The sequence below is a fragment of the Dermacentor albipictus genome, chromosome 3 (assembly GCF_038994185.2).
Source record: "Dermacentor albipictus isolate Rhodes 1998 colony chromosome 3, USDA_Dalb.pri_finalv2, whole genome shotgun sequence".
Classification (NCBI taxonomy): Eukaryota; Metazoa; Arthropoda; class Arachnida; order Ixodida; family Ixodidae; genus Dermacentor; species Dermacentor albipictus.
The window spans coordinates 143,259,183-143,403,361 of NC_091823.1; the positions used below are offsets into that span (position 1 = coordinate 143,259,183).

At 46.5% G+C, this 144,179-nt stretch overlaps 2 protein-coding genes and 2 non-coding genes across 5 annotated transcripts; 1 reads left to right on the plus strand and 3 right to left on the minus strand.

The window, feature by feature from the left end:
* Positions 1-24,412: 24,412 nt before the first annotated feature.
* Positions 24,413-54,435, minus strand: LOC135905364 (tissue factor pathway inhibitor-like). The gene is made up of 7 exons (XM_065436389.1): positions 54,345-54,435; positions 54,243-54,258; positions 52,293-52,408; positions 50,592-50,618; positions 37,011-37,220; positions 25,468-25,653; positions 24,413-24,707 (listed from the first exon to the last, which is right to left on the minus strand). Exons 1-7 carry the CDS (start codon positions 54,433-54,435, stop codon positions 24,508-24,510), a joined length of 846 nt encoding a protein of 281 aa, XP_065292461.1. The 3' UTR covers positions 24,413-24,507.
* A 15,208-nt stretch (positions 54,436-69,643) lies between these two features.
* TRNAG-GCC (transfer RNA glycine (anticodon GCC)) lies at positions 69,644-69,714 on the minus strand. Its single transcript has one exon. It is a non-coding gene; the product is annotated as a tRNA-Gly (tRNA).
* A 665-nt stretch (positions 69,715-70,379) lies between these two features.
* LOC135905329 (syntaxin-7-like) lies at positions 70,380-114,382 on the plus strand. Of its 2 annotated transcripts, XM_065436363.2 has the most exons (9): positions 70,384-71,182; positions 72,218-72,286; positions 80,886-80,955; positions 81,362-81,452; positions 86,396-86,470; positions 88,917-89,138; positions 90,982-91,096; positions 105,194-105,276; positions 111,619-111,859. In XM_065436363.2, the coding sequence occupies exons 1-9, from the start codon at positions 71,080-71,082 to the stop codon at positions 111,709-111,711; spliced, it is 921 nt and encodes a 306-aa protein (XP_065292435.1). In that variant the 5' UTR covers positions 70,384-71,079; the 3' UTR covers positions 111,712-111,859. The 2 variants fall into 2 exon arrangements, with proteins under 2 accessions (XP_065292434.1, XP_065292435.1); XM_065436362.2 differs by lacking the exon at positions 105,194-105,276 and having other exon boundaries at positions 70,380-71,182; positions 111,619-114,382.
* A 24,132-nt stretch (positions 114,383-138,514) lies between these two features.
* TRNAG-GCC (transfer RNA glycine (anticodon GCC)) lies at positions 138,515-138,585 on the minus strand. The gene has a single exon. It is a non-coding gene; the product is annotated as a tRNA-Gly (tRNA).
* Between the last annotated feature and the right edge of the window lie 5,594 nt (positions 138,586-144,179).

Here is a 144,179-nt window from a genome sequence, read left to right on the forward strand (position 1 = left end):
TGTTCGAATCCTTTCGACGTATACCTCAATGACGTTGCAGGCGTTATTTCGAGGCCTTTGGCAAGTCGAAGGAGACGCAGTTCTCGCCTCGGAAACTGCGACACTTTGTTTCCCTGAGGTAGAGGGCTTGGCCGGCGTCTCATCGGTGAGATGGAGTGGTGGCGTGGGGATGGGGAACGACGAGCATGGTTGACAACAGGGGTTTCGTTCAGCGGCACAGGAGATTGTAGCTGTCGAGGGGCGTAAGTGCTCATGGGTCGGTGGTTATCATAAATGTGCAGCACACGGCGTCGACAAAAGCCGGCAACGTGTCCCGGAATACCACAATGGTAACAAATTGGGCGGTTTTCCGTGGTGCGCCAAGAATTTGGCTAACGTGGTAGCTGTAGTGCAGATGGTAAGAAGGGAATCGGGGCCGGTCGCGCAACAGCTTGGAGAGGTGGATGTGAAGCGAAGGACGGCCTTGCAGCGACGTGAGCGTACGTCAGGGACGCCACGATGGTAGGTGGTTGAATAACAGCTGGCAGGCACTCGACGACTTGCTCCTTGATGACGCTCTGCAACCCCGGTGTCAATGGAGAGTGTGGTTGCCCGTTCGTAAACGGCACCAAGGAAAGCTGCCGAGCAATTTCTCGTACGAATCCCTTTATCTGGTGCATTAGAGGCGACTCGCCAACACCTAACGTCATACCTGAGGCAGCGACGAATTCTGAAGGCGGATGTCGTGTGACTACTCGCTGCCTTCGAAGTCCGTCGTGACTCTGACACAGCGCAATGACGACAGGAACTGTGGTCGCGTTTCGGCGGGCTACCAACATTTGAAAGAAGTCGTCCTCAATTTCCTTGAGGATATGCCTGATCTTGTCGGCTTCTGGCATCATTGCGTCGACTCTTTTGCACAGATTAACGACGTCTTCAATGTCGCTGGTGAAATTCTCACCTGGTTGCTGGGCCCGTCCGCGCAGGCGTTGTTCGGACTGGACTTTGCGGACAGCAGGGCGACCAAAGACTTTCGTGAAGCTGGTCTTGAACGCCGACCATGTCGGTGTGTCGGATTCTTGGTAACGATACCACAAATGTGCAACGTCGCTCAAGTAGAAAATTACGTTGTTGAGCTTTGCCGTATCATCCCAGTGGTTGTGCGCGCTGACTCTCTCGTACGAGGCGAGCCAGTCCTCAACGTCCTGATCACCGGTACCCGCAAAAGTATCAGGATCCCGCTGACGCTGCACGCCAGGACAGATGACAGTTGGTGCCGTGCCTGCAGCTTGTTGAGCTGGATCGTCAGGCATGGTTCGAGAAGGCTGGGCTGGACCATCCGGCATGGGCCGAGATGGTTGAAGGGTTCGGCTTCGAAGTTCCAGCGTTGATGGAGTCGTACCCCACACCATCCACCAAATGTCAAGGGGTTTATTAACGGAGTACGTAAGGAGTAAGAGGTCGAACTAGCTGCGGTAGGCGAAACCATGCGAGCAGTCAGAACCGGCCCCGTGCGTAAAGCGCTGGTGATGCGCCTGACTGACCGGCACTTGTTTACATCTCACACGCTGGAGATGCGCCGAGCTAACGGGCGCTTCTTCTTCGTTACAATATATAGAAATCTTCCCTATTCTTCACTGGCATTTCTGATGGCTCTTTTCATCACCTTCGACTTAGCCCAGAAACATTTGATGCTGTTTAGCGAATGGTATTGTACAGTAAAAGCTCTCTAATGCTTTCCTTAACTGTTCTCTTGTTCTGCTATTTGCAACCACTCCCACTCACCTGGTCGCAAGTTCTGAAGGTTGACTTTGTTCTGCGAACTGTAGCCTTTTGATGAAAGCAGAGTTGCTTTGGCGAACCTGGAAATCGAATGAGAGTTTAACGGACGAAGTAAAAAGGTACTCCAAAATATGCAACAATTTCGACGCTGAAAGCAGAAATGGAAGTGTTCTTACAACTGCCCTGTTCAAACAAAATACTGGGCTTTGTTTTTCTACTTTTCTACTAAGGTCTTCGAGCATGAGATATCACGTGCGTGTGATTTTTTTTTTCACCTCTACGGATCAAGGGAAACGTCAATGCGATGCTGGTGTTTTCTCAACCTGTTCACAGTGTCATATGTCATAGTCCTGATTTGCTATTCTGGCCATTGTCAAATACCGCACTGTTGCCAAATTCGCCATCTTCTCAGATGCGCTTGGCGTACAGGGCTGCTACAGCCTCTCTGATTGGCTTCAAACACCAAGATCTGCAAAGGTAGCTCAGTAGCTATGGCGTCGCACTGCTGGGCGTGAAGTAGCGATTCGATCGCGGCCACTCGCAGTGGCAACATTTATATGGTGATTAAAAGCAAGAACACTCGAGTACCGTACATGGGAAGCGCAATAGAGAGCCACACGTGGTCAAGCCTAATCCTGAGCTCTCTACTACAGCTCCCCTTATATTCATCGGCATCGCTTCAAGACGTGAAGCCACACAACTCGATTTTCATAACAAGCGTCCGTCCCATCCTGCTTTACGACACGGATGGGTAGGAGCAAGCCTGTTATACTTTCTTCAGTTGAAAACATAGCACATCAAAATTATTTTCGCGTTTATAGATGTAATAATGAAAAATATAATTTTCTATACCTACCATTTTTTCCTGTCACCGTATGCCACTTCCAAAATAGTGGAATTGTTCGCGTAAGCGCTTACTTCAGTAACCTTTACGCACTTCGCTGTTAGTCCGTAGTACGGATCCACTTCGTAGTTTCGGTACATTAAATACCAGCTTTCCTTAAGGCCAAAGCACTGAAAAGAATAACAAATGTTGTTGTTTTTTTTAATTTGTCGAATACGGCATCCTTAAACACTCGCAAACCATGCCCATAAAAACACATGCTCTCGAAGGTGCACCACTCCTCTCCTAGGCACTACACCACAACGTATTCTGAGAAAGTTGCCTCCACAATAGTATTCCACTCTTTAGAATTCAATATGATTGTATTGAAGGACTCTGGCCATACGAGCGCTACTAGACTTTAACAACCAAATGACAAAAAGGAAGAGCAAGTGTGGATCCATGGAAATAAATCGTTCCATGTTTTTCAGTGGTTTTTGCCCTTTCGTGCTCTCCAAACCATGTGGACTTTAACAAATATTTTTATCAGCACAAACCATTGTCTCATATACTCAGACTCAAGCACAATGGTCACTCATTCCTTCAAAACCTTCTATTACACACAAAGACATGCTTCGCATTCTGTGTGGTGGGGCACAGTAAGTACTGTTTAGTTCAGCTTTGTTATCTTTAAAGAATAAGCAGTAGTATAAGGTACCTTTCATTTCCAAACATAGTTAGTGCCAAATATGTCTGAATTTTTATATACGATGTAGTATCTGATTAAAGAGGCTCAAGACACCGTAAGAAGCGACTGTTCCAACATCTGGGGCACGATAATGTAGTGATTCTATTCCAATGGCCATTCTTTTTCACGCATCGTCAGTAGCCAAAGTGACGTTGTGCCCGCGTTATTACCCGGATCAGTAGGCCGGGAACGGGGGATGATAAGAAGACATCAGAACAGAAAGAAAGGAATCCCTAAATAATACCGCCACTGCTTCGCGTTTTCGCTCCCTGAGCTAACCGAACCATTTGGATATCTGAAGGTCCTGCTTTATCGATTGAATTTCACTATAAGGAGTATTCTATAGTGTCCTCGTTTAGATTACCAACCTACTCTTAGAACCTCATGTGCTTAAAGCTTTCTAAGCATACACTTGCGCAGCCGATCGAAGGTGGTACGACTACAACGGGATGACGATTCTGAAATGATGTCGATGTATAACGACCGCGGCATCAGAACAATGGAGAACCACGAGTGTATGACGACGATGGTATGAGGAGAATCGGATTACAAAGTTGGAACAATGACGGCACGATGATGACTGCCTGACAACGAATGCATGACGATGGCTAAATATGATGATGGCGCAGGGACTATTTTGAAAAGATGACGATTGTAGAACGGCGAATGCGGGACGTCGAAGACGTGGGACAATGGGATGACAATGACTGCATGATGACGACTATGTGACAACGATGGCGTGGGATGGCTTGACGATAACGGCATGGCTAGAATCAGATGACGAACCTGGAATGACGACGATAGAATGACCACGATGGATCACGATGACGGTTTGACCACGGTGGCGAAATGACGATTACTAAATGGCACCGGTGGTATAACGATCACATCGTGACGATGGCAGGAGGAAAACGGTCGGATGACGTCGCTGGAACGACAACGGACGCTATCGGTGGGTTTCGCCATCCGTGGTGTGTGGAGAGCAACACCATATGGTGTCGCTACAGAGAACTGGTCCTTGCGTCACGTCACTGAATACTCCTCTCTCATTGATTGAAGCATCTCATGACACCTCATTGGACGGCGCTAACGAGTGAAACTAAGCAATGAGGTAAGAAATGTACTTCAGAGTAACTTCGCTCGTCTCTCGTTTCCTCTCATTCATCTCACTGTAATCTTTCATGTTCGAGTTTGTGCTGCTAAGATCATGGTAAGGTAAGAAAACGTCTTAAAATAACAGATCCCTAGCATACAGGATTCAGTGAAAGTACCCATTAGGTTTCAATTTTGTTTTCAATATGTTTCAAAAGGTGTTGTGGTGGCATGTCGGACGCAAATTACTTCATTGTTTTCGCGGCCCACTCCTCTAACATTGCCGGTGTTTCGGGGCGAGTGATAACTCCACAGACTTCACGTCCTCATGAACCGTTTTGGTTATCGCACCAGCGCAGCCCGATTGCATTGGCAATAAAACAACCCACACTCAAATGTTGCAGACATGATTGCTGAGATTTGGGGGCTATACGCCAGGATAAGAAGTAATAAAATGTAATTTTTTAAACAATATATGTTTCGTTTGAATGCCCACTTAATTTCACACTTTCGTAGACATCGAGAAGCGTCAACATTCAGAACGGAAATCTATGTTACCCAGTTTCATCTCAGACAACTGCGCTTAAAGCCCGCCTACGTCAACACAACCTCACTGACATTGCACGGACCTGCATAAGGTGAAATTAAGATCTAAAACGAATGCACAATGTGATGATTCTTGAGCAGCCTTCGTAAAAAACACTGCAGGAAGCCTGTGATGTTTTCTTTTGCAATTTTTATCACTAAGACAAGCCTTACCAATCCGTCGTCTTGGTATGATCCAAGTTCTGGATTGTTGTCGATGAAGGCATGGGTCCCACAAAGAAGCGCCGCCGAGGTTAGGCTCATAAACAGGACTACGATCATTTTACACCTGAGGTGGAGTACAATCGGAGTGCTTCTGAAATCAGCTGTGCTGCAAAGTGGTAGGCTGAAGAATCCTTTATGCCTTGACGAAGTCACTCTTTCAGCTTTTTTTTAGAAGCACACAATGAATTACGTGTTTGTGTTTGACTACCCAGGTCACTGGCACAGCTCATATAGAACGAGTTTTTTTAACCTTCGCTTCACTTGTACTTCTCCGGGCTCTAACCTGCTCATTTCTTCCAAAAAGAGTGTGTGACCTGCACAGTGACAACGGGAAAGCCATTTTTTGCAAAGGAAAAGTAACAGGTAGCGTTTTGAAAGCAACGCAACAAAACAAACATGAGCTATGGTGAGCTCTGTCTAGTAAAAGTTGGTTTATTGCTTGCAGACGATCGCAAGCGTAATTTCCGCTTCCTGAAAAGTTGTACAAAGTTCAGATACATCATTCTAACAATGGCCTGCACCATGTTATTTATGATGGGCTTTCACAGTTCGAAATGTCTGTGACTGACCGGCTGTGTTTCAATCACTGTCCTCTGTGAAAACAAACAGCTATGGTACCGCCACAATGCGTGAATACTGTCTACAGAGAAAGTAAAAAATAAAGTGTCGTCTGCCTGAGCTCATATCATATTGGCTCACATCACTTCGTGAGCACGACATTATTCAAGATGTAGACGAGACAAGTGTGGGTATGTGTTCGTTCGCTCTAACCTGTTCCTTTCTTCCGGCGAAGAGTGTGTGACCTGCACCATGACGAAGGAAAGGCCATTTTTTGCAAGGAAGAATCTCCCCATTCGTCCACCAGTCACAGCCCATACACTCACTACGTGGTCTTGAGAGGCAAGACTCTCCGAACTGGACTTGGGAAGCAAACTGGCGACCCTCGACCAGGCCCGGCGAGCCGCGATCGCCAGTGGAGCCCTGTCAGAAGGAAACACCTAGGAATAAACTGCGCAACAATTTCTGCACTAATAAAGTTCCATCCTCATCCTCCTCCTCCATTAAAGATGTGCGCTTCGTCCTCTACGCCACATCAGCAACAACTCTGGCTTAATTTACAGTGTATGAAAGAGCCGTATAGGATAATAGAGCATGGGACACGGAAAACAGACGCAACCCACAATAGACTGTCCTTTCCTTCTGTTTTTCCCGTCCCATGCTCTTTCCCAAGAGCACTCGTTGCCTGTCCCACTGGTCTCCAGCCTCTGCAAGTTACCTTGTGTACCGAATATCGTGGCTGCGCTAATAAGCTTTGCATAGTGCTCGCATAATTTAGCTATAATGTATGTAAATGAAGGAAGGATCTCTCTCGCTGCTTTTGTGGGTGTAATGCATCGCAACTTGTGGGTGTAATGCATCATTTTTCACTTGTGTATGAGCCGATTCGTCAGCTGTGCACGTGGGCGAATGTCTCGCTTGAAAAACATAGTTAGTAATCCATTATAAAGACTTGTCGCAATATATTTTTGGAACTAGAATTCGAGCAGATATTCAGGGTGCTCTTTGAAATAACTATTACACTATGCGCTGCTGCAGGGTGCTAAGTAAAAGCACTACTTCGTCAAGAGTTTTATACAGCGTATGTGACGGTCTTTTGTTATTATTATTTTTCGTAGGGTGTCACGGTGCGGCATTATTCGCTTCGGCTAGGCACCAATCAACGGGCGCCAGAAGGTCTTAGGAATAGGAACCGGCGAGCAAGACGGTTATTGCTGGCCCCTCGAGCAAGCGGCTGAAAGAAGTCGAAGGCCAGTTTATAGACTATTTTTTGCTGTTGTCGGTGCGACCGTGATGCCCCGGCGGCTTTTTGTAGGAACTCCTGCGCATTCGCTGCCCCGCGCGTGCATTGAGAAGCTTCCTAAGAAGGCAGGGGTGCGAATACTCCGAAATATGTGGTGTCCCTGTGCAATCCCGGATCCGCGAATTGCTGACAATGCATGTGTGTTAGAGGCTTTGGCGCTGTATGGCAGGCTGCCGTCGTTTCTTCTTTGTTTGTGAACGAACAATAGAGGCCCGCCACGGACTCAAGGGTGTACGTGTGTGGCGCAATACAAGTGCGCGACCTCTAACAGCAGGGGGGAATCGCCTGTTCCCTCGCCCCTAATTAAAAGGGGCGCTGTCAAGCCCTTGGGAGGAGCCGGGATACAATTGGGTGAACTTGATTGGATCGTCGCGAATATCTGCCGTTCCCCAACACAGGGAACTAGGGAAAGGATAAATTATTTAAACGCAGGTTTTAGACCGAGCTAAGCAGTGTAGAAGCTGAGCCTATAATCTGTTGAAAAGCGTCAAGGAGCTAGTGCCGTCCAGTATCGCCTGGGCCGCGTAGCCGCGTCTGAACTGCGAGTTGCTAGTTGACGTAAGAGACGATAAACCAACGTCTGCAACGAAGCTAATGGTAGTTCCCCTCTATAGCCGGATACAATTTAGAAAAAAGGGGGCGTTTACTCCTCCTAGGCGGATGCACATGAACATCCACCAATGGGCGCGCACTCTGGACCGACGTCATGCGCCGGACGGCCGGTGACCCCGCCGTCGGAGAAGATGGCCGCCCGGGCTTCGAACTGGGCCAAGTCGCGCCAGCTGTGCGCGTCAACGCCTGTGAATGAACGTCTCAGTGAATTCTCAAATTGTTTGTGATTCCCTATCATGCCGGAAATATTACTGCGAGCTTACGATGCGGCATTTGTGCCGCGTGCATTTATTCTAAGCCGTGATCCGGCAAAGAAACATTGCAGCGAACATAGCTGACGCTGCACTACGCTTTGCCTGAAAGCAGGATCCCATGGCGAACACTCCATATTTAGCTAATTTTTGAGCTCTTCTACCTGTTTGACAAGGTCATTCTAGAAAGCCCCCATTTTCTTCAGCCTAGCATCGACATCACAGTGTCTGCCGATTTACTCGATTACCTCTCCATTCTCATCTGTCCTCTTGTCAGCCTTGAGGGACCCCCCGCACATTGTTGCTGGGAATCGGAAACAGCGTAGGCGGCGAACACAATCTGGATGCTGCGCCGGCCGAACTGGCATCACCTAACTTACTTTTCTTACACCATGCTCTAAAGCCATAAAGCATTGCATACCCCTGTCAGCAGTTGTAGAGGTGGTTTTCAACATCTTCACTGGACACCCACTTTCTCAGGGCCGGGATGACGGGTTCTTTTTTTCTTTTGAAGAAGCAGCATGCCCAGGAAAGCACGGTACTGACAAACAGCTGAATCCCTAACTCTCTAATTATGCTTGCGCATTCAAGAATAGTACCAAGAGTAGCACACAAAATTCGAGAAACGCAGTCAGAGGTTGGAAAACCGACAAGCACAGCTTCGAAGGTGCTGTCCTTATGATAAGAAGGACGGATGACAGTGACGAAATGAAAATTAACCAGATGCTTTCCATATAATCGAGTTCAAAACCGCTGCTACAGCTCATTCCGTGAATCTTATTTCTGCGAAAAACGTGCAGGGAAACGGCGAAGCAGCCGAAGTAGGCCTCGTACATTACCAAGTGAGCATCATACATCCCTGCAGCGATCGATTCGCGCGTATTAAAGAGCCGCGACGCAAGCCGATTCAAAATTCACAGCGTAATCTGGAGGAGCAGCGCAATCGTAGGAGACCACCGTAAACTGCTTTTGAAGTGGCGGAGCTCCTGTGCCTCAGTTTGTGCTACACACTCATTAGGGTCTTTAGTCGTGCCTGACTTTCGGCTGCACGCACGTGAGGTTGTTTGTGAAGAAGCTCTCGCGCTTGATTTTCGGTAGCACGCACTTGAGGGTCATCGCGGCGATGCTGCCTGACCGTATTTTAGGCAGTAAGGATACTGGCACTTAAGGTCTTTAGGCACTTAAGAGTCTTGGCGGCGAACCTGTAGGCCGAGTTTTCGACAGCACGCGCTAGAGAATCTTCGCGACGAAATATCTTTGCGTCGTTTTCACGGAAGCGAACTGAACTGTACGCCCGGCATCGATCGCAAGCAACGGTTTGTGCTGCTGGAGGATATCTTCAGTTATTGTTTCTATAGTGTCCGCTCTGCAGTTTTCGATGCCATCGTCAACGCTGGCAGATTGGTTGATATCCACAGAAACACCATTTGGTCGTCGGGTAGTTAGCAGAGTCGCCTCCCCCGAGCCTGCCCATCGGGACCTCTCGTTGAGCCAAGTAGCTCAGGGAGCGGCCCCATATGAAAAAAATAAAACATTTTATCTACTGAGGGAACTTTTGGCAATGTAGTGGTTTTAACTAGTAATGAACAACGTGGAATGTAACACATATATAAAAGAGTGCCTACCTCCAAATTGGTTACAGCGGAAGTCCGGCTTAACCAAATTAGCGACTCCAAGCGGATTTTTTTTTTTTACATATGGGTATGGAAAAGTAATAAAATGCTCACACATTCATCGGAATAACCGGCTTAACCTGGTTCATTTTATTGGGAGTGTGATGTATAGCTTGTTCCTAAATTTGATTAAGTATATTCTGTCCCAAGAATGAGAGACTGTTAGCATAGACGAGTCAGCAAAAGTGACGATTGTGCTCTTATTTTAGAGCGTTCAGGAGGCATTGCGATGCCACGCTGGACGCAATTTACTTCGATGTTTCATCTGCCAATTCCGCTAACATGCGATACGTTTAGCGGCTACTGAGCGTTCCACGTATCATTTCACGCCTTCATGAACTATTTCATGCTAGCGCACCAACGCACCTTACATCAATCAAACGAAACTTTTGCAAACTCGATGACAGCGATTTGGCCGTTTTGTCAGGAAACGTCGGGAGACAGTTTTATTCTTTTAATAAGCTAAAGCCTTCTTTTCAAAGCGCAGTTTTGCACTTGCATAGACATTGAAATGTGCCAGTGTTGAGAACGCATGTCCAAAACACCTAGCTTTATTTCAAGCAACAACTTCTCCTAAAGCTCGCCTGCCTCTGCTTACGTCAGTCACGCGTTTTTCTCTAAAGGAACATAAAGCAGCACTGCACTAGGTCTTCCATTTCATAATGTCTAGGAACCCTTCTCAGAAAAATGGCACGGAACCTGAGGGATTTCATTTCTTTCAATTTTTTAACACTAAGGCAATTCTCACTACTCGATCGTGTTGGTAGGATCCCAGCTTCTGATTGTTATCGATGAATGCAGGGGACCCACAAAGAGGTGCCACCAAGCTAAGCTGATAAACAGTACTAGGGTGCTATGCAGGATGCGCCGAGTTTGGCGAAACTCGGGATCTTCACGAGCTCTGGCGACACCCCAAGATGAAAGCACGAATGGTACCGAGACACAGTTTATCTTTCGACAAGCCTCCAGTTTCATTGGTTTATCTAGATTCACTCTGGCTGGCTATCATTCCTTGGGCGTTGCCTTCTGGGCGGTCGACAAACTGGGACTCACGTGATCATACCGGCGGTGCATGGTCGTGCCTTCTTTCACTTGTTTGTCGTTCCACCGAGTGCATTACATGCAGAAGCAAGTTGTAAAACAAATGCATTTAGTACAATATTATTAGTTACTTTAACGTGGTTTAGAAGCATTTTGAAGCTTACGAGATGTGCACTGAATGCGTCTTAGACTAATTTGTAATTTAGTACGCTTCGCATGGATGGATGGATGGATGTTATGAGCGTCCCCTTTGGAACGGGGCGGTGGCTTGCGCCACCAAGCTCTTGCTACTATGCTGCCTAATATCCTACCTAGGTTAACCAAAGAAAAAAAAAACACTATGAACTACCATGTCCAAATTTTCTGATACCCTATTGCGAACTGTGCTTTTGTACGTCTCCGTCCTTAGGCTCCGTCCTTACGTCAACGTCCTCCGTCCTTAGGCAAGTGAGCACACGCTCTAGTGGCGCCATCTGGCGGCGTCGACGTGAGATGCCACATGGATAGATGGATGGAAAGTAGGAGCGTCCCCTTTGAAACGGGGCGATGGCAGTTGCCACCATGCTCAGATTTTTATTTTGCCTTTTATTTTTATCTGTGTTGTGTGTTATTGAATTTCTCGATTTTCTTTAAATACGTCTTCCTACCCTTTTAACCTTATGTCACCTCTCTGCTTTTGAGCCACCAATCCTCCAATCGCCTTTTGCTAATTTCCACCGCACATTTATTTACATGACTATCATTATCTCTGAACCCTAGGGCCTCAGGAAGGGTGACTGTGGCCGCATCGACATCGGGATTGATACCATCACATTTTAGTATGAGGTGTTCCATTGTTTCTACATATTTACCACACGCAGTACATGTGTCTTCTTCTTCGTTAAATTTCTTTTTATAGCTCCGTGTTCTAAGACATCCTGATCTAGCTTCAAAGAGTAGGGCACTGCCTCTTGAGTTATCATAAAACGCTTCCTTCCTGATCTGCTGTTTCCAGTATCGATATAGTTCTACGCTATGCTTCTTTTCCATTCAATTTATCCAATTTTTACCTTCCGCATTTTTAACCTGTCGTTTAATGCTCTGTCCTTCTTCGTCCTCGTGTCTGGCATACTTACTGGTTAGCTTCCTAGTTCTTTTCCGCCATTGTGAGTCAACGCTCTTTCTGTATAGGTATTTAAACACCTTAGCTGCCCACCTGTTATCATCCAATTTCCTGTTGGATCCGCCTGTTGGATCCACCTGTTCATCCGCATTATACCACGAGAGAGCGCTGTAGCGGCGTCATCACATCCATTCACCGGGCAAGCATGGCGGCTAAGCATCAGAGAGGCCCAGTGTAAACAAACCCGTACAACGAGCTTGCAGTGCGCGACGTAGTGATCAGGCTCGACGAAGGCCACTATTTCTTGGATAGTTCTGTTCCTCCGTGGGCAATCTTCCCGTGCACCCGGTAAGACTGTCAATAGCTTCGGCGATTTTACAGATCGCAACGCGCACCTACTGTTCACGGCGAAGTGCTGAAGAAACAACTTGTCCGGTGCTGCTTCTGCGAGTGCGCCGAGTTCCTCCACTCTGCGTGACTGCGAGCGTCACGAACATTACATAGTGTGGGCAAAAGGCAGACATCCTATATAGCTACGATGCGACAAGGAGGTGGTACCGACGATGGATCTCGCTACCAACACAGTGAAGGAGACATCGACAAACTGCAAATAAGTATATTTCTACTCTTTCATATTTAGCATAATAAGAGTGCACGGATTAAGTCACTTTCATAGTAACGAACAGAATGTCCAGCAGTTTAAAGAAGGCAGTGAGAACCAATGAGTGTTCGTGCTTTTACGTGCAAGTGGGCCCGCGAAAATATGGAATAGATGAAGGTAACCTTCCCTAACTTGGTGAGGTAACAGAAATTCATGAGTGACATTAAGCTAGCAAAATTTATGGAAGAGTATCTTTATCCAAGTGAAATATCAATGGCAAGTACTGATATAAAGCAGGAAACTTATACAAAAATTTTATGAGTTGAACAGCACATGGAAGGCATTACCGAATCGTGATCGCCACGTTACCGATATCCTTGAAAAAAGTCTAGAATCATTGCATTCCACCGGTTATGCAATATGGGACATAAACCTGGCGGTTAACAAAGAAACTTGAAATGTCAAGGACTGTGTAGAAAGCGAAGTAACAAAAATTGTTGCAGATAGCACAAAGGCAGGAAGACAGTGGCGTAGTAAACCGTGGCAACTGATATGCTAGTTGAGATTAAAAAATAAAGGAATCGGCAGGCAGGCCATGCACGTATTCGATCACTTGTTGCCAATTCATATCAGGTGATTACATAAGCATTACAGAATGGATGTCAAGGAGAGAGAACTACAGCCGAGGATGGTAGAAAATTGCGTAATGGGACAAGAATATGATGTTTGTAGGCATAGGATGCAATCAGCTCGTATAAGACGGGATTGTAGGGTGAGCCATTTGTTTTGCAGCGAACAAAAATAGGTTTGTGGTGCTGACATTAGACTCGTGAAGGGGCGGGGCCACCTCAGCTGCTGGCACACTAATCAACATGACAATTGGCTCTGAAAAAGAAAACCCCAGTTTTGAAAAATAAAGCAACGTTGTCCCAACGCATTGTTTTACTATGCATACTACACTAGAGGCTTCCACAGTTAAGGGCACTTAGTAAAAATAGTGCAACGAGCATTTTTCTTTGTGCATAATGGTTTGTACGTGGCTGATTCATTCCAATACACTTTTTTGCAGCAAAACATTCTGCTGCTGGAGCCACTCAGCCGCCTGGTGGCAGTAGGCGAGCACCAGGCACGTGCTCTTGAGAGTGTGGCAAAGGTCCAGAGGGCTGCTCTGCAACAGTAGTATCGGTGCCCTCACTGCTCTCCTGTCGAGCCCACAGGAGGCACCTTATAAAGGAGCTTTCAGTTTAATATTTTGTATATTATTCAAGAACATGAATAAAATTATTGCAGTAAACATTGTGCTGTGCATATTAGGAGACTTGTAACATGCACTTGGTGTCCCTTCAAAATAGGCAAAAACGTAAGACAACCTGTGCCACTCTTGGACCATGTAAATAAAAAATACACTAATGCATACACGTCATCATGCTGTTTGTTCTTTCTATGTGCAAGAATACAGTGCGTGTTGATTAGCCACAAGATGAACGGTGTGTGTAATTCACAATGAAGAAAGGAAACAGCAGGAGCTTAATAATGCTATCACCTATAGACTGTGCATATCACTGCAACACTCCCCGATTCAAATGTGTCATTACATGCATGTTTGATACCACATATTCTTTAACATTATCTTATAATTGCATGTACCATATTTCACACATCTTAAGCCCTTGCATAGCACACTTCTGATGTATCCATTTCATAGGCCAAATAATTGTACACTTTGTCCTTTTGTGTTGTATGAAAAGCAGCATACTTTACAGTCGGATAAAACTTCAGAAGACAGGAGAGGCCCCACCCAGATGACCAAAGCGCAGCAGCCGATTGCCTACACGTCTAAAGAAATAGACCCTCTCCAACGAGCAATAGTAGTCTGTCCGGCGGCACGATATCAGTCTCAAGTGCGTGCCCATTGGTGCAGGCTTGTGTTCACCTGCCTTAAAGTGCAGATTCCGCAGCCTCCTAAAGTTGCATCCGACTATAGAAACGCGTAATGCCTTGCACCAGTTGCATAGACTTCTGCAATTTGATAGCACACAATGATCAGGAGCAGAAATCTATAAAGGCATCCAAGCAAAGCTGGCTGGCCACACTTCCATTATGAGGGGCTGTAAAAAGGTCTCGCCAAATATTCCCATGACGTCCTTGAAAAAGAGGTGGTGTTTGGCACTTCTTTAGAATCAAAAACAGATTACACCGAATGTTGTGTAGCACGTCAAAACAAACTGAGCTTGGTTATTTCCACTGCATGTAATGGGAGGTTGAGCTTCACATAGGAAACAAACTGCTCTGTCCAGTACAATTTTGAGGCCGGTATGGCACCTATTATGGCACCGGTATGGCACCTATTATGTCAACAGTGTCTATATACAAATTACACTTTCCACAGGCCATTGATTTCACCATTATTTTTGTGTGATGGTTCTTTCAATCAGCGCTTGTATTACATGAGCAGGTGGATTTGAAAGCAAAGCTTTGTTTGCAAACCTTCCGACTTCCATAAGTGTGTGGCAAGGCACTGGCATGTTGTCGAATAGCTCACACTTCCTCGGTCCTGCACCAAAGAAGCCCAATGCTCTAATTGAAGTTGGATCTCACAATTCAATGGCACACAAAGAAGTGTAACACAGACAGCAAAGCATTCTGCTGTGTGTATTTCTCTTTGTGTCCCGTCGAATTGTTGTGCAATTAAACTTCAAGCTTCTATACCAATACACCGTCTTCAACCTCACCAATGCTCTAGTTATTAGGCCACAATGGTGCACATCCTTGAAATTTCCCAACACAAATTAGCTCTCCGAAAAATCACAAATGTTAAATTTTGCAGCACAGCTGTATGTATGAACGTGCCATATTCTTTACCACTAAACTCACAGGAATCAAAGAGGCAAGCATTAACCAGCCTTGCTGCTGCCGTTACCATTATCATCATGACACCAATGGAAAGACAGTGCCACGTTTCAGTAAAGGGAGTGCTAGAGGGAAAGGTGTGACAGCGAGGGCTTACAATAAAAATAACAGTTATGAGGCATGTTCAATGCCAATATATGCTGCATGTCGCTCAGCCTACTTTGGCAATGCGGCAAGTGTTTACTCGCTTGGGCATATCACGTTTTGTGTAATCATTGCTCTAAAGCTGTACAAATGGTCTATTTGCTCTGCAAGTTTTATTTTTATCATGGTAGGTTAAAGACCCACTTTTCATTGGCATCTGCACCACATTTCTCCAGATATGTAATAATGCCTTGGTGGTTCATGACACCTTGACGTACAGAGAGTTCTGCAGAGTATCGGATGTGCATTGTTCTAATGCTTAAGAATTAGAGCCCCATTATGAGACGAAAATATACAATTTATCCATCCAGAATAACGCCGCCCCCCCCCCACCAAAAAAAAGAAGATGCACTGAACCTCTGGCACATGCATCGACAGTGAACAGAGCAAACAATCTGAAGTATTTTCTTCATGCAAGCCAACACACTACGATTCTCAATGCATTTTCATTTCGCCACAACTGCATAGGCACAACCGGCTTGGCGCAACATCCACATCTCGCGCTGCAACAAATTGTGCAATGCCTCACTGTTTCATAGTGCGGCCGATAGATTACGCATGACCAAAATTCAGCACTGTGCATACTTAGTAACTTCACCAATGAAGAACCCCAAGTTCTTTATGAGATTAGGATTCATAGGTTACTTCTCACAATTAGGGATATCCATTTATCTATTTATACTTAACCCCTTTCCCAAGAAAGTGAGCCATTTGGAAGGCACCCTGACAGATAAGTAGAACAATCGACAAAAAGTGATCAACCAGCGAAAAAGTATGTTAATCACAGTAACGCTGACATTGAAGGCGCCTTAATTCCTACGTACGTTCCGTCGACCCACCCGACTACGTTCGTAATGTTCCCACGAAGTGGGAAGCATTCTTTTATATATGCCCGCTCCGCCGCAGTTTTCTGGAAAGCTAGCCACCGCTTACGGACTGCCGCATCGATAAGCGCGTCAGACACATCTCTGACACAGTTTCTAACAGTAGTTTGATGGCGTCCAATGTAACGCTCGGCGCCGACGCTTCCCTGAAAACTCCCAGTCCCGTAGAAACGGAGGGCACAGATGACTTGCTCTACGACGGTGAGCGAACGAAGCCCGCCACGCTGTCTCCGCAGACGAGAGTCTTCGCCTAGCTCGTCACACAGCCAGCACACTGATGTCTTCGACAGGCGAAAATGACGCTGAAACTCCCCGGCGGTCATGCAGGTGAACGGGTCCGGACGGTCATAATGACGCTTGCTGCCGCTGGATGCAATGAAACAGGCTGCTGCTGCTGCTGCCGCCGCCATGTTCCCGAGTTGAACTCGGAGGGGGTTTCGCAATGTACGAGTTTAGCACGAGTTCGCCTCTCAATCAAAACCAGAGGTCACGCCCCGTGCGAGGCATGTAACTATTGCGCGCGCACCCACTACAGTTGGGCCACGCCCAACTTTTCTTCCGGCAACAGCGACGCGGTGTCGAGCTGAGAGGCATCAACAATCTTGACCGCCGACATAAAACACGCACAACGCACTGTCATCGGTGATGTACTGAGCACCACTATCAAAAACAAAGCGTTGACTGTCGCTGGCATACATCTTCTTGGGCTGAGATGGCCGCACAACACGGTTTCATTGCCTGCATTGCGGCGCGTAGCGCACAGTAAATAATTATCGGCACGTCACTGTAGGTGGTTGCAAGGCGTCGAGGGGGACGACGATGCTGAGGAGTGCTTATTGCAGCAGTCGTTTCAGATGGCTGCTCTGTCATCGGTGATGAAACGGAGCCACAACGTCGTAAACACGATCAGCGTCCGAGAATCGCTCGCTCTTCTAGGCCCAGTGCAATGGCATTTCTTCATCACAAGCACTGCGCACTCAACAGTTCCAACACCTCTCTCCGTTCGAAATCTGATTTCATAACTGCACACAAGAGCCCTCACCTGCCAAAATTCGAGTGCTGCGGTGTCGTTACGATATCCATCTGCCATCGCTGCTGGCTCCAGCAGAGGTAATCCGCAAGCACCTTCGACTGCACAACACACTCATATACTGCGTACATGCGCTCAGAGGCGCCTTCACTGGGCAAGCGATGACAAGCGATGAATTCTGTCGCTGGGGAAGCACGCACGTTTCGCAATGTATCGCAGAGGCTTCGTGCACAAAGATAAACTGGTACATTTTCACTGAACTGCGTCACTACGCACTCTAAAATAACATACCGCCATTTTACAGCGACAGCTGTTGTGTCGTTTTTAGTTGGTGAAGCGGGGGCCTTAATAGCCTAGTGAAGCGCCTGCGATGAACAGCCGTACCGCGGCGCTGCGTTTCTATTCCCCTAATAGAGAAAGAGTGGCCATGACCCTCCATGGATCATGACCGACTTTATTGAGAATAGCACTGCAGCGCCCCTAGGCGACTTATCACCGTATGAACGCCCTCGTGCGTGCGACCCGCTTCAATGTACCGCTTCTAAGCTTTCGCCTCCCTGTCGCCACTCACGGCAAGAAGTGCAAAATTTAATGATTTGCTTGATCTCCGTTTGTCATCACAAATTTCTAGCATTGAAAACGAAAAACAGATACCTAAAGAAATAAAAATGTGCGTTATTTTATTTGTCGTATTTTAACGTATTCGTTTGAGTGAAAGTGTAGGTGCAAGAATGCGCCGCATGTACCCCGTTCGCATTCGAAGGAGGATAGATAGATAGCGCCCGAAAGATGAGGTACGCCCTTGACGCGCCCGGGAAAGGCGTGGCAAGCGGCTCACGGCAAGTGTGCTGACAGACAGCGGGGCAGTCACGGTATCGCTAAGTTGCGATAATCCGTTGATAACAATACGCGGCGCTGGCGCGTTTCCTTGTGCAGCCTTCTGCGCTTGAAACGTGGAAGCAGCGTGCCGCGCAGGGTGCGCTCATGTTGTCATACGCGGCTTTTTGTCTACATATTTTTTTGCCTGCACCTTCGGCGCGTTCCGCGCTATCTCCGTTCACTGGCTGCCGTCGAGCAAACTCGGGCAAAACTCGGGTGAACGAGAAACTCGGCGCATCCTGCATAGCACCCCTAGGGTCATTTTACTTAGTCTGGGGTGGAGCACGAGCGGAATGCTTTTTAAGTCAGCCATGCTACAACGTAGTAGGTTGACGCAGCTTTGTTTCTTGACAAGTCACTCCTTCAAATTAAAAGCATTCACCTTCAAAACAACCTTCAAATTGTTTTAGATATACAGAATGAAATACATTATGCACCCGGCCATTTAGGTCACTGACAAAACTTTTGTGCCAACAATTATTTGGTTTACTTCCGTTTAGTTTATTTCTCTCCAGTTTCTCACCTATTCATTTCTTCCAGCGAAGCATCAATGTTACACATGCACAGAGAAAGAAAAAAAACAGTTTTGTTGCAAGAAAGGGCAATGGCCATGGCTTTTTGAAAGCATAAGAACACAACAAACGTGAGCTAAGCAGAGGGCCACGAAATAAAAGCTGGTTTGTCACTGATAAATAATCGCAAACGTGGTTTCAATTTCCTGAAGAGTTCTGTGCAGTTCTAATACATCTTTCCAATAACGTGCAGCGGCTCGATTTACGGTTGTTGGCACAGTTATAAATATTTACAACTCAATGGCTGCAGTTCATACTGCTATCAGTCACAACAACAAGCTGCGAGGCCAGCGCGTGCGATAAATATTGCCTACGCAGGCAGTAAAGCACAGTGTCGTCGGCCTGGAAGCAGACGACAATAAAAAACTGGTGCGTCTGCACGAAACTCGTTTTTTTTATTATTCAGTGATGCAAACGTAGAGAGTTATTAGACAGTTTTAGTTACACGTAGTGCGTACAGGCTTCACGTACGCAAACGTGAAAAGCCTACGTACCTTACCCGCACGCCATCTGAAACGCTTTTAGCTACACGTACGCGACGCATGCCAAGAGGGACCCCGTAGCCACATCTATTGGGAAATGTGAACACGGCGGTAGCCAATTCAACCCTGTCGCCGTGTTTCGATGCAAGCCGTCTGCGCGCCCGCGGCCCGCTATCGCTTGTTTGTGATCTCGCGGAACTCCCGCGCGAAGCTGTCTACGTGCGCAAGAAACGCACGCAAAGAACTGAATCTCACGTACGTCCGTGAGACGCGCGCGCGCCCGCTACGTTCTACGCATGCGCACTGCTGACACGTAGAAGCTCTGCGTACGCAAAGCCTCTACGTACGTGTAACTAAAACTCTCTATTTATTTGAAGGCAAGCTGTACGTCATACGTACAAGCAGTCTTCTAGTGGCACCTCTAGGGAATCCACCAGTGTGGATGTTGCGGTCCCTGATGACATCAAAATGAGACTCACTTCGGGATGAAGGTGCTTCAGCTAACGGACCTTGAAATAAGTCAATTTCTGAGACAACGTACAGATGTGCATCGAAAAATTGGTGCCCATGTCGTTGGGTATTTTCTCCGTCCTAACTGTGCGCACAACACACACAACCACTGCGATCACGCGCGAAATCGTTCAGCCTTCAAAATTTATGCGTAAAGCCAAACATTCTTTTTTGACTCGTTTGAAGGCACCAATGACTGCAAGCAAGTTTTTGTTGCTTGCCATATGGTCGCGGCAATGATTACCTTTGCATGACCAGCTGCATAATTTCTCTAAAACAATATGCAAATCAGGGAAGCCTCCTTGAACAGTTGAAGCGGCTACGACATAATAATGAACGTATCACATCATTGTTCCCTTACGTATGTGTCATATAATTTCTCCCCTGTGCTCCAGGCTGTTCCCTCGGGCTCCTCGGTTAAACCCGTTTCTTCTCGTTCTTACATAACGAGGGTCTCGAATGCGGCAACATAGATGCCTTCAGGTGGCACGTGTGGGTTTGTTGTCCAGCTGTCTTCACCCACAAAGATCACGTACTCGTGACGCCTGCGGCAGAAAGGATGTCCCACATCCGCCGACAAGGTTTGTACGTGGCGGCACTAGCTAACACTCCCAAAGTTAGTTATAGTAGTAACACATCAATACCCAAGAAAGTGGATGAGGAAACCACGCCACGATAGCTCAATTGGTAGAGCATCGCACGCGTAATGCCAAGACATGGGATCACTCCCCACCTGCGGCAAGTTATTTCTTCCTCCAATTTCATTGCCATTAATTTATCATTTCTTTAATTCAGTTAGTAAGTACAAGTAATTTCCCCAATGTTTTCCTTGGTGTCTTTGTTTGTTGGCTTCCCATGATAGGATTAATAAAAATCGGGCCCATTGGTTAACCCCTTTTCTTCTTGCACTCCAGACTAGTGTTTTATGTTTACTTAATTTTTATTTATATTTATTTCCCTCGGTATCCTTACCGCCGACAAGGTATTACAGAGGGTCGGCTACACGCTGCGCAATTCCAAATCATTGTAGTTAGCACATGAAAATCAATTGCAAACATCAATACAGGATTCGAAAAGAAAATCGTACCATATGCCACATCAAATAACAAGAACCAAATAGTGCATTCGAAGAAAAAGACATATATTATGTTAAATGACATTTATCAAGTACGGATACGAGAAAAAAAAACCTCTTATGTTACAACAATAAACAGCCATCAAATTCAAAAATTTCAGGAAAAAAAACCTCGTAACAACTATGATCATACCACACATTAAATACAGGATACGAAAAAAAGTTATAGTAGGGAGTACATGAAAGCGCCAAAATTTGTGTTAGCAATATTGTCCGTTAAACGGTTTCACTTTGAAACTGTGCGTGCAAAAAAGGTAATTTTTAGTCAGTCCTGCACTCGCGTTCCCTAACTTTGTTAGTATGATCTACAGGTGGAAAGACGTTGTACGGTTTGAATACGTAGTCTCTTCGTATGCCTGTTGCTGAAAAAATAAATAGATTGCGAAACATTTCTTTTTCATATACATTTCGAGCCTTTCTCATCCGGGGACATTGCAAGCCAAAGCTATTTTTTAACCTCGAGTACACGCCTACTAAAGTATGGGCCGGACATTACATTGACATACAAACTGCCTTGTTTATATTGAGAAATGTTCCGCAAAAAAACAAAAGTCTAATGCTCTACCGATTTCGGCTGTGACTTAACGAATATGGCGGTACCATGATAAATTCATCGTTCAAGAACACTTAAGTATTTAACCCGCTTAACAGTAGCGCAAGCCCACAACCACGAGAAAGAGACAGCACAAGTCACAGGCGCTGACGTCAAGCGCTTGTGATACGTTCTGTGTGTCTCGTCCTTGTGGTTGCGCCCTTGCGCTACTTCATGTCATTAAGTAAGGCCCCAACTAGCCAAGCAACATGTCCCTTCACTTACCTGAGTGATGTCATTAGTATTTGTATTATAATTAAACTCATGAGTAGTAAGTTTCATTCGGGTAAATGACATACTTACAGTCGTTTCAAAATTTATGTGCACATTTCAATTGTGGCATCAAAGAACTACTTTATCTCTAGGTCCTCTTGTAAGGGACCACGGTCAATTGGGTAACGCATTACTCTGTATCAAATGCGATCGTCTGCGAATGAGCGCACAGAAAACGGCAGACTATTGCCAGTTGCCATTCATGAAGTTTAAATATAAAAGTGGACCCAACAGAGAACCCTGTATTTTTACCCCTGACGCCGCGCTAACATGATTCGTATGCACGTCGTGAGCAAGTACACCCCGACTTGTGGCAGCTAAGTATTCGTTAGTCTATGTAATACCTGACCTCTTTATATTATAGCGGGCTGATCGTTGAGTAATAAAAAGTGAGGAAGAAGATGAAAGGCGCTTGTGAAATCAATAAAAATTGCGGTAGCTTAGGAACACTTATCTTTTGCACTTCTTAGTTCACGCGTTAGTCCTGTAAGTGAGTTTACACAAAAGCGGCTGCTGGGTGAACCACTATGTTACGGAAACAGCAATGCGTGCGTATTTAAATGTGTCATGATGGGTAGTGCAGAAAACATGCTCAGCTAGTGTACATGCAATATTAGCAAAATCAGCCTGTAATTTGAAATATATATTGAGGGGCCCCGACTTGTACGCGGAAACAACATTGCTCAATTTTCAGTCGTTATGCGGCACTATCGTCAAGTGAATTTTGAAATATAACATACAATACACCTGTAAATTGAACGGATGCACGAAGAAAACATGGCAGGAGAGATTTTGGTTTGTTGTTTCTTTAATAAGTGCACACCGATGGGAGGGTAGGTTACATTAAAGTCGGCTATCCCAATCCACAGTTAAGAAATACGCACACACATATCACAAGCAAACAAACATACAGTCTACCAAAAATAACTGCAAATAAAAAAACAGCAAAATAAACAAGGAAAAGCGAGTCATCGGCAGCCGTGTTCACTCATCGTTCATGTATGCCGTATATTCAAAACACTGCTATACACATAACACACGATTGTCATTTTTCATAGTTGGTCAGGCATCATTCAATTCACACAGATGTTACTAATATCTACAATTCAAATTATTATATTCAGATTACTGTCTACAAGAAAATCCCGCGCAGCTGTCAAGGCACATCTCTGTTTAGCAGGGCATGACCGTGTACCAACTACTTTCGTAACAAAACCAAATACACGCGTATCGAAGTGGCGTTTCTTATCCCGAAAACGGACTCCTTTTTGGTCATATTGTGGAGGGGACAAGTTGTCTGGTCCTGCTGCCTTGGGTACATCTAGGTCTTTTAAAGGTAATTCAATTCCACGCTGCTCAAATCTTATGTCCTTCACGCATGCGGGCCATAGTTTACCAAAGCTAGGTACTGCGTCATAGTTAGCCTCACTGCATGCAAATACAAACGTAAATCATCAAGTTTAAGGGCGGGGTCACGTACGCGGGCTTCTGAATAAATATGCATTAGACTGCGACCACTATTTGGTAATTTTACATAATTTATATTGGCTCACGTGGGAGAGCACTATGGCCGCCTAACCCAGGCGCTACAAAAATAGATTGAACAGCCGACGGCATATTAGTCAACACTAAATCTATTATGCTGCTCCCACTATTAGGATGTGGTAAGCATTGATAAAATGAGAAGGTGTGCATATGCTTAAAATTTCATTATTGAATTTGTAGCTGACACCAGAGGCTATATTTTGCCTAAAAAAAATCAATTCTTGGCAGCCTGAAAGCACCATAAAAAAAGCGAACAACGTGGGTTAACTGTTTCGATAGCGTCTAAAAGATATAGTAGTGCTTCAATCTAACTGCCAGGAGGTACGAAAGCGAACATACCATATATGCGATTCCCTATTATCCAGTCTCGGTTGAGCCCACACGGACTCAATTTAGCCGACGTTAACATCAACCTCGAGGGAGCGGATTATTATTTCCATTCTTGGCAGCTAATATCAAGACAGCTCCACCGTATGACTCCAGAACATGAGGACAGCTCCAACCCAACACTGCCAAAAGTGGGCGTTCAGAGTGTAACTCTTTGTTGGGCGAATTTATGTCCTGAGAGAAAATCTAAACTCAAATCACGGCAAAGCTGTTAGCGTAGTCACTTAATCATGTCGAACAGTCTGGTTCAAATACGTCCGCTGTTTATACATCCCTGGCAGTACATTCCAGAGAAATCACTGTTGCTCGCTTACATTCGAGATTGCACGTATGCTCCCCGAGCAAGGTATACAGGCCGTCCATTCCGCGATAAAGCCTCTTTTCTTCTCCGCGTATGAATGTAACTTGAAATTGAGAACTTGAGTGAGCACCTAGGATTGTGAACTTTCCCGTGCGCTCATCAATTTCTCTTTGTGCGCCTGAATTATGAGCACGTTCATGTTTTATTCGGCTAACCTAGGGCAGCGCTGTTCGCGATTCGCGCGAAATGTGCCGAGACAGGCCTCCAGGGCTTGAGAATTGGCAACAAAGATCAAGAAAATTTCATATTCAGCAGGCGCGTCTTGCGCTGAACGACAACTTGTAACTGCGAGATTTCGGTGAGAACGCCAGCAAAAAGCGGAACAACGACGCGTTGCGATATAGGCGTGTTACGATATTATAGTCACTGTAATCATTGGCGTTTCATTCGTTTCAACAGAAAAGCGACACGTAGCTCAGCGCGCGGCATCATCCCACAAGCCTCTTGAATATGTTCCGGCTGCAAGTCTCGGTGCAGCCGGCCAGTGATTCATGGCGGTTAGGTCCCGCCAGACAGGGAGTGCGCCAGGAGACGCAAGCCTTCGTCGAGCTGTCGTAGTAGTAGACGAAGCGCTTCTCGCTCATACGGCACGCACCCTGGAACCGGGGCACGCGGCACGCCGGCTCCTCTGCGGATCAACGACACGCGGTTCAATGTGGTGGTCTACCAGGAGAAGATTAAAGGGACACCACAGACAAACATTAAATCCACTTACACCGTAGTAGGGCACATTGCTTTAAAACTTTACTCTTGTTTATTCGGCAACAAAACGATTACGTCATGACACTCCCCGGCCCAGATCTGGAACGCACACACAAAATTGCAGTTAACTGTCCCCCAGGAACTGCCGCCGCCATAGCTCAATTCGAGCATCGGGCGCGTTATGCAAGATGCGTGGGTTCCACTCCTACCAGCGGCAAGTTGTCTTTTCGCTCACATTGATTCCTAATTACGTCATCATTTCTGTATTTCTAAACGCCACGCGTAATTTCCCCTGTGCTTTTCTTGGCTTCATCCTCTGCTGACTCCATATTGTTGTGACTACTAGTGCAACGAATCATTTCCAAACGTGTCCCCCATTAGAACACGACTTATGGGTTAAGGAATGGGCCGATCGTGTTCGTTCGTTAAGCTTTAGTTCACTTACAAGCAAGGAATAGCATAAGGTGACCTAAAGAAAGGCATCCGTCCTAGAATCGCATGAACCCGTGCGCAACAAATGTGCAAGTACCAATGGTGTTTCTGCCTGTGCTCCCTTTCTGACCCATGGCAATGCAGTGTGAACATGGCCTCAGATATTAGCTAGGATGCCATGGACACGACTGCGACGATGTTAAAAAGCGGTATAGAAGAGCCATTTGCGATATCAATAAGCCGCTTCGTCGTACCCGTGTCAAGACAGAATTCGTGACATTCCTGGGCGGAGACGAACCGATTAGGGCCGTACAAGCACTTGGGGCCCATCTGTACGGTGCAGTTGCCGTCTTCGAAGAAGTACCGATGGTCGCGCCGCTTCATCTCCTCGTCCTTGCAAGGCGCGGCCTTGACGGGCTCCATGCATTCCGCCGACGGATCTGCGTGCAGGAGAAATGCAAGTCACGAGCACGGCGGCCAGAGGATTAATTACTCCTGAGCGTGGAGTTTGCCGACTTACTCATTGTGAGTGGCCAGTGATAAACGGTACTGACATGTGTGAAGCCAAGTTTTCCTGATCATTTCTTAAGCCTGCGCTATCCGCGCGATTTATTGGTGACTGGTATCCTAACTGGAATTATTAAATAATTTGAAAAATGACTAGCTATACACTAGTAACTGGTCACTAAGTGGTAATAAGAACTGGTGGTGAAGATATAACCGTTTTAATAAATAGGCCTCTAAGTTCCGCTAAAAATTTGCATTGGCATTACAAATGAGATCGCGGAACTGCCTAATACAAGCTTTTAGGAAACTGTTAGCTGAAACGCCAATACATTTCGTTGCGCATTTTAACGCCGGATATATCGATAGTCGTGCCAGTCTTACGATTTCTGCTAAGCGAGCATGACTTCACTACTTTCCGGCTTAAAAAAAAAAAACGTTTTTTTAATTGACATCCATGATGCTATGCTGCATAAAAGTACAAGAACACCGGGCTGAGCGCACTAGTGATCCCTAACGACTCGATGTTGTCATTTATAATGATACAAAAGTTCTCATTTTATTACAGTTTGATTATACCATTGACGACATCCACGGATAAAAGCTACCAATTTCATTCTGAAGATAGTGATTCATGATCACTAGTTACTCAATCCCAGCGTCTTTGATTATCATAACTGAATCGTCATTTAATTAACTTTTCATTTTATATAAAGTAGGAGAGAACGCAACCGAGCGCATCACTAATGACTTGGCGTTATCATTTCGTAATGATACCAAAAATGTTAAATTTTATGAGAGTTTGATACCATTGGCGACATGTACGAAAGAAAGCTGCCACTCACAGAGAAAATAAATTATTAACAATCACTAGTGACTTAAGCACACCAGTTCCTAATACGCCTGGTTGAATCACTCATTTTATGTTATTTCATCCAAGACGTTAACGCGTTTATAACAGCAATAACATTGAATTCACCATAGAAATCAAATTATGGGGTTTTACGTGCCAAGGCATGGTGACTCCAGAAATTCGGACCACCTGGGGTTCTTTAACGTGCCCATAACTCTAAGTAAATGAGAGAGAGCGTAAACTTTAATTTCAAATCAGCAAGATTTGAGTCCGGCGTCTTTTAATGGGTCTGGGCACCCGCCGCGGACGCGGTTCCGAGACCTTGTCTCGAAGCGGCTTCCTCGGCTCGCTGGACGGCCCAGAGTTGTGTTGTCAGGTCAGAGCTGAGCAGTGCGGTCATCCAGCGTGACTGGAGGCTGGCGGTGGAAGAGACGGAGGGGTCGGCACTGCCCGAATTGTTTGTTAGGTCCCGACACTCCCATAGCATGTGATTTAGTGTGGCAACCTCGCCACACGATGTGCATCTGTTTGTAGTGTACATGTCTGGATACATGGCGTGCATGAGTCTGGGGTTTCTGTAAGAGTCTGTTTGTAATTGTCTGAAGTGTACTGCTTGCGTCCTGTCTAACATAGCGTGAGGGAATGGGTATATGCGTCTTTGTAATTGGTAGTGTGCCGTGATGTCGTGAAAAGTGGTCATACGATCCTCCCATGCCCAGACGTTTGCAGTACCCCGCGGGGGCTCTTCCTCCGATGCTGCTCGGTGAGTCAGGCCTCGAGCAACGCCGTGAGCCGCTTCGTTGGGGGTGCTCATTCCAGTGTGTGCCGGGATCCACAGCAAATGCCTTCGGTTATCAACGTCGGCCTCTCCCTGGTGTATGGGATGTCGCTGGAGTATCTGATAAGCCTCTTGCGAGATGCGCCCATTTGCAAAATTGCGAATTGCCGTTTGCGAGTCACAGATCACGTATGTAGCTTTGGTCTGTGTGAGGGCCAGTGCTATTGCCGCTTCCTCTGCCGCTTCGGCATGTGCCGTGTTCACGGTGACGCTCGTGAGGTGGTTGCCTCGGTGGCTAGTAACTGCTGCCACGAAACTCTTCCTGTCTCGATAGCGGGCTGCGTCGGTGAAGACCGCATCCTTGTCGTTAGAGTAACTTTTGTTCATCTGTTGTGCCCTGGCTTTACGCCTCCCGGTGTGGTGTTGGGGGTGCATGTTGCGAGGCAATGGGGGTACGTATAGTTGCTCGCGTATGGGTCTTGGAATGTCTACTTTGACGCCGTGTTGCGAGTGGTATGTGATGCCGAGATTTTCAAGCACGTGTCTGCCCGGGCGGGTCTTGGATAGGCGTTCAAGTTGGGACACTTGTTGCGCCTCCACGAGTTCTTCGAGCGTATTGTGTAGGCCTAGTTCTAAGAGCTTGGTGGTGCTGACTCCAGGCGCAAGTCCCAACGCACATTTGTACGCCTTGCGTATGAGCGCGTTGAGCTTGTTTTTTTCTGCAACCGTCCAGTTGTGAAACGCTGCCGTGTACCTTATCTGGGAAATGACGAAGGCTTGTATGAGTCGGATGACGCTGCCTTCGCGCATGCCGGCGTGTTTGTTGGTGATGCGTCGAATGAGCTGCATCGTGCTGGTGGCCTTTGCCGTTATCTTGCGAAGTGCTTCGCCATTGCCACCCTTATGCTCTATCATCATTCCTAGTACCCGGATTTTCTCTACTATCGGGATGGGTAGGCCATTTGATGCCGTTAATTGGATCTTTTGCTTTTCCAGGGGGGTGTAGCATTTAGGTGGGCGCCCCTTTCTGACTGGTCTATACAGCAGCAGTTCGGATTTTTCGGCCGAGCAGGCGAGTCCCGTGCCCTCGAGGTAGTTTTCTACGCATTGGATGGCCTGTTGTAAACGTTGCTCGATCGCTCCGTCGCTGCCCGTTGTCGTCCAGATCGTAATATCATCCGCGTATAGCGTGTGATGCAGTCCTTCGATTTGAAACAGTCGGTCGGGCAACCCCAGCAGGACGAGGTTGAAGAGCATTGGCGAGATCACCGAGCCTTGCGGGGTGCCCGAGCTGCCGATGTTGATTTGCTCGGACTGTAGTTGCCCCACTCGCATGCGAGCGGTTCTTCCCGTGAGGAAGTCTCGGACGTAGTTGTACGTGCGCAGGCCGAGATTTAGATTTTGTATTTGTCGCAATATGGCATCGTGGCGAACGTTATCGAAGGCCCTCTTCAGGTCCAGCCCGAGGATGGCTCTCGTCGAACGCCCCGGATTGTCTATGATTTGGTGTTTTAGTTGCAGAAGGGCGTCTTGCGTGGAGAGATGTCTTCTGAACCCAATCATGGTGTGTGGAAATAAGTCGTTGTCCTCGAGGTAATCCGTGAGTCTATTGAGAAACACGTGCTCCATTAACTTGCCCACGCAGGAAGTGAGGGAGATGGGGCGCAGGTTTTCCAGCTGTAATTTCTTGCCGGGTTTCGGTATCAGTGTGATATTTGCTTCCTTCCATTGCCGGGGTAGCTTGCCGTGTGCCCAGCACTCATTAATGTATTTTGTTAGTTTCTCGATCGATCCGTAATCGAGATTGCGTAGTGCCCTATTGGGTATTCGATCGGGGCCAGGGGCCGACTTGGTGTTCAGCTTTACGAGGGCCGCCTGGATTTCGGCTACGGAGAATTCCTCGTCTAGGGTGGCGTTGCTTTCTCCTGAGTAGTCTGGATATATTTGCGGTTGCGTTTGGGATATGTAAAGGCGTTCCGCATCCCGTAGGAATTGTTCTTCCGTTCCCCCGTAAGCGTGTATGATTTTGTATATGCCTTGCATGTGTGTGGTCTTGGTGTTGGCGGGATCGATCAGGTACCGCAGTATCTGCCACGTGCGATGCGTGGTGAGTTGACCATCCATCTCCGCGCATTTCTCTTCCCATTGTTGATGTTGCAGGTTAAGCGCGTGTTTTTCTATTTCTTTGTTGAGCTGTGCTATCCGTTTACGCAGTCTCCGATTGTGTCTCTGTTGTTTCCATCTGCGCTGCAGGTTAGTTTTGGCTTCCCACATGTGCAGCAACCGGGAGTCTATTGTCTCGAGCCCAGCTGTCGACGGGATCGTTTGCGTCATGCGCTCGATATCCCACCGCAGTTGGTCGGTCCACTGTTCTATATCTGTGATGTCTTCCATCTGTTGCTCATCACGATGTTTGCGTAGCCGATTCCAGTTGGTGATCTTCATTTGACGACCGGCATTGTGTTCCTGCGGACTGCCTTCTGCTTCTATGGAAATAATGTAGTGATCGCTCCCCAAGTCTTGCATGGTGTTTGTCCAAGTGACTTTGCGTGTGTTGCGCGTGAAAGTAAGGTCCGGCGTCGTGTCAGTGCTTACGCTGTTGCCCTGCCTTGTTGGTGCCGCGGGGTCGGTGACCAGCTCGAGTCCGGCGTATTGCGCCGTTGCCCATAGATGGGTGCCTTTGGGGTGATCGTGCTTGTAACCCCACGCCGTGTGCGCTGCGTTAAAGTCCCCCCCAATGAACAGCTGTTGCCCCTTGGCGATGTCGATTGCCCGTTTGAAGAGGACATGGAAGCGGTGCTGGCGGCATCTGGGACTGCTGTAGACGTTGAGTACGAAGATGCTATTGCGGGTCTTGCGTGGTGGAATTAATTCTACGAGAACGTTTTCGATGTCTCTGATTTTGGTATCGTGTTCGATAACTGTGTGCGCTCGCTTGACCAGTGTGGTGACGTTTGGTTTCTCCGCCTTGCTTGCTATACACTGGTACCCCGCGAGTTTGGCGGGACCATTTGTTTCCTGCAGTATGATGACGTCTGGGCGTTCGGGGATCGTTTTCAGGTATTGTTGTAAGTGCGCTCGTTTGTTTTGGTAACTTCTGCAGTTCCACTGCCATATCGTGTGTTTTTGTTTCGATGAGTGCCGGGCCATGCTTATATCTTGTTACATGTGTTGCGCCGCTTCCCTATGCGACGGTACGATCGTGCTGTTTGCGGCTTCTAATCTCGACAGTCTGAGGTGAACACTCTCCAGGCTCCGCTGGATGGTACGCGTGATGGACGCGATGATAGTTTCTTCGAGATTGCTGAAGCGAGCCTCTAGTGCATCTATTCGCGCGTCGCGTATCGCTGCGCGCGTGCGTTTGGGTCGTGTTGCCTCTGTAAGGGTGGGAGTGGGTCTTCGTTTGGTATCGGGGAACTCGACCTCGTCATCCTCTATGGGTTCCTCTTCTGTTCCCTGCGTGGCCTGAGTGGTCTGTGAGGGAGCGGGCCTGCGTTTAGTGTCGGGGTATACGACTTCGTCGTCCTCTATGGGTTGTTCTTGAGTCTCATGCATGGCCTCTGTATCGGTACCGCTCTTCACGGCATGCTGGAGTTGTTGTATGAGGTCGTCTTTTTCGCGAATCTGTGTCTGCATGTGTTCTATTTGCTTCTGCAGCGCTTGTATCGCCTGTGTTAATTTAGTTACCTCCGTCTCTGTTTTAGCGGGTGCTTTGTCGCCAGCCTTCGTGGTTGGTGCTCGTTTTCCCGTGACCGCATCTGCCCAGCTCACCTTCTCGGTGGTTTCGGTGTCTCTTGTTGAGGTCCTTCTGGGGGTGCGGCTGCGAGACCGGCGTTGCTGCTGCTGCCATGGGTTTGGGGTGCGGCTCCGGGACCGGGAGCGGCCTCGGCTGCGGGTCCTGGATCTCGAGCGTGGCTTGCCGGCGGGGCTGGTGGCTTTGGCGGCCGCCTCCGCTTCCTCGGCGGCCCTGTATCGTTCCCATTGCCTCTTTGTCACGACGTAGGGGGTCTTGTACCTTGCGCGGCAGTTGCGATCCGCTGTCATGTGTGTTCCCCCGCACAGCTTGCAACGTGGGGAGCACTGGTGGTCGGGGCCTGGGTTGAGGGCGTCACAACCACGGCACACTTTGTCCTGAGGATTGGGGCACACGTCCATGCGATGACCGAGTCTCCCGCAGCAGTGACACATGTCGACTTGCTTGCGATACAGGGTGCAGCGAAGTAGGGCGCCGCCGTACCTGACGTAGGAGGGCACTCGCGGTCCTTGAAAGGCCACTATGACCGTCTTGGTATTGCTGAGCCGTTTGGCTGCCAGGGCGTCGGGGTTGCGGGCGTGAACGATGTTGGTGTGAATGGACTTGGCGTCCTCCTCCAACGGGATTCCCCTGATGATTCCCTTCACCGTGTAGTCGGGGGCCGTCTCATAGGCACTGACCTCGTGGCGGCGATCACCGATGGTGATGGCTTCTAGCTGTCTGTACTTAGCGGCGTGAGTAGCGTGAGGTGTACTCACGACTATGATGTTTTGGCGGTTGTTGGTGCACACCGTGTCCTCCCCTGCTTCTTGCCCCGGTACGTTGGCCGCCCGGTAAATGGCCGACGCGAGGAGCACGGTTCCGGTGGCGGCAACGTCGAGGCCTCCTCTTGGTCGTATCACGACCTTGAAATCACTTCGTGGGAGTAGTGGCATTTTACTGTTCCTGATGACTTGCTGCTTGACGTTACGCTGTCTTTGACGCGAACGCTGTCGGTCGCCGTTCGCTCCCTCGCCGGTGCGGGAGTGGGTTCCGTTCTGGGTGTTGCTTTGCGCGGCCTCGCGGTTGAATTGGGTCTTGTACCGAATGGTGCACCAGCCGTTGCCTTGGAGAAACTCTTCAGGGGAGATGTCCTCCCCGTTCACTTGAACTTCCATCACTGCTCCGGCGAAGCGAGCTCCGGTGAGGGTTAGCGTGGAGCTGGTCAAAAACCTCTGTGATTGGGAAGGAAGTCGTTTCCCACCTTGAATATGGTGCCAGTAGAATCTTGGTGACTTCCTGCATACGCTGGTGTTACATTCATGAGGTGAATGAGCGATAATCACCGCGAAATTCTTGGAAAACGGAGCCGACGTGAAGTGCGTTCGCTCCCTTCGGCGACTTCTTCTTGTTTTCGCATTTCGCTTCCATCGAAATGCGGCCGCCGTGGCCGGGATTCGATCCCGCGACCTCGTGCTTAGCAGCCGAACACCATAGCCACTAAGCAACCACGGCGGGTTGAATTGAGCATAGCAAGTAACCTGTGCTCACTAGTGACTTGACCTTGTCAGTTTTATCGTATTATACTTATTCTTTAATTATATTATTTACATTATAATAGTTATATTATGCACTTAATTGCTGATTTCGGGAGCATTTCAATGGTGTCGATGGCGACGTATTCGATTGAAAGCTACCGATAGCGGCTGCAGAAACAGTGATTAGTATTCACTAGTAACGAAGGCCTACATCCGCCAAGTGATCATCATTGAGTCACTCTTTGGCGTTTCAGTTGATATCCAAGACGACATCGCACGTGCATCACTAACTCTGTTAACGATCCAATGCTGACATTTCCTCAGACTTGTCTACGAGAATTTGTCTTCTGAGTCGCCCTCAAAACACAAAGAACAAAAGGGTCCAAAGCTTTCGTTAGCCACGTGGGAGGAACGCTATTGGTCCCCCGCCTTGCTTTTTTATATTGAATAAAAAATAACTCTTATATTTTAGAAAATTTCGAATATTCTTGAGAACACTATGCTTGGATTAGTTTCGCTGGCGCTTAGATCAATCTGGCTGGCGTTTGATTAAATACAGTGATTTTCGGATTAACTTGATTGGCGCTTGGATTTAGATGTCTAACAGTCCGATTGATTTGAATGGTGCTTGGATTAAATTGACTGGCACTTGAGCGGGAAAAACCTGTAGCAACAAACGAGGCGTGATCGATTATTTCACGTAGTCACTGTCCAAAGTCAGCCCATCATATTTTACCGAAGAGGTGTCACTGGACAGCAGCCGTAACAGGAGAAGCAGTATTGTATGTGCATACATAATAGATGGTTTAAGGCTGCTTAAATACTATGAAAATATATAAGCTGTGCGTGTTAACAATGCTTGTCATGTCTTTTGCACGGACGCGTCCTGAAGGATGCCAATCGCCTTCATATAAGGTATAGCAACAGTACACTATAACAGTGTGATCCGCATACTGAAGCAGAAGAGCTGGAGAATCACAGACACTGCTAACCAATGTAACAAATGTAATGAAGAACATAAAAGAGAGCCTTGCGGAAGCGAAGCGAAAACGTCACCACTATACTGGCCAATCGACACAAGCTGTCACATATTTTGCAAACAGATTCTGAGAATGTTAACATGTACCATGAAATCCTAGCATAGCATGTTGCATAAGCAATGGATGACGTCATCTGCCATACAAAGCGTTGCTGATTTGCAACAGGTACAACGCACGCAACGTTGCCTATGGAAAGTTCAACACGACGGCTAATTTCTCCAACGAAATCTATGCACCTATTCTTTGTACAAAATCATACTGACAGCTCTAAAGTTATTCCGTGACTTCCTAGAAACATGGCAACAATCACCATCAACGACTGCAATATTACTTCACTTCAAGCTACAAAGAGTACGCACAAGTTAGTTTTTAAATATGTAGGGAAGATACGCAAAATTAGAGAACGTGTTTTGTAAAGTAGTCATGCCTATGGCGTGGCCTCACAGTGCCCTTGAAACAGTGGCTGGGAAAAAAATTGAACTTTTTTAGTAATACATTCCCTGTCGCAAGCACAATTGGTCATATATAACCTCATTTGTTGCACTTGTTCGATTATTCAAATGAAGACAATTTTTGTCTACAGGATCATACCAAATTTCAATAAAGCTTTTTTTTCTGAAGCAGAAGCGTTTGCTGCGCCAAACCATTCGCAGCCCCTCTATTTCTGCTTCGCTTAAACTGATACTGCTACTCTGCAAAGGCCCATGCGCGCTTAGCTCTAGCCTTAAACATACAATTTTCATTAATTGCTGCTAGTATTGTAATTGTCATCCATTCCTCTTCTCCGTTTGCGTAATTTTAGCCTACGCTTTGCCACACTCTTCAACTGAACAAAAATTTCAACGTAACTATCGTCCATATCTGAAAACGATGCAGTGCTTGAAGGGATTGAGTGTAGTTAAATTGCTGCACCAATTTATGAATGATCTTGGCATGTGCAGCAAAACGCTTCTTCTTACAATTTGTTACAGTCGGACCACTACAGCAGTGTCCAATAAGAACAAACAAAATAACGATCACCAAGTTTATCAGAAGGTCTGCGTACGGCTTCTCAAGACTGTGAGCTCAGACATTTACGCACTCGGTATAAGGAATGACGAGTTACGCGTCCCAATAATGCTTTAAGTGGGTTTAACTAGTTTTGCGCCTCCATTTTTACACCTCAAGATAATGAGAAACAAACTGTTGTGCCGGCGGATAGTGTGTATACAATTTAAGCAACCTTAACAACACACGTACTTTTCAATGTACGAAGCTTACATAACAGAATCTACTTCGTCTAAAAACAGGTGCACGTTACAGCATACAGGATGATGTATTTGCACCTCCACACATAGAATGGCAGCCATATTAAAGCACGAAGCGACAAATTTAACTTGCGAGAATGAGGATAGGTTGAGCTCTACTACACACTAAGAATTTTTAACGAGTACAGCGACTCCTCCTCTTCTTACTGCTGAACGAGTATACGAAAGAACTCGAATCATGGAATTGTGTACAGGCTGAAACAGTCATTGATTTAAGTTATTTATTTCAGGTAATACGAATGCGGTGAAATAAACAGCGCACAGACTGGCCGTATTAAAATTGACAAGTGATCACAGTGCTTGCGGATACTGTGGATAATAGCACGAGCGAATCGAGAACTAGTGCCGGTGAACAAACAATGTTATTAACCGCATTAATAAAAAATTCGCCCAAAGCCTTACATATAGGATTGTGAAAGCAAGCATAGATTATGCAGACTGCAGAAATCACATGGACTAGCTAGCACTGCGTTCTAAGGACACTGCTGGGTCAACGCGCCTTAGTTGGCAGGCTTGTGCATTCTGCTATATGATGTCACGTTACTTGGACTGAAATTTACGTTGCCAAGCCCAGCGTGACGAAAGCGGTGACGTCAAAATCACCGCGGCTTGCTCCGTAGCATCCCCGTTAGATTCTACGGCAGTCAGGCAAAGTAGCATGACGTCATCTATCGAAATGTACCGGCCTTGCGCTCTCTAGGAGGCGTTGGCTGGGGTCGATATCTGTGTTGGTCGATGGCGGCACAAATTATCGCGACATCTTTTGGTAGATGGCACACCCGATGACAGTGTGATGTCTATGGAACAAGGACGACGAAGATTATGACGGCACGGCGACGACGGCGTCATGACCAAGATGGCATGACGACTATACGAAATCGCGACAGCGTGACACTGGCGACGGAATGACGACAACGAAAAGACAACGGCTGCGAACATGCGCTTTCTTCTCCGCTCGTTTACTCCATTGCCCGAGGCCGCACCAACCGTTTCCTTTAAAATCGGGCAGATCCCATAAACGGCGACAATGCGAAACAGCGCATTTCGACAAGAGACGCACAGTGGCCTTCGTCGACGATCGCGCGCTCGCAACGGTCAGCCCGAACAGCGGAGAAACTGCACGCAACGCCACCAGCCGCCGACCACACAATCTAAACACTCAGACGTCACTGAGCTCTCGCGTGACCACACGTGCGTATCAAGGACCACTAAAACAGTTGTGTTGTTTTTTTAAACCATACAGAATTATTAGAAATCACCTGTGTGGCAGAGAGCATGATTCTATAGTCATATAACTGAATGCTCAAACAGACTGACATTACTGGCACAAGAAATCGAAATGCATAGTAGACTAATTACCGCAAATTCGCAAAATAATTCTTAATATAATTACTTTTCAGCACACATTACAGTGCGCGAATTGTAGTGGGTGAGTTTGCGAGGCGATATCACTTGCAAATAATTTTCAGGATAACAGCAGTTTCAAAATAATAATTCCCAAAGTGTGCGATGAAATACATGGGCGTCCCAGTTACTTTCGCGCTTCAATGCATAAACCGGAGTTCTTAGAAATGTAAGTGCAACAATAACGGATTTCTAACTCAAGTTTTACGGCGCCTTATCTCCAAACCCGCGAAATCTTGAGCAATCGTTCTAGGGGATGTGCCCTGCAAACTCACCGGTTATATTTCGTAAATTGCAATACGGGTCGCCAAGTAAATAACTTAAAACTTAATTGGTACTGTTTTCAATTTCTTGATTGCACATTTCAATTTCTCGCGCGAATAATGCGCCCCTTCGGGTAATCGAGCTCAAGGATCACAATTACGCCATCTGCCACAGGCGGTTTTTGAAAACTCTGCATGCATGGTCTAAAGAAAACACCCCATATGTATAGTCAGCGTTGGGCGGTGAATCCATCCCGCATCCAGCTGGCCCTAGAGCGCGCACCTTTTCATTGGCGGAGAAAGTCCGGCCGCCGACCACCACAACAAAACGGGTTCAAGGAACCAAACAAAGCTATTCGCTTTAAACAAGGGCTCACTCTGCCTTGCTCCTTCATCCGAAGAGTTCCCGACGCAACGCTCCCGGCACTCGGAAGCGCTGGCGAAGCGGTTCTTCCCCTCGAGGCAGCCAGCGTCCAGCAGCCACCGCACCAAGCAGGCCTCTTTGTCCGGGTCATGGTGGAAGAAGTACTGCTCCGTCTCCGAGTTGCAGGCTGTCAACTCGAGCGCCGCCTTGCACTTTGGACCATCTGCGAAAGCCGGATCGGTCGAATCATGAAATTTCCCAATAGCACAAGACATTCTATTAGCCCCGAGAATTAGGAGTGGCGCCTCTCGCGAGTGACGTCACGGCCAGGATGCCGCTCGCTCCGGCTCGCTCGGCTGCCGCGCGCGCTCGTTCCCGTCGTGCATGCTTGGGGTATGGGTGGCTCGATCCGTACGTATTGAAGAATACGTCGGCTGCTTTCAGCTGCCATACCTTAACCACAGTTTCCTCTTCAAAGGCGTGTGAGTCGAGAAACTTTGCGGCTTGGATATCGCAAGCTAAGTAGCGTTAAAGGGGTCTACTAGGTTTTGCAATGCATATATGCGCCGTGTCTATCGGTAAATTTTGACTAAAAAAAGAATATCTGCAAATTCAACGCGCGAAGTTGTGTATGATGCTTCGCTAAACACTTAACATTCCTTTAGTATTTAGCTATGAGAGGCATTGCATTTTACGTGGAAGAAAAATTTGGTAATTGGCGTCAACATGTTATCCGATGTTAGAAAGACACTGCCCAGCGAAGCTGTCATCACGATTCCTATTACTCTGGTGTGTTGTTCTATTCAAATATGGCCATTCATTGTTGCGTAAAAAAATAGTTAGGCGCGCATTTCTTATGAAAAGGTTTGCTGCTACTTTCATCCCCCTCTGAAACAGGCCTCCAAAAAACGAACTGCTCATGGCTGCTAACACGACGGCGTGTCATGTAGAGTATTTACATAGTTAATTCACAAACACCATAGTAGCAATCACCTGAGAGAAAAGTTTCGTTGTTAAGATCGAGAGCCACTTAATTGAAAGTGATGAAATGTTTCATAGTGGCCCTCAGTAGCCTTTATCGACAATATGGCACACCCCTGATCACGTAACGTTAGCAATCGACTGTCCGTATGGCGAGGCACGCTATGTTCGCGAAACCCATCAGTTCACTACAACTTCGAATTAAAACCATAAAGCATCTTTTACAGCGCCAACTGGAATGGCTAAAGTATTCTCGAGCTACTACACCGCAGCTTAGATTGCCTACAAAAGGAAAATTCAAGCACCTTCTGTCTCACGATGTCCCGATCCAGCGTTATTTAATTATACAAACGGATAACAATTCGCTTCGTCGGTACATAAATTAAGGCTAAATTAAGTTTGCTCCAATCCATCCGCAAACATTCATAAAGAAAGCACCACAAGCCTTGCATATACTTTCACTTGATTTCTGACCCTCCACCGGGGGAATTTCGAGATCTTGAATATGTCCCATACTACTAGTCATTGACGCTTCGACGTCTTTCTGGCTGCAGCTATGCGGTCCAGCAGGCATGCTTCACTAAAAAAATTGGGCCGAGCAGCCTGTGTCAGTTCGCCAAACAGATTCGTCATGTATATTCCTCAAGCAACAAGCACCAGTAAATTTCTCAAGTGAGTTTGATTTGATTTGATTTATTAATTTCCATTTACCTACACACACACACATGTGCAGAGGAGTGGTAAATGGAGGTGGATGAGGGAAAAAAGCCGCACAGACGCGGCTTGAGGTAACCTCACCCCCTTAGGTACAATATGGCTGCATGGGGTAACACATCAAACGCCATATAAATTACATTTATATAGTGGCCATAAAACATTGCAGTTATACAATATATGAAAGAACAGTAAAATATTTCCACAATAACAATGCAAAACACACTGCGGCATTGAAATAAATAAATGATATACACTAGGTAACATAGACAAAAAAGAGGAACATAACATACATTATTAATCATTAACAAACGCTCTCTAAAGAGGTGAGTTGAGCGTGTAGCATGGAAAAGGGAATATATATTGGTACATTCCTAATTGTACTCTGTAAATAGCTGTAAGCCTTCATTAACTTTACTTCAAGTTTCCGCCGCTTAAAAAAAATAAACACGTGAAGAACCGCCTAATGTTGACAAGCAGGTTAAGAAGCAAGTGAGGCGTGTAGAATCTAAGCTCCAGTATTAGTTAAGTCCCCGTGCTACTGCCGAGCGTTTCTGTGAGGAAATGCAAAAATTGGATATTATACCATGAACTACTCGTCGTGAGCAAACCTGTTTTAGCGGAATAAAATCAACGTGACTGCTGTAGAAGTCATATACAGCCAACTTTGTGACATATTTGTTGCAGCGCGGCAGGTATGGTATCATAACTGCATTCATATAGGCTATGCTTTTGCGATTGTCTATGCGCGTATGAAAAACCCGCAATGGGCTGGTCTGCGTCGCTTCGGCTGGCACTGTAGCGTTGCCTTCGAGAGCTGCATTGTTGTCTAAGAAATTAGCTCTTTGAATAAATGTTCGCAAAGGAAGACGTCGTAAAAATATATTTGAGACGACCACCATAAGTATACAAGCAGAGAGAACGAGGGTGAACAAACGAAAACACCGCAGAAAGCGCCCGGACAACGCCCGAACTGTAGCAGACGACAGGCGCGAGTCCGTGCCCTGACGTCACGCGAGCGGCGCTCGCAGCGCCGCTCGTGTTCGTTCTCGGGGCTAATAGCTACGTTCACTAACTCCAACTCGCCGAAAAAAAAAGAAACACGATTTGCACTTTCAAACAAATGCATGGCGTATATAGGAAATAATATTGCTGCCAGACGGTGCCGCACGGCACCGCCTTACCCCCCTATTGCAATTGTAATTGTCTTCGCTCTGCCGTGCCTGTTTCAGTAAAAGATTTGCTAATATATTTTTTGCAGGAATGTGCAATATATATCCTATTATCAACGGAGGTGGGCGAATACCATCATTTTTTTTATTTTCTTCCCTTACCCACATTACGCAAGTACTATTCTCCACTCACCCTCACGTTAAAAATTTTGACGACCCTCCTTCACCATCGTCCTCGCCTATCAAAATTTGACCACCCTACCTCACCATCCAGACAAAAAGCTTTACCCCCATCCCTCACCTTCATGCTTAAAAGGCTACCATGCTTCTTTTACCTTCCGTTTTCTATCATTTCAAATAAACTCTTTGCTCGACACGTGAGCATAGTTTACAACACTGATTGTTTGGTGTCACTCCTACTGTCAAAGCGTGCCACACTGCTTTGTTTTTAGGCGCTTGACCATAGGTCAGCAAAGTAAACGGAGCCCACTCACTCACTCACAAATTATATGAATATTTTGCCTAGAGCTCAGTGGGGCTCTGACTCAGCCGGGATAACTGTGACTCACACTCATCAGAACCAGGCTCGCTCAGATTCAAAATCACAAAAATGCTACTCTGCGGAGCTCACTTGGGCTCATACTCACGATAATTCTACTCAGCCGTGCTCACTCAGACTCACTCTCACCAGAATTATACTCAGCCGCAATGGCTCGGACTCAAGCTCCGCAAAGATCTACTTAGCTGGGTTCACTCGGACTAACTCAGTCATAACCCGGAAGTACTTCTTGACCCGCTGATCTCACGGACTCGGACTTTCTCTTGAATATATAAATTTCGAAAATGCCTTGATACGAGGCCAACATATGGGAAACGCAGAGCGATTACAAACGCTAATAATGTAGAAAATGTTATGACTGAGGGTGGTTAGTATACAAGAAATTTCTTTATGTATTGTTCGTCACGAGTCTTGCATATATATATGAACCAAATTAGTATGACGCTCGGCCTTGGCAGTGCTGATTTGGTGTAAGGATAAAACGTGCAAAATGGATCGTTATAAAGAATATGCACGTTTTTATTTATTTTTGCGTGCGTGCGTGCGTGCGCACACGTTTTTTCTTTATGTGGCGCATGTGAATTTTTATCTCTTTGGGATAGATCACAGTCCTTTCTTTCTAGTGCTGTGCTAAATGAAGGCTTGCCTCGCAAATAAAACCTTTCCCTGCTGCAATTGCGCTCAAGGAAGCCTGCCTATACGCAATGCCCCCTGTTACGTTTCGCCTACGACGCGCGGTGTAGCCGGCGCGGATGCAACGGACGCCGGGCTTTGTTCAAAGCAGCGGACATTTTGGCCCATTCGGAGCGGCCGCAACGCATCCCCGCCAAGCGCGTCCCGGCATGTTCAGTGCCACGTGTCTTTGTGTGTGCGTGTGTGTGTGTGTGCCCACGCTTGTCAAAGCGCGGCAGCCGGGGAGAGGAGCTCCCCAAGTGTGAAGCGAGGAGGTCTTACCGGCCCCGGCCCGTCTGATGCGTCACTACACTCGTCTCACCATGTCTCTCAGCTTGTCCGTGGCCGCCGTCACGTGGTCTCATCCCGTGACCTTCCTTCTTGCCCGCGACGCCAAGAGTATAAAAGCAGCTGCCCCCGGACGCCGAGAGAGAGGCTCCGATTTCTTCTTCGACTCATGCTTTGCCGGGACCTTCGGATGCTTCCAGTGTGCCCCAGGCCGCCAGGCCAACGCTACCCTTGGGGATGCGAGCCATTTGCAACAACTCGTGCCAGCGGTCCGATTGCAATAACGGGTGTCAGCACTGAGGTTCCAACAGCTGGTGGCAGCGGTGGGATCGCGACAACGGAGGCCAGCAGCGAAGATATGCGGTTGACTGTATGCTGAGCAGCACAACGACCATCCGGGAGCAGTGCAACGAGCCCTGTGTGATGACTGGTTGCCTGCAGCGGAACGACTGCGCTGAATTCTTGGCTGCGAGGTTTGGTGAGTGCGGGACTTTCTTCTTCTGAGTTTTGCCAGGTTTTTGTTAGTGTCAGAAACAGAGCTGGTAATTGTGGTTGTCGTTGCTGCCGGGTCAGTTTGCGGCAAGACAATAGTAGGCAGTAGAGAAAGCAGCATTCAGAGCAGCCATGGATTTGAAGTCGTTGCGCAAACCGAAATTGCTGGAGCTTGCAAGAGAGTTGGGTTTGGATGTCTCAGACAAACTCAGAAAACCAGAACTGCTAAGGGCTATTCTTGAGTTGAAAGCTGAGGATGACGAGCTGTCGGAATGCCTTGAGACCATTGAGGAGAGGGAGACGGCAAAAAGACAGGAGCGCGAACTTAAAGAACAAAAAAAGAAAGATGAGCGTGAACGTAAAGAACAGATAGAACGAGAGCAACAAGAGAAACAGATAGAGCGAGAGCAACAAGAGAAAGAAAAAGGGGAAAGAGCCTGGCATGGCTTAGTGAGGGTTGTGCCGTGCTTGCTGACTGAGCGGCTGAGTTTCGGCGCAGTTCTAACGCTTGCTGGGAACGAGAACAAAAATGGCAACTCTCCCGAAGTCACTTTGCAGTGTCCTGTGTGAACCTGAACGTGAGAACGAGGCCTTCTCGGTGCGCTGCGCTCAAGAAACGCCGAGGGACGACCGACTTCGGTTATGAGCATCATCGAGCGACATCCCTCCGGACAGCGGATGCAGTCCCCTGACCATCGGGATCTCCTTCCCCCGGCGGGGCGGTCTGTTACGTTTCGCCTACGATGCGCGGTGTAGCCGGCGCGGATGCAACGGACGCCGGGGCTTCGTTCAAAGCAGCGGACATTTTGGCCCGTTCGGAGCGGCCGCAACGCATCCCCGCCAAGCGCGTCCCGGCATGTTCAGTGCCACGTGTCTTTGTGTGTGCGTGTGTGTGTGTGTGCCCACGCTTGTCAAAGCGCGGCAGCCGGGGAGAGGAGCTCCCCAAGTGTGAAGCGAGGAGGTCTGACCGGCACCGGCCCGTCTGATGCGTCACTACACTCGTCTCACCATGTCTCTCAGCTTGTCCGTGGCCGCCGTCACGTGGTCTCATCCCGTGACCTTCCTTCTTGCCCGCGACGCCAAGAGTATAAAAGCAGCTGCCCCCGGACGCCGAGAGAGAGGCTCCGATTTCTTCTTCGACTCATGCTTTGCCGGGACCTTCGGATGCTTCCAGTGTGCCCCAGGCCGCCAGGCCAACGCTACCCTTGGGGATGCGAGCCATTTCCAACAACTCGTGCCAGCGGTCCGATTGCAATAACGGGTGTCAGCACTGAGGTTCCAACACTCCCTATCCCCGATTTACTATAGGACCGCAGAAGAGGCAGCTCGCTGTAATGCTTTTTGAGATGTCGGACATAACGCTAAGCGTTGAGAATTTGTTAGGTCCTGTTTGGTCCATGAACTCAACTGCAGTTTTGTCGGACACTAAATATGTACTATAAGTGCAGATGCGCAATTCCAGCAGTGACACTGCTGACAACAATCTTTGTTATCAATCGAGTTTGACGCGACCATTGAATACAAAGGATAGAAAAGATGTAAAAGAGAGCGCCACGTGTCCATCTCCAATCACAGTCATCAAAATATATTTAAAAAGCCGATGGCAAATAGGCGCTCAGCACGTGATTGCGAAAGCAATAATTTTAATCTGCTTAGTGTGTGGAATGGAAAGCGCGCGGCGAGGGCGCCACTAAAAACTACCGCGTACCACACAGTGTTTAAAGGGACACTAAAGTGAAAAATGATTTCTTCTGCATCAGTAAATTACCGTCCTACAACACCAAAAACACCACTCTTACAACAATAAGACGTTTCGTAAGCCAGAAAAAGCGCAAGAATGAAATACGGGTGGCGACGCCTACATAAGTTCTCGCACTTGGGGGCTGTGACGTATTGGATTTTGATGGCATATTCTACGGCTTACTAATTATATAAAGTGGTACGTACAGAGTGACAACATTGTGTACTAAAGGAACCAAATGTTAAACATGGCATGTTTCGGGAACCTTTATTCAGCGAACGCGGCCCAAATGCGAAAACATACTTTGGAATCCCTGACGTCACGGCGCTGGGGTTTCGGCGCGAAATTCAAATACTAATGTTTGGACCTTCATTTTCTCATCTAATAATCTTTTTTTTTTAATCACTGCCTGCAGGGTTCTCAAACAATGCTTCATTAGTCGAAACTGATTTATTGTTTCGCTTTAGTGTCCCTTTCAGAAATCCTAATAACCGTGCAGGGCCTACTCCTCAACACTCAGTGGGCGGATTGGCTCAGGAGAGAATGGCGTGGGGCGGCATCATAGGAGGCTGGTTTGCCGAGGCTAGGTGTTCGGCGTCATGCTCCCAGCTATTTGTATTTTCCATTCGGCAAGGCACCAAGTGTGCGGGCGAAAGCTACATCGGCGACGTTCATTCGAGCTACGATTCACGAGAGAGAGCAATGCTGAAAGTCCGCTTCACTTCGTTCTTCTCGAGGGTTTTTTATTTATTTATTTATTTATTTATTAATCATACCCTCAGGGCCATTACGGCATTATAGAGGGGAGTGGTTACAAGCAAAAACGGGTAAATTCAACAAACAGGAGTTATTAGTGCAGAAAATTATGTATATGAATATGTATAAACAAAACTATTTAACAAATGGCACCTAGATATACAATGTTAGCTAAGGCATTTGTGAGTACAGGTTGAACAATATGAAAAAAAAAAGGTTCCTAGTTATACAATGTTAGCTATGACATTCTTGAATAATTGGTGATCTGCGATAGTGGCTATCGAGGCGGGGAGGTGATTCCACTCATTGGAAGTGCGTGGTACAAATGACTGCAAAAAAGCGTTCGATCTGCAAAATGAAATGTCAACCTTATGAATGTGGTCTAGTCTGGGTGATACATACGGAGGCGGAGAAATAAGTTTGTTGCGTAGCAGCGGGTGATGAAATAATTTATGAAAAAGGCACAAACGGAACAATTTTCGACGTGATAACAAGGACGGTAGGTTGAGGCTAGATTTCATGGCACTGATACTCGCGGTTCTATTATAGTTAGAAAGAATGAAACGAGTAGAGTTATTCTGAACCATTTCTAGTGAGTGTATTAGGTTTACTTGACCTGGATCCCAGATTGAAGCAGCGTACTCAAGTTTAGGTCGTATTAGAGTTTTATAGAGGATTAATTTTAAGGAAGAAGGTGCTTTGGAAAAGTTGCGTCGTAAGTAACCTAGCATTCTGTTAGCGTTACTTATTATATGGGTGATGTGAGTATTCCAAGTAAGATCAGAGGTGATGTGAAGGCCAAGGTACTTGTAAGTTGTTACCAATTCTAATGGAGTGTTATTAAGGGAGTACACAGGTGGTTCACTGGTAGTTCGAGATACACGCATGAATTTACACTTGTTAACGTTTAGTTCCATTAACCATGAATTGCACCATGCAGAAATGGCGTTAAGGTCAGCTTGAAGCCTGGTAACATCCTCGTCGCGAGTTATTTCGGTGTAAATTACGCAGTCGTCAGCAAATAGGTGAATTTGATATGAAACACAGGAAGGTAAGTCGTTAATATATATGAGAAATAGGAGGGGTCCAAGCACGGAGCCTTGTGGTACACCTGAATAAACAGGACTCAGATTAGATGTTGCTTCGTTAGCTGAAACGAACTGTGAACGGTTAGTGAGGAAAACTTCAAGCCAGTACAGAATTTTAGGCTCAAGGTTTAGTTGTTGCAGTTTGTAGATTAATAAGCTATGGCACACTTTATCGAACGCTTTTGCGAAGTCCAAAAAAATTAGATCTGCAACTGAAGAGTGGTCAAGCAATAGGTTTAGTTTATGCGTGAATGATACTAGTTGGGTGTCACATGAGTATGTTTTGCGGAAGCCGCGTTGAAACTCAGAAAAAAAGGAGTTTTCTTCTAAGAAGTTGGCGATATGAGAAGACAGAACATGCTCGATAATTTTGCATGGTATACTCGTTAAGGAAATAGGCCGATAGTTCAGTGGGGAATGTTTAGTACCTGTTTTGTAGAGTGGAATCACCTTCCCCACCTTCCAATCAGCAGGCAGTGAACCATTGTCAAGTGATTGCTGGAAAATCTTTGCAAGAATAATGGAACAATATGTGCTAGTGTTTTTTAGAAACTTAGCGTTAATTAAGTCACAGCCAGGAGCGGATGAGAGTTTCAATGAGGCGATTATTTTTTCTATGCCAACGGGTTCGATTATTAAAGGGTGCATTGCGGCGTAGTCGTAAGATAGTGTAGTTGGGCGTGTTACATGAGCGTGTTTAGAAAAGTTACGCGTAAAAACGTCATTTAATACAGATGCGCAATCGGCAGGGGCAATTGCAGTATCGGTGCTATCAACAAGGGTTATGGCGTCGTCATGTTTTGGGTTAATAGTGCGACAGAACTTTTTCGTATCAGTAGTTAGCATGGAAGGCAATGTGTTATTTAAAAAGTAATCTTTAGCTTGTTTAAGCGCTGTTATGTAGTTATATGTAGCGTGTTTGTAAGCTGCCCATCTTTGAGCGTTTCCAGATGTTTTGGCTAGTCTGTACGAACGTTTCTTTTTGTTCGAAAGGCGCTTAATGTGGGTGTTGTACCAGGGAGCGTTATCATTTATCGTTATCAGGGTTGCGCTGGACACTGAGCGTTTGGAATGACCGATAGCTCCACAGACGTAACAGTAGTGCCATTCATCATAGGCAGTGCAACAAGCGTAGTTAAGCAGCATGACCAGCGAATGAGCAGTGCCATAATCAGTCAGTGCCAGTCACGCAGGGCTAGTCACGCTGAACGGAAGCCACCACTACTTCCGCACGAAGGCTTGAGCGCCGAAGCAAAACAAGAGGGTGTTGTTGGAACGAACGCTGGACGGGAATGGTAACTTTGCTGGTGAAGCCTACTAAACTGCAGAAACTCTGACACGGTCGAACTTGCTCGCTTTTCGCAACAATGCAGTGCACAGCGCGCATTGTTTGGCCAGGGCATGCTTACACAGCATTCACTACACTCGCAAATGCCCGGATACTTCGCGCTTTGAACCGATCCTTGCCTCACTTCACTTCCAAGCCTGCTTAATACCAAGCATAGGAAAGAGCGTGTGTGTGCACGTAAAAGTGAAGGCGCGTAATCTGTACCAGTCCCGTGCTTTGTTCTTCATGCACTCATGAGATGTATACACTATGGTATTGCCGCCCCCCCCGTGTGTGTGTGCGTGTGTGTGTGTGTGTGTGTGTGTGTGTGTGTGTGTGTGTGCGTGCGTGCGTGCGTGCGTGCGTGTGTGTGTGTGTGTGTGTGTGTGTGTATGTGTGTGTGTTACGAACAAGGCCATAACATAACAAACGGTGTGAAAATGTAATCTGTACCAGTCGCACACCAACAAGCCCAAATAGCAACCTCACAAAAGCTATTTTTTACCACTGGTGACACACGCGGTCGCTCTTACACACATTTCCATCTACGATATTTTGGCCTATTACTAGTTTTCATGTACACTACATCTATAATTGCGCTTGTATTAACTATACCCTTTCGTAAAACAACAACGATATATCATATTTTTTGACGTGAAGTGCCTTTCAGTTAGGCCAACCTAGGGGTTCACTTTCTAAAACTAAATGTAGAGAAAGCATGTAATACTATTATCGCTTATACCTTTGCAACCCTACTACCCACGTGCTTTTGGAGTCATAGTGTAGGGAAAAAAATCCTTATTCTATCAAGCATGGGTCACGTGTATAGATGGCGTGGAGTCATCAATGCACGTGACACATTTATGATAAAGTAATGATAGAATAATGACAACGGCACCATTGGTGCTATTGTAGCGCCACGCATGACGCAATAGAGGTTAAATTTTGTTTCTCACTCGGAGTTCAGAGCGGTATAGCTGGACAGTATATCGTTTGTCGACACGAGAGGAAGCGGTCGCGTTTGAAAGAGATCACGCAACCATAGCAGGTTCATACTATCAAACTCAGTCCTGTGCTTATCGGGAGTTCAAAGCCTATATACGAGGATATTCTGAGCATATTTAACGATTGCTGAGCTATGGCGCCTCCGGATTCATTGGTCCAGAAATGGCGTGAAGAGACTCGGACAACAACACAGGGGGGATGCCACTTCGCGACCACCGACTTTGACCACGGCGGGCCCCCTTATGAATAGGGAGCGACCAATATTACAAGACTAGGCAGTATGATTCCCACTATCTGTATAAGTTCAGTGTGTAAGCTTCGAAATTCGTGAATAAATGTGACTTGTGTATTTAGTTAAGTCATTTGTGTACCCTATCGCCCATACACCCTCAGTAGCACGCACAAGGCGTTTTAGCTTCTCCGCTGCGACTTCGTTCCCAATACAGCCAACCCGATATGTTTTTGTCCCAGAACTGGGCGTCAGAAACGACCTAATCGGACAGCTGAAGAATTTTTTAGCTGTTGAAGAGAGAAATGGGACGAGCGTGCCATTGCCCTTGTAAAAGGAGAAGAGGCGAAATTAGAAGCATATAAGACGGATGCAAGGCCTATGGCAGCTTCGTTGGACGTTTCGGTAATGCGTCAAATGCGTTGTCATAGGGTCGTGCATACACGAACGCCGCATTACAGTACTTTAGCACAAGGTTACCGTTCACCCGCGACCCTTGCCTTGTGCTCCAAACTGCATGTGCACGCGAGCGGTTTTCGCGAGTATTCGCGGCCGACGGCGACAATATTGATAGAAGCAGAACGGTAACACGATTCTAAACTACACCGTTATTCTGTCGTATTTTCGAAAGAATCACGGATTATGCGACATCGTTCACATGTGCCCCGTCACCCCTCGCGCGACTGCACGCGACACGTGCTGGAACCTGCACACCAAGGGTGCGTTTTACCCGCCGTGGTTGCTCAGTGGCTATGGTGTTGGGCTGCTGAGCGTGAGGTCGCGGGATCGAATCCCGGCTACGGCGACCGCATTTCGATGGGGGCGAAAGGCGAAAACACCCATGTACTTAGATTTAGGTGCACGTTAACGAACCCCATGTGGTCGAAATTTCCGGACTCCTTCACTACGGCGTGCCTCATAATCAGAAAGTGGTTTTGGCACGTGAAACGCCATCATTAAATTAGAGTGCGTTTTGCCGATTTATGGAGGAGAGTTCGCCAAGATGCGTCTCATTTTACCGCTCTCTCACGGGTCTGCAAGGCGCTACCTCACTCCCCTAATTATAGCAGTCGCGACAGTATTTTGGTGCCAAAATTCCAATACGAAACTTCGATATGTCCACGCGTCGGACACACAACCATTTGCGTGCATGTGCACCGACCACTCAGTGGTAATAGGACATCATCGCTGTAATCACTACTTAATGGCAAAATATCCCGGCTTCATTGGTACCTGGCTATCCAAGCCCTAATTGGCAAACACAGTGGACGACATGCGACAGCAAGCAGCAAGAGATATGGCACAGAGTGCAGCCAACCGTATAGCATATGTGAAGCAATATAGCTTATAATAAAAGCTGCATATGTTTGTATACGTAAAAGAGGCGCGCACTGACAGCAAGAGAAAAATGACTGAATGTGTTGACACTTTCCGTGCTTCTCGCTATGCACTGCTTTAAAGGAAAGCGTTTGTTTCTCGAGGAAGAATTTCTATTTGACATACTAGGGCACAATCTCTTTTTTTTTCTGATTTCACGAACACATACGTGAAATCTGGCTGTTTACAGGGCATAAGAAAGTGTATCTTGTGCCCGAGCGTAATAAAAAAATAAACTACTCCAAGAGGGCCCATGCTTTCTACGTTCCGACCAATTTTAATAATTCGAATGATAGTGGGATCCTAGGTTTTCTTAAACAAATAAAAGCGTCCTCAAGGTCAAAATTCATATGTAGTGCACATATTTGTTAAACGGTTTGTATTGAAGGACTTTTCAAACATGTATACTGATGATTGGTTGCTTTCAGAAAGAGATTATATGTCATATTCTTTCTTTTCTGTTACATTTGTTTACTTTCGGAACTTGTAGTTGCTACACTCTTTGTAAACTTCGTCGCCAATGCCTTTCTCTGTTTTAATCTACCTTGTACACGCGTATGTTCAACACATTCAACGTCACTGCAACTAATGCTTTGTTATTTTCTCATTTTTGTTGCGTTTTCATTTTATTATTTAATAATAATTCCTCGGTCGTGCCTATTCGTACTACATACCGAGTGTTTAGCCTTGCAGAAAAGCAATATCGTTTATGCGGGCTGGAAAGGCAACTGTTGTGTGAACGTATGTAATAGAGATTGTAATTGATTCTTTAAATGCCTCTTCGAAACTTGGCCACCTCCGCTCGTCTTGCCTTTATAGGACAAATTCACGGCAGTAGAATTAGCATTTCTTTACACGTCAGTGCCACCGCTTCGCAGCACGTCTCGAATTTGTAGGACGCGCAACACGGTGAAAGAATATTCGTACAACGTTACCCCTTCACGCAAAGCTCACCGCACACTTCACGGACGAGTAAGATGGGCCTTTGATATATCCTATGAAGCTGGAGAACTATTTCATGCGAATGTTGTCCGGTTCTCTTTAATGGAAAACGGGACAAATAAAACTGCCTGCGGAATAACATTGTTCACTTATTCAAATACCACAGACGTTGTCTTTGTCGCATGACGTTCTTTTTTTGTTGTTGTTGTTATGGTTCTTATTATTGTTGTTCTTTCTTTTACTATACTTACCCGCAGCAGTGCCGTTCGTAGAGAGATCTGCAAGATGTAATAGGGAAAGAAAAAAAGAAGAGCCTTTACTTAAGCTTGCAGAGATAACAGTGATAGTTATTCAACATCACTGTGATTTTATGAACAAAATATGCCCTTCTAAAGTGCCTAATAAAATGTACTCGCTCGCTAATATGCATATTACGATATTAGGCAAAGCGTTTACGCGCGTGGCCTATAAACATGCATTTAAAGACTTGTCGCGAACGTGCAGCCACCGCTTTTTTTATCGCCGAAGCTGTCATTTCTATCGTCACCCGCCATGGTTCCTTAGTGGCTATGGTGTTGGGCTGCTAAGCACAAGGTCGCGGGATTGAATCCCGGCCACGGCGGCCGCATTTCGATCGAGGCGAAATGCGAAAACACCCGTGTACTTAGATTTCGGCGCGCGTTAAAGAAGCCCAGGAGGTCCAAATTATTCTGGAGTCCACTACTGCGGCGTGCCTCAGAACGAGAAAGTAGTTTTGGCACGTAAAGCTCCATAATTAAATAAACAATTTCTACCGTCGTCGTAAATGTCCTGCACTTTTCGAGGCTGTACGGACAGAGCGCATACAGTGAAAGTGAGCGAACTCCCGCAATATTATGCAACTCGAGGACACACATCAGCGATGTTTCCTCGCCACCACACCTGTGAAAGCCCGCTCTAGTCTCACCTCATCGCTCGCCTTTGAGGCAGCCTATAAATACCTCCTGGATAGCGATATTGCTGCACCGCGGTTTCATAGAAAGATTACTACAGGGAAAATGTGACGCTTTTGTCAGAATCAAATCGAATCAAATTACGGGGTTTAAACTCCGAAAGCAAATGACGGGCTACATAATCGAGAGAGGGCATAGAGGTGGGCTCCAGCACAATTTTCATTGAGCTTGTCATATTCAAGAAAGCATATCTGCTCAGCGATTAATTTCCCGCATCGACACGGGCACCGCCGGATGCTAGTTGGTGCTACGATATGATGTCTTTTATAAGCCCATTGCTATTTTTATGTCAGCGTAGCCGCAGTCTCTGGCCAACTTTAAGTTTTCTTTACTGCCGCAAGATCTTTCTTTTAAGTTTTCCCCTTTAAATGCCATTGGTGCCTGTCACTCTCACTTAGAATTTTCGATTGTGCAACTGAATGCTTATAATCGCTGTCAGCTCCGAAACGCCATGATCATTCATTCCATGTCAATATCCGGTATACACATATGGTTCCTCTGCCCTCCAAGGGGGACCCAGGCTATCCAGGATGTGCTACGGCAGTTCGAGTGTGCCACTGAAGTATGCTAACGCCGCGGCGTACAGAATTGACAAAAATGGCCCGACATTCTGAACAATAGCAGAAGCGCGCCTGTATCAACGTTCGCCTTTAGCCAGATGCACCGAGTCAAGCTCTGTTCATGGCTATGTATGTATACAATGCCAGTAGCGCATGCGCCCGTACATTCTAGCACGTCGGTGTCCAGTGCGGTCAGGAACTGGGCCCATGTGCTTCAAGTTCAGCGTTCCATTTGCCGACTTGAAATCGCAGCGAGGGCTGAAAACGTATCCTTCGCCCGCTATAGCCTGTGTGTTACCTAGGCTGTGTGTGTTTTAGGCTGTTAGCACGGTACATTTCAAAGCTGGTTGCCCGTAAACCGTTGGCATCATTGCAGGGTTCTCGCTGCGCGCGCACTTACTATGCCTGACGTATTGCACGATGAGCGCGGTGAGCACGACCAAGAGGACGGTCAGCAGGAAGCAGACGCCCATGCACACGAAGCACGGGTTCTTCTCGCCCTCCTTCACCTGCACTCTGCGCGAAGAGGAAAACACAGGAGCGTTGTGCGCACGCCACGCACCTTTGGCGTACAAAATTGATCAAGATATACCGAGACGCGAGGACTCGAATAGCCAATCAAACCAATTTACACCCCATCGCCATAGTGTCAGGCCAACAGGACAGAAATTACGATAATGGTAGCCAAACACTACCTCAAGGAACGAATTATGACGTTCTTGTGTTACTATAGACTGGTGAATTGTGAATGAAATCTAGCTTATTAACACGACACCAACAATAATGAAGCTGTAGATCTCTTGTTAAATCGATCAATTTACTACTCGTGACCCTCTCTGTGAAACTTTTCCTTCGGTATTCATCTTCGCGCACAATTTAACTCGCGGTGAGGCTGATAATACAATATCACTGGCATCTTTGGCTTCGGCCACGTTTCTCTTCAGTCAATCATGTTTGTTTCTTATTCATTTTTTTACACATCCCACTAATGTTATACGAAGTAATTCGAGTCATTTATAATTGAGGTATTCGACTCATTCGACTCACGTAAACCATGGCACAACACATGAATAAGATAGTGGAAAGCGGAGACGATTCTTGGCGAACGGTTCTGCACTAATCGGCAAAATGCACTCTCTGGATTTGCAACTTCTAGCTTATGTGCGATGCATTAGCGCGAGGGTGGACTCGGCCCTGTTTTGACGCACCACATGCAAAAAGTGCCGCGAATGATTGCCGTGATGACGTAAGAAACGTGATATGGTAATGGCATATATACTTTAGCGTCGTGTTACCGTCCTACCTTTACCCATATTGCTGCCGCCGACGGCAAATGTGCGGTAAAGCCCTCGCTTTGCATAGATTGTATGGCGTGGTAGCGGAAATAGACCAAGAGTAACGCTGTTTTAACGTACAGTAACATCGAGTTCACGTAAAGGCGGCTATACCGCAACGCATTTGTCACACTACCGCGACGTCAAGCTACAACGTGCCTGTCACCTCGCATAAATTTTAAGTAATATAACGCTAGTTTTCTTTTCTTTTATGAGCACAGTAGAATGCTCCTTCCCTTTCTTTGAACACCTTTATAAAGCATACATGCTGCCGACATGACGAAACAATGAGCAAGGGAAACTACAACCTATGCCATGTAAAAAAAGCTGAATGACCACGACAAAGAATGGTACTCATCGGCCCATAGCACTTGGCCAACGTGTCTAAACGACTGAAACTAACCGGTTGTCAAAATCAAAGACGCCATATTGTCAACGTGCGTCGAAAATACGCCAAACAGAACCGTGGCCGTACATTAATTCCCAAAAAGTCAACATCTCCTGTCACAAACCGGCGGCAGACGAGTCATCTCTAATCGCATTACATGGATTGCCCAACTCCGCATCGGTTGTCACTTGTCACCGCATCGGTTGTCATCGGTTGTCTAATCCACATCGGTTGCACACTTATCATGTTTAGTTCCGTCACTCGTGTGCTGTCCTTAACTTCGCCTAAGCTGGTTTGCTAGCCTCAATACTTCTGCTCCATATGTACCAGTAAAATCAAACGATTGCGCCCTCTTTTTTCGAGGTTAGAAGTAAGCTGACGATCATAATTGGGCAATGCCTGTCGTATGCGCTGCCACCCATTTTTTTCATTCTGCAAATTTTGTTCACATGGTTCTCATGAGTGGTGGACCTTAAGCCTTTTCATTTCTTTCTCATGAACTGCTAGTCTGCTGGCATGCACTCTAACGAGTAATCAACTAAGCGGTTCGCCAATTCCAGCAGGTTGCGAACACGCGCTTTCAGTGTGCAATGAAGTTCGTTCGATACAAGACTGTGCGAGTACTTACTGCACGTCGGTGCTGCCTGTGGATGAAAAAAAAAGTGAACAACGTGCAGTCGGCGTGCATTCCAAAAAGGAAATCGTTGCGATTGTTTCTAGTGCACCTTACCTTCGGTTGACATTTTCCGCCGTATTTCGTGCTCCTCGATTAAACCAAGTGCCAGGATCTTCTTCTTCCCAGCCTTCCAGGGATGTGACATGCACCCACAGCAAAGGATTCACAGTGAAAATTCTCATGGGAGGATTAGAGCACGCGGGAAAAAAAAGTAAAGAAAACGAACTTCGACGTCAGGCCTCTATCATCGATTACAGAACTAACTCTACGCCACAAAGACCTCGGTAAACAAAATTCGCCTTTCACGTAACATTAGTAAGTGCTCGAGAGTGTCTTTTCCGCCTAATCAACCTGTTAACATACGCTATGCTACCATCTCGAGACTATACTCCAAGTGGAGTCGGTGAAGTATTTGGGTGTAGTCTATGACGGTTCTCTCAGCTGGCTTTGCCGTATCGACCATATTGGGGGCGAGGACTTGCGGAGTCGCCATCTATCGGAAGCGTCTCTCTCCTGTGCTAAAAGAGACTATAGGAACAAACTTACTTGTAGTATGAGAGATAACGCGGCGCGCTCCTCGCAGGTTAGGCTGTCGGCGCTCAATAAAAACACCACTCGGGAGCCTTTCCGCACATTTCCGCAAGTACTCTCGAAACGAAGGAAGTTTTTTACAGTCAAAATAATATTATTGGCAAAAGAAAGCACACAATGGTTTACAGACACTATCTTTTTATCGAATACGCACGGTGAATGCACAGTGCGCGCGGTCGCCGCGATGGTGTCCCCCAAACCGCCTTCTTGCGTGAAAGGTCGGCAGTCGCTGAGAGCGAACGATGTGAAATATGTTCCTGTAGTGGGCTGTCTGTATAACCAAATGGAGCATGGCAGAATGAAGCCTCAAGACAGCGATCGCACGGGTTCGCGATCACCAAATGCGCCCCAGCATGCATGTCCGCGTGCAATGCTTCGCTTTCGCTGCGGGCGCGTTTTCGTACCGTGTCGTGAGCTTTAGGACGCAGCATATGAGCATTCGACAGTACACAAGCAACCATTGTTGCGTGGATGCTATCAGATCTGTTCAAAAATAATTTCGTTATAACTAGTTATTTCGACGCCTGCGGCGGCGACTTGTAATGTGCCATTACGGCGATTCAATCTTTCTTTTTTGTAAATATTTCACTTTTCAATATCATTATTTCTCAAGTTACGTCACACTGTACGCTTATCCGTCTTCTCAGCGAGCAATTCCGGCTGCTTCTTTTTCTCAATCAAATACCTTCATTCTTTGGTGACAAACATATGAGCTTATACCATGCCTTTTTTTTAACCTGCTTCTTACCGTTCTTTTTCCAATTTAGTGAGCTTGCCATTATCTAGCATCAACCATGGCATTAACCGGGCAGTGCGCATGGGTGAGCGTCACATTGTGTGCTTTCTGCTACACACCGAACGTCGCAGCCCCGACGCCGTAGCAGAAATCTTCCTCGCTGAAGTGTTTGCTGCACATCCGAGTTGTAGCCGATGGTTGCTTGCCGGTTGTGAATTTCGCGATCCAAGTTCCACGCAGCTTCTTGTCCTGTGGGTACTTCTGAAGGCTGACACGGGGCTCCATGGCAAACGTCCGGCACCGAACCCACGTTGGACGCCTTCGAAGGAAGCCACTGCCTATTATAGTGTTTTCAAGTGCTGTCAAGCACGCACCCGAAGCGGGAAACCCTCCCCACTCAATCAGAACCGTAGTGCAGGTGGGACTTTTAAGCTTTCATTTTCGGCTCGCTTCAGCGCTTCCGAAGAAGCTGACACGGCCGCTGTGTTCACATGATCCCTCATACACATCACGCCGACGGTGGCGCCAGCTTTTCCAGTGGTGGAGCTCGCCCCCACTACTAGAGCTAGTACACTCAACGTTTTTTTTTCTTTTTTTTGTACGCCCTAACTAGAGCCATAGAGGAAGGAAAAAAGTTAGGAAGGAGCATCGCGCAACGCGATTGAAGCCAAACCTGTCCGCCCAACAAGTTATCGCATGTCAAAGTACGAGGTGAGTTTTAAAGGTGTTCCCACTCTGCAGGCAGAGCCACGGCAGGGCAGCAGAACAAGCGCGCACCGAATAAAGACTGATTTAGCTATTGGGCACCAAACGACTCAGCAAATCTCAATTCTTTCTCCGGGATCTCGACGCTAGAGGTCACATGCTGGGCCACCACTGAGCAAAAGTATGGGCTTCACGGGGCGTTCGCTTGCCAAGGCTGGCTGCATGACGCGATGCTCTCTCCTATACCTTTTTCCTTCCTCCACGGCTAGAGCGGTCTATAAAATACTAGGTCACTATAATAGAGCTCCAGAAGGCAAGCACGTGACTTTCCCGGTGCTGTCAATAACACCCGAGGTGGCGGTAGGACTCACGAATCCACGAATAACGTAGCACTCAATCACTCACGTAGAACTCCCGTGGTGTGAGCGAAAGCCTGATTCCAATATTGTACCTTTTCGTCATTGAAAAAGTGGCCAGGAAGGTTCACATGGTTAGATGCGGGATGGTTCAAAGGAGCTTTTGCGCGTGATCTGTGATTACTTACTGATAACCTGAAAGGTGTCTCTCTCTCACCAATATACTGTTGATTACAAGTAGTACAGCCAATGTTGTGATAGAACACATTGGCGGTGTCACATGTAAAGGTTCCTCTAATTTGAACAGAGGGGTTGGACGCGGTACTGATTGCTTTCTTTGTGGTTCTCATGTTGAGGACATACCTGGCAAGCTAATTTTATTCAAGGCATACAGCCTGTGCGCAGCTAGAGTTTAGAGGTGACTTGGTCAAAGTATCGCGTAAATTTTTGTTTTTCCTATACACGAAATAAGGTGGTTCCACAAATATGCACTTAAAGGGCAACTCCGGCGATTTTTCGATGTCAACGGATGCCGATTAAATTCGCGGGGCACGTTCTTCTGAACAGTTCCGTCATGTCCTCAAAAAGCACGTTGGAGAGTTGCGCAGATTGTTTACAAATGAATTAGTTGCCTCCAACACCCTACCTTGCCTCCTCCTCAGTTGCAGGCCACATTGTGTATGACGTGAGGAGTGTTGCATGCAGGTCATGCCAAGATCATGCAGACGACAACGACGAGAGCATCAAGGAGTCGACGATCGTCAGCTGGTTACGCAACAAGTAAGCATTCAGGGAGTATTTCTGGGCCAATGATGGCAGAAAGGATGTCACGCATCGCGTGAGAAGTTGCTATCGCGAGGAGTTGCGTTCCTGTAGACGTGCAAGAGATGAGAGGCAAGTGGCGTTGCGTTGTTGGCTGCACGAACTTCTGCCCTCGCCATCCGCGCACACAGTTTGAGCCGATGCCGATCGCGTTAAGCCGAGGTAAAGCCTATATGTTCCAGTCGCGTAGTTCATGCGTCTGCTGCTGGGGGATCTGAGCGACTGACCTGAAGCTAATTAAGACATCAGGATGAAGAAAACTCCTTCTGAGGTTCAGTTTTGAGCATACGAAATTGAAATGAACTATTCCTCATTTCGTACAGTGAACACACAAAAAGCGAGAAGCGATGACACGGAGCAGTATCAATATCGGTGTGTTGCCGTTTTCGACGGAAAGCTGCCCGCCGCACTCACCGGCACTTGCTTAAATTAAATGTGACTTCGAACGTGGGTGTATTTTTACGTCAGTCATGCACACCCATTATTTAGCTTCCGAGGTGCACTGCTTGCCTCGTATCCCAAATGGGCATCAAGTGTAGGCCCCTCGATACAGCAGCGTGAACAACCTCCTCGTTCAGCTACCAACAGTGTCTATACTGGCATCGGCGTTTCCACGAGAAAACTACGCGTTCTCTAAATGAACGATCACGCGCACAAAGTACTCATCTATATCCACTTTACGGAACATATTGTGTGCATGAAGAGAATACGAAGAATGATAAGTAGGCAGCATAACACCGCTCCGGTAATATATACGGTCACCCGCTCGCTGTTTTCGAAGATGTGTGGTTGCTCATATCAGCGCGATTCAGAGTGATGCAAAGCTGCCTGTTTTGATATGTTCTGACATTAATTGATGTCACCGATGAGCGGCTACCATTACATCTCAGGCGAACGACGAGTGGTCGCTGTACCTGTCGATGTAAACAAATGCACCGTTCGGTGTTTTGGACTGTCAGCGGCGTTCTTGCGAGATACAAATGCGGAAGGTCGTGCTCCACATCTTATAAGCACAGTAAGCATGCGAAGCGCTTCCTTGTGAACAGGTAAAACTAGGGGTGTGCGAATATTCGAAATTTCGAATACGAATCGAATATTTTTCTTATTCGAAGCGTATTCAATTTGAGGAATGCATATTCGTGAATTCCCGAATATTCGAAGACGGCCGAATAATGGCCGAAACGGCGAATATATTTGGACAGACTGTGAATAATTTAGCAATTAACGAATTGTACGCTTGCTCCACAATCTCCTAAGAACATGTTTATTCACTGAGAGCTTCACATGATCGGCTCATTATCTGTATGCTCTGCATCAAGATGGCAAGTTGGGCCAGTTGGTTGGCATTCATAGTAAGGTTCGTTACAGCGCAACACAAAACAAGGACAAAAGAAGGTACAAAACGACGACACAGCGTTACAGCACTGGGATCTTAAGTGCTGTAACGAACCTTACTCTGAATGTGTACGCTCTGTTCCAGTCTATCTGCATCAGGCCCGTGAGACATGATCAGTTTCGATTTTTTTTTTACCAAGCTTTATTCTAGGGCTCTTTCATAACAATATATGATGTACTTTCGGGCTTTGTAAGTATGCGCAATAAAATATGCACCTAGAATATGTTACCTGGACCAATGTTGTCACAGTGCATAGAGAGCCTTTACTTTCTGAACATGTTGAGCAGTCAATTTTCCTTCGCGATAATCTGTAACAAGCGTTTACCTGACAGAGCATTACCTTACATTACCTGAGTGCATTACCTAGAATGAGTGCCTCTTTAACCTGAAGCAGCCTCGTAAAATGCAATATTATTTTTAAAAGGGTAATAAAGCTATTGTTACCTCGTTTTGCAATTTCTTTAATAGTACACATATATTCGATATTCGATTCGATATTCGAAGACAGTTTTTCGCCTTATTCGTATTCGATTCGTATTCGAAAATTTCAATATTCGCACACCCCTAGGTAAAACATAAAATAGCAAGCAGCACGTATAAAATCAGTACTTAGGACTACCGTTGGTTTTTGTATTGCAGCACGGTTTCGTCGGGAAGACAGTATACCGCGGGCCCCTTTTCTTTCTTTCTGCGAATGCTGTGGGTTCCTCGATGCGAGGGAAGCCTTTGTGCAGAAATGACAGCGACGGCGCCTCAGGCATGTGCTCCCGCCTGGCCGACCCCGTCGCACCTGAGAGAAGTGATTCTAGCGGGAGGGGGAGGGGGCAGGGAGGAGGAAAGGCTGGCACTATCTTCTGCAACCCTTGTGGGAGCACGGCTCAGCGCCAACGGGGAAGGGGAGATGGGAGTAAAGGAGATAGAAGGTAGGAGGGAGAAAAGCAGAGTTCCGCCATGGCAGCAACAGAGCTGATGGCCAGGGTGGCCCAGCGGGTTCGACCGGAGGGGTGCGCTGGTGACAGACTACAGGAGGAGACCCAGCAGAAGCTAAGTTGTGGCGGATCAGGAGGCCCGAGGTGATGGAAGAGCCTGACGGCTATCCGTCTTTGCAGAAATTTTCTACAATCTCACCGAGAGCCCCGACGAGCCGCGGTACTCGACGACACTTAGGAAGGCTGGTAGTTGGTTACGACCGCGGAAGAGGATCTCTTCCTATCGTGCACATGGAAGCCCCAGGCGGTGGAACTCCTGCAAAATTTAAGTCGGCCATAGTGCTGCAGGTGAGCAGGGCAGGCGAACAGGAGGTGCTTCAGTGACTCTGGAACACCGCAGGAGGCACAGGCTGGCGAGGTGACAATCCCAAGGCGATTGCGGCGGGCCGCTGTCCAGTAGACGCCAACTCGGCGTTGGAGCAGCAACGCGGTATCCCTTCGTGGAAGGCCGTGCTGTGGGAGAGGCCGTGGAGGCCGGCCCAGGGATAGCCATTTGTCCGGGTGGCAGGTGTTAATGTGCCGGCGCAGCCTGTGTCTTGAGAAGTCCGCGGTCATTACAGCAGGGCTGAGGGGGCGCTTGAATGGTGGGCACTCTTTGCAAGGGTGTCAGCCTCTTCATTGCCCCGGATCCCCACGTGCGCCGGCAGCCAGTGCAGTGATAGCGATCATCCTGCGTCCTGTAGGGCCCTCAGTCTCGAAGAGAGCAGCGCCACCCCAAGGCTAGCCCTGTCAGGGCTCTGTAGGCAGAGCAGCGCCGCCTTGGAGTCGCAGAAGATGGCTGCCGGGGTCGCTGGCTGCTCCTCTGCCAGTAGGTCCACAGCAAGGTGGAGACCTGCTAACTCTGTTGAGGTAGAGCTTGCATGTCCCGGGAGACGGCGCATCTTGCTCTTTTGTACAGCCAGTGCAGCGAAAGCTGCTGTAGATGAGCCCGTGTCCGGCATCATGGATTCATCGACGAATATGTGTAGGTGGTCCCCAAATCTCCCTTGGAGGAGAGAGGCTGCCGTCTGCTGTAGGGCACGTGTTGGGGAACGGCTCTTTGAGACACCTGTCAGCTCCGTCGTGATAGGGAGTGGTGGTCGCTGTGGTGGGGGAGGCTGTACGGCGTTTGCGGGCGCGTCCCTTATGATTTCCTCATAGAGGCCACACAGCAATCCCATGCGCGATGCTGGCCGGGAGCGTAGGCGGGTCAGGAGGGCTTGAGCTGCATGGTGCAGGCGATCAATGTGTCGTAACTCCTGTTGCAGGAAGAGTAGTGACAGGGGCCAGGCACCTGCCTCAGCAAGAATGGCGGCCATTTGAGAGTTTCGAGAAACGCCAAGGCAGAGCCGGACTGCTGACCCGTGCTGCAGCTCCAGCTTCCGCAGGAGGGGTAGGGGCGGCGCCACCAGAGGGAGGGCATACAGCAGCCGTGAAGTGGCTGCAGCTTCAAAAAGCTGTAGGGCCCACCTGGTGGTACAGCCCTGTCCACGGGCAAGAAGCTGTGAGATCGCCTTGCGGACCTGAAGTGTCTGAACGTACAGGGCCTTGGCAGCTGGCAGCCAGGTCAGCCGATTCAGTCAATACGCAGCCCCAGGTGGGTGACTGCCATGCTCTATGGGATCTGGACGCCCTCCAGGCGCAGTAGGGCTGCTGAGCGACGGGCTACTGCTCTGGGCGGCAGCCGCAAGGCCTCGGTTTTCATCGTTGAGATAGTAAGGCCGATGCTGCACAAGTAGGCAGCATCGGTGTTCAGGGCTCTCTGTAGGGCCACACGTTCCTTGTGGAAGCACTCCGGTGGTCCTCGCACCCATATGGCGATGTCGTCCGCGTATATTGAAGACAGCACGGGGAAGTGAGGGTCGATCAGCAGGCAGTCGTACCAAGGCCAGGTTGAAGAGGAAGGGGCTCACCACTGACCCCTGAGGCACGCCTGCAGCGACTGGACGGGGGGAGCTCTTCGATCGACCCATACGTACCCTGAGGGTGCGGTTGTCGAGGAACGACGAGAGAAACTCCTGCAGGGTTCCCACAGATGCCGAGGAGGTCCAAGGCCTGCTGGGCGACTGCGTGAGGAAGGCTATCTAAGGCGCCTTGCACATCGATCAGCAGGAGCATCACGAGGTCCCCGCCGGCCTTGGCGTCCTCCAGGGTGGACACCACGTCCGCGATGGAGTCCGCAGTGCACCGCCGCCGCCGGAAGCCTGTCTGTTGGTCAGCCAGGAAGCTGCGAGCACACGCCACCCAATCAAGTCGTGCCAGGGCCATGGCATCCATCACCTTGCAGGCAGCAGAGGGGAGGGAGACCGGTCGCTACACTCTAAGCCAAAAAGGACTAAAACGGGTATGGCTGTTAGTCTCTTGGGGGACTAAATGACCTGCCACAGATTTTGAACCAATTTTGGACTAACTGCGGGAGCAAATGCAGCGGCCTAACTGGGGGAGCAACTACTGCAGACTAAAAGTGAGGGCAACTTTTAGACCCTCCCAGTTAGTCCCTAGAGGATCAACGGTTAGTCTGTTAAGGTTAGTCCACAGGGAGTAACTGCAGGAGCAACTTTTAGTCCTTCCCGTTAGTTCCTAGAGGACCAACAGTTAGTCTGTTAAGGTTAGTCCACAGGGAGTAACTGCAGGAGCAACTTTTAGTCCTTCCCAGTTAGTCCGAAATCACTTTTCCAATGATTCCAGGTTGCCATAGCTTTTCAAGCAAAAACAATGATCGAACTCAAGTAACCCATGTTTATTTTTTATTACATATTGCCGCCATCATCTTGAGCCACAATTAACAAAACAAATAAAGGAATACTAGCATACAAATGCCAAGTCCTTGGTATACAGTAATGACATATAGATACAGAAGATAAAAAAATTGACTGGAAATATGCAGCAGTTCAAACAAAATAAAACAACTCCAAAGTATACAGCAGATGGAACGTGTCATAGCCAGAGTAAAATCATGAAAATGAAATTAAGTCAGGAGCAGTCACAGTCAAATATAAGTTAGAAGCACTCTACAACCCCCGAATGCAGAGATCTAACTTGCCTCGAACTTGACTTCTGGCAGTCTCAAGACAGCTTCGCCGCGCGTCGTAAATCGTGCTTGATCTTGCGGACGACTTGGGAACGACTTGGCTGCGTCGAAGTCCGCTCAAGTTTGAAGTCTGCTCCCGGGCTAGCTTGAAACTGACTTCGTGTGTTATTCCAACATGGCAGCCTCCCGAACGGACGTCGCGCGGAGGTTAGCTGCTTTCGAGTTTGCTTGCTACGCCATGGATACAGCATTTTCAGAGGCGCAGCCCTTGCCGAAAATTCCGCGACCCACCCTACGTGACCGAGGGAATTCGATGGAGCTGTACGACGACGAACAATTCCTCGGTCGCTACAGATTCACGAAGAACGCCGTGCGACTTCTCGCTACGTTGCCTATCCGGGTAAGCTGGGACAATAGAGGACCGACTGTGTGCCTCCTATGCTGCAGTTGCTGATGGCTGTGATGTTTTACGGCGCTGGCACGTTTCAAACAGTCACCGGAGGTCCGGTCCACATTCCTCAGTCAACAGTGTGTCGCGCAGTAGGAAAGGTGACTCTGCTCATCGCGAAGCACCCGCGCTGGTACTGGTGCGCTTCCCGCAGTCGCGGAAAGATTGATTGCGAGCGTATTTTCTTATCTCCTGTGACTACACATAACAACAAGTAGCCCAAATAAGTCAGTCATGCAGAACATGTGCGCTTACCAGTTTTGTGGCGCTTTCCCTGTTCTTCCGCAGCTTCCTCTTTCCGCTTTTGCTTCAGGTTGGTCCAGCATTTTTTCAGTTGCAGGTGATCGCGCCGCGTAATCCCGTGGTTGGCATTCAAATGTTTTGCTATTTCTTTCCATGTCTGATTCTTCTTGGTCAACGACGCGACGTAAGTTTTCTTGCATTCCACAATATGCTTGTAGCCGTTCAGGAGTGTCGTCGGCAGGCTCCTTTCGTCTTCTTTAAAACGGGCTGCCGTGTTGCGTTGCGGTGCATTCTCTTGGGAGCAGACCGTACGTGAGTGCGACATTTCAGCGTCAAAGCCTGTTGACAGAACAGCAATTTCGTACCAAATGCGGCGCGCGGCCGTCGCGCGAGCCCCACAACTTGTTTTCCTAACAGACGACACTTTCCTAGCGGACGACACGCACTGCCGATTTGCGATGTCTACGACGGTGCCGCACTCTCCCTCTCGTTGTTCTCGACAAACCCTCCATGCGAAGCAGGCAAATCGTTTGCACGTGTCATTTTATTTATTTATTTTGTTTTCTATCGGGTGTTGTCACCCATATGGGTCCGGGCAGGGGACTCAACGGCGCTCGGTACTCTTTGTTCACAGCACATGTTGCAGTTTTTTTTTCTTGTTTGTGACTCCGGCCTAGTGCGTTCGAATAGGTTGGCTTTTTCTTCAAAGGGTCACGTAGCCCGAGCAGAACACGGGCCGTCGCCTTCGTTCTGGAATGCCTAGAGGCGAAAAGGGACGCGCGAGCTCCCTCAGAAACCGACCGTATGCCTCGTCTCGGCCTCTTGTATCCGGTTGCCGGCCCAGACGGCGCATGAACGCCTTGCGGCAATCGAGAACAAAAGCCGAGAAAGAAATGACAGACGAACAGACGGGGGCATGATCGGCAGACGCTGCCTCAGGATATCGAGACGACGGAAGAGTGCGCGCGCGCCCGCCGGGACCCCGACGAGCCGAAGTAGCCATCGGCCGGCGGCGGACAAAGGGGGCCGCCGCCGGCAGAGAAAAACACGTACGCACCTTCAGACGCCCCGATGTGGTCTCCCCGGGACCCGACTTGCGCGCGCTTACCCGGAGTGCACGCAAGCAGGGCCCGATTCCCGCCAAAATGTTAGCCAATGGCGAAAGCCTGTTGACCTTCGTGTGGGCGGGATGACAGCAGAGCGACAGTGTTTTATGACCCGCTGCCACCCCGTCCAGGCAGGGAGGAGAGGGACACGGAGCTCCCCTCTCTAAAGGGACTAAAGTCAGAGGACTAAATTGTGCCGTTGATCCCCACCGTCGACCGTTACCTTGCAAGGACGAACATTTAGTCCCACAAATTTGCGCACGACACTTCGCCTCTGCACACGGCACGCACGGTGGATTAACCGTTGATCCAAAGGTCCAATGTCTGCCGTTAGTCCCCTTTTTCCCGTTTTCGGCTTAGAGTGTAGGATGATAGCTCCCCAGCCGGCTTTCTGGCCTTGAAGATGGGCGCCACAATGGCTGTGCGCCATGCCTCTGGCACCTGCCCTGACTGCCAGATGTCATGGAAGCAGTCGAGCAGGCGCTGCTGCTCGTTGGAGGCCAGGTTGCCGAGCATCTGAGACGTTACTCCGTCTGCTCCTGGTGCGCTGCAGCGTTTCGCTCGCCTCAGAGCCGCCTGGAGCTCGTGCAGGGTAAGTGGCTCCTGGCAGAGGGCAACGACCTGGCTTGACGTCCAAGCACGGTGGAGGCTGTGGAGGCAGGTGGGCAGCTCGGCCGGGGGCAGTCCAACCGGCAGGATGGATGCATTTTGTGGCACGGGAGGGGCGAACCGGTCCGCCAGGAGTTCCGCGAGGGCCTCTTCGCTGGTTCTTAGCGAAATGGCCACAGCGAGAACGGGTTGACGGCTCGTCCTATTGCTGGTGAGCGACTTGAGTAGTCGCCAGGCTAGGGGTACAGTCCGTGATGCTGGAGCACAGGCTCACCCAGCTCTGGTTACTCCTGCGCCGAACCTGTATTCTACAGCAGGCGTCCACTCGTCTGTATTCAGTCCAGTGCTCTGCCTGCCCTGTCCGAATTTCTCTGCGCTGTCCGAGGCCTGCCGGGCTGGTGGGCGTCGGTCAGGCACGGTGCATAAGTGCAGACGCCTGTCGTGCAGTTGGTAGCACCTGAGTAGCCGGTGTATCCGAAGAGCTGCAGGTCCTCGGCCACAGCGTATACACCTCCTGCAGAGCAAGGACGTCATACTCGCTCTGCAGGAGATGCAGGGAGAGATTCGCAGGTCGCCGCCGCATAAAGTTAGTGTTCCACTGGAGAACACTCGGGCGGCGGCGACCCTTCCTTGCTGTTGGTCGATCAGCCATGGTGGTTGGCCGGGTGATGGCATGCCACTGCCTAGAGGCAGATGGTCCGGAGCGGGTCGTCAACTGGCAGCATGGTGCTGACTGCTTGATGGTAAGCAGCACGTTCGCTACCAGCTGATCCACAGTAGTCTAGGCAGGTGGGGCAGCGAATCGGATGGTGACGGTGCTCGCGCCCCTCGTTGCCGACAACACAGGAACGCTCGACTCCATGGCTCCCAGCAGGTCCGTGTCCGCGGGCACCCCAACCACCCTGTGCAGGAAGCCGGTGCTCGGCCGGCAGTCAGGGAGTCACCGGGATTCCGTGCAGCTCAGTCTATACTATCGCTATACTGTACTATATACTATACGGTCGCGAAAAGAGTATACCGCGGGCCCCTTTTCTTTCTTTCCGCGAATGTTGTTTGTTCCTCGATGCGGGGAAGCCTTTGTGCGGAAATGACATCGACGGCGCCTCGGCCCGCCTATGGGCAAACGCATACAACACGTGGAAAGAAACTTCACCGTAGTGCGTAGGCAGAGTCACATATTCAAGGAGCAAATGCCTCCAGATTTTCTATCTCGCCCCCGCTCTTACTCGCGTCTGCGCAGAAACGTAGCGCGCCGCGAGAAACGCCACGCCCCGCTGCACCTACTAGAAGAGTCCCAATGCATCATTGAAGGACCCTGCTAGTAGCAATTGTAAAATTATCCCAGGGTGGAGGAAGGCAAGACGTGCGGGAGTAAGGTGTGGGCGTGAAGGTGGCGCCACAAGTGTTGGCGGTGTTATGAAAGGGATCTGTGCGGAGGGGCGGAAGGTGAGGCTGACGAGAGATGCGATAGGGCGATAGTGCAAGGTGATATTGCCGTACGGCGAGGAGCGCGTCACGCATATCCATTTCCGGCGGGGGCGGGCTTGCTCGGTCACTCGAATCTTGAGCGATGGAACTGACCGCCTCGTTGCCAGGATGGGCCGCATGAGCGGGCACCCAGGTGATTTGGATAGGGCGAGAGGAAATGGTATCGGAAAGCAAGATTCCGATGGCCGGGTGTGCCACCCGTCCAACCGCGTAGTTGTAGACCGCAGGTTTGGAGTCGCTGAAAATGTACGTCGCGGAGGTTTGCGTGATGGCAAAGGCAATAGCTGCCTCCTAGGCTGTGACAGAGCGCGAAGTGTTGACTGAGGCAGTAAGGTCGGAGAGAATTGTCAGTGACTGCAAGGGCATGTACTGGGTATAGTAGCGGTACGGGGCGGCACCCACATAAACCACGGCGGCCTGCCATGGTGGTGTTCTGGATGCATATTTTTAGGGAGGGGATCAACGGTTAGGAGGGAGGAGACATGGGAAGGTATGGGCAGTCATGTGGGAAGAGGAATAAGAGTGAAGAGTTAAAGAGTGGAGAGAAGTGCACGACCCGGGTGGGTGCGGGAGAGACGGAGCTGGGCCGTGCGATGGGCCTCCGTCAGCTCTGTAAGAGAGTTGTTGACGCCCATCGACGCTAACCGAGTCGTCGAGGTAAATGTGGGAGGGCACAGGGCCGACTTATAGGCCTGGCGAATGACACTGTTGACTTTGTCTTCCTCGGAACGAGAAAGACATATGGAAAAGAATAGATGAAGCGGCTGAGAACAAAGGCCTGGACCAGGCGGCGGAGGTCCTGTTCGCGCATGCCGTGGTGGCGATTTGCAATGTGGCGTATGAGGCGGATGGTGTGGTGTACAGTGTTTGCGAGTCGAGTGATGAGGGCGGCGTGCTTGCCATTGGACTGAAGAAGGAATCCGAGGATGCGGAGGCTAGAGACGAGAGGAAGGGGTGTGTCGGCAAGGGAAAGGTACGGTGAGTGGAGTAGGCGACAGGTGGGCCATCCGCCGAAGCAGAAGGAGCGAAAGCTCCGGTTTGGTCGGGGAGCAGCTCAACCCGATATCCCGAGCGTGAGTCGCCACCGCGTCCACACCTGCCTGTAGAGTGGTCTCCATGTCGCCAAGATTACCGGTGTTCACCAAGAGGGTGATGTGATCGGCGTAGAAAGTATGAGACAGCTAGGATAGTGCGTAGAGCCAACACCACCTAGATAGTGTTGTTGGTAGCGCTCGTGCCAGCGGGAAGAGGGTGATATAGAAAAGAACAGGGGACAAAACAGGGCCTCGGGGGAACCCTTGTTGCCAAGGGAGAATGAAGGCGAAGAAAGTGGGCCGTATGAGATTTCGGCTGTGCGGTGGGCGAGGAAAGCGGTGACGTAAGCATGGACACGGGCTCCGACATAGAGGGAGGAGATAGCGTCCAGAATGGCTGTGTGGTGTACATTATGCATTGTCGAATGCCTTGGTAAGGTCCAGCGCCCAGATAGCTCGAGTGCGTTTGTGGTGGAAGGGGTGTAGGAAATCCTCGGAAAGCTGGGGCATGACGTCCTGGGTGAACAACTGGGGGCAAAAACCGAACATGGAGTCCGGATACACGTCATGATCATCCAGATAGGTCTGGAGGTGGGCCAGGATGACGTGCTGGAACAGCTTACCGAGACAGGTGGTGAGAGCGGTGGAGTGGCGGAGGTGTTCAAGGGCAATAGATTTGCCGGGTTTGGGGATGAATGAGCCGCGTGCATGGTGGCTCATGGGCGTACGTCCCTCCAGGAGGAAGGAAGAGTGCCAGCCTGCCAATGCCACAGGGAAAGTGCAAGTCCTAGACATGCAAAGAGACGCCGTGAACATGCACAGCGACCACCGCAGCGTCGAAGCACCAACTGAAACGGCGCGAGCGCGGTCGCTACATTGATCTTGACGGTGCGACGCCCGTTGTGCCACGGGGAAAGTGCAAGTGCTAGACATGCAAAGAGACGCCGCGAATATGCCCAGTGAGCACAGCGACGTCTATGCAAAACGCTATGCACGAAGGCGAGCTCTCTGATAGAAACACTGCCTCTTGCGTTTGCCGATCTTTTGTTATTGTTTCGCACTTTTTATATTTCAGTCTGAGAAGTTTTAGCATAAAAGGTATGCGCTGTCGGTGTTTTGTTTCATCACATAAGTTTGTAGGCTGTCATTCTCAAAACTCTTAGGAATGAGTTTGTAGAGAATATCGACAAAGAGAAACTTTAGTGATTGAAGCAACAATTTTAGTGTCATATAGAATGCTGCGCGGCCTCAAACACCGCCGATTGGAATCTTGGTGACCGTGCACCCATATGGCATGAGTACGCAGCTTCCTCGAGTACACTAATTGGGAAATACTCAAGCATCTCACTCCTTTATGGACCTCGCCCTCAGCCAATCCCTGGAAATATTGATAAATAAAGTACTTGCCAACACGTCCAGTACCCTTGAGATAATTCATAAATGGCAGACGTTGGCTCACCGAAAGAAGGTCCTCTGCCCCCCGAATATGCACCTTCTGCCAATCCGTACGCGAAGCCAACTTGCAGCATCTCATTTTACACTGTCCCACATTCAATAATTACCGAGACGACAGCAATATTTTGCTACATTGGCATATTGAAGCTTTACAGGACGACATTCTCCAAAACCCCGATAACCTATGGTAAAAGCCCACTTTGGCCTTATTGCAAGCGGCCTGGCTCGCACGATTTAGTGGGTGTCTACCTCGCCATTGTACGTCCCTCCTCCCCCACCAGCAACCTTCTGTCCTCCCTTTTCTTAATAAAAAATAATTCACTCAATAAAAGAACTAATCAGCTCGCAAAAAAAAAAAAAAAAGCTGCGTCGGCCGGGAATCGAACCCGGGCCACCCGCGTGGCAGGCGAGTATTCTACCACTGAACCACCGACGCCATGAATTCCATGTCCACCCACGACCTATTATAATTTTTTGAAATCGCTTGCACAATATGTATTATGTTACGCTGAGTTTTATTCACGAAAGAAGGAACATCACAAAACGTTGCCAAACGATATTCGGCTACGTCGCTGCCACGTCAGCTGCAAATGAAGAATGTTTCAAGCATTTTTCAGAAAAGGTAGGAATATCATCCCAAAGGGAGCCAGCCAGGTTGAAATGCTGCAAAAGGAAGCACAAGAACTGCACTATCTTCGCGATTGGCCCACGATAACGGTTAGACACTCACATGGAATCGCGGTCCCTAAGAACGCTACTTATGCAAACACATCAAAATGAGAGGGGGCGGGTGACTGCGGGATGCCTACGCTGGTCAAAGGACGGCATGCCACTCCCTGATGTTGCAGTCACTTGCTGCGGCAAACGCTCCCGCCAGCCGATGGCACCAAGAGAACAGGTGCGTGTCTCAGTCCAAGCCAGCAACAATTCGTATCCGACAAAGCCCTGGCGTCGCGTGAATACCACAAAGAGGATTGTTCAAAACAACCGCGCTTAATCGCTTTCATTTTCCGCCTACCATGTGGCGTCATCTATGATAGAAAGAAAGAAGCGCTAGACATTACTCTAGTGAGTTGCGCACGTTACCGCGATTCATCCGCCCACTACACTCCGTACGCTCTCATTCCTCCACTCGTCTGCTGTAGAAAGTTGTTTTGCGTGTTATGTCGCTTTCGTGTTCAGTTGCTGTTCGCTATGGGCTTGTCACTGCGCGTATTCAGTTCACAATTGTCCATTAACTCACGGCAGTGCTTTCTCTGTTTCCTCGTAGAGGCCTTGGCATCTACCGCCAATACTTAATCTGCCTACAAGATCGCCTATCTCTTTCTTTGCCGGGTACAATCATATCAGTATCGCCTAATCTCTCTATTCCGGAACAATCCTTCTCTGCTTCTCTTCGTAGTGCGTGCCGCTGTCGGCGGCTGTGCGTAGTGCGGACAGAATTTACTCCTAGAAGACGGCTGAGTGGTTTTCGCCTTCGGTAAATGTCTAGTGTCAGCTGATCAAACCTGAAACCAAGAGAACTGCCCGTGTTTCAACCCCACGTACGGAATCCGTGCGTCCGTCAACAGCTGTTGGGGATTACCGCTCGCGGGGTGGTGCGCGTGTGTGTTTTCCGTAGCATAGTGACATTGTTTTCTCATTTCGCCGTGCAGCGTTTGAACGGTGTGGTATTGATTGTCACCGCTGCGACAGCGGTGATACCGGTGTCGCGACCGCCTCATCGGTCTTGCCGGTGCTGATTGGTGGGTGTGCCCGCTCCGGCAGCTGCTTGTGACAAGGCACTCCCTCCGACAGCGCGATGTCTCTGTGGAACAGTCCTGGCGGCGGTCGCACCGCCCAGAACTACGGCAGCACGCAGCGAGGGTTCGGCGGCATGGAAAGCCCATCACGAGCTTCAATCGGTAGGTTTGCCTCGGGTGCCCTTTCGCTAGCGGGCCCGCTTTAGCAAACGAGCAAGGCAGCTGTGGCCGTGGAAATCGTATATCGTTTGCGAAGTGGCCAGCGGTGTAGTCGCGTTTTCATTACACGGCGCGCGCGATCTTGTCGGTAGCACTTGTTATCGGCGACATTACCTGCATATCGCAGTCACCATGGCGCATTCTAGAAAACGCGGGTTATGAGCGACTACATTTGAAATGTTCGGATGCAAGGCACGACACACTGCTAGCCACGTTTACCCGGCCATAGGTTGTTTACGCGTCTGTTCTATTAAATTTAGCCGATGCATTACAGCCCATTCCTCGCATCGTCACTTAAAGACATTGGTGAAGAAACCTCTTCTACTAGAGTCAAAGGCACCTTATGTTCTTTCTTTGGAGGCAGCACGAGTTTCATGTGTAACAGTTGGGGCAGGTCTTTCAAAGGTTTTAATGTGACCTTGCAATATTGAGAGCTGAAGATCGGCCACTTGTTTAGTAAATAAAAGCAAAGATCTTGATCTTAGTACATTGATCTTTAGTAGAACAGTGCAAGATATTTGAAACAGCCAGTGTATGAGCATACAAAAATTTGCGCCTGTAAACCTGTCGCGCTTCTTTTATAATATTAACATGCAAGGAAATGGATATTGTTATTCTTATGGTGTCACCATCATTCAATGTGCCGTTGCTCTTTGATTTCACAGTTTAAATATCAACCCCTCATACCTTTCCTCATTGTCTCAGGCGCTGTCCATTTGCAGATGTGATTAAAAAGAGATTGCTGTGTTGCAATATACAGCACTTTATCTTATCGCTTGCCAGGAGGAATGGCTATTGTTCACCAATAACAGTCTTTTGCATTTAGATGTTCTGCTGGGGAGAGTGCCTACTAAGTTAAATGTTGGGAGGCATAGCTACATGTGCCTCGTGACTCTGCGTTTCAACTGGTGCCTGAAAATGACGCTGTCAACTTTGCCACTGACCCCAAGACCTGTTGCTTTCATTTTTGCCCATCAGATACGTCTCAGCGGTACCACCAGCTGTGCGACAACATCAGCTCCAGCATATTTGCCATCAACAATGACTGTGAGTAAATTCAAAAATTGCATGCTTTCCAAAGGCAGCAGGGAACCAATGTTGAAACTTCCCACACTGTACTACTGACAGTAATGCGAGCATAAATAGCATATTGAATAAAGACAATTTTTAGTTGTACTGCACATGGTATTTTTCGGGTTGCTGCCCGCCATCACTTGTCATGAGGCATGAATGAATTAGTTCTGTTGAATGTACACGAAAGCCCATATGTGACTAGCATTGTAACTTGTCCCATTTTGGGCCAGCAGAGGCCGGCCTTCTTATTTTTTCTGATGTTGCTAGTGTTTAATAAGTTTCCTGCCTTCCCTGTATGAGCAGTTGAAAAATTGCACACAGAAATGTAACTTGCGCATGCAAAGTGACCTAGAAGATGAAGCCAACTTGATGATTCAACTTCAGTGCTTTCACCAGGTGGTCTCCTCCTTTCTAGTCGCCTCACTATTGCTGCATGTACGTAACTTTTAACGGGATTTTCACTGCTGTTGAATAAGAAATCATACAAATGGTATGGGTGAAGAATCAACATTAGGGCAAGTTGATACTTACTGATTGATTTCCTGGTTAAACTTAGCATTGCGAAAAAGGAGCACATGCCTCTATTGATTCAGTATGCTGTCTCGAAGACATTGGAGCCCAGGTAGCTGGAATTGGTTGGGCACTGAAGTCCTTTCATACTGTTTCCAACTGTACTCTGCAGAAAGACGGGACAAAGGGCAGCGTGGAAGGAATATGTTGGTGAAATCTGCATTTTATTTGTGCGATATGTTTCTTTGCCTACTCTGGTGGCTCAGTTACTACAGCATTCCATTGCCAAACACAAGGTTGCGGGTTGGATTCCCAGCCATACTACTGCATCGTAATGGGGACAGAATTCAAAAATGTTTGTGTATTAAATTTAGCTGCATGTTGTAGAGAAACTGAGGTGGTCAAGGTTGCTCCGGAGTCGCCACCTACGTGTGCCTCTCGTAGCTTGCGTGTTGCCTTGGGACATTAAACCTCATAATTTGGCTTTGGAGTCTCCATTTAATTTAAAGCAACACTTGCATTTCCTATATTCCAAGTAAGATTATTATGTATTAGATTGTGTAGTTGAGTTTTTTTAAGCAAATGGATGAGCGGTACAGAACTGCGATATCTTTCTGGTGCGCAGTTACAGATTTGCGTACTTTGTGCTTCAATTTTTTCAAAAATTTTTAAAAATTTTTTTAGAGGGTCCCTGAACGACCCCTTGGGCTTGGTGAAATACCATAGTCCACGAATAGCTTACGCTGCTGTGCACATATCAGCCAAGTTTTGCTGTTGTACAATGTGCGTGGAGCTACAATGTGCATGAAGTCACCTTTCTTTCAAATGCTTCTTTTTCAACAGAAGCCTGTCTCCTTACTCTCTTAAGGAGGCAAGCTTACACTTTAGTACGTAATAAAGAACATTCCCACATGCGGCTGCTATTGGCAGCTGTGGTTGGCCAAGTGCAGTGTGGCACGCTGAGGACAACCGCATTTGGCTTATGTTTAGCGTGTCATAGGCACCATAATCGGAAGTCATGCCATCTACTTTAACATCCCAAAATGAAATTTGAACCGCACGCCACGATGACAATTAGAAGGCGGAGCACTGTGGGCATGCCCCACTGCAGCGTAGCTTTCGCAGTGCTAGGCATTGAAGAAGGAATGGGAGCATAGTGGAGGCCATGTTTGATTGCCAATAGCTCCGCTTCTGCTGAACGCATTGAAGTGCTTTCGTGGAAAAGTATTTCTAAAATAGCCCATTTTCATTTCAAATGCCTTTCTCCACTTCGATAGAAAGTGGTTCAAGGCCCCTTTGAAAGATTCCAGGCCCCACATCAAAATTTTGCTTCCTAGAGTACTACAATCTAGTTTTCTCTTTTAAATTTTATAAATTTCTTTAAAATTTACCCTGCAGTTGTCTCATATATGTAAAGGCATTTCTGCATTTTCCTTGTATTATTTGAATACAGAAGTCGGAGTTGGCCTGAGCTAAACGTCCCTTTTAAGGGGGGCCTGAGCCACCCCTTGGGCTTGGTGAAAAAAACACACTCCACTGATAGCATATGCTTCTGTGAACATCTCAGCGAAATTGCACAGCCATGTGCAGTGCATAGAGCTCAAGAGCAGTGCGTGAACTACGCGAAACAGTCCATTTTCAATCGAATCTTTCACCTTTCCCATTCCGAAGCTGCGGGCAGCTTGCATATGTCATCATATGCAAGATTCCCATAGACAACTGCTATTGGTTGATATTTGACATCAGTCAGGTGTTTGCATGATTGTGCTTCTTCCAACTGTTGCTGTTTACATTTATTGGCACAGGTAATAAACAGGCCTATGGAAGCGAAAATTAGTGTTTCAAATTTAGATAAGAATTACGTACTTCCAGAAGAAGCCGGCTATCATCTGCTCATGCGCAGCCGTGGTGTCAAAGCCGTCAAGTCTCACTAATTTCGTTTAGTTTCGAACACTAAAGGCCAGACCACACGTATGCTTGCCAGTGTGCGCTCACTACTGGGCGCTCCTGTCTAGACACCCTGGCAGACATCGCTTTGTACTGAGCCATTGACAGTGCTTCAAAATGCGCAATTTGGATGTGGCCGCTATCCGTCGGTCCTGCTGGTGCAGGACAAAGCTGGTCCACACTGCATGGCGCGGCCAGACTTGAGCATGTGAGCATGAGCACACACTCCAGCCCTGTTGCGCGCATAGCAAGCATTGCGCACAGTTGCATGTCTGCTGGGTAGGTAGACACCGCAGCAGCTGCTGCGGGGTGCCACGACGAGCCTACTCTCTGAGCTCAGTGTGACTGGCTGAGGACAACCGCGTGCTGCGAGTGGTCTCTGCGGGTGACATGATTCCACGTGTGTGAGGCGAGTTGGCCCAAGCGCCAAAACCTGACTGGAACAGGTTGTCTGCTTCCCCAAGTTCCACACCTTTGAGGTGTGTCACCATCATGGTCTAAGCTTGTTACATTAGGAATTCTTTCAGCTCAAATCTACAGTGTGGCATCCATCGCTTACCCTGTGTGGGCGCTGCCACCGTACTTGGACGAGCAAACGTAACAACGACATTTTGTTTAGCCCTCAAAAATTGTCTGATTGCTGTTTAGATAAGTATGATAGGAAATGTCCTACTTGCCATTCGGTGCAAGAAAAGAGAGCTGCATGTAGCTATTTACAGTCGAAGCTTACTATATCGAACCCGTTTACATTGAATTATCCTCTATGTCGAACAATTTCAGAACACGGAATAGTTGCAATGAGTATATAGAGCAAAAGTTACACTTACATAGAATTTCAAGAGGCACAAATGTGCCCCCAGAAATTGGCTTACCCTCACAGTGGCAGGGAAACCTGCCAACATATCTCAAAAGTGGTTTAGCCCAGTGGCAGCGCTCCATCCGCTCGCTCTCCCTACCGTGACCGCACCACGTCGGGCGAGCTGTTGACACCCCGCTGCAAAAAATGATCCTGGCTCGCCGTCAGTGCTTGTTCGGACAGCCAATCAGAGGCTCTTGTGCCCTCATTGTGCAAGTATGCCGGTTTTCAAGCGAACCTTTCTTTGCCTCTTCTCTCAACTTTTCCCATTGCTGCTGTTGCTGCTGCTGTCTGGCACATTGCGTCGGGTAGTGGTTTAGAGTGTGTGTGTGTACATGACAGGAGCAAGGCAAAGATGAAAAGGCCATGCGAGAAACTCATTTGAACCTGCCGCGGGGTCCAAATGAGTTTGTAATGAGAAAGATAAGCACTGCAGAAACTACAGTGCTTACCTTTCTACTGATGTGCGAGTCCATGGGGGACGTAGATAGAACTGTAGAGAGAAGGGGGGAGATGAGGCAGTTTCCTTAAAAGGGGAGGGGGGAGGATATGGAAAAGGTGATGTGAGATGGCAAGGAAATGCTACCACTATAACACGACAGCGGTTGCAGGGAAACTGAATAAACTTAAGTTAATGGTAAGGTGCAGTACGTTTCTGCTATTTCTAAAAAATAAGCACCATGCGAATATGTACAACTTAGGCAGGGCGTCAAGAAGCAGGGTCCAGGCGACACAAGAAAGCGGTCGCATGTCAAATCAACACTTCTGTGATGGTGTCGCGACCAACATGATGGTGTCGCGGTCGTGGGAGAGCCCAAACATGAAGACTGCATTGCTGACATCGTACTGAGCACAAGAAGAAGTGGGCACAATGACGAACGCTACAACGATCCTTTGCTCACATCCTCCGAGGTAATTGGTGCGCTAGCACTAGTCCGGCACTTCTGCATGAACGTGGAATGTTACGGCCTCAGCTGCTCTGACTCTTTAGACAATGTAGAGAAATGTGTGCTGTTGCAGCAGAAAAGTTTCCCAAGCAGAATACAGGACTATTTCATCCGGAAGTAAGCTAGTTTCATCAATAAAGTGCTTTTATAAATGCTATGTCCTTATATGACGTCCAGTTATTTAGCAGGCTTATATCGAATTATGCCCTATATCGAACTGATAGGCTTTTTTTTTTTCGAGTTCGTTATAACCGGGTTCGACTGTAGTACACTGCAGAGGCAAACAAATTTTTGCTTTAAAAAAAAATATGTCAACAGTTACCGAAGTTGGTCCATTGCTTTCTTTTTGCAACAATTTGCCTTTATGGTTATTTTCTATTACTCGTTGCTGTGATTACGTTACCTTGCAGCAGTTACAGTTACGATATTAAATGTTAACGCCTAAGCTTGCATAGAACTCCATTGTTTTTGCAAATGCATGGCGTGCAAAAAAGTAACCAAATTAACTATAAAAAGATTAAAGCAGATTTTAAAAAATAGCTAGACCTCTGTAATTGGTGAAAGTTTCACTGCGCTGTCGCAAATACCGTATTTACTCGAATCTAAACTGCCCCGATTCTAAGCCGACCCCCAAATGTCCGAAGCCAGAAAAAAAATTAAAGAACTTACCTCGAATGTGGGTCAAACAAATAAAGTGAGGACAGCGTTCACAAAATGAAAACAGCATTTATTTAATACGAACGTGCCGAGCTCACTCTAAGTTATGATCACTCCTAGCGCAGACCACACGCACACTTGCGGACGCGCGCTAGCTCGTGTCTGCAAGTGCAGATAGTGTGGCACGGCTCGCACACATCGAAGCGCACAGTGATCTCGGTGAACAGCTCCTTTCTGTTATCAAGCGCTTCATTTCCTTATCGCTATGATCACCTCGTTGCGACACACGCAAAAGGCATCCCCCATTGCACCCTCCAATGACGGACGTTTTTCTCATCGATGCCGAAGTCCCCCCTGGCTTGAACATTTGACAATGCCTCTCCAGCTAGCACAACTTTTCATTTGAAAGCAGCACTATAGTGGCATCGTCTGTTTGGTGCCATTAAGATGATGCCATGCTATGGGCCACGCCGCAAGCATAGAGATGCTGCACCCCGATTCGACACAGGTCAAAATAGTGATGTCGCTCATGTACTTCACTTGGCTACTGGCATGGCTAATTAGCAGCGAGAATTTGGAGTGGCGCCTTCTCGCGAGCGACGTCGCGGCCATGACACCGCTCGCTCCAGCTCACTTGGCTGTCGCGCGCGTTCGTTCCTTTCGTGTATGCTTGGGGTGTGGGCGGCTCGAGCCGTACGCATTTAAGGATATGTCGGCTTCTTTCTGCTGCCATGCTTGAACTGCAGTTTCTTGTTCAAAAGCGCGCGAGTCAACAAAATTGGAAGCTTGGATATCACAAGCTACATAGCGTTGAAGGGGTCCACTGCTTTTGAAATGCATATATGTGCCGTGTCTGTCCATAAATTTTGCGTAAAAAGAATGTCTGCAAATTCTACGTGCGAAGTTGTGTATGATGCTTCGCTAAATACTTAACATTCCCTTAGTACTTAGCTATGAGCGACATTGCATTTTACATGGAAGAAAAATCTTCGTAACTGCTGTCAACATGTTGCCTGTGTTAGAAAGATACGAAGCTGTCATCATGATTTTTATTACTCCGGTGAGTTGTTCTAGTCAAATGTGGCCACTTTATTAATATGTAAAAGGAAGTTAGGTGCGCATTTCATATGAAAAGGTTTCCTGCTACTTTCACCGCTCTCTGAAGCAGGTCTCCATAAAACGAATTGCTCATGGCTGCTAACACAACGGCGTGTCATGTAGAGTATTTACACAGTTAATTCATAAATACCATAGTAGCAATCACCTGAAAGAAAAGTTTCATGGTTAAGATTGAGAGCCAACCAATTGCAAGCGATCAAATGATTCAAGGTGGCCCTCAGTAGCCTTTATCAACAACTATATGGCACACTCCTCATGCAATGGTAGCAACCAACTGTCGTTATGGCAAGGTACGCATTGTTGGGGAAACCCATCAGTTCACTACAACTTCAAATTGAAACCATGAAGCAGTTTCTTACAGTGCCAATTGCAATGCATAAAGTATACTTCCAGTACTATACAGCGCAGTGCCTAGAAAAGTAAAATTCAAACACCTTCTGCCTCAACAGGTCTCGATCTAGCGTTGTTTAATTATACAAACGGAAAACTATCCACTTCGTCTGTACATAAAAGAGTACTTTGCAAACCTTCATAAGGAAGACAACACAAGCCTTACATATTTCATTTGATTTTTGACCCTGCAGTGAGGAATTATGATATCTTCAATATGTCCCATCCTACTAATGATTGACACGTCGGCTTCTTTCTGGCTGCAGCCATACAGTCCAAAAGGCATATTTCACTAAAAAATTTGGGCCGAGCAGCCTGTGTCAGTTCGCCAAACAGATTAATCATGTATATTCCTCAAGCAACAAGCACCAGTAAATTGCTCAATTGAGTTGAACATGTAGCACAGAAAAGGGGATATATATTGGTACATTCCTTTTTGTATTCTGTGAGCAGCTGCAAGCCTCAATTAGCTTTACTTCAAATTACCGCCACTTAAAATAAACATGTAAAGAACCGCCTGATGTTGAGAAGCAGTGAAAGAAGCAAGTGGTGCTGGTGAATCTAAACTCATGTTATTTCTGAGCGTTTCTGTGAAGAAATGCAAAAATTTGATATTATACCATGCACTACTCGTCGTGAGCAAACCTGTTGTAGCAGATTAAAATCAAGGTAAATGTTGTAGAAGTCATATATAGCCAGCGTTTGTGACATACTTGTTGCACCGTGGCAGGTATGGTGTCATAAATGGATTCTTATTTGCTATGTTGTTGCGGTTGTCGATTCGCGCATGAAAAACCTGCACCTGGCTGGTCTGCACTCCTTCGGCTGGCACTGTAGCGTTACTTTTGGAAGCTCTATCGTCGTCTAAGAAATAAGCTCTTTGAATAAATTTTTGTAAACGAAGATGTCATAAAAATATATTTTAGACAACCGCTATAAGTATACAAGCAGCTGGAACAAAGGTGAACTAACGAAAACACTGCAGAAGGCACCCGGACACCGCCCTAACTGCAGCAGACAACAGGCGCGAGTCCATGCCCTGACGTCACGCGAGCGGCGCTCGCAGCGCCCCTGTAGTTCGTTCACGGGGCTAATGGCGGCTGCGATAGTGACTTTTCTAGGTGGCGCTAGCTATGCACCATATTTATTATATTCAATTACAAACTGGCGCATTTTTAAAAATCCTCGAACCTAAGCCGACCCTAGAGTTTGGTATATGATTATTTGAAAAGAACTATCGGCCTAGATTTGAATAAATATGGTATTGAAAGAAAAGGTCTTTCCAAATAGCACCTCCCCTTAATGGTGGAACCAAGGTGTTGCTTCAATTGGCCTTCTCAATGTTTTCTTTTCCTAACTGGCTTGAAACAGTGTATGTATGTGCTGGATGTTAATCTGCCTTTCTGGTTCACCTCTATAGTTGCATTGTTTTCTGGATAGATTCGCGCATTTGTTTTTGGGTTTGCATGCATACCTTCAATTCACCTGTGAGTGCCCACTTCAGAATCAGTTTTACTATGATAAATACTGCTCATGCTGTCAGACATAAGGGCCAAGCTTTGTGGCAATGGCTATATTTGGTCAAAAGAAAACACATTCGTACTTAATCTTTCATTTAGTATAATTAGTAGAGTTTGCAACTGTGACAAGCATTCGCGAAACATTTAGGCAACCTCCGTGTGAATACTTGAAGCAACTATGAGGATTGCAAGGTGGCTTGTTTCGTGATGATGCAATGACAGCTGAAAGAACCCATAACATTGTTGTAGGCTGTATGGTTGCAGTCCTTCTTTTGGCACCCATCTGTGATATCTAGGCACAACAGTCAGAGGGTATGCTAAATTGTGCACTCATTATACATGAGAAAAACGTCTGATATTTGCATATCAGTTGCCTCTAATTGCTTGTTTGACAATGAAATACACTTGCACGAAGGTGTCGCCGCTTTGAATTATTCCAAATAATATTCCTATTTGCATTTTTCCTAAGAAAATGTCAATTTTCAGTTGGCCCCTGTCCTGGATTCTTGTTTTCATGTTTTTATCCCTTTTACACTGTTTCAGAAGTGATTATAACATCTGTGATTGTTAAAAAAAGAAATGAAAATTATGTGCCCAGCCATGATACTTTCTTTTCTTCCCTGCAGCTGCCACTCTCGATCGTGCTGCAAGGCAGCTGGGCACGCAGGCAGACACCGACGCCTTCAGAGAGAAGCTGTGAGTTACGCTTTGCTTGCTAGTTCTGCTGATTGATCTTAACTGCAGCAAGTCAAAACTGCATTCGAGAACAGTAACTCACAACTCCACTTTCACTTGCAACTAGTCCAACATTCAACATGATGACTGAATGTAGCAAATGGCACTCTGTGGAGTTACGCTTCTCGTCCATCCGACACACTATTTGTCAACTACGCGGCATGAAAATAACATGGATGTGAAAGTAAGCCATAGTTCTTTGCCAAGCACTGAAACAAACACAGTTATTTCGTGCCCTTAGGAGTTGGTTTCGGCAAATGGAGCAAGGAACAAAACAGCTGCAGATGCACCAGCATGTAATTATATAGCGCTAGCATCAATGCTTCTAACATTGTTTGCCTTACAATCTACATGCTAAACTCTGCAGCCACATGACACAACAAAATGCCAACCTGACCATCAAGAGCACCACGACAGCACTGCAAGACCTGGCAACACTGGTGGCCCAGGGAGACAAGGTACGGATGTCACACATTTGCCTGCAGACCTTTAATGTGTTGTTTTGTGGTTGATGTGACTACTGTAACTTATGGTAAAAGTTGGGTGTGACCCTTCATTCTAAACCTGAGGGGCCAGTTTGACTTAATACCGCATTTACTCATGTAAGACCCTCACTTTGTATTTTTGGGAGGTGGGAGAATTTGCCAGGGTGCGTCTCTTGCATGAGTTGTGTACGGCACATGACTACCGAGTAAAACTGTGAACGTTGTGTCAAATGATATGCGAAATAATGCAGACGGTGGTTTCGTACTACGCACACATTTATGCATTGCTGATCAAGTTCTGCTTCATTCTTTGTCGCTCTCGATGTTGCTGGAGCTTCCTGCCTCATCAGCACACTCCCCAAAACTGTAATCCTGGGTACCATTCATGTTATTATGTAATCAGTAGACGTTGATATGTTTAGTAGCGGTACTAATTGATAACGAATAAGTGTGTTAGAATACTCGAAACTTTCAAATAACAAATAGGAAACTATTTGACTTGGTCTTCGGATCGAATATAGTCATCATTTGTAAATGCAAATATTCATTTAATACATTTAAAATATTTCAAAACATCAACTGCCCCCAATCAAACAAAGTTGGAGCAAAATTACGGTAAATTTTCACCCCCACATGCCGCATATAGACAGAAAAACTTCAGAACTTGTGCAGTGGAGCAGGCTGCATCACTAACGTAGCCATACTTTACAGGCTATACCACAGTCATTTGTGCTCTGTGGACAGTCTCTGCACATGCGAAGAAACTACTTGCTTGTTCCTAATGCTTCATTCGTGCTTTTAATAAACAACACTTCATAGCTAATTAAAATAAGTGTTCGGTATTATTTTCTTATTTTTCTATGTTATTTACAATCTGTAAACTTTGTCGGGCTTTTACAGGAGTGCGAGAATGCTACAAAAATATCCAGAAGAACATATAAAGTGCAATTCAATATATTATGCACAACCTTATGCAGTACTTATGTAAAAAGTGTTTCGAACAGTTGTTGGAGAGAGTTGGCTAATTGGCAATCTGTGAAAACTTGTAAATCAGACCTATTCCACTTATTAATTGTTCCGGGCAAGACCAAAAACTTTAATAGGTGCCAAAACCATGATATGATTATGAGGCACGCCATAGTGGGGGACTCCAGATTAGTTTTGACCACCTGGGGTTCTTTAAGAAGCACCCAGTGCACGGTACAGGGGTATTATTTTTGCATTTCACCCCCACTGAAATGCGGCCAACGCAGCCAGGATTTGATCCTGCACCCTCTGGCTTAACAATGCAACAGCAAAGCCACTACGCCACCACAACAGGTAAACACTTGATGACATGTAATGTAATGATGGAAACATGCTATCGTTAAAAATATTAGCTGCAAACATTAATTGTGAGGACAGCTGTTCATTATTCAGACACATTTAAGCAAATATTTGATATTTGATTTGATTCAATTCACTTCTGGCACTATTTGATTCGTATTTGATTCGGTTTCAAAGGAACACAGTGTGTGCAAAATTCAATCATTTGTAAACCTTTTCTTTTTATTCTGACCTTTGACCTCAAAAATAAGGGCTATGGGTCTTACATGAGAGTGGGTTTTACACGAGTAAATATGGTAGCTGCAGAATATGATGGCATTTTGTTTGATTTTATTTACCGAGAATGCCATTCAACGATAGAGGGAGCTGTCTTTTCAAGAGAAAAACAAAGTTCACAATAGGGGTTCAGAAACTTTGGTTAGGAAATTCATCCTGTGTTTTTTTTTTCTTTTCTTTTTTGCTTTTTTAACCTAGGTAGGACATTGGGCAATAAAATACCAAGAGCTTGGTGGCACAACCCACCAGCCCGTTCCAAAGGGGATGCTCATAACATCCAACCAGTTCAGGCTGATTTATCGCCTCTGGAACGATAAAACAAGAAATGGGAAGCTGTCACAAGCAACAGCTTCCTCATTCTGCATTCAACACATGTAGGGCCGTTGACAACCATGGGTCTTGGTGTCCTATATTTAGGACACATAAATCATGGCATGCTTTGGGCTATGCGCCAGTGAGAGGCAAAACTTCCCGATATTAATACACCTCGAAGCATATCAGAAACAGCAAATAAAATTATAATCGTCATCCAGACAGTAGGTATTGGCAAAATATTATCAAAAGACGTGGATACTGCTGCATTCATCTTTCTTGCCTTCCGCCATTTTGTTTTCGCCACTAGGGCTTTCTGAGGAAGACAAGGATGAAGAAACTGTCGCTTATGCTGGTGGAGGTGTATGGAGAATGGTTCAAATTCGTTCTTGAGTTTGCTAAACATTTGTGTCACGATTTTAAAAAATTTCTCTTTGTGTCCTTTTTATGGGACACCAGGGCTGAAAGGATGTTTGTGTTGTTTGAATGAAAAATATCTGTTCATGTTAATAACGTACTGTATAACAGCTATAGAAACTTCCAGAGTTCACAGACGAATCCGAAAACTTTCAGCAGGAGCAGTGATCTATGATAGCTGACTCTTTTTCTACTATGAATGCGTAAAAATATTTTAACCTCATAAATAAAAACAAATAAATTGTTTGATTCTGTGCCCAAATAATCGCACAGATGCTGTTAAAAATTGAAAAGCAAATTTTTTTTTAAAAACTGATGTGTTAATGTCTTCCAGTATTTTGTTTAAAATGTAGCCTGTAGACCATCCTAGTTTAGAAGACCGTGCCTCCTTGCTTTAGCACAAACATGTCAGCGTCAGTCTTATCAGAAGATAAGAGTATGCCTGCTATCATATCACTTATGAGGGGAACTGTGAGTGAAAGTTTACTTTCTCATTGTCGCTTTCCATGAGGTCACGCCAACAATTAGCATATTATCACGAGAGCGCTGTTGCATACTTGTTTTTTTTTTCTTTAGTCATAGAGCAGCCTTGAAACCTTGTGCATTGTTGTGAGCCTCTTTGTTGCTTTTTGCAGTTAGAAAGAGAAAAAGAACTCAGTGGCTTTTTCTTTCTTTCATGTTCTAAACCAGTGTGGGGCCCGCAGCGTAATATTGCTTTAATGGACAAATTCAATGTTGTGTTCATCGCAGTTTTTATTGAGAATGTTGCAGTATCCAGTGTGAAAGCATGTTGTCTTGGTAATTTAGTTCGGAGCCGAAGGAACGACGAACAGGTAAACACCACAGTAATCGAAGAGTTAGTTACAGCTGTTGTTAAAAATATTTACTGCAAAGTTTTGAGGTGCTAGCACCTGACCACACCTACTCAGATTTTAAGCATTTACTATTTTTTTTCTTCTGCATAACTTGTCCATCAAGGGGGGAAATCCTCTTTAAGAAATCACAGGGGAAAACCTTTTTATTGTGATTTACACTTGCACTGCTTGCTTCGTTATAATAAACAGTGTTGAAATATGAGCGGGCAACCTAAGAATGCCCCCTAAAAAATTGTGCCTTGGCACTCGGACATTGTACGTCAGCTTGCGTGTAAGTATTCACTGCATGCTCTGCAGTGGCATTGAGCAACATGGTGCCACTCCTTAAAATGAGAGCCACCCACATTGCGGCAAACGTGTCAGCATTATTACACGGTGCATTTGCCAAAAAGAAAAAGCAATTTGCATGACAGGTTTTGCGTTGCTGTGACGGTAGTTAATAGCTCATAGCTGAGATTGGCACGTCCATCTGTCCATCCTTGTCATCACGTCACCGTATTATGGCACTTCATCATCCTCATCATAGGGCAAAGAAAAAGCACAGTGGCCACTGGGGTTTGAGCTCCTGCCCAGGTAGCAAAGCTGCAGTGGATTGCTTGCGGTTGGTAATTTGCGCAGGCTTTTGTACGCAACATAGACTGTGCGAGCGGCAATGTTTTCGCATGTTCATACCTCAGTATAACAAACACGAATATATCGCGAAATAAAACAATGTTCTTGCTGTTTTCAGTGTGTATAAAACATGTTTATAGTGAGTATTGGACATAACAAAGGTTATTGTTATGCTGGATGAGACTTTTGGTATAACCAGATTTACTATACTTAAGAAGCCAACACAGGCAGTACTGTAGTGGACGAATTTAATGCCGAGTGCATTGCAAACGAGTTTTTGAGACTGTCTCCACTGTAAGAACTCGCTGTCTGTGCAAATAAGTTCAGACCTGTAAGAGTTTCTGAAGTGTGCTGATCTTTTGTTTTAACTTGTCTCCACTGTGTTAACTACATGCCTCCACTGTGTTAACTGAAACACTCCTTCTTTTTGTTTGTCGAAGTTGTCACTTTCAAGGTCAGATATTGAATGCGTTTGTAGGCCTAACGAAATGCCAAGCTGGTCGCAAAGCTTCTGTGACTTGAAAACAAGTTACACGCAGCAACTAGCTTGCTTTTTCACCTTGGTAACTGGCATCAGTGACGCCTTGAAATACAGCTGAGATCTTTTTTTGCTGTGCCCTTGCAAATTACAAAAACAGCTGAGACATGGCTGTAGTAAATATGCAGTCCTTAAAGCTAGTTACTGTCTTAGTGGTTTAATAATCTTGTTTTCATCAACACAATGTAAAAGTGTGGTTCAATTGAAACCTGTTATAAAAAGCACAGGTGTAATCAACTAAATTTGAAAAATTTTTCGGTAATATAAATCTGTAAAGAGTGTATAATATTAGTGAAGGTTGTATATAATAAATGTGTTTTCGTACTGATTGCAACTTCGTTGTAAAAAGGTTTTACTGTGTAACCAATGAAAAAAGGTTAATTTTGTTCTGCATTTGTGGGCTTAATTTCTTCTTGCTCATCTTCTCGAGCTTTATGGCAACATGTGACAAAACATTGCTGAATAATAACTGCAGAAACATAAGAAGTAAATCTCTGAGTGTCTTAGTGCAGGCTTAAAGCACTGCAGTTTCATTGTGAGCCTGGCATTCTCTTTTTCAGCAACAAAAACTGCAGTCAAGCCGGCTTCGCAATGAATTTCAGGAAGTTGTCAAGCGTTACAGCAACCTGCAGAAGGTATGCACTTCCTGGCAACTGATGCAGGGTAACATGTACAGAATTTTCGTTTATCAGCCCCACTACATCGAATGTACCATTTCTTGATACATTGAGTTTAGCACCTCAAAATGCTGATTTTAGCACAGGAAACTCAAATATGAAACCTATAGTAGTGTTTTAACTCACTGAAGCAAAGTTTCAGTTGTGGATAGCTCAGAAAACTAATTAAATTACTATACTAACTACTTTAGAACTCAAATAACTTTTCAGTGTTATTTTTGTTTATTAGTTGTTCTTTATTAAGTATTTTTCAAGCCCAGAAAAGAGGTGAACAAGTTTTAATTTAGGTATATTGCTGGGGAAGCGTGTTTAGGCGTTGTGGCATAAATTAAATTATTCCATGGTAAATTTCCAACTCAATCTTCACCTCTTCGAAATTTGCATACTGTGAGTAAGCACCTATTGCAGTTGCCCATGTCTGCTTCACTCTTCTTCGATTCATCATCCCCTTGGCCAATCGCTGTACCAGGATAACTACATCTAGTATTGCTACTTCTCTATTGCTGTGCTGGCAGATATGTGTTCCATGAATTTGTTACAAGTGCTATTCTGTATGTGGACTATTTGACAAGACAGCAGTGTCGGAAGTTATAGTCAGTAAATTGCAGGAGGGTTTTGCAAAGAAAGCGTCACTTCAATATATCTAGACGGCAGTGTATGTTTCCTGGTTAAATCATGCAGGTATTGCATGGCTGAACTTTAATCTGTGCTTCCACAGTGTGCGTGATGTTTGAGCACGACTGCATCCGTAAGAAACATGGCAAAAAAGTGAGAGTTTCCGAGCTGAAATGTAATGCTAGCTCACATGGTTCAGCGGTGTGTTACAACCTGGTGCGGCTTCGTCTCTGTGTTCAACGCATGGACTCGTGAAGGCACATGACAGTTCATCACCCATTGAGAAACCCCAGGTTGTCAAAATTAATCCAGAGTCCGCCACTATGGCGTGCCTCATAATCACATTGTGTCTGGCATCTAAAATCTCAGAATGTAATTTTAATATGAGGGTTCATTGCTAGTCATTGCCATGTACTTCGACATGTCTTTGTGACTGCTTATACAGTTTCTGTAGCAATCGTCAACCACGCATGAGTGGAAAGTCGCCTTGTTTCAGAAACCAAGTAGACCCATATATTTTTGGGGGGCAGTTCACCCAAAAAATTTAATATGTGATAAAGATGAATTTCTGTTGCCAAGCAAGCAATAAAGTCTGCTACTTCTGCTATAGAAATAGGTCATTAAATTTATTGGCAAATCTTCTAGAGTGGCAACACTGAATGCCAGTTAAGTGCTTTGCTGCCATCCTCTTCTTAAGAGGCAATTTTTTTGCTTGGTTAATGTGTGAATTAAAGGAATTCAAAGAAGTAGGGGGCTAAAAACTGTATTTACTCACATAATGTGAAAATTCACTTCTTTGTGAAAAAAATTGGCACAAATTCAGGGGTGCGATCATTACACGGGGTAAGTTTCCCACAAGAAGAAACATTTTTCATTTTTCATCCCACATTTCCTGTGGGATGACAAGCAGGCGGCTGCCGCTGTCAGTGCAGGACACCAAAACAAAAATGGCGGCTGGCGTAGCAAGCCAAACGCGATTATTTTTCTTCTCGTGACTAGATTACGTGCATTGAAACAGTTTCTTCCGTATCAGTAATGAATAATATCGTTAATATCTGCAAGTTTGCGACAATAACGTAGCCATGTCGACTTTGAGGGGACAGAAACAGACGGGTGTGCTTAGCTGCCAGTGTCATAGGAACACATGGCGGGCATGCTGCGGAAGCTGCTGCATTTGTCTTCACTGCTATCCTAATACAGCACGTTTCTGCTAAGAGTGGGCGAATATCTTAGCTAGCGTTACAAGCATTGTCATATGACTAGGGTACACTTCTAATGTATCAATGTAAACGTGACCACTATCGTTGCCACTCGCGATTTGTTGCGTGCCCACGAGTGCATACGAGGAAAATCGAAAGGTGCCCTTTATGTTGTTGTTGACTAAAACCATTATGAAGCCTACAAATTATAAAGCCGAGGCAAGTTGGGTTGTAGCTTCTTTTTTTTTCATTGAAGTGCGGAAAGTGATGAAAGAAATGAAATGGGGCATTTACTTAAGAATGCTTGGTGCATGCAGACCGCTTGGTATGTCTTCAAAAGTCATTCGTTTAGCATTCAACAGATGGTAAGCGTGATCAGCATTAGCTAGACTTGGCACACAACATATCGCTGCGACCAGTTCAGGGTGCCATCATTACACAGGGAAAAAAAATGGAATTTTTCCAACAAATGCAGGGGTGCGATCATTACGCGAGTGCGATCATTATGCGAGTAAATACGGTATCATGCTGATAGAACCTCTCTCATTTGCTTCTCTCGTGTTTCTCTCTTGCACGCCTTGTACGGGTAGACTGTGGCCACCCGGCAGAAGTACACAATGTACGCGCGACCAAGTGCCGCCCCAGCTAGACCCTCTGGTGGCGGAGGCTCGCAGAGTGGTGGCTGGTTCGACGGCCAACAACCACGTTCCGAGGAAACGACTGCGCTGCTAGACGACGCAGGTAGCCCCCAGTCACCAACGCAACAGCAGCAGCAACAGCAGTACTTGAGGCAGGACATGGACTATGAGCAGGTGTGTGCGTGCGTGCGTGCGTGTGTGTGTGTGTGGGGGGGGGGGGTTTATTTGGTTTTCGTTAGAACTTGCATCACATTGCCAGCTGCAGTGGTTCGGTGGATGTGGCATTCCGCTGCTGAGCACAAGGCCGCGGGATCGATTCCAAGTTGTTGCCGCTGCATTCTGACGGGGCCTGAATGCAAAGACAGCCGTGCACTGCGCCTTGGATGCATATTAAAGATCTGCAGGTGATCGAAATTAATCCGGAGCCCTCCGCTGCAGCCTCTCTCGTAACCCGCAGTGCGGTTTCGGAACGTTGAACACCAAGATTTGATCTCTTTTATTTAAATATGTCATGTTCTGTGTGTGACATATTCCCGGTGCGATATATGGCAGCACTGCGAATAATTGAGTGGCACTTCCTTGGGATATACGTTTTTCTTTTTTCCAGGAAACCGAGTTATGCCGTCAACCAAATTTTACTAAATTAACAAACTGTTGCTCAAACGTGAATAAAGTATCAGTTTTATTGAGACCGGGGCTTGCGTAAAGGGCCCTTAAACCACTTTAAACTCGAATTTCCAAACTACAATGAACGTGCAGTACGTGCAAATATGAGCAAGTACGATTGCATCTGAGCGTAGCATAATGCAGGGTATTATTAGCTTTTTGTTAAGACACCCCAAGCCCATAAACTTCATTTTTTTTTAGCTCAAGGAATTTCTCGGACTGTCCAATTTTTCGGACTAATTTCTCGATCCCTGCCAGGTCTGAAAATTCGGTTCCTAACTGTAGTTGCCGACCGAATTGAGTTGTTGTCGTGCAGTGCGAGTTCTTGAAACATGTGACATTCAGTCTTTGGCTCCTTTAGAGTACAATGTAAATCAGCTTCATCGATTAAAAAAAACAAACTAAATAGGCCCAAGCAAATGCTGTCAAAATCCACAATGACATGGTGAGCTGATGTAGGAACTTGCAGTGTCACCAGGTCTTTACGGTGTCACCACCCGTCTCCTGCCCTCGTATCTTTTCTGACTTATCACTCGTTCTCTTCACTGAAAGAGTAACTTTTTTTCTATGGTAAAATAAGTAAATCACTAATACTGCTCAAATTATTTTTCTCTCTAGTATTGCATTAACAAAGTTGAAGCAAAACCACCTCACGATGAATGTCGGCATCAGTGCGATTAGTATTGAAGCAGTTAGCGTTTAAACACTTAAAGGCAATGCATTTTGGATAAGAAATGTATTAGTATAATTACAATACCTTTCTTTTTACGATTTTGCAAAGGGAGAAGAAAGATGGTGACGTCAGCCTGAGGCACATCGCTCGAGCCACCGACTGTGTGCTGGCGGAAGGGGAAGAAAGAGGAACGAGTTGGGTGACGGGGAGTACAGAGGGAAGACGCGAAATGCATACCAACAGGCTGTAAAGCATGTGCACATGTGAGACTGTCCTCACTTCATGGAATATTGACAAAGGTTCACCAATGGTCTAGCCCGTCTTGAAAGCCAACTGTGGCCAGAGGACACTATATGGACCCTTGGTGTGACTGTAGATCTAGTTTTCAGACCATCTAGGCCTCACTTTACATATTCAAAAGCACGGGCCTGGACTCTAGGCTATGACTAGACTTTCCTGTTATTTTGCGGAAAAATTGACTAACAAATTGTTTCGCAGACATCCATGCATAAAAAAAAGTCAGCTACAGGCCCTTGTTGGGGCATAAATTAGCCATAATTGTTGGTGTACTGCTAACCAGATGTTCCCTGCAACAGCAAACTAGTGTACGCTTCATTTGCCTGCCCTTCATGACGAGTACCGGGGTGTAGTCATTGTCCACTGCTTCATTGGTTGCAGGCAATGCTGGTGGAGCGGGAGCAGCGCATTCGGCGGATTGAAGCGGACATGCTGGACTGCAACCAGATCTTCAAAGACCTGGCGAACATAGTGCACGAACAAGGGGATGTCATTGGTAGCGTACGATCCTTGCAATTTTCTTCTTCTCATCTCTTCTTGCATGGCGCTCTTTGGCTAGACGTGCTCCTGGCACTATTAACCCTTTCGCTGTCGGACCTTTCTGGCCGTGACGGACCCCCAGTGTCGGATTGGTTTCAGGGAACGAGCATAACAGGGAATGAACATAGCAATTTATTTTTGATTATAATTGGTATACAAATAACATAGTCAATGCAATATGCACATTTCAGTGTTCTGCAGCTGTTGTTAGTAAACATCATCATCATCATCATCAGCCTGACTATAAAATCCGTTCAACGTTCGAATCTGACGATGCGGAACCCTCTTCCTCGCATGCGACTCTGTCCGAGTCCGAATCCGAGCTCGGCTCATATTCTGAATCGGAATTGAGCCACCGCTCCAATGAGCAGACGAAGGTCCCGCGCGCTCAGCCATCCGAAAGTAACCGCGCGCAGGGAGGAGGATGCGCTTTCAGTCGCCCGCACAAGAGAAATGGGACGTTGCGTGAACAAGACAGAGGGAGTTGGAAAAAGGCTAAACAAAGTTCGAAGGGCTTTACGTTTACTGCTGCAAGTCGGAAGCGAGGGTGTGGCGAGAGAGCGAAAGCAGCAACGAGTCACTCTTTTTGGAGAGGCAACGGCACGTGCGCCTGAACTTGACGTGCCGTAGCAGACACACCAACAGAAGAAAAATAAAAACCTTCAAACCAGCGGAGAAGGCAGAACAACCCTTGAACCCATAACCACACGCGCGCGATGCATGATCCAGCGAACGCGGAGCCACCGCGCCACTCAGCAAAGAGAAAGTGGGGAGTGGCAGTCGCACCGTACTCTTCAACACATGGACTTAGACAGGTCGGGGCGAATATACGAACTTGTAGAAAGAGTCAACAGATAGCGTGGCCAATCCAGGAGCGCCAGCTTTGCGCTCAGGCGCGAAATTTTGAACGCACGATAGAGAACGTACCGGTACGTCAGTAACACTGTGGGGGGGAAGCACGATGACGTACCCGTACGTCCGTGACAGCGAAAGGGTTAAACGCCACATATCGTCATCGTCTTCTCATCTGTTACAGCTGGGCCCAAAATACTGCTGGCCATGCCAGCACCAGCCGAAATGTATCTTTGCACCTCGCCTGCTTTTCGTGTGTGCTTTTGTGTCTTATTAAAAAGAACATTTATTTTGAGCTCGCTACGTAATTAGTGTTGCGGGAAACCTGTTAAGCTCAAATTGTGTTTGAATTTTGTGATATTCTGCACTTTAGATTTCTGCATCTTTTCTACTTGTTATAATTCTTTCATTTGTTTCGGTATTATCGGATGTCATATATTACTTCTGTTCTTTCCATTTGAATTGATGTTTCAACCAATATATTTTAGAGCTCATCGAACAGAGTGTGTATGAAGGTTACTAACAGTTCCTTTTTTTTGTCATTCTATTTCTACGGATATGTCGTTACTTTGAACTGATGCTGCATATTGTAGCATGACAGCACTTAATATTTCTATATTAAGGTGTCCATGTTTCCAACAGTCTTTGAATGTTGGGACCTTCCTACAGTATTGCTTCCTTCAGGTTCATTTTATACTTACCGCATTTGTAAAGTAATAAAGCATGGAATTGGCTGGTGAGATTGGGGAGAACACAGGTTGAGTCAAAGTTAAGAGACAAGTGTCGAGGGCTCAACCAGTGTGGAGAAGGAGCAAGCAAATATGCAGGCGACAAACGACAAACGTGGCAGTAGCTATGGTTTATTGGCACACTCTCTGATGTCATACGCATCAGGGGTGACAGTGGTTGCTAGATGTGACTGCAATGGTTGGGACACTTGTTCTGAAACTAAAATCTGAGACGCAACACTCCCCTTCCATACGCAGTCCCAGTAACTAGGCTGGGTAGCTGATATGCATCAGTGTAATTCAGGTGTAGGCAAGCCCTGCACCAGAATATTAATGGGCACATGTGCACCAACTGAAATGAAACCCATGAATGTATTTTCTAGTGACACACTCACCGTGTCAAGACCATAAGTCCACAAACTCGGTCATGATTGACTCACTCGGACAGACTCGGCAGTTGTGTTCAGATTATTACTACTGCGAATATGTGTCAACTGCCACATTTGCTTAGTGCCTATGATGTTGGGCTGCTAAGCACAAGGTCGCGGGATCGAATCCCAGCCACGGCGACCACATTTCTATGGGGGTGAAATGCGAAAACACCCATGTGTTGAGATTGAGGTGCACGTTAAAGAACGTCAGGGGGTCCAAATTTCCGGAGTTTCAGATTACGGCATGCCCCAAAATCAGATCGTGGTGCACGTAAAACCCCATCATTTATTTTTTTTAATTTGCGAATATAGGTGAAATAAGCAGTGCCTTAATAATTATTACTATCATTGTCTTTAATGGTGTGCCTGCCATTCTTCACTATATTGTATATATTGATTGTACAGTAAAACACTGTTAATTCAGATTTTACGGAACCGAAGAAAATGTCAGAACTAACCGAATGTCGAATTAACGAAGTGACGACAACAATACCTCAAAAAATGGCTAAACCGTCAACGTACCTTTATTTTGTCAAATAACTGGTTATTGTTGCTTGTTCAGAGCGAGAAATTTACATGAAAAGCACAATTTTTCAGAGTTATTGTAGGTGGTGCAGTCCACGCAGACTGTCGGCAGAAACCACACAGATGTCCTCCAAAACATTAATCGCGTCATCAGCCTCTTTAGCAGAGCGGTGCGGCACTTCACACGCATCCACGGCGGGCACATTTTCACCATCAGTCGGGGTCTTCGTCGCCGAGTAAATCATCAAGTGTTTCGTCGTCATTGAGGGAACCAGCAACATTACTGTCTATCTGGATGTATTAGTCCAGCGGGACGTCCGGAGGCAGGAGTGTGTCGAAATGACAGTTGTCTCCCTCGCTGTTTTCATCCAGATCCGCATCCCCAGCTTCAAAGGCATCAGCATCATGGACAAAGCTGCTGTGTCGGAAGCAGTTCACTGATCCAGAGGCTGCAGGGAAGCTGTTGTGTCGGAGACAAGAAAAGCAGCTCTATTTTTGTCAATCCTGACACATTGTTATCTAAAACAATGAGCGCTTTGTGCGCTTTTGCAGAAAAGCGGTGGTCCAATCCGCACAGCCAGGCTTGAAATATTTCTGACATCATCCACACCTTTCGATTGGAGCGATAGTCTACCAAAAGCTTCTTGATACTTTTGAAGCATCTCGGCTTTTCAGCTTTGCCAATTATCATCAGTGGTAGCCGCTCCATGCCAGTCATGTTGGCAGCCAGCAAAACAGTTATCCTGTCTTTCCTTCATTTACCGCCAATGCAAGGGTCCCCCTTAAATGTGATTGTTTTATCTGGCAGGGCTTTCTAGAAGAGGGCTATCTCATCTGCATTAAAAATGTTGCAAGCATCATAATCGGCTAGGTGCGCGGTTAATCCAGCCTTCCAATCTTGTACAACATGTTCAACACCAGCTCCTTTCTCGCCTGCACACGCTTCGAAAGACCAGACCATGTCTTTTCTTGAATTGGTCGATCCAGCCTTCCAGTGCCTTGAAGGCTTTGGTATTGAGCTTCAGCGCATACGTCTCTGCCTGCGCACAGGTCAGGGGGCACTCAAAGGCAGCTGTGCGTCACGCGTATCAGTAATCCATCGTAACAATGGTTCTTCAATTTTCGTGTCCGTCGCGGTTCTCAGCTGTTTCCTGTTGTCAGTGAACTTGTCGCTGTCGTACGCCTGTAGAATCTGAGCTTCATTCCTCACGTACGTGCTGAGCGTGCTTCTCTTCACATTGAACTTATTCATTACGATTAGCCGCGGCACCCCTGCCTTCACGGCTTTCAATATTTCTACCTTCTCTGACAAATCCTTCGCCTCGTACTTCGCTCGCACAGCACGGCAGCGAAGCTACAGTTACACACACGATGTCAACAAAAGACAAAGTATCAATAAAAAAAAGAAAGCGCAAACAAAATTTAGCACGCAGACACACGAAGAAAAGAAAGAAGTTTTTTAATCCTCGTAATGGGGGGGGAGCACTTGACGTAAAGTGATAACCACAATAAAAATGTCAACAAAAAAAAAACTGCACAACTCTGCAACCACACAACAATACGTTGAAAATGGCAACGACAACGTCGAAAATGGCAGATGGGCAGACGGTAACACAATAAAATAAACATGGAGGAATGATGTAAAAAAAGTGTGTATAGTTGGGTAGCTAGCATAGACCAATAACTATCATGCAACCGTAGTGATGCAGAGGTAGTGCCCAACACCAGAAGCGATTGCAAAGTCAGAAGTACGTCATAGCTGCCATGTTTTTTTTTACAGGTATGTCTATTATAGTAACGAATAAACATGGTGGCCTTGGCGTAATTCCAGCCTTTTGACACTTCCAGCACATGCAAGCATGGCCTTTGACATCGACGCATGCTACTCAGACACGCCGTTGTAGGCGTTTCAATTTGGACTCCCGTAGTGCCACCCGATCTTACATGTTCATGTGCCTCTGAGCTCCACGAACTGTCGGAGTTAACCGAAATATGACCAAATATGTCGGAATTAAAGAGAGTTTCATGCCATAGGTTTATGTACAAGTTTGACGGGACCACTGTGACTGTCCACTGTATGACGTAGGATTGTATGGTGACACTGCGTAACACTAGGAACACCTTTGCTGGCTGCGTGACAGGGGCGACAGAAACAGTTTGTGTGTACGTATGTGTGTCTGTGTAGTGGTTTTTTTCTTTCTTTTTTTTCTTTTTTTTTATTCTTTTCTCTCTCTCACCTATCGCATCCCTTTGCCCCTCCCCCAGTACAGGGTAGCCAACTGGAGACAATCTCTGGTTAATCTCCCTGTCTTTTCTTTGCCTTTCTTTCTCTCTCTCTCTCTCCTGATGGGACCGGACGGCGTGTCCGAATTAACTGAATTTCTGAATTAACGGGGGACAAATTAACGAGGTTTTACTGTATCTCCATTCCTGTAATGACCTTTCAGCGGTTAACAGTATTAATAGACAAACAAACAGACACATGAATCTCGAGTCTGAGTGGCTGAGCAGAATTTTGCTGAGCCTCAGTCTGAGTGAGGCCACAAAAGTAGAATATTGGTCAGTCTGAGCCAGAATGAGCTACAAGCAAAAAAAATATATATATATTTTATGTGCGAGTCTGAACGAGTTCCGTTCATTTTGCCGACTTAAACCACAACTAGGAACGCCTAGCAATTCCCAGTTCATTCAATGTGTTCTGCAAAATGCACACCGTATTTTCTATGAAGTTTCTTGAGGTGAAAATTTGCTTGGTGTGTTCCTTTGCACACTTCTGTCATTTCTTCAAAACAGCAGGCTTGAGTCTGGCGCAGATTTTTCAAATGAATATTGTTAATTGCCTCGAACCACCTCCTTTGCCTCCCCTTTAGTTACTGGCCACATTTTATTATGGTGTCTATTGTGATATAAGCAGTGTATTCTGGGAATTAATGGAAGATGACAATTAATGACAGACAATGACAATTAATGACAGACAACTTCAGTGGCAGAAATGGTCGGCTCCAGTGTTTCAGAAACTGCTACAACATTGTCAGAAAAGTAGTTTCAGGGGAAAGTGAGGCCGTCAGGGGCCACGACATAGAAGAATGGCTTTCCAACGAGTTGCCAGAAATCTACGTGAAGTTGTCTCCTTCGGGCGTTTTTAATGCCAACGAAACTACTTTCCTGACAGATGCTGCCAGACAAGACCCTTGATCTACGTGGCAGCACGTGCCCCGGTAAGAAGATGAGTAAAGTCCGCATTATCATCTTGTTAGTGGTGAATGTGGACAGATCATGCAGACTCGAACCATTCATGGCTGGCAAGTTTAAGTCGCCACGGCGCATGAAGAACTGCAGGAGCAGTCCCAGTGTGGTGCGACTTTAGCAGAAAAGCATGGATGACCCATAAGCTTTTCTCAACATGGCTCCAGGACTGGGACGTCAGGCTAGGCAAGTCTGACCGCCGAGTGTGCCTTCTGCTCGATAATTGCTCGGCGCATCACACCACCTGCCAGCTGAAGAACATCGAAGCCAGAGTTCCTCCACTGAATAGAACAGCAAAACTTCAGCCTCTCGGCCAAGGAATTATCAAGGCATTTAAGATTAACTACAGAAGACATCTTGTTCAGCGACTCCTCATTAACCTTTGTATAAGACTCGAGCTCATGTTTCTCCTGTAGGGAGCAATCCAGATGATTTCCGGTGCCTGGTCTGAAGTCAAACAAGACACAATGGCTAACTGCTTCTGTAAAGCGGGCTTTGGAATCGCCCCAAAGGAAGACTTCGTGGAAGTTCCAGACGACAAAGGTGGCAAAGCTCTCAACGATGCTTTGCGCCAGCTGTCAGCTTTCCCGAATGCTGTGCCGGTCGAGGTGACTGCACGAGACTACATAAGCATTGACGACGAGGTGCACGCTGTAGCGGAGCTGAGCGAAGTAGACTTTGTGGCAGATTTGACAGTTGGTGCCACGGGTGCCACCATGGATTATGAATCAAGTGGCAGTGAAGATGCTGGTGAACAGTATATGGCGCCTTCATGCACAGCTGCTGAGCTCGCTTTGGCTTTCGCCTTGATTCGTGACTGTTGTGTCAAAATTGAGGGCACTAGTATTCTACACGTGGACAACCTCGACAAAATACAGACGAGCATAATGAATTTTCTGGCTCAATGCCAGAAGCAAGTGAAGCTTACCGAATTTTTCTCAGCGAACTAGGTTACTTTTTGCTCATAAAATGAAGTATTCATCACTGTGGTATGCTTGTCAACTTTGCTGCTTTTGGATGCACCAATCGGCAAGCTCCCGTTTGTTGTAATTGTAGGCAAATCTCGGAAACATGCACTGGTTTTATTAGAAGCTTATATTGGCACGGTTTTGTATTTTGAATTATTCTGATATCGAACTACTTCGGGATTCCCTTCGAGTTTGATATATCCGTGTTCAATTGTAGTAGGAGGACACCAAAAAAAGAAAGGCGTGAAACCAGCACCTATCGGTGTAGCTGTGCTGTCGAGCGAGCATTTTCGTGTTGCTGTGCCTTCGGCCAGATGGTGGATGATGCATTGCTGCAAGTCGATAAATGACACTTGACATATTAAATATCTCCTATTCCATGGCAGTCAAAAAAGCATGAGCATGATTTAGATTTCGGCTTTGTTCTTCACTCTTTCTTCTCATTTTTTGGCCATGGCTCAACATTTTTTTTCCACTCCTTGGCTCTGCGACTTCAGTTCGATTCGGTATTAATAAATTGCAGTTTCGTCGGCCATGACAACCTTTTACAAGAATTCATCGCTATCATCTGAAGTTTTCCAATCAGTTCAACATCGCAGTTTTCATCGCAGCTTTTGCTCGGGAGTCGGCAGTTTCAGCACTGGTGCAAACTTTTTAATTTCCGAATTTTCAGTCAGAATCTGGTGAATGTACAACTTTCCCAAATAGAGTCCTTCTGGTGTCATTCTAACAGTCATTCGGTGGCCACTTAACGCAAGAGAACACACACGATCAATGTTTCCATCTTTGCACAACGTTGATTGGCTTCCTGTTGTTGCATAGTCCTTGGGGTGTTCACGGCCTTCCCAAAAAGGCTCGACCTTTTTAAGAACACTTCTTTCCTTTAGGGCATCCTTTCCATGGGCCTTTTGCGACATTTGATAAATTTCTGTACCATTCTTGCCGAATTTCACAAGAAATCTGATATTCAGCCTTTTTTTTTCACCCTTTTGTCAATTTCCATTACGACAGGCTGAAAATGACACACAAGAAGCGTAGGCATAAAATTCTGCCTTGACATAAAGCAATCCGGCTTGTACTAGAGGTCAAATGGGCGAGTAGACAGAGTGAGAGAGCAGTGCCGCTGCACCCTCTCCAACTTTTTTGCTGACTTGCTGCATGAACTTTTGGGACAGACCTCGTACAACACAGAGGTAGATGCATGCAATGCAGCAAAGAAGATTTCTATAAACGGAAAAAAAAAGTAAGCATGCAAATTCAACGCAAAGTTACAACTAAACGGTACGAAGCTCGTTTACGCTAGCAAAGTAGCAGCAGAAGCTGATGAAATGCTCACGGGCTCGCCGCCTGTTGGCTGTCTGTGTCATGAAGAGTAAGGCGTAGTTTTGCGAGCCAGTGTACTACACCAAATGAACCTGACCGAGGCAGCAGTTAGACCTGTAATGCAGCAAAGGGTGCTAAGAATCTCTGGGTCCGGACAGGCCACCAATGGAAACTTACCCTGTCAACCTTTAATGCCCAAACTCTGTCGAGTGGGGCTAGCTTAGAAGGACTCTTCGAGGAACTATCAAACATTGTTTGGGATATCATTGGCCTTAGCGAGATTAGAAGAACTGGTGAGGCCTACACTGTGCTGACTAACGGCCATGTCCTCTGCTTTAGAGGTCTCCCAGATGCGGGGTAGGATTCCAAATCCATAAGGACACAGCGGGCAACATTGACAAATTCTACAGCATTAATGAGAGGGTAGCAGTGGTCGTAATGAAACTTAATAAGCGGTTTATATTAAAGATAGTTCAAGCCTACGCTCCAACATCCAGTCACGTTGATGATGAAGTAGATCAGTTTTATGGAGATGTTGAATTAGTGATGAGAAAAGTGCAAACTCAGTATACTGTAGTAATGGGTGACTTCAATGCAAAAGTGGGGAAAAAGCAGGCTGGGGAACAAGCAATTGGCAACTACGGCATCTATTCTAGGAATGCTAGAGGAGAGATGTTGATAAAATTCACAGAAAGAAATAAGCTTTGAATAATGAATACCTTTTTCAGGAAGCGTAGCAACTGAAAGTGAACCTGGAAAATCCTTAATGGTGAAACAAGAAATGAAATTGATTTCATACTTTCTGCCAATCCCAGCATAGTGCAGGACGTAGAAGTAATAGGTAGGGTAAAGTGCAGTGATCATAAGGTTAGTGAGGGCCAGAATTCACCTCAATTTGAACAGAGAAAGAGTAAAATTGGTCAATAATAAACAGGTCAACTTAGAGGCAGTAAGGGTAAAAGCAGGCAAATTTAGGCTGGTACTTGCAAACAAATATGCAGCCTTAGAACAGAGAGATGATGATTACATAGAGCTAATGAATGAAACTGTAATTAGGCTGGCTTCAGAGACAGCAACTGAACAGGGAGGCAAGGCACCAAGGCAACCAGTAGGCAAGCATTCCCAAGTAACGAAGGACCTAATAAAAAAAACGACGTAAGAACGAAAGTGTCCTACTCAAGAGATAAAATAGAATTCGCAGAACTGTCAAAACTGATCAACTAGTTGAAAATAAGTGACATTCGAAACTATAACTTGAGAAGGACTGAAGAAGCCGTAAAAAATGGGCGCAGCCTAAAATTAGTGAGAAAGAAACTTGGCATAGGACAAACAAAGATTTATGCACTGAAAGATAAGCAGGGTAATAACATCAGCAATCTCGAAGGTATAGTAAAAGCAGTGGAAGAATTCTATACTGGTCTGTACAGTACCCAGAGAAGCCACGATACCTCCATTTGAAGCAGTAATGAACAGGTTGCAGAGACTTCTCCTATAACTAGCGATGAGGTCAAAAGGGCCTTGCAAGACATGAAATGGGGAAATTAGCAGGAGAAGATAGAATAACAGTAGATTTAATCAAAGATGGAGGATACATAATGCTTAGAAAACTGGCAGCTCTCTATACGAAATGCCTATTGACTGCAAGAGCTCCAGAAAACTGAAAGAATGCAAAAATTATACTACTCCACAGAAAGGGAGACGTTAAAAAATTGAAAAACTATAGGCCCATTAGCTTACTCCCAGTATTATATAAAATATTCACCAAAATAATCTTGAATAGAATGAGGGCAATACTGGACTTTAGTCAACCAGATGAACGGGCTGGCTTCAGGAAGGGATACTCTACAAACGATCACATGCCATTAATTAGGTAATCGATAATTCCGCGGAGTACAATGAACCTCTCTGTGTGACTTCCATAGATTACGAAAAGGCATTTGATTCAGTAGAAATACCAGCAGTCATAGAAACATTACATAATCAAGGAATACAGACCGCTTACATAAATGCCTTGGAAAATATCTAGAGACATTCCACGGCCACCTTAATTCTACACAAGGAAAGCAGGAAGATACCTATAAGGAAAGGGGTCAGACAAGGAGACATAATCTCTCCAATGCTGCTTACTGCGTGCGTGGAAAAAGTATTCAAGCTATTAAACTGGGAAGGCTTAGGAGTAAAGATCGACGGCGAATACCTCGGCAATCTTCGGTTTGCCGATGACATTGTTCTATTCAACAACAATGCAGACGAGTTGCAACAAATGATATCGGACCTTAAAAGAGAGAGCGTAAGAGTGGGGTGGAAGATTAATATGCAGAATACAAAGATAATGATGAATAGCCAGGCAACAGAACAAGAATTCAGAATTGCCAGTCAGCCTCTAGAGTCTGTGAAGGAGTACAATTACCTAGGTCAATTAATCACAGGAAATCCTGATCATCAGAATGAAGTGAATAGAAGAATAAAAATGGGTTGGATCGTATAAGGCAGACATTGTTAGCTGCTGACTAGAAGCTTGCCATAATCATTGAAAACGAAGGTGTACAATCGGTGCATTTTACCGGCGCTGACATATGGGGCAGAGACTTGGAGACTGACAAAGAAGCTTGAGAACAAATTAAGGAGCGCGCAAATAGCATTGGAACAAAGAATGCTAGGCATAGCATTAAGAGACAGAAAGAGAGTGGTTTGGATCAGAGAGCAAATGGGTATAGCCGATATTCTAATTGACATTAAGAGGAAAAAATGGAGCTGGGTAGGCCATGCAAAGCGCCGGTTAGACAACCGTTGGACCATTAGGGTTACAGAATGGGTACCAAGAGAAGGAAAATGCGGTTGAGGACGACAAAAAACTAGGTGGAGCGATGAAATTAGAAAATTCGTGGGCACTTGTTGGAATCAGTTGGCGCAAGACAGGGCTAATTGGAGATCGCAGGCAGAGGCCTTTGTCCTGCAGTGGACATAATAGGATGATGATGATGCACGGCACCTAAAGGTATGATGTTTGTCTAAATACTAGGGGTGTGCAAACAGTGAAATTTTAAAATCAGATTGAACATGAATAATAAAAAAATTATGGACATTCGAAATGAATATAATATAGTTTATCACATCTAATCAAAGCAAAATGTAAGAACTCCATGCATGAAGTAGTAAAGGCAAGGCGCAGAAGATCAGGACTCGAGAAGAAGAACACAAACGACAGCAATGTCGACAGTGTCGTTTGTGTTCTTCCTAAGTCCTGGTCTTCTGCGCCTTGCCTTTACTACTTCAAGCATGAACCAACTAGCCCAAGCAAGAGTTTTACTTAAGAACTCCATGTAGTCTGTTTGGCAACAAAAAGGATTATTTACTTTATTTGATACATTTAGTGCCCTTGTAAACTGGACATTAGCTTATTTGAAGAACATTTAAATGAGAACAAAGGAAATGTTTTAATTAATTAATTTATTTATTTATTTACTTCCTCAAAGGTCTCTTGTTGAGACATTATATGAAGTACTGGGCGGTTAATAGCAAACAAAGGTACAAGTTACAATGGGATATTTTTGATGAGCCACTTGAATGCAAGTGGATGGTTAATAGTGGCAACTTCGGTGGGCAGGCCATCCCAGTCTTGTGTTGTGCGAAGAAAAAATTATTGCTAAGAAGTCACGGTATGGGCTTGTGGGGGATATACTGTGTTAAAGTGACTGGTTTCAGGCATGCTATGACAATGACTGTAATTCATCATCATAATTCATCATAATCAGAGCAGGACAAGAATAACAAAAAGGAAATGTCATAAAACAAGTGCAGTAATCAGCCATTTTCCAAACAAAGAAATACGAAGCGAATGCAGCAAGGAACGTGTCTGTCGCTAATACTGGGTATAGTAATGGCAGTAGTGGGAAAGTAAAGAAAACAGAACCTGCCATTACACAAAGAAGGAGGGGCAAAAGAGGAAAGAAACTGAAAGTTATGGAAGACGTACGAGACAATAATCAAAGAAAAAAAAAGGCGCATCGGCAAGTGCACATAGAACTGTAGTGCTCATTGAAAGGTCAAAGCGCATTACCACACAGTACCACATGTCATTTTAGAGGGATCCAAATACGGTGACATGCGAAATAATACGTAGATTTGCTTAAATCTGGAGAGAAAATTTGTAGGCAGCTTAAGGGGAGCCAATTCATGTTAACTGGAAATTGGTGCACACAAATTATTTCCTCCATGCGTTCCCTCACAAACTTGTGCATCTGTGCAACCACGGTTCTTCTACAGTAAAATACATGTAGTTCGGAAGTCTCTTCACTTGCAGCAGTCTTTCCTCTGTAGACTGCAAAAACTGTTTCTGTCCCTTAGTATTCAAACAAAATGAATATTTGAGAAGTTCTAATAGTGAACTCTAGAAGGAAATCTAGTGTAGAGAACTATTCGATTCATATTCAAAACTTCGAATATTCGCACACCGCTAGTATATTTCTTGCCTCACATTGGTACAAGACCAACGGCCTCAGTTGTCTGTTCATGTACTTACCCATTGACACGCACCCAGTGACCAAGTGGGGTCTATGGAGTGAAGAAAGCTTCACTTCAAATCTTACTAGAGAAACCAAAACAGTACTATATATGCACATGGGCTATACATCTAGATTTTAAAAACGCATATACTGTAGAACTTCAATGATACGATCCTGTTACATACGATTTCCCAGCGCCAATGTTCATGATTGTGAATGCAAAAAATGGCCCAGTGGAGTTAGGCTTGTTTTTTACCGGTTCATTCATTCCGGGAATACATCACTTTTCGGCACCAACGTTCAGTACATTGCCAAAGTGCAGTTGTATGATATGTTTTCTTGCCACTAGATCGCCTGTAAAAAAATGTGTGAGGCATACGCAATTGGGAACAGTATATAGCCACCCGCCATGGCAGCTTGACCATAATACCTGCCCGCTTCGTGTAAACACGCCGGCGTGCACTCAGTTTCTTATTCCGGTACCAGCAAATCATCTGCGGGTTTGTCACACGCGACATCTGTTGCTGTCGCCGCCAGACCTATTCCGATGATCATGTTTGCTTATCTGCTTCACAGCACATGGCTCCGTTGGAAGCTTACTGCACACTTTTAATCGGCGGTAACTCAAACACGTCACCGTTCCATGCTGCAGACTGCGATCGTATATGTTTTCCGGCCGCTAGATCCCATGTAAACAAGAAAGGGCGCAAAGCACGTCTGATTGAGAACAGTAGCCGCCCACCGCATCAGCTCTTCCCCGTAATAGTTGCCCACCTGTCTCACATGAAAATGCAGGCGTGCATTTCGTTTATTATTCCAGTACCAGCAAATCTCCTCCGGGGTTGTGGCATGCTCCATTCACAGCTATCGCCTACTAAACCTATTGCAATAAGCATCTTCGTCTATCTGTTTTACAGCGCATGAGGCTTAGTGTCCTTGGTAACATACTGCACCCTTTTAGTAGGCGATAATCCAAACGCGCCGCTGTTCCTTGCAACAGGCAGTGTGATGTGAGCATCACGTTTCGGTTCGGCTGCATCCAGTGTCACCCACCAGCTTGATTTCATTACGGTTTGCCATCACCGCATTAAAGCACTATGCAATGGCAAAATAACAAAAAGTACATGTGTTGTCCTTTGTGCACAACGATTTTCACAATGCTTCGCATTATGTAGATGCCAACTACAGTTGAGGTCATCCGATTGTAACAGTTAGTTCGGATTGTACGTTTTCTCAGTCAGCATGTTTTTCTTGCGTTTCTTTCCAAAAAGTATGAATGAGGTTCTACTGTACAAAGTCTAATGCATCAAAAGGATATGTACGTCCAAGAGAGGCATGTTTTTTTGCAGGCAGAACTTTGTCAGGGACACTGACACATTGCACGTGAACATTAATCTTCAAGTTCCTTCACTGATGGCTCAGGTCTGGTTGTTGTAACAGCTATAACTAATGCTACACAATGGTCACTCTTGCAGACACCATCGAGGGCAACATTGAGAACACCCAGCAAAACACTGCACAAGCCGTGGATCAACTACGTAGTGCGGCTAACTATCAGGTAATCTCCTGCCAAACTTTAAGCATGTTGCCCCGCACTTCTCTGCTTTGTGTGGCTGCTGCAGTTAGAATTTTCCCGTAATGCAATTTTCACTTCTGATATTGCGTTACTTGTATGGTACAGCACAATGCACTCTCAAACAACACAGGCTGACACTGTTGGTATTCAAACCAACATAATTTCAACATGTCAACAACCTTCTAGGACAAATCTGCTTGATGTGACGCTTTATGTAGACCTATACCGATACAAAATGAGTGTATACACTTGAGTAGGGGCTGCACTTCACATGTGAGATTCACACCCCCAACTTGGCTACACCCCATCCTCAAAAAACGTAAACAAGAAAATAACAATGTTTGAAACAACAAAAATAGAGAGCATTGCTGCAGCTTGTCTGCTCTTTGATTCTGAGTGCATGGTGTGCAATTTCTTCAGACGTTGTTGTGAAAAGCTTTGAAGCAGCAGACACATATCTAACACCATGGAGGGCACAGGGGACCGATTGCTTCCACGAGTGTGCTGCCAAACCGAGTCTGAGCAGTGGCAAAAGTGACTGTTGCGAGGATTGGACAGGCACCAAGTGCATGATGCGCCTGTGTGAACGAATGTATGCATTATGGAAGCAATTGCGTTTGCTTGTTTGGTGCAAAGACACCACCAGGATTGCTTACAGTGGAAAAAATTAAACCAATCTGGCCCACCCTCGTATAAAGACTGCACCTCATCGAGAGTGTATACAGTATTTCGAAGACCTTCGCGTCAAAACTGAGACTTAATCACTCCCCAAATATTGATGTCATGTTCCTTTTTTAACAGTAGACTGTGCCGTACATTTTGAACAACGTAGTCTCCAGAAACACTGGCCATCTGCATCTCTTTGTTGACACGCAGACCGCGAAATAGACAGGAGGGCCAACTCTCTCCTGATAAGCCAGTAGGGTTGCAACTCTTGAGTGGATGAGGGGGTGGTTTGAGAAGGGGGCAGCTGGTGACGTCCAACGCTGTCACTTGCAGGAACTGCCACTTTGTATGCGTAACAAAGTTTAGCAAGCATTTAGCCCTGTTGTGTTGTGATTCACAACAAGAGAGGTGCAGTAATTGTTACTTGGCTAACACAGCTATCAATTCAGATAGAGGCATTGTGAATGGTTAGAACACCCAACATAGATAGAACCAAGACAAAAATGAAACCACCTTCCTGTTTATACTAATACAACAGAAGGAAAAAGAGAAGAATGTTCTAACAACCTGTCAAGTGTTACAAAAGGAAAATCTTGCCTATGAATTGTTATCCAGTAGAAAAACAAAAGTTATGCAGATTCGACGCACATTTTGGAACCTATGTGATACGGAGCTTTCGTGAAGCAATTAGTGAAATGCTATAAATTTACCCGGTTCATTCCTGCATCTTTGGCATACAGGAAGCTGCCACGCAGCAATCATCTCAACACAAAGACCTAGTTAGCGTTGGCATGATAGCAGTACTATGTATGCGCGTGTGGCCTAATGGTTAGAGCATCAGGCTGCTGTGCGGAGGGCCGAGGTTCATTTACACTGTCGAACACGCGTTTCATTTTTTCAAACTATTTTTATTTATTTATTTACTTATTTATTTATTTATTGAACTATGCGATATTCTACAACACAGCAGCACGCCCCCCCTCGCAGCAGCCACAGTCGGGAAAATTCGGGTTGGGGTTCACAAAGAAAGCTTCACTTTAAAAAAGCAAAAGCCGAGACATTTGGCTATCCCGATTGGGTCAACTTGGGACTCTGGAACTTTACTAGAAGTCTGTACTGTCCTGCTCACTCAAGCTTCAAGGAGCAACAGATAGGTGGCACTGTAATTTAGTGTTACCCACAGCAACGGCCGCGGAGTGCTGCACAGATGTCCCCCTCGCAACGCTGACAATACTGCGAGCTCTCAGGGCCACAATAGGCTCATTGCATTATTCCTCAGCCACGCATAATTAGATGATGCACTGCAATTACATGCATTTCGTGGGGATGGCCAAAGGGTTTTACATTGTAAGCACAGTCTAATTGGTCGACGAGCACCATTGGCGGTCAGGCATAATTTATTTTTTCTTGCTTTGCTGCCGGTACAGTGGAACGTGCATTTAGTGCTATTAACAGCTGCTGGAGAAAGGAAAAGGAGAGAGCAGAAAGATAGCTTTTCCTCCTGGGCAGCTATGCACTGAGCTTTCCTGTAGTGTGCAAGTGACATCACTTCTAAAGATCAATGGAGGGTTAAAATTATTGTCGCTTCTGATTGGATAGGCCATCACTCTGGAGCTCGAGAAAGTTTGAAAGGTCCATGACCCCCGGTGACACACCGGCCAATCATAATGTACTAGAGGGATATAACGTGTGGTCCACCGGTAGGTGAGGATGCACAGGAATCAAGACTCCTAAAGATGCTGCCACAGCGAACATATTAATGAATGAGCTTGTTTCTTGGAACACTGCATCATCATGCCAGCAGATGTTTAGTTTCAGAGTGTGCAAACGTGTTGAGTCATGGCAGCTCTTTGGAAGCACCTTGCCTATATTCAGCCAACCGGTGCATGGCAACTCCTGGCAAGTGCTTAAGTTTCACTATATTTTTTTTTCTTTGCAGTTGAGCCAGATGGTGGTCAACCCCAGTGCATTGAGAAAAAAAATTAGTATTTTATTCTCATGATAATGATTATGGTGTGAGGTGCATTTTTGCATTGCAGATTTAAGGTTTAGAAATAACTGTGTTTATATCTGTGCAGTATATGAGTAGCTAAGGACCGTGCAGTAAGCCACAGAATAAAAAAAATGGTAACGATAACATTGAGAGACATGAAGACAGCAGTGTGGATAAAGAGCAGTTGTGGTTGGCTGATATTTTAGTTGGCAGTAAGAGGAAGAAATAGAATTGGGTGGGCCATGTAATGCGCGGGCAGATAACCGGTGGTCTGTTAGACTTGCAGAATGGCTGCCAAGGGAAAGGAAGGAAGTGCAGTCAAGGATGCAGAGACAATGTGATTGAATAAGAAAATTAACAGAAATAAGGTGAAATTAGCTGGCACAAGATAGGGGTGTATGAAGATCACTTGAAGAAGTCATCATCCTGCAGTGAATATAAGCTATGCAGATGTTGTACAGACAGGCTATATAAAAGGGTCGTTTTGCGAGTCTGGCCCAGGCCATTTGTGTTGCACTTTATGTATTGTAAAAAGAGCCCTCTCACCGCTGTGTTAATGTTTTCTTCAAAAACAATGCTGCTTCAACGCTGTTCATCGTCACTAGTGGACAAGCGGATGCAGCATCCAATAAGTGCTTGCTGAAGACCTTCTCGTTGTGAGTGTTCAACTACAATAACCTTGCCGATGCTTTTTCATGAAAAGCAGCATTTTGTGCCTTCTGCTTTTTTTGCCTAATGTTTCGGCGGTTCCAGTGTCTAGGCAGCATGTGCGCAGTATAGAGGAGGCTGAAAAAGAAAAGGAATGGAGCAGAACATGGTGCAGGGAGTAGATGAGACAAATCGCAGGGACATTAAGAGCAGCACTAAATGTAGCACATTAGTGGACACGGGTAAGCAAAAAATGAACTGGGTGTACCTGGTGCCAACTTCTGACACCTTATTTTGAAAATCACTATCTTCATGCTAGTCACGGGGTTGCGCTTCACATGTCAACCAACAGCAACAAGATGTGGCAAAATCTTCATCAAGCAGCATCTTGACACGCTGACAGACTAACACTCAATATTTTTTATGTTCTCACGTATTTGTTTCATTACTGTGGGCACTCGAATAGCAAAATTCCCAAATCTAATTGAATATGTGTAATTCGAGAAAGACAAGCTCCAAGTATAGATAGAATAGAATGTTTTCTTATTTTTGAACAAAGTGAAATATGAAGTTTTGTGCAGAGCTTGTTTGGTGATACGAGTGAGGCTTGTGTATGTTTTGCTGTTGGACATCCAGACAATTGAGGAACTTGTAAATAAATAACAACTGCTTTCAATTATCTGTAGCATGACAACAATGTAAGTAGTAAAACCAAGGAACCATCAGCAGGTGCACGTATAGTGCAGTGTTCGTTGAAGTAAAGGAGCATATTACTGCTGTGGCTGCAGATTGATTTGAAAAGATGCAAACATTGTGATACTCGCCAAATATCAAATCAAAACAACAACAAAAAAAAACACTTGGCAACACCACTTTGATGTGGTCATATCCCTTCTAAACCACTCTTGTCGATGTTTCCTTTCCTCTTTTTTTTTTCTAACAAATTCGTACACAGCATAGACTGCTTATAGTGTAAGTCGCCAGAGTCGCAAATATCCACACTGTAGGCGGTAGCATCCTATAACCAAAACAACATTTTTCAAGGACTCCACATGTGCGAAACATGACCAAACTATTGCGCGTATCTGATGATCGAAGCATGAGACTGGGATGCTTGCATCTGTCTAAATTTACAAACGTTGAAAGGTCTGAGGACCCATGGCTTTTGCATAGAGCAGACAAAGTAAAACTGTAAAAAACGATTCGACATAGAGGAAAATAAGTCACTGACTAAATTGTCAGACCTGCTTGATTATTTGAATTTCTCCCAGTGCCACCGTCAACGCCATAGAACTAATGCTCTTTGCAAGTCTGTTACACAGCGCTACAATGTACAACAATTTGGTAATATGTGTGTGTGTGTGTGCTTGTGCACTCCTTTAAACAGCGATAGTGAAATGAATTCAAGCACTTAACCAATGTTATATATAGTATAACAACTGCTCGGGTGCTTCAATGCATTTCACTGTCACTGCTGCGCTATAAATAAAGAGAGCTGTCGTGTGATTATCACATTGATTTTGCTTAGCTTACTTTACTCAGATTAGTAGTTTTTTCACATCGTTCAGAGCTGATTTGGTGCCATCAAAGGTGAACTTAGTTCGTACAATGGTGGGTAAAGTTTCCAGAGTATCGTACAGCTTAAGGCAGAAAAACAAAATGGAGCTTGATACACAACACCATACATACTTGGTGTTCCTCAGCCAGGCATCTGAACAACATAGCCCCCTGCTCGCACTTCTGCGCATCTGTCATCATTTTTCGTCCATACAGCAAGGGACTGGAATGACCTGCCAAACGCCATCGTTGATCAGATCGACTCATCATCATTCAGATCATCCATAGAAAAAATGTACTGCTGAAATTCCACCCCCTCATGTAATACCCCTTCAATGGGGCCTTTGAGGTACTAATAAATAAAAAAAAATAAATATTAAACAACAGTACGCATTGTATGACCAAGTGAGTTGTAATAATTGTAAGAATGCACTGCGCCGCGAGAAAGAGCAATTTTTTAATGAAAGTGAATAATATATTAATTGTTCTTCACTAATAATTTGTTTAGTCACGTCAGAATGTGGAGACATTGGGAACGAGAGTACGCATTTGATGGCAAAGTGAGTTACGAGAATGCACTGCGTCGCAAATGGCAGTAAGCATTAATGGCATTAGGCATGTCTGTGTGGCATCCCACGAATGACATTCAAGTTTAAGGCATTAGCCAGTTAAGGTCATTTTCTGTGCCCGTGTGGAAAGGGTATAACGTCCACAACTGACATTCGTTCCCTGCCTCCTCCAGCACCGCAGCCAAGGGATCACATCACATTACATCGCCAGCCTCGCCTCCTTTTCTTTTCCTCTTTTTGTTGCGTGATGCACTCTTAGTCAAAGTATATATTGCACTTTCTGCATCGGTTGATATACCACAATCAGGTGCCCTGGTTGGTGACATTGCAGGCAGTCCGTTTTTCGTAGACTCATTTGTCCATGCGACCTTAGCTCTATGGCTTGAAGTGGGGCTCCCTCGAGAGGTAGGACATGAGGACTTCTATTTGAAATTTCAGCTGTTTTCGTGAGGTGCAGCGGTTTGATATATTGAAGATGTGATTGCCACCTGGTGATCTACATAACGTGTCGGCTTGCAATGCCCAAACCTGGTGAGGGGTCCTTTAAAAATGCAGGAGGACCTGAGGTCATGAGTTTGAATCTCGGCGGCCATGGCCACATTTCGATGGTGGTGAAATGCAAAAACATGTATCTACTAGACTTACATGCACATTCAGTAACCAATGGTAGTCTGAATTCATTTGGAGCCCTTCACTATAATGTCCCTCATAGCCCATTGTGCAGTTTCAGGATGTTAACCCCATATTTTAATAGTTTACTGCACTTAAGAATGAAAGAGGCACTTAAACTATTTCTATGATTCAAAGTGATGGGACTGTTAGGATGCCCTGTCTATAGGTGCTATCTGTCAACAGTGCCAAAGTGACAATTTGCTTTTCTTCTTCCTACAGAGGAAGTACCGACGAAAGACCTGCTGTCTGCTCGTTCTCGTGGTTGTGGTGGCTGCTGTAGTTGCCCTGGTCATCTACTTCTCCATCAAGTAGTCCCACCAGCACCAACTATGGCCAGCCTCCACTGTTGCCTGCACTGTGCACGCACATGTTGTTTTTCAAATGTTACTGGTGGTAATCGTAGCGAAACATACGCTATGGATGCATTCTCGGTGAAAATCGCGAGGTCTATGTTTCATGTGTGCATTTGTCTAAGGAAGACAGACAGAAAATCTTTGTCATGTGCCCCCTATACGCGGCTCAAGTCGTCGCGGGCATCTCGAGTTCTGTTAACCAGAGGGTGACGTAGCAGTTAAATGTTCACCGTTTACAGCAAAACCCAAAGACTATAGCCAGGGAAAAGTTTCTCGCTGTTTGTTGACATCGCTGAGTACTACTATTAACAAGAGCCACTGACATGCTGTTTGGGATCCTACACATTTTGGCTCGCAGATCATTTCAGTGACGGCAAATGATGTTCACACAGTCTGTGGAAAGCCTACTTCTAGCATTGGGCTGGGCTGGAACCGAAATTCACGCCATTGGCACTTGTGACTTCTTGAGGTCTCAAGATATGGAAGGTCCTTTGCTGGACTCACCAGCACGTTAGCCCGATGCTGAAGGCACACATGCGGCATCCAACTTTTAATAAGCCTTGATAAACTGGTTCTTTGAGCACTGTGCTACTGTAGGTGTAGTACTTATTTAATTGACATGACAACGGTACTGTGCTTGATACCCTGACATATTGGTCCTTTATGCCTTGAGGCTATCGAGGACAGGCTTCCTCCTTACCTGTTCAGACTTGCGGGACCAACGTTTTGTTCCGCAGTTCAGCGACGCTTCTTCACGCTATTAGAGTGATCGTTTTCGTTGTGCAGAGCTGCACATTTTCCCACTCAAGCGTCACTCAAACATGCAGCCAATCAGGAGCCGAGTCATTTTAACCAATCAATCAACTTTTCTTTATAGGTCTACTTAGTGTTTGGATGTGACTGACCACTACTTTCAATGATTGCACTGTTACCTGGATGCTTAATGGGAAGATGTGCAGGATGCAGGATGCAAGTGCCATATTGAGCAAAGCATGCGGGCTCAAAACTGGTTGTCACGACTCGGAAGGTTTTAGGTCACGACAAACAGCTTATATGATATATGATAAAAGATGGCAGCAAAGGGAGGTAAAGGCTTGCATGTTCTCTCCTTCTTGGTTTTTTTCCATGCATGGTTGCGAATTGCACAAGTGAGAGAGAAAACCTGGACGATGCATCGACGCAGGTCAAAGAAATGACAGGCAAACACAATATCTTCTTTGCTCCAAGTGGGGCAATGGGCTCATAAAGAGAGATCAAATAAAGAGAACTGCAAGGCATTTAAACTGACATTTGAAGCATGGAGTTTAATACTAATGTTACTAGAGGGAGACCTGCTAAGGCAGCGCGGGAAAAATGGTTGGTATGTGTATTTGTTTAAACATCGTCCTTCTGGCTTCCATTGACCATGTTGAAGTTAATTTGTCATTGCACATTCTTGTTATAGCAACGATTTGCCTCACTTAGCCGTTAACTTCGATCGTACGACTCTTTTAAAACAGTCATACATTTGGAAAACAAAACCATTTGTATAGTATAGTCGGACATCAGTACCCAAGCTGAGCTTACCCTTTAAGTAGCCAATAAGTGCTCACAAGTTTAGAATGGCCCATTTCAAGTTACTCTTGCTGAGATATTTGACATTTTTGCTGCTAGAATACATATCTTAAGCCACTTGGAAACAATGTTTTGCTTCAGTACGTATACTGATACTGTGTTGGATTCTGCATGTTTGGGTTCCATAAACCAGGACTCACTGAAGTAAGGCATGACCAAGCATATTTTGAATTTGGTTTGTTATATCCAATAATTTGTCACTTGTTTGTTGTAGTGAGGCTCGGCTACGCTCTAAGGAAATCTTTAGGAAACCATGGAACCACAAAAAGCAGTAATAGAACCTGCAAAGCGCTTTCTTTTCTTAACTGAGCCAGATCATTGAAAAAGTTTGGGCTACCCATAACTTCCACAGTGGTCAAACAACTGCATCTCTAGTGAAACAGCATGAAGCTCTGTGCAGTCACTATTGCAAGAGAACCAAAGCAGCTTCAAGAAAGAAAGCAAGCAGTGTGGTATCCGATTTGTTAGTAGCAAACACTCCTGTAAAGTTTTTTTCTGTACGGAGCAGAGTGGACACCACGCTGAGTGGTCTTTGAAGCAGAAATGTGAAACTGGCGTTCCTGCTGTTTTTCTTCTGACTGTAATGTATACAACATGAAGGTAAAAATGCTCAGTATTAGTACTAGTTCCTCTACCAGCTGTGATTTAAAAAAAAAAAACACTGATCACTGATATGCGGCTGTTCATTCGTTGGACTTGTTTTCTCTGATGCTGAACAAAACTGCATTCAATGTGTGCTACTTTTCTACGGCCTCCTCCAAGAAGCTTGTCGAGTCTTTGCTATAGCTGAATTTTGCCTCCCTTCTTTTCTTTCCTTTCCCTCATCAAACTGCTGGCCAAGCCTTTGTTACGCATGCCTCAAAACAGTTTCACAAAAACGGGCATGTGGATTTACCGTCCACCTCCTTCTTACCTTTTTTTTTATATAGTACATGTATATTACTTGAACCTGTTGATTTGTATGCGTTGCATGCTGTATAATAAAGGATTGCTTGTATGTTGTGTTTGCTACTAAATGCTGACTCGTCTTGTTTCCTGCTGTTCGTCAGCTTTGCCAGCAGCGACTCGCATTTTTGGCCAAAGTTAGCACAGACCCGCTGCAGTGGTTGAGTGGCTGTGGTGTGTTGCTGCCTTGCAAGAGGTTGAGGGTTTGGTTCCTCGCTGCAGCAACTGAATTCCGATCGGGCTGGTGCGCAAAAATGCGTGTGCACTGTGCTATGGGTCCACTTCACAAAGTCCCAGTTGAGCAAAGCTTAAATGGGGCAGAAAAAGATCCACCACAGGCAATGAAATGCTTCATAATTAAGTGGTATTTTGTTAAAAGCTATAATGCTCTGAAAGAGCCATTAGCACTCCCAGAATTTCTATTGGAAGGGGAAATTCTGGCATGAAAATCATTGTGACTTTTAAGAGGAGGACCTTCCAGGGAAGGATAAAAGTGAGGGAGGTGTTATTACAACCCTTAAATCCCACCGCCCGTGCTCCACTGAAAAGGACCATAGTGATGTGGGGCGTGTACTCTAACACTTTGGAAGCTTGTAAAACTGCACTGAAACAAAGCTGGACTCTGTAGGGACGACATGACAACGGCAAGTTCTGATGATGCCTGTTGGCTACTGCCTCGTCTTTCGGTTGCGGTCATGTGATGCAACCACAGTCCCTAGGATATGCCGCCACCTTGTAGACTGGCCTTTCCGGTGATCTTTGCCTGTACAGGTTCACACAAAGAAAAGCAAAGTTTCACTGTGTACGTTGTGCAGGGCTGTCAAGTGTGGTTTTCCTGCTTCACATTTCACACCAAGTGTGGTCTTATGCCACTCTGCTTGGGATAGTTCCGTATTTAAGTGCACACACAGCAGTGAGAAGTTCGTAAAACTTCAAGCGGAGAGGTTTGATTGTACAGTCAAATCGCAATAATTCTAACTCGAAGGGGCCCGAAAATTTGTTCGAAATAAAGGAAGCTTATTGAATGTTTGAATTGAAAAAGTTTGCAGGGACAACATGTGGCCACAATTAGTACATGACCGGGGTAGTTGGAGAAATATGGGAGAGGCCTTTGCCCTGCAGTGGGCGTAACCAGGCTGATGATGATGATGATTGAATGGAAGACTTGGCTGCAGTGGTGCATGTGCACTGAGCTAAAGCATGAGTTGGAAGTTCCAGAAGATTTAGCTGCACGTGTTCACAAATCACAGTCAACGTTCGACTTTTCGGACTTCCTAGGGGGCCGCGACAAAGTCCGAAAAAATTAATGCATGCCTTTTGCTGTCCCCGCAGGGCCGGATTAAGAGAAACAGGGGCCCTGGGCTAATGCACATGCAGGCCCCCCATTGCCTATACTGACCCCCCCCCCCCCTCCGTGTCGCCTGATACACAACTGGAAATATGCCATGTTTCATTTTAATTCCACCAAATTAAAAAAACGAAGAGCGATCAACGGGATTATTATTATTGTAATTATTATTATAAGGAAAACAAGAAAACATGCTTGAAACACGTGCTATTGTAAACACCAACACATATGATCACTTTGTGATTAATCTGCATTCCGTTTTCAGCAAAGGCTAGGCTTTAAGGAAAAGTTTAGTGACTCAAGATGAACGAGAACGTAGAAAAGGCAACACAGCTCAGATGTCGATCCTTCTGAAGCTAGGCTTTGTCTGCATCACTAAGTATAATCCCGTGAGGAGATGCATGGTTGTATCCAAAACATTCTTTATTAAAATTCAAGCATCAGACTAGTAATCGTTATACACGTTACTCTATAAATATGCAATAGATATATACAATACTTAAAGAAATACAAACACCATAAAAATGCACTAGAATACAGATGAAAATTACCAACTGTAATTACAAAACATTATTTGAAAATATTTTCGTTAAAGGTAAGACAAGCAAGGACGGCACCAAATAAATGTGGCACTATCAAAAACAACAAATATACAGTTCTTTATAAGCATGCTAAATATCGAGAAGAACAAACAAGAGACGAACAATGAAGATTTGCATATCTTGAATTACACAGCTCAGCGTTTCATTGGCAACGTGGAGGCTGGTAGGCGACACAGCGAACTTATTGGAACTATTCACGTATAGCGCAAACAGTCCTCTTTTAAAATGGCATCTTTCGCACCTCCGCTTTGGTGAAATCAGATATAGTCTGTTTGAAGCATAGATCATGGAGGAGGTCGCTTTCACTGGACATGATAGCAAGCGAGTTCACCTTGTCTTCAAGGCGGCTCGAACGAAGGTGATTTTTTATCAGCGACAACTTGGAAAGCGATCGTTCGGTCTCACAGTTTGCAACAGGTATGCTTAAGTACATTTGCAAAGGAAAAGAAAGGTTTGGAAACACATCAGTAAGCTTTCTTTCGTGCAGCGACTTCATTATTCCCAGGGGACTCGTGTCCTGGCTCAGAGTTGTGCAGAAAGTTCGCCAACTGAGCGATTTCAGCGGAAAATGCTGGCTCCAAATCATTTTTGCAGGTTTTCGCCAACTTCTCAGCCTGCTCTGCCAGGGACGCCTCGCTCCCAGCGTCTGTCAGCAATTTTAAGAATCCGAACCTTTTGCAGAGTTTAGTGTAGACAATCTTTTTGCACTCGCAAAGCAGAGTCTGGACTGTCAAGTACAACATTGTAGGTCTCTACGATGAACTTTTTTCTACCTTGTAGCGCACTGTCGCTTTTTCCGTCCGGGTGCTTACTCAAAACTATGCGTTTGCCCTCATCCTGATAACATTGATTGGTACTTAGCGTGCGCGCTCTCTCTTCGAAGGTATCAAAGAGAGGTCGCAAAGAATTAACAAAGCCTTCTAGAGAGCTCAGCAGGTCTACAGCAGTTGAAATGTCTAGGCCTGGTTTCTGAAGTGCTACGCTCGTTTTGTCAAAGCGCTGCAAGATTTCACTCCAGGAAATCGCCATAAATGCAGTCTCTAGTTTTGTCATTTTCTTGAAGAGAGAGAGTGCTTCATTCCTAGTGTCACCGTTTTCCTCCCCGATCTTTGATATAGCTTCAAGGCAACAAAAGACTGCAATTAAATTTTTCAGAATGACCTTACATGATTCAGTGTGTCTTGACTACCTAGTCTCAGAGAGACTTTTCAAAAGAAGCTGCTGGCCAGTTTCGCCGATGCTGTGCAAAAGATACCACCATTGCTTAGGTGAGGCAGCAAAGAACACATACAGTCTCTGAATTACAGTGAAAAATTTGACTTCCACAAGGCAACTGTCAACACTACACATGCCAAATAAGTTTTGTGAATGGCCAGCACATGGGACGTAGACCGGCAATTCGTTCAGGTGTTTGATTTGAGCTTGCAGTCTTTTGTATTTTTCTGACATATTACTCGCATTATCATAAGCTGGGCCCCCACAATCATCAATTGAGATGCAATTTTTCGTCAAGAGGGACATCACGGTATCGAGAAGATAAAAGCCAGTATGCGATTCAATTGCAGCAATTCCAAGAAAGCGTTCGTACACTTTCCCATTTAAATAGTATCGTAAAACAACTGACGGCTGATCAACGTGAGTAAGGTCTGGAGTCAAATCAACGCTTAAAAGAGAGGTATCTTGCACGTTTCACTTGTCAACGAGACGTTTCTTGACAGCCTTTGCCATATGCTCGATAAATTCATCACAAATGGTTTTTGACAGATACGATGGGTGACCTTTTCCTTTGTTTCCGTAGTGTTTGATGTGCTCCTCTAGAAAGGGATCAGACTTGGCAGTGGCCTCAAGCACTCCCATATAATTGCCATTTCTCGGTGAATCAAAAATCTCCTCACTGCCCCTAAATACTCGGTTGCGCACAGCTAGAAGCCTAACTACGACTACGCGCTTTAACACCTCTGTCCAGTAAGCGGTCTCAGTGACAAGATGCTTAACCAGCTCCTTGTCAATTGTGCTGCTCGAGTTAGAGCGGGTGAGCCATGCTGCCTCGTGGTTCCGGTGCTCGACGCTATTTTCATGTGTGCAAAACTTTTCTTCTGCTCTTTTCCAGTCAGAAAAGCTATGCGTGGTGAAAGCACTGGGGTAGCTTGAAATAGAAAATAGCTTGCACATGAAACAGTAAATGGAACCTTTGGACTCCGAGTACATTAACCAGTGTCACTCGTACGCCTCCCCATTTACAGCCTTTTGCACGAAAAGATGAGGTGACATATAGCGTTTATGAGGTTTTGTATTGCCTTTCGGAAGACGGAAAATTTTCTGCCCGATTTTGAAAATACAATGGCCCTTTCTCAAGGCATACACTCCGAAAGCTGTCAGTAATAACGTCCGACCACTTAGCAGGGGCACTTCGGAGAATCTCACAACGTCCTCTTGCTGCAGGGGTGTCTGTACTTCTCTGTTGACGCAACGAGAAGCTGGCTCATTCGTCCTTTCGAGGCACACTTTGTGGGTGAGAACACGATTATTTGAAGACAAACTAACAGGAAACAAGTGAGTCGGTTCTTGCAGTGTTGTTTCCTGGCGCTCGTCATTAGAAGGAGGCTCATCGGGGAGGTTTAAGCGGGGGGCCCCGTCTGCTCGTTCTGGTCTTCCCACTTCATACGTGTCGCTCGAAGTTCCGTTGCCCATGGTTCCATATACTAAGCAGGTCAGAATAAATGGGCCCCTTTCTCCTACTGTCCGAGGTGAGGCCCTGGGTTGCAGCCCTCTTGCACCCCCCCGGATCGAGCGATGTATCCCCGAGGGCTCAAATCGCCACAGGCACATACGACATAGCTCTAAAGACCTGTCAGTACCCTTATTAGCCGTATCGTGCTCGTACTGTGATAGGAGACGGCGGGTGCACACGTGTATAAATAAAGGAAACATATACCAAGTCTCGTGACAATTGCCGTTTCTAACGTTTGGTATGCTTCACCGTCTGACGCTGCCGTATTGGGGCGCAGCTGACTTTCGGAAACCGGCGTTGTGCAACGCGTTATGCCTTACGCGCTCCGAAGCCATTGGCGAGGATTACAAAGGTGGACTCAGTTCCATTGCTAACAGCGGCGAATTATTTCAGTTAAAAACACGGCAGTGAACAGCAAGAAGCTTGGTAGCAAACGTCGAAGTAGCTTGGCCTAGCGTTGCCGCGGTGTTGCTCAGTGGCGTAGCTAGGTCGTCTGGCACCCGGGGCCCATAGGTCTTCTGTCACCCCCCTCCCCGGGTGTAGCCGGCGGAAAGAGGGGTGCCTTCAGACGTATATGACACCCCCCCCCCCCCCCTCACTGGCCCCTTGCACCCGGGGCCCACGGCCCCCCGGCCCCCCCTGTTGCTACGCCACTGGTGTTGCTACAGCCATAGAGAAAGGAATAAAAGGCGGCGTGTCTGACGAATGACGCAAACATCTGCCTCGTCATTCGCCGGTTCGCCTGTCGCTAGGCAACGGAAGTAAGCCGCAAAGTTTAACTTAATTTATACGCAGATATTTTTAATTTTTCCGGGAAAGAATAAAATAAATTAAACAATTGCTGTTAATCTCATTTCACATTCTTCTTTTTCTCGATGCTCGCGACCCCAATTCGTCGATGTTAAAAGTATAGCGTGACGTGTTTCCTGTTTCCAATTTTCGCCGAGTGTCCGCTCTTGTTCAATATTCCTTTCTCTATGCTACAGCTGCCGGCGGATCTACGTGCGAGAGCTCCGGCTCGAAGCGGCGAGATAATCGAGATGGCGGTGGTGGTAGGTTCGATTAATGCCGTTTCGCACAGAAAGTCCGGAAAATCGGGCGGCGAAGGTTCGCTGCGTCCTAAATTTCAGACGTTCTTACACACTGATTTTATGAGGTACAAATATGACGGTGCCATGAAGGCGTCCGAATTATCGGGCACACCCGAAAAATTGGGGGTCCGGAAAATCGCTCGTTGACTGTACGGGACACCCGTCATTAACAGACGCAATCGCTGATATGCGCCTGCATACGCCTGCGCACAAATGTCCCCCGTGTTTTTCTTTTTTTTTGCGCGCAGTATTAAGAAGTTTTAAGCTCTTCCCCTCTTGGCGGAGCCAGAGGAATGCTGGTCGGAGGTGCTGCCGCGTACGTGATTTGGCGCACTGCTGAGGGCATTGTCGGAGCGCAGTATGTTCGAATTAACCGTCGCAAATGCGCACGCGTTCGAATTGTTGGAGGTTTTCGCCCACTAGAATACACATAACTTTGACGGGACCACAGAGTCAGTTCGAATAAACCGAAAGTTTGAAGTAAGCATGAACAGGTTAACGAAATTCGACTGTAATGCAATTTTTCTGAACCTTAGATTTTGTACATTGATGGACATCCTGTGTGTAGGATTTCACACGGATATACACACCAGACTATGAACTTTAAGCAAATGAAGTTGCCCTAAATATTTTCTTATGCCCAAACGTCCAATTGAGCCCATGTATAAATTTAGTTAGCAAATGAGTGCGCAGGTGTCTGATGATTATGTGCAATGAACATGGTGCAAGCTATCCTGATATATATTTGCGGTATTGCATGTACTCCTGGCGGCCGTGAAACCATATTATCATGAAAGTATGAAAGAATATGGATGTGAATACATTGATTGATATGGATGTAATTGTACATTGATATGAATATGGATGTGAATACATTGATATGGATGTGAATACATTGACTTGAAAAAAATTGCGTCGGAAGTTGCCCATATACCGTCTTTCGAAGATTGTCACGGGTAACCTAAGGCCTCGTGCACTGCAGCTTCAAGCCGCGCACGTAGCGCCCTCTGTCGCGGGTAACGGCGATTATAGGTTGGGGGTGAATGCGAAGTGGTGGTGGTGGTAGAAACATTTATTGCCAATGATGTGAATGGTGGGGGCGAAGCCCCCTACATGGCACTTGAGTGCTCCCTTACTATGAGGGGGCACCCTTACAAAGCAAAGGAGAGTCCTTGAAGCGCAATCCTTCTTATTGCACTGGAGATGATCCGGCACTGGTCTTGAGCGGAAGTGCAGGTCAGAAGAGTCTCCCAGTAAGACACCGCCACGGCAGGTGATGGGGGATGAGGGAAGGTGGGGCACGTGAGGAGGGTGTGCAGGAAGTCTCCTGGTTTGTCGCAAAGTTTGCATGTTGAGGGGAATTGGTCTGGGTATCTGGCATGTAGTAGTATGGGGTATGGAGCAGTCCGAGTTTGTAGTCGACGCCAGTGTGCGGCCTGCTCTATGGTGAGGGATGGGGCTGGGGGTGTGTATTGCCTTCGTTTGTCCCGGTAGTACGAGAGAATATCACGGAAGGAGAGCAGGCACTCCCCGGCCCGTAGAGGGGGCTCGGCTCCCACTGCCCGGAATGTGAGACCTCGGGCGAAGGAGTGAGCCTCCTCGTTGCCGGGGAGGCCAGCATGTGCTGGCGTCCAGATTAGCGTTATGCGGCGCCGGGGCTGCCAGGAGCGTAGTAAGCGCGCAGCGGTGCGGGATATGTAGCCATTGGCATAGTTGAGAATGGCGGATTTGGAGTCAGTGATAATTTTGGTGGCAGATGAAGAGATGAGAGCAAGCGCGATGGCTCCCTCTTCTGCCTCTGTGGTGGAATTGGTGATGATTGAAATGGAGGTTAGAAGCTTTGCTCGATTGTCGGCTACCGCCAGGGCCATACGGGAGCCTGACGTATATTCCGCTGCATCCACGTAGACCACCTCATGGTCCTCGCCATACTGTTTGTGGAGGGCCCGAGCCCTTGCCCTTCGGCGGTTCCCGTCTCGCTCAGGGTTCATGTTCTTGGGGACAGGGAGTATGTTGAGGTTAGAGCGGAGGATAGGAGAAAGGGGGACGCTCTCGGTAGGGTGTGTAATAGGGGTTAGGTTTAATTGGGATAACAGAGTGCGGCCAGGCTCTGAGTTAGACAGACGGGATATTTGTGCCGTAAAGGTGGCTTCTCTGAGTTCCTCAAAGGTGTTGTGGACACCGAGTTCGAGGAGTCGGTCATTGGATGTGCTGGGAGGAAGGCGTAGAGCTGCTTTCGTGCAACTCCGTAGGAGCGCGTTTACTCGATCTCTCTCCTTCTGTCGAAGGGGTAGGTAAGGAAGAGCATATGCGGTGCGGCTTATTATGTAAGCCTGGGTGAGGCGAAGCGTGTTTTCCTCGCGTAAGCCAGCCCGGCGGTTCGCTATGCGGCGAATCAGTCGGGTGGTCTGTTGAGCGTGTGTTTGGAGAGTTTTTATGACTTCTCCGTGCGCGCCATGAGAGTGGATAACTAGCCCTAGCACTCGGATTTTTGATACTAGTGGGATGGGGTGAGTACCTAGCGTAAGGGTGATGGGAGGAACGACTGAATCGTGTTGCTTGTGGCGGTATAGAAAGAGCTCCGATTTTGAGGGGGAGCAGGTCAGGCCACGCTCTCGTACATACGTGTCGATGGTGGTTAGTGCCAATTGTAGGTGTTGTTCTATTTCGGCGTTACTGCCTCGGTTTGTCCAGACAGTGATGTCGTCGGCGTAGAGGCTAAAATGGATGTCGGGGATTTTAGCTAGTTGTTGAGGTAGGTGAAGGAGTGCTATATTGAATAATATAGGGGAAAGGACGGCTCCCTGGGGCGTACCTCGTGCCCCGATTGTGATACCTGGGAGGCTGTGGTCACCGAAAGTAAGTGTGGCTGTGCGGTGGCTGAGGAAGTCTCGGATGTAGTTGTACATCCTGGCTCCGACTCCCAAGGTTGTAAGGTTTTGTAGGATAGCTGAGTGTGTAACGTTGTCAAATGCCTTAGTAAGATCTACACCTAGAATAGCTTTGGTGTCGTTGGTTTGAGAGTCTAGAATGTGATGTTTTAGCTGTAGGAAGACGTCCTGTGTGGAAAGTCCAGGACGAAATCCAAACATGCAGGTGGGCATCAGATCATTGCTTTCTAGGTAACGGCAGAGCCTGGTCTGGAGTACGTGTTCCATCAATTTGCCCACCGAAGATGTCAAAGAGATGGGTCTGAGGTTAGAGGTGAGCAGAGGTTTCCCGGGTTTAGGTATGAAGACGACTTTGGCCTCTTTCCATTGCGATGGGAGGGTGCCCTTTTGCCAGCACCCGTTAAAGTATTCGGTAAGGGCCGTAATGGATTCGGCGTCGAGATTCCGGAGTGCCTTGTTATGTACCCCGTCCGGACCGGGGGTTGAGCACGTGTTAAGTCTCTGTAGTTCAGCCTGAACTTCTGCTTCTGTAATGGGTTGGTCGATGAAGTCGTTAGGGGGGCCTGCATAGTCGGGGTGTGTTAAAGGAGGGTGTGTGGGGAAGTACAGATTTCGAAGTTCTTGAAGGAGTTCCAATGGAGGTGTATCGGAAGTATGTATGAGTTTGGTGAGGTTGTGTCTTTGTGTAGTCTTAGACTGTGTGGAGTCTATTAAGTGTCTAAAGAGGTTCCAGGTCTGAGGTAAACTCATATTGCCATCTAGCTTGTTGCATAGTGATTCCCAGTTTTGTCGTGAAAGAGTCGCTGCGTGTGTCTCTATCTCTTTATTGAGACGGGCGAGGCGGCGTCTAAGTGTCCGGTTCCAACGCTGCCTTTGCCAGCGTCGTTCTAGGCTTGCTTTAGCTTCCCATAAATGTAGAAGGTGGGAGTAAACTGTGTCGCTGGGGTAGTCTTCCCATAGGGGACGAGTTACGAGTCGGACATCACTTTGTAGTTGTTTGGACCATTCGGTGATGTCCTTAATGGGGGCGGAGGTGCGGGCTGCTCTACATGATCGGAAAGAGTCCCACTTCGTGAAAGTGGAGCCTCTGGGAGGTCTGCGGGGTAGTTGAATGTTTAAGAGAATTTCGATGATGCAATGGTCACTACCCAAATTCTCTTGTGTGTTGCACCATGTGGCGTGAGGGAGGCGATGTGCGAACGTAAGGTCTGGCGTAGTGTCTCTACAGACGCTGGTTCCCGTGAGTGTAGGAGAGGTAGGGTCGGTGAGTAGAGAGAGACCGGCTTGTTGCGCTGCTAACCACACACGACGGCCTTTCGGTGTGTCATGTGGGTAACCCCAAGCCGTATGCGGGGCATTAAAGTCTCCTGCAACGAGTAAGGGGCACTTGTTTGCTATGCGCTTCGCAAGTGTAAAGAGGCGTTCGAAGTTGCTTTGTAGGCACTTTGGGTGGCTATATACATTTAGGATGAAGAGACTGTTCGCTCGAGCGTGTTGCGGCACAAGCTCAATTAGAAGGTGATCAATGTCTTGAATCGGTAGGGTATGGGAGATGGTGGTGATTGAGCGACTAACTAGAAATGCTACCCGGGAGGGTAGGGGAGATGTGGGCAAAATAGGAGTATAGCCAGGGAGGGTAAGTGGGTTGGAGGGTTCCTGCAGGGCAAGGATGTCGGGCCCCGTTGCGCAGGACAGCAGTTGGTGGACCACATGACGCTTCTGGCGAAAGCCCCGGCAGTTCCACTGCCAGAGTGTAAGATTACGGTTTGGAGCTGCCATCATGAGAATCGATAGCAGGGGAAGGAATAACGGGAGGGTGGGAGTCGTGAGCTATGACAGGCATAGGGTTGTCGTTTCCCTCCGTTGCTTTAGCCTTCTTGCGTCTATTTGGGGTGGGGTCCCGCTTGGGGAGGGCGGTTGAGTAAGAATTGAGCTGGGACTCAAGATCGCTACATCGGTCAGAGAAGCCTTGGGTTAGCACGTCTAATCGTTGGTTAAAAGAAGTATTATCTTGCGTTAAGTGGATTACCGCGTTTTTGAGCGTTGCACATTCCTGGTTGATGTGAGTAATAGCGGCCTGCAATTTTGCCTCAAAGCGAGCAGCGAAGGACTCAAGCAGGGTTGGAATGTCGTCTCGTGAGGTAGCGGTGGGGGGAGTGGGTGCTGTGCATGCAGTTGAATTTGCGGAGGGTTCGGTGTCAGCTTCCATTGCTAGCAAATCAGAAGAGGAAGTAGGGTTGGAGTGACTGGGTAAGGTATGGGCGGTGGGTGGGTTGGGGGTGGGAGGCTGGTATGCGGCAGGAGCGGGAGCAGGTGGAATGGGAGATCCAGAGGCAAGAGCACTTATCTGGGTTTCCAGTTTGGCGATATGTTGATGAAGGGCGGCGGCTTCTTTCCGGGCTGCTGTAGCTTCTGCTTTGGCCGCCGCTGCCTCCTCCTGGGATTTTGCAAGGGCGTGTTGCAGATTGGGAGTCGCCGTCATGGATGGCATGTGCTTGTGGGAAGAGAGGGGAGTGTCCCAGGCTTGCTTCAACGGCGCTGTCCAGGCTTGCTTGTGTTGATTGGGCGACAACTGGGGAAAATTGTCCCCGGATGTGATCAATTCTTGATGCCGCGTTTGTGGGTGGCTCGGCTGTTTCCGTGTCTGGTGAAGGTTTCGTCCCTTGCAGGATCCCGTGCCGGTAAGGTGAGGGCCCTCGCACAGAATGCAATTAGGCGTGCAAGGAGGTTCTTGTTGCGGATGTTGTATCCCACAGCGGGGGCAGAGATTGGTCTTGGGGCTTGGGCATACGTCATGGCGGTGACCCGGTTGTCTGCAATTTGTGCAGGCTTCCGGACTGCCGCGGTATTGGGTGCAGCGGTGGATGGCTCCCATGTATTTGATGGAGTTCGGGACTGCGCTTGCGTCGAAGGTGATTAGGATGGAGTGCGTCTTTCCCATGCGTCGGGCTGCTAATATGGTGTGCTCTGGATTTCTTCTGACCAGGTCTTGGTAGAGTTGCATTGGGGTCTCGTCGTCATAGGCGTTTGCAATGACTCCTCTGGTAGCCCCCGGTGGGGGTGCCACGTAAGCTGCGCACGGGTAGGTTCGGTCTCCAATGGTGAGGGAGGTCAGCGTCTTCAGAGTCTCGGCAGTTGGGAAATGTGTTGTTGCCATGGTGAAAGTATTGTTGGTGGGGTGGATGCGAAGGCAGAAGTCGTCCGGTAGAGTGATTTGGAGCTGGGTCTGCACTGCCTTACAGAGTCGAGGTGTTGGGATGTCAAGGAGTCGCACTTCACCTCGCGGGCGAACGACCACTCTAATAGCGTTGGGTGGGAGTGGCGGCAGTTGCTTGCTGCGTTGCACTGTGAGGCGAGCCTCCTTGGTTGCAGGTGGTAGGCGGGCCGGCGTCTTGCCGCTGCTAGTTGCGGCTGCTGCGTCGGGTGCCGCGTTCCTGGCGTTCGGGTTTGCTGCCTCGGAGGTAGCGTTGTCTGAGCGTTGAGGTGGTTTCGGCGAATTGGCCGGTCGGGAGGCATAGGCTTTATATATAACTGGTGTCCAGTAGTCTGACTGGAGCTCTTGTGCGGTTACGGTGTGTCCTTCAACCGTTACTTCCATGTTAACGGCTGGCGTCGCAGGCGAGTCTGAGTGAGGCTTAGCTCGACGGCTGAGCGTCTCTCCGGAGCTGGGGAGCCGGAGTCCGGCACCTCGGGAGGCCCGGGCGGGGGGCGACGAGCAAAGCTCGCGCCTCGGGAGGCCCGGGCAGGGGGCGACGGGCAAGGTACACGTCGGATAGGTTCGGAGTGCGCGCCGACGGCACGTACGCTCTCTTCGGGCAGATTTCGGGGTCCGGAGAGCGCCGACGGCACGTCCGCTCACTTCGGGTGGCTGTGGTCGACTCCTGAATGCGAAGTGGACGCGTTGACAACGTAGGGGAGCATGGCGCCTCGTCGCGTGGTTGTGAAAACCGGGTCCAGGAAAGACAATTCGCCGTATTGCTGCGTTTATGGCTGTCACAACAGCTACAGGAACACTGCTGGAAAATTGCCGCCGATCAAATTCTACCGTTTTCCTTGGAAATCGTATGAGACTGAAAGAAGACAGAGGTGGATCGCAGCTGTCCGCCGAGCAAGGTAAACATGTCTTACTATCGATTGATGCCAGTTTAATGTTGCACATTGGGCTTCTTGGCATATCATGATGGAGGCAAAGTAGTTGCGCATCAAAAACAGAACAAAAGAACACAGACAACACACACCAAAGCGCCAAATGTGTGTGTCGTCTGTGTTCTTTTGACCTGTTTCTGATGGGCTGCGCCTTTTGCCTTTATAATGCCAGTCTGTGCGCCTTATGTATTCAGACACGTTATCTTCTTGCTTTCTAACAGCTCAGAGGGAGAGCTGTGGCAACCGAAAAGGAATGAAACGCGAATATGCAGTGCTCACTTCGTGGGAAACGAGAGAAGCAACATCGCTCAGCACCCAGCGTACATTCCAACAATATTTCCACCTTGCTACAAAAAGAGTGATGCCGCCTTGCCCCAGACAAAACTGGGAAGATTTGAAAGGTAAGTAGAGAATAGTTTCGTGCCGACTTTTACTAGTGTAGCATGATTATCGGAAGTTCGGAATCATTGTTTGGAAAACTACGTGAGCGTTCGGCCGGCGCGCGGGCGCCCGCAACACGTGAAAATAATCGGCATGATAAAGGTGAAGTCGCAGCGCCGACGACCAATCATGGGCAGTACTACGTAAGGGAAGTCTTCTGAGTACAAGTTTTGAAACACTTGGTGGAACCTTGAAAGTGAAACTTCGTAGTTTTGCCCCGATGGTGCATTCGGGCACCTTCTTACGCAGTAACACTCATGCTTTCTGTCTCGTTCTTCTAGGATTCAGCGACGGAGCGCGCTGCGACCAGTCATTGCTCCAACGTGTCAAACTGCCGTCTCCTTGAATTCAGAGGACGACACAGCGGCACTGGAAGAACGCAACGAAATGTCAGACTTGGAAGCCACCGTTTGCTTCAGTCCTGACTCGGCACAGGGCACATCCGCGTCGGAAGAATGCAACAAGTTTGCGTCCGTGGTAAGACTCTCGTTTTTTTACACAGTACACAGTCGGTTTGTGTTCCAAGCAGGCGCATCTTGAAATCTTATGGGCTAACATTAACTGTTGTGCTGATTACATTCTGTTGCTATTTTCTGTTCTACAAAATATATTTTTCTGTACCTAACTAGCTGATACTTATACAGATAGGTTCAAAGATTTTTGTCCATGACTTGTATACTGTTCCAGACAACATACAATGCCTATATTTTGGTCTGTTTGATCATTTTCATGGCAACACAACAATAAGGTGTGACAATAATATATGTTAATATTGAATTTTTCAGATGACTCAGACAGAGAACAGTTCATTCCAGGGGCCATGTAGCTTGTTTCTTTCTGTGGTGTCACAGTGTGATGCATCGACACAAGTGTCTCATATTGAAACTAGAGACAGCAGCGTGCAAGCAGAACCTGCAGTGAGGTCAACCGCCACTGGGCCAGAAGAGCGAAGCTGCGTTTTCCTTGGATACAGCTCTCTTTGCGAAAGGAAAGATGCATTCACAGAACTATGTGGAGTCAGTGCAAATGTGTTTGCCATGCTAATGTCTTTATTTTCATCTGTAGTCGTGAGGTCTGTTGATGTCCCTATCCCTCAAAAGATGGTGATCTTCCTAATGAAGATGAAACTTGGCATTTCATTTGCAAGTATAGCTGTACTTTTTGGCCTGCATCGTACAACTGTTAGCCGCATCTTTTTTTTCGTTTTGAGGAATCTTCTTTACTCAATGCAACACTTCATTCCTGAACCGCCGCAAGCTGCTGTCAAGGCAACTATGCCAGCATGCTTTAAGGTACACTACCCTAACTGTCGTTTTATTATAGACTGCACTGAAGTGAGAACGGAAGAGCCACCTACTGTAGAACAGCGTCGAGCTCTTTTTTCACACTACAAGGGATGCTACACATTGAAGTTTTTAATTGGAATCTTGCCCAATGGTGCAGTGACCTTTGTATCAAAGGCTTATGGAGGTCGAGCTTCAGACACGCACATAACTCTAGAATCAGGCTTTCTCAATCGAATTGAGCCAGGTGATGTTGTGTTAGCCGTCAAAGGTTTTCCAGGCATAAAAGCACCAGCGGAAGGAAACAAGGGCATTGTTGTCTTGCCCCCTTTCTCTAAAGGAAATATGCAATTTACATATGATGAGCTCCAGCAAACTTACCACATTGCTCAGGTACGCATCCATGTTGAAAGAGCTATCCAGCGAATAAAATTGTTTAATATTCTTAATTTTCGAGTATCTAATGATCTCATTCCTTATATGAGTGATATCATGCGAATGTGTTGCATCCTGGTGAATCTGCAACCGCCAATTATAAACACACAAAAGCTTGAGCAATCTTAAGACAAATGCCGTAGAACATGGTGCTATTCATTCCGAATTAGGAAATGAACCTTCTCACCCTGTCAGCCTATATTATATGTTAATGTACATGCTACAATAAATTAAGAAATTTCACGAAGATTTACTCCTTCAAATTGAAACTGGCGTGAAAAGGTTCGCCTTCACTGTTGTATTATATGCATTTGCAGGCAATTCAGGACAGCATTAGTCGTTTTACCAGCATTTATCATGTAGGGAACCATTGCATGTGACCTCAGGTGTGTATTGCAAGGAGTACCTAATTGTGAGAGCTAGGCCCATCATTCTTCTTGTGTACAGATTTTATAGGAACTGTGTTGAGTTTGAGGATTTTCACCTTGGTATTAACAATGAAACAAGCTGTAGCCTTGGGCAGAAATGCAAAAGACCTCTGTATGTGAATTTAATGCACATTATAAGACCCAGGCAGCGAAAATTAATGCAGAGCCCTCTACCATGGTGTCTCATAGCTCAAACAGAGCTTCAGTAACCATGCTTTAGAGTTGAAAAGTTAAAAAAAGCAGCTGCAACATGTTCATCTATGTTGTGTGTAAAATAACAAAATTTGACTTAACAGAGTGCACATGGCGCTGTGTACAGTACTTTTAATGAGGTTCCTTTTGATATAATTTCGCTAAAGTGGAACTCAGTGAATGCAAGCTGCATCATTTGCACTCTGCTGTAATAACACCAAGCTTGTTTCACATTTATTGTCTTTGCACTCACGCTTGCAGACAAAGCATAAGAATATGTAATGGAAAAGGAAAAAAAGTCAACTATATAAGCAACAGGTTTGTGGCTTGTAGGCAACACTAGGCAGATCACTAGCAAACTACCAATGGCCTTGTGTGGAACTCGTACAGATATTTCTTAGTGAAATATTTAGCGCGCACAATTGGAAAGGGCACAGTGAAATGGGGACCCACGAGCGCTTACTCACAACTGTATTATTTTCGGAAAGACACAGAACATAAATACCCCAGCTGTCAGCACTGAGCATGTGCAACAAGAGTCGTCAGTATAAACAGAAACAGATTAAAAAGGTTCAACCTGTATTTAAAAAAGCAAATTCTTTGTCAGTGATTGCAACTGATGTTTGGCTTACGCATTTTTCAGCACACATTTGGATATGAAATGCTTCTTTCATGTGTTTGTTTTTATCCGAAAACAAAATGTCGGTGTCGAAAAATACCAGATCATAATGACATAGATTACAGTGGTTTGACAAGTGCGAATAGTTTTCTTTACTGAGAGAATGCTCATGTTCTTTTAGACGGGTGTTTATGCACTGACCGGTTTGTCCTATGTACACGTTGCCACAGGTTAACGGAAGCCGGTACACAACACCTATTCTGCATTTTGTGAATATTTGGTCTTCTGTATGACTGCAGCTGCATTTTTTACCCTGTTGTCAAACATTTGAAATAGCTTGGCACAGTTTTCTCATCAGATCGGAAACAGGGGTGTAGATTGCATTTTGTCTGCATTACCTGCTGGATACCACTGTGGCTGGATATCTTAATAAAGAATAATAATGAAGTGTATGTTAATAAAAAATCAAACCTCCTTACGGCAGCCTGGCCCTTGGTGATTTCGGCAATCTCTAATATTTGATCAATGTTTTTTTGACGAATTGTTTGTAGAAATCTTTTCCAGGGATAGACATCTTTGAGACCATGTTTTGGCTTTTCAGAATAAAAGGAGAGGTCGAAGTGACCCTTAGCGCACTGTGTATGCTGCCCTCCGTATCCAGTTTTTTTTTTTAGCAACTCTCGGTCGAAGCTGTCGTCTGCTAGATGTGCCGTCGACGGCACCTGGATCATGTCCCTGCGCTCCTCAAGCTCCTTAATGGCACAATTTACACCTGCAAACTGCGAGAAAAGAGCTGCAGGGTTCACCATCTGCAGAATTGGTTTTCGCGAAGGTCGACTTGCAAAATTGATTGCGTCAATCAGCGGCAAAGTCGCATCACACACACAAAAAAAAATAAAAAACGAACTTCCCGTACGGGAAAAGACTTCCTTGATTGATTTTTTGACATCGACGTTGGGACGCGATGATGGTTTCTTCCATGCGCATGGAACATCCGTGCACGATGTATATTCGTATTCATTTACGAATATCGCCATGGCCGCGGCGTGCTTGCACCAGCCTCCACAGCCAGCTTTGCATGTACAGCTTGCGTGCAAAATATTTCTTCAATTTTCTGACAACTAAAAAAGAAAAAAAAATGAAGCGGTTAGCGATATTGAGGCACTTATTTATTTATTTATTTATTTGAAGAAAGGATCGGTTCACCTCAAGACGCACATCGTAGTCCACGCTTTTCATCTGGGCGACACATTTGCCGACGATGTCCGACGGGCCTCTTGCGTTCACCGATTCTTCTCTTACTGCGTAAACGTGCCTGCTATAGTACAACCTCGCACCCATGCGTAAGCAGCTCTTCTTGAAGTAGCCATCGATATTTTCTATCTTTAGAAAGCCGCAAAACAACACACGCCGATCACTCGTCAACGCCATCTCCACCCATAGCGCAGTGCGCGGCGCGGCCGTAAACAGCAGTGCCCCCAACCTGAAATCTCCGAGGATGGCCGCATGTGGCGCTGCATGTACCGGTACAGTGGCGCCGCGTGACCAGAGCTCGAGGCCTGGTCAGGCGGCACCAAGAGCGGCGCTGCTGCGCCGGCGTTGAGAGCGCCGCATGCGGAGCAAAATTCTATTAGCGGTGGTACCCCTCTCCCATCTCTCGTTCGCGCCGCCTTGATTGCCTCCTGCACTGCGCGTGTTTGGGCACGTTTCGCGCCGCGCGCGGTGTGCGCGCGTGGACATTTCCTTCGAAGGGCGGTGTACAGTCTCTCTCACATTTAGGGGAAAACTCGAAGCGCAGCAGCTCGCGCAGATGCTCGAGGGGCGGGATCTTGAACGGCGTCGTCTGCTACGGCGGCGCACGCTGGCCGCATTGTCGAGAAACGTTCTACTGTCAGGTGCAGGGCGCTGATCACATCGTTACTGCGTGAAAGGAGCCGGTATTCTTTGCTAAGCGTTGCGCGACGCCCACTGATACGCCTCGAATGTAAGTTCATCGCTGCATGGCAGTCATAGACGACGTACTGATTCCATACATTCTTGACGGCCCGTTTCTGGAAGGCGACTATATATTCTAACGCGATAGGACGCCGATCCACACTGCTCGTGCTGTGCAAGAACTGCTAGAACAGCGCGCAGTCACTCTCTTGGAGCGGCCGCCTCAATCCCCGGGCGCCAACATCATTTAAAATGTCTGGGGCTCGTTGAAAGTATCGCTGGCGCAACATCCCCTCTATCAGTCGCCCGAGGATAGGCTTCGATCCACCATCGTCAGTGACTGAGACGTGCAGCGAATGAACACATCCCTGATCAAGTCATTCTACACTTCACTGCCTTCCAGGATGAGCGCTGTCATCGCTGCCGCTGGGGACATGACGAGATACTAACTGAAGTTCCGAGCGTGACGTGTCCAATTCCCCACCGGCGGGCAGGATCTGTCTGGTGTAGCGAATGATTATCGAGAAAAATCACTTCCAGCTCATTGTCTGAACCTAAAACGTTCATTTAATCGTGTCCGTTTGTTTCACCGTGTTCGACTCCCATTGTTGAGTGCTTTGTTTTCCTTTCGAGTCAAACAAAGACTGAGCACGTTGCGCGCACATCTTGGTGCGTTTTGTCGCTGCTCATTACGGTAGCACACACAGTGAAGAAATATACGTGCACACGCTCAGTACTCCGGCCCTTCGAAAGAACAAATGAACCATGTTGTCAAAAGAAGTTTGTGGAACCCCATTATTGCCAATGAAGGATCAGAGTGTGGCGACGCACAACGTTTAGTAAAGAATATCAGCTCAGTTCCCGCAGTACCGATGAAATCGGTGCACTGCCCCTGACAGTACCACGCTTCCCGAAAATGCGGCCAGCGCGCGCCGCCGTAGCAGACGACGCAGATCAGGACACTGCCCCTCAAGCGTGTGCGCCTGCTCGAGCTGCTGCCGCCGCACGACTCCATTGCTTGCCGCATCGCGACGCAATACGTTCCGAGTTTTCCCCTTAGTGTGAAACAAACTGCACACGCTATATTTGCCTTTAAGAAGATCGGTACGCTTGACGATTACTTTTATGGCTGCAATGCGGCGAAAGGGCAGCGTCTGCTTAACCATGTAAGGGACGCTGAGCAGGTAATTGGAAACGACATCGTATGTGCCGCCGGAAAAATCGTCAGCACATACGATGCGGCACATACATACGGCACCTACGAGCTAAAGTAATTTTTGCAGTTTCTCACATTATGTTTGCTACAAATCCGTGTTGTCTGTGATGGCGACAACGGACTTCTATCGACACTGTGCGGAAATAAACAAGATATATCGCTGCATAGCACAAGTACGACATGCGCACACAACTTTAACTAGTACGTCCCCTACAATATGGAATAGAGGCAGCAATGTAGACAGCTTGGTCATTTTTTAACAGTACTCAAGAGACGGAAGTTGAAAGTATTATTAATCATTCCTGCTTCGGCAATGCCGGCGCGACCAAGACGCGGGTGTGTATCGTCCAGTAACCCGATCGATCGGTGCGGTGGTGAAGCGGGAATGAACTCCGGTCATGTTAAATGCATCATGCACATATTCAATTTCTCGGCACGCGTGAACTTCGGCCACTGCTAGCGCATACAACAGACGTGGTTTCCATTCTTAGACAGCGCACACACAAACGAAACACGAGAAAGAAGACAGGACAAGCGCTCGTTCAACTTAAAGTTTTTGTATGAATAAAAGGATTATGTACAGAGTAATTATTAATTTCACGTGGGTTACGTATAGAAACCGTCATACACTCAGGAGTGATCAATAAACGATCTCGCTTCGTTTTCCAGATGTTTACTTCGCTCGGCGCACCACAGTAATCCATGTCTGTCGTCTGCTTCTTTCGTACCATTCTCTTGTGAATCGGCAGAATTTCACTGGTGGCATCAACCTTTTCATGTTTACATTGCTGTCGTGACAGTTAACAACACAATAATAATTTCCGGTCATCCGAAGAGGCGCTGTCGCAAACAAGAGACGTTTCGCGCGCAGCGCGAACTGAACGCGGGGGCTACCGTGAAGGGAAGCGGCGACGGAAACCCCCGTTGGAGATGAAATCGCTCCGCCAGGGGAGAAACGAGCGCTGGCGTCCAGGATGAAATAAAACCCCTCTATCTCCCAAAGTAGCGCCATTCACTTTCCTCCTCCTCCGCTCGGCGCGGCCTCGATGGTGGCGCCGCTGGTGGTGGGCCTGCCGTAGCAGACGACGGCTAACACGCTACGGGAGGAAATCCGCGGAAAAGTTCGTTCGAGTCCTGCGGAGCAGTTTTTTCAATCTAGATCTTGCTTTGTCAGTCGGTAACTGGCCTTAAGAATGTCGTGTCGGATTTGCGGAAGAAATAGAGAAAAGCACCATTATTCAAGGCGTATTTAAGGCGTAAAGCGCGCGCACGTTGAAAGTTCGTGTTGCTGAAACACGACACAAGCACGCGGTGTGCTCGGACACGCGAGTAATTACCAGAGTTTCAGGTTTTGACAGCGCGAAAGTATGTGCACGTGGTTTCGTAGGTTAATTTACGTACCTGCAGGATGCTTTTGTTCGGCCGGCGCGTGAGAGATTCCGACTGTCTGCGGTCAGCAATGCCTGGCAGCAGGGCCGTTTCTGTTCCGCGCCTTTTACAGATGTACGTAGCTCATGCACAGGTTGTGGTGGCCATGAGCAACGTTTTCACACATAGGCGGTATAGATAATTTTAACAACGTACCAGCATATGAAATCGTTATTTATTTATTACAGTGCAAATGGTTAGAATTTGATAGAAAAGAAAGAAGGAACTTGATGGGACAACTGGAAAGAGGTTCAGAAAATAATTATCCCCCTCCCTCATTGGCACCAGCAACACTTTTGTTGAAGTGCTAATTTTATCTCTGTATACTACGTGCGTCTGTATTCTTTTGCGTTGTAAGTTTTCACAAGGAAGCAGTGTTGCGTTAACTGGAACAGTCAAGGCACACAAGACAGAAGAAAAGTTGATTCTTGGGTTTTACATCCCAACACCACGATCTCATAAGGCACGCCATAATGGGGGCTCTGGATTAATTTTTTTTGCAGCTGGGGTTCTTTAACGCACGCCCAATGCACTGGACACGGGCCCGTTTTGACACGGGCGTCAAAAGAAGAGGTTGGAGGAGCCGTGTCACTTCACAAAGCCGCGCGTTCTTTGCCACTTGCTCGAAGTCAGCCCGCCCGATCTTGTGAATCCACACTTTTCTTCGTTTTGCGTTGCGCCCGGCGGATGGTAAAACAAAAAGCTTTTTGCCGTCACTGGGTCTGTTGTGGCAACCGTAGGCGCAGCAGCACGGCATCGCAATTAAGCACTCGGCGCTAACACATTGTATAAAACTACCGCGCTCCTTCAAACCGCCTGCCGTACTTCGTCGCGCAGGCCCAAGAATGGGGGTCGCAGGCCCAAGATTGGGGGTCGCAGCGCGCTGGAAAGAAAAGATATACAAAAGCGCGGCGCCTGCTCTGCGCCGGAAAGAAAAAAATATACAAAAGCGCGGGGCCCGCTTTCACGTGACACAGATTGGCCAATGGGGGAGCGGAGGAGGCTGGGGCGACAGGAGGAATGGAGGAGGAAGCGCCTGGGTGAGCGGGGTGGCGGAAAGATCTAAGAATGGCGCTACTTTTGGAAAATTGAGGGGCTTTAGGATGAAACTTGGCGTGCGGTCGTCTATATAGTTGTGACTCCAAAACCAAGCAAGTTTCGGGCCAGTTGAAGATGCCCCTTTCACCAAGACTGAAACAATGTGACTATAATGTGCTTGTGGGAACACGATGCTCATCGTGTCTTATTTTCTTCTTCGGTGTTTGTGGAATTGTGCGGCGAGAATTCACTCGTCATGGACAGACTGCCAGTCACCAATTTTACTTGGAATTATTAAGGCGATTAAGGAAGAATGTTCAGAGGAGGTGTTCGAAATTATGGAATGCAAGTGATTGATTTCTGCATCACGACAGTGCCACAAAAGGCTCCAGCTGCTGTGGCTATGACGTGATAATTAGCCTCTTAGGTATCGGCTGGCGTTCCCCACGCCCCCTCTTCATCGGGCTGAGGTCCCCGATTTGTTTTTTTTTCTTCATTTTATGCGAAGCATATTACGAGAGCTCAACCCAGCTCCTCAGGCGCGGCGGTGTCGCCATGAAACCACGTGACACCGTGACGTCACGACAGAGGAGAAGTGGCTTTGGCTCAACTCTTGCAAGACGGGCTGGGTGGGAATCGAACCAGGGTCTCCGGAGTGTGGGACGGAGACGCTACCACTGAGCCACGAGTACGATGCTTCTAAGCGGTACAGAAGCGCCTCTAGTGAATGCGGTGTTGCCTTAGAAACGAGCTGTTTCTAAGGCGTGCGTCTCTTGCTCAGGCGCACATTTCGTTGCCGCGCCGAACGCTGCTTTGCTCGACGCTCACCGCGTCCAATGCGGGGCGCGTAGTCGCTGCCCTGTAGCCCATTGTCTTACACCCCTTGGCGGGTCGACGGGAACGCTGTCGCGTTCCACTCTTGAAGGCGAAGCAGTAATGCATGAGTTGTTTCTTCGTCTAGCCGAACCAAATATAGCCAAGCAACAGCAGTTCACCAGGCTAAACAGTGGTTCAACAACTAAAATAAAGGCTAGTATGCTTCGCATCCTGGGCTTAACCTTACCTAAGCCACAGCCATTTTTTAAAGTAGAATTTAATGTTTAATAAATGAAGGATATTTATCACCGCACACAAAGTGAAAACAATTTCCCAGGGGGCACTCAACTTCCCAGCAGGCAGTCAACAGGATTAAGCTTGAGGATCGAGCTTCAGTGTTGTTTTGAACAGTGGGAGAAAACGTTGGACAAGTGTATTGTTTTGAAGACAACTGAGTGGCTTTTACGCGTGAGCGTATATTGAAGATTCGCAATGCGGGTGTACGAAGCTCGACCATAAATGTTGGCACAGCGCCAAGAACACGGTCAGCGGAGCAGCTGTCGCGGCGCGCGGCTGATGAATGACCAAGATAACGAGCGAGAGGCGCTGCTGATGACGTCATCGACACAGCTGGCGTGGTGCCAACTTGTGCAAGTAGCGCGGCGCGGATGAATTCAGCGCCCCACATAAATCGGCGCTCGAAGAGGCAAATGTGTACGTAGTTGAGCTGATCTTGAATTGGGCAAAAAAATTATAGAAAGAATTAGACAAACAATTAGGTAAACAATAACAGACTAATTAGGTATAAGCAGTGACGACAGAAATATATGAGAGAAAGTGCGCTCGCGAGAAATACGGATTCACTTCGTGGGACGAAAATCGTTTTTCGTCCTAGATTTTTTTTTTCGGGCAGTCTGGGTTGCTTTTGAATAAACTCAAAGACTAAGCTTCTTGAAGAACAGCTAACTATTTGTGTGTATGCCTACAAAAGTCCATATGTGCAATACCAGTGGGACGTCCGTGCATATCCGTAATTGGACGTTCAGTGGATTTCCTATTTGTCTCGGAAATGATGCACGGGCATTGGGACATATCACTTGGATGTCCAACGGAAGTGTTTTCTTTGGGAAGTTGGGCTGTTCCTCTGCTTAATCTTCATCAGTAAATTCAGTTACCCAGGTTAAGCGTAGGAGTTTAGTTAGTATCCGCGTCGGGTTGTGTTTTCGGTCGCGGTCTAGCCTGATGGGGATCAAATTGCTTGCGCAAGCTGTCGAAGGTAGCAAAGCTGTGGAGAAATTAGGCCCGAAGCAGGCTTATTAACAATAATAATTTGCTTATTGATTAGTGGAAGTTCTGTCCATTCTGTGGTGCCGCTACTCAGCTGTAACAGTTAAAACTGCTACAACCCCCCCCCCCCCTCCTAAAGAAGGACAGAGAGAGAAACGAGGACTGAAACATGCAGAAACGAGTGACAATGAGTGTCAATATAAGCGATCAGCCCGAACGAGCGAGCAGCGTGTGCTGTGCATTGTCAAAAATACGTCAACTGAAAAAAAAAAGTGATGCGTCGGCCGGGAATCAAACCCGGGCCACCCGCGTGGCAGGCGAGTATTCTACCACTGAACCACCGACGCCGATGCCTAGGAGTGTAAATAGCTTATGGATAAATAATACATTGCCTGCCATACTGGTGAAGAAAACTCTCAAAGCCCAAAAACATGACGTAGAGAGCACCCAGAACGAACACACCTTAATCGAGGTTTTACCGGAACGAAAGACGCAGAAAAGCCTATTCGTGGTCAACGTGTACAGCCTGCCTCGCGGCCAGCTACCGGACTTCGATAACTTTGTTCGAAAAATCAGGAAATCCACAAATGGACACCAACTGGTCACAGTGGGAGACTTCAACGCCTCGCACATGGCATGGGGCTATCATACCACCACAAAAAAGGGTGCTAGAGTGCATAATGCTACCCAGCAACACAGACTCACCCTCTGGAATGATCCTCTCCAGACCACGAGAATCGGAAACAGCGTCTTCAGGGACACAAATCCTGATCTAACCTTTACTGCGGACGTCCTCTGGGCAGAGTAGAGTCGACTCCAGGAAACCTTAGGTAGCGATCACCATATCCTCCAATTTGATGTAGCACACACCCGTAAACAGACCAAGACCGGAACTGCACGGTTAACCGATTGGAAATCCTTTAGGGACAAGCTAGATCACGGAGCAAGCATAACTGACATTGACGAGTGGCTCGAAAATTCATTAGACACAGCAGAACGTCACACCACGATCATACAACTCGATGCCGATACACCTGCGGTCGACGTGCACCTCCTACATCTCTGGGAGGCAAGAAGTGGCCTCCTGAAGAGATGGAAGCGACAAAAGCTTGACAGAAAGCTAAAAACACGTATCGCTCTCCTTACCAAGCAGGCTCAAGACTATGCGGGTCACCTAGTCAGGCAGAACTGGCACGCTTTCTGTTACAAGCTACAGGGGTCTCTGAGGACCTCGCACCTCTTACGCGCACTCCTGGCCACTGAACCCACCAAAACGAAACAGAAGCAACATCTTCACAGTCTTGTCCACAACCACGCCGAATCAGAAGAACACCTCCTGCGAGAACTACAAAAGAAACTATGCGGAGACGCACCCTCTACCGCGTCAACTCGCAGCAAATAATACTCTGGAAAGCCGAACCCAGAACTCGACCGACCTTTCACGCAGGCCGAAATCCACGTAGCCCTATCCAAGCTGACTAGAAATACTAGCCCTGGTAAAGACGGGATCGTTAGCAAACACCTACGCAACCTACCGCAGCAGGCCGCCGAGGCTCTCCTCCGTTACTACAATGAGTGCTGGGAGAAAGAAGAACTGCCGGCTGTGTGGAAACACTCGGACATCACCATGATCCCCAAGGCCAACAAACCTCTCAGCTTGGAGGACCTACGCCCGATCTCCCTTACCTCGTGCGCGGGAAAGCTTTTCGAACATATGGTGCACGACCGCATTACCCAGTACCTGGAAGACAACGACCACCTACCATGGACGCCATGTTCGGCTTCAGGCAGCACCTCTCAACGCAGGATGTACTCTTACAACTAAAGGAAGGCCTTTTAGATCACCTAAACAATCGAAGCAAATACTCCATAGTGGCGATATACGTCAAGAAAGCCTTTGATAACGTTAGCCAAGACGCGATCCTCAACAATCTCGAAACCTACGGCACCGGCTGCGGCACCTACGCATACGTCAGAAACTTTCTTATGGAGCGCACGGCAACAGTCGGAATCTGCAACATCCGCAGTGAAAGCTTCCTACTTCCAAACAGAGGCACCCCGCAAGGGTCGGTCATTTCACCGCTACTCTTTAACGTAGCTATGATCAAGCTACCCCCACTCCTCGAGACCATACGACATCTGCGTCACGCGATGTATGCTGATGACATCACGCTCTGGACTAGAGCTACGAACGTTGGAAGGCAAGAAAGTAGCTTACAAGAAGCCGTCGAAACCATCGAAAGCTATCTCCGAAATTGCGGCCTCCGCTGCGCCCCAGAGATGTCAGCACCTCGTCCTGAAAGCAAGAACGAGAGGCCGACCACCCAACTACGAAGAGCCCGACCCCAGCATCACACTCAACGGGACAACAATCCCGAAAGTCGACACCATGCGAATACTTGGACTCCACATCCACAAAGACGGATCGGGAGCTGCCAGCCTACCGAGACTAGAACGCACCCTTTCGCAACTAACGCACCTCGTCAAGAGGATCTCAAGCCAAAGAAGCGGGCTCAAGGAGCAAGACCCTCTAAGAATAATACAAGCGCTACTCACCAGCCGCATCACATACGGCACGCCGTACCTGGCTTTAAAGAACGCTGAAATAGAAAAGCTGAACATCATGATAAGGAAGGCAATGAAAGTCGCCCTGGGACTCCCCGCCATGGCCTCTACATAACGTCTCCTTAAGATCAAGTATCAAGTCCCAAGGGCTATAAAATTGTGACCATGCGCTGCACGCTGTATCAGCGAGTGAAAGCCATTATTGAACGAATTTGCTAAACCTGGAGAGATAATCAATCGTTTCCGATCTTGTGAAACGCCGGATCGGCTTAGTGTCGCAATCAAAAACAAACGACGTGGAAAATTGAGTAACGGGGTCATCTTGCTCCACGACAATGCCTATCCCCACGTTGCTGATGTGGTTAGCACAAAACCGGCAAAGCTCAAGTGAGAAACGCTGCAACATCCGCCATACAGCCCAGACGTGTCGCCTTGCGATTTCCACATTTTGGGGCAATTGAAGAAACAGCTCAAGGGAACCAGACTTGTGTCGGACGATATAACGTGAAAGAGTCAGTTAGATACTTTTTGATGCAGCAACCCAAGGAGAGTAGAACTTGTTGCTGGGCGAGTTGGTTGGTATCTAATGAATACATTGTTGCGCCAAAAAAGAAAAATAAAAGACTTGGGAAGGAAGAGTACGAAACGACAGATTGAGCGCTGATCGCTGAACCCAAGGAGCGCTGAACCCAAGGAGTTTTATGAGACAGAAATCACTTGACTCGTTAGTCAGTGCAACTAATGTCTAAATCCTCATGGATGGATGGATGGATGCAAAACTTTAATAAGGTCCTGAGGTACGTGACTCAGCGCGCTGCGGGCCGCTCCCACGTTGGGACAGTCAGGCGTTGCTCGACCGCCGCATCGTGGGCCCTCTGGACAGCCCATAATTGCGCCCCGGCATCAGGGAGACTATTTTTAAATTACGTACCGCGTTTGTCATACATTAGCATTGGCTCACTTTATTTTGACTCGCCCTCGTATATTTTGCAGAACTCCTGGTTTTTGTATGTGCTCCCTGTTACTATAATTTCAGTGCAATTACTCACAATAGACGACCGGTGACTGCTGCTCCTGCGCAATACATTGGGACGGGCAAAGGACAGTGTCATTGATATTTTTCCCTGGCCGTTGAACATGTACAAAAATGTAAACAAGGCTCTCGAACGACAAAGTTTCATTAACATATTTGTCCTCAACTTGTTCATTTCACAGCTTTAACATTTTTCATATGAGTGGCATGCACTGCTTTGTTCGTTTCGAACTGATATAGTTCTAAATCTCGTGTGATATTTTCTTTACTTATTAAGTAGACAAAAACATGGAAGCATTGATATAAGTCATATCGCGCACAATTTTTGTTACATACGAGCATATTCGTTAGGAAAATATACATATTTTACGTGTCTTAACAGTGTGCAGCGTTCAAGAATTCGTTTGCAGCAACATTGGCAATGGCAGTGTAGTTATTATTCATGTATTTGATCATTATGAGATCTACAAGGAGGAGGCCGAGTGGCAATGTGAGCCCCCCCCCCCCCCCCCCCCGAACGAAATTTCTAGCTACGCCACTGTAAGTGACATTAAAACTGACCAGGATGAGAGCATGGAAATGAAATGCCCATGATTTATAGTGATATAACCAAGCTCGGTGTTGGTGATTTACACAAGTATTATAATCTTAAATTGGCAAAGAAAGTCTCAAAAACGTGTAAGTGGCGCAAATCGGCGGTGAAGCATTGGTACTTCTGATGTAGTATATGAGAGAGATACAGAAGAAACTTTATTATAAAGTGAAAGGATTTATGTGGTTGGGGCACTCAGTCCAGGGCCCCAGTGGCTGTCGCTACCGCTGGTGCTCGTCGTATCGGGGCCAGCCAGACCTCAGGCTACGGAGGATCGCCTCCCACTGCGCATATGTTGGTTGGGCGGATTGTAGAACAGGCATATCCTTAGTTAGTTTTTTTTATTTATTTATTGATACTGCAATCCCACTTTGGGGATTTTGGCAGGAGGGTACAGATGTTGAAAAGATCACAAAAAAAGGCAACCGACAAATACAGTACATAAGAGTAAATAAACTAATATAAACTAAAATAGAAGGCATATGGTAAGTACTAAGTTAGACACGATGTAAACAAGGTAAGTGAAGGCAGTTGAACTTGGGTGTTAGTAAGCTGGTTCCATTCAGTTATTGTCCGCGGAAAGAAAGAGTATTTAAAGGAGTTGTTACGTGTGCGAAACGGAGCAATTGTTAATTGGTGTCTTTGTCTAGTGGCATAGCTGGATGAAAAGGTTATTACGTCTGAAGTGTCTAACTTATAGTGCCCCTTTACAATCTGATACATAAATTTGAGCCTAGATGACCGGTTTCTTTGCGTTATTTGTGGCAAGTTTGCTCTGGTTAAAAGGGCAGAAACAGAAGAACGTCCAAAGCTGTTATATATGAATCGCACACCCTTTTTCTGTACGCTTTCAATCTTGTTAATATTGGTCCTAGTGAAGGGGTCCCAGATTATGGCTGCATAATCAAATGATGGGAAAATAAGCGCTTTATATGCGGTCATGCGGACATCAGGAGTAGTAAATTTCAGAGCTCTTCGTAAAAAGAACAACTTACAGTTTGCATTTCTTACGAAATAATCAATGTGTTTAGTCCAGTCTAAGTTACTTGTTATCCAGAGGCCCAGGTATTTGTAATGAAGTACTTCGTGAAGAACACTGCTGTTGATAGAATAGACAAAGGTTAATGGTCTTTTTTTGTGAGTAACTCTCATGAACACTGTTTTTTCATAGTTTATACACATTTGCCACATATCACACCACTGAACAATTTTGTTGAGTGTATCATTTAAAAGAGTTTGGTCAGCTGTACTGTTCGCTTCAGTGTAAATCACGCAGTCATCGGCATACAATCGTATTTTGACAGGAATGTTGCAGACAATATCATTAATAAACAAAAGAAAAAGAAGGGGCCCAAGCACAGACCCCTGGGGAACGCCTGAGTCCACACCAAGAATTTCCGAAGTTTCTCCATTAAAGACAACAAACTTTTCGATTGTTAATGTATGCGGCAATCCAGTTCAAAAGTTGTTCGTTATTTAATATTGTCCCTAATTTGTGCAATAACTTCTTGTGAGAGACTGTCAAAAGCTTTTTTAAAGTCCATAAAAATTACATCGGTTTGTTTTCCGTTATTAATTGAAAGTGCAAAGTGATGTATTGTTTCTGCTAGCTGGGTACACGTAGAATAACCTAGTCGAAATCCATGTTGATACTTTGTTAAAATATGATGTTTGTCAAGAAACTGCGTTATGTGGTTATGTATAATATGTTCTAAAAGTTTACATGCAGTACAGGTTAAGGAAATCGGACG

Excerpts from the sequence above, each read along its gene's own strand:
- LOC135905329 (XM_065436362.2), top strand. The coding sequence starts at position 71,080 with ATGTCTCTGTGGAACAGTCCTGGCGGCGGTCGCACCGCCCAGAACTAC. Across the intron at positions 80,956-81,361 it reads GACGCCTTCAGAGAGAAGCT|CCACATGACACAACAAAATG; the intron begins GTGAGTTACGCT and ends TAAACTCTGCAG. Across the intron at positions 91,097-111,618 it reads CGAACAAGGGGATGTCATTG|AGGAAGTACCGACGAAAGAC; the intron begins GTAGCGTACGAT and ends TTCTTCCTACAG.
- LOC135905364 (XM_065436389.1), bottom strand. The coding sequence starts at position 54,435 with ATGTCACATCCCTGGAAGGCTGGGAAGAAGAAGATCCTGGCACTTGGT. Across the intron at positions 37,221-50,591 it reads TACGAACGGCACTGCTGCGG|ATGGTCCAAAGTGCAAGGCG; the intron begins GTAAGTATAGTA and ends CGGCTTTCGCAG. Across the intron at positions 25,654-37,010 it reads GGATGAAGGAGCAAGGCAGA|ATCCGTCGGCGGAATGCATG; the intron begins GTGAGCCCTTGT and ends TCCTGCACGCAG.